General features: G+C 42.4%; 4 protein-coding genes and 2 long non-coding RNA genes across 7 annotated transcripts; 3 read left to right on the plus strand and 3 right to left on the minus strand.

Moving 5' to 3' along the window:
- Positions 1-14,651: 14,651 nt before the first annotated feature.
- Positions 14,652-20,712, plus strand: LOC128490972 (mucin-17-like). The gene is made up of 11 exons (XM_053463131.1): positions 14,652-15,266; positions 15,809-15,913; positions 16,601-16,722; positions 17,272-17,330; positions 17,723-17,877; positions 18,283-18,342; positions 18,425-18,590; positions 18,818-18,979; positions 19,265-19,377; positions 20,095-20,171; positions 20,451-20,712. Exons 1-11 carry the CDS (start codon positions 14,759-14,761, stop codon positions 20,484-20,486), a joined length of 1,563 nt encoding a protein of 520 aa, XP_053319106.1. The 5' UTR covers positions 14,652-14,758; the 3' UTR covers positions 20,487-20,712.
- Positions 20,713-24,991: 4,279 nt separating this feature from the next.
- LOC128491559 (uncharacterized) lies at positions 24,992-28,063 on the minus strand. The gene is made up of 6 exons (XM_053463878.1): positions 27,921-28,063; positions 27,346-27,412; positions 27,156-27,254; positions 26,951-27,052; positions 26,163-26,210; positions 24,992-26,031 (listed from the first exon to the last, which is right to left on the minus strand). The coding sequence occupies exons 1-6, from the start codon at positions 27,957-27,959 to the stop codon at positions 24,992-24,994; spliced, it is 1,395 nt and encodes a 464-aa protein (XP_053319853.1). The 5' UTR covers positions 27,960-28,063.
- A 14,476-nt stretch (positions 28,064-42,539) lies between these two features.
- LOC128490840 (uncharacterized) lies at positions 42,540-51,272 on the minus strand. 2 transcript variants are annotated; one of them, XR_008353981.1, is made up of 3 exons: positions 51,181-51,272; positions 49,062-49,133; positions 42,540-43,234 (listed from the first exon to the last, which is right to left on the minus strand). It is a non-coding gene; the product is annotated as an uncharacterized LOC128490840 (long non-coding RNA). The 2 variants fall into 2 exon arrangements; XR_008353980.1 differs by having other exon boundaries at positions 49,037-49,133.
- Positions 51,273-52,650: 1,378 nt separating this feature from the next.
- LOC128491560 (mucin-17-like) lies at positions 52,651-77,041 on the plus strand. The gene is made up of 4 exons (XM_053463879.1): positions 52,651-52,661; positions 52,877-65,306; positions 67,452-76,868; positions 77,012-77,041. Exons 1-4 carry the CDS (start codon positions 52,651-52,653, stop codon positions 77,039-77,041), a joined length of 21,888 nt encoding a protein of 7,295 aa, XP_053319854.1.
- On the plus strand, positions 76,693-87,009 carry LOC128490838 (mucin-3B-like). Its single transcript, XM_053462930.1, has 11 exons — positions 76,693-77,355; positions 78,686-78,784; positions 79,302-79,423; positions 79,779-79,837; positions 80,672-80,826; positions 81,290-81,346; positions 82,754-82,919; positions 83,931-84,092; positions 84,368-84,471; positions 85,109-85,188; positions 86,037-87,009. Exons 1-11 carry the CDS (start codon positions 77,061-77,063, stop codon positions 86,070-86,072), a joined length of 1,335 nt encoding a protein of 444 aa, XP_053318905.1. The 5' UTR covers positions 76,693-77,060; the 3' UTR covers positions 86,073-87,009.
- Positions 80,761-95,417, minus strand: LOC128490839 (uncharacterized). Its single transcript, XR_008353979.1, has 3 exons — positions 95,284-95,417; positions 82,395-82,697; positions 80,761-80,871 (listed from the first exon to the last, which is right to left on the minus strand). It is a non-coding gene; the product is annotated as an uncharacterized LOC128490839 (long non-coding RNA).
- Between the last annotated feature and the right edge of the window lie 28,226 nt (positions 95,418-123,643).

The following is a 123,643-nucleotide window of genomic DNA, read 5'->3' on the forward strand; positions in this document are numbered from 1 at the left end:
AACATCTACAGAACCCTACACCACACCAGAAGGATCTGGAGAACCTGATACATCACCAGAAACATCTACAGAACCATACACCACACCAGAAGGATCTGGTGAACCTGACACATCACCAGAAACATCTACAGAACCCTACACCACACCAGAAGGATCTGGAGAACCTGACACATCACCAGAAACATCTACCGAGCCTTACACTACACCCGAAGGATCTGGAGAGCCTGACATATCACCAGAAACATCAACAGAACCCTACACCACACCAGAAGGATCTGGAGAACCTGATATATCACCTGAAACATCTACAGAACCATACACCACACCAGAAGGATCTGGTGAACCTGACACATCACCAGAAACAACTACAGAACCCTACACCACACCAGAAGGATCTGGAGAACCTGATATATCACCTGAAACATCTACAGAACCATACACCACACCAGAAGGATCTGGTGAACCTGACACATCACCAGAAACATCTACAGAACCCTACACCACACCAGAAGGATCTGGAGAACCTAACACATCACCAGAAACATCTACAGAACCCTACACCACACCAGAAGGATCTGGAGAACCTGACACATCACCAGAAACATCTACCGAGCCTTACACTACACCCGAAGGATCTGGAGAGCCTGACATATCACCAGAAACATCAACAGAACCATACACCACACCAGAAGGATCTGGTGAACCTGACACATCACCAGAAACATCTACAGAACCCTACACCACACCAGAAGGATCTGGAGAGCCTAACATATCACCAGAAACATCAACAGAACCGTACACCACACCAGAAGGATCTGGAGAACCTGATACATCGCCAAAAACATCTACAGAACCCTACACCACACCAGAAGGATCTGGAGAACCTGACACATCACCAGAAACATCTTATGAGCCTTACACTACACCTGACGGATCTGGAGAACCTGATACATCACCCGAAACATCTACGGAGTCCTACACCACACCAGAAGGATCTGGAGAACCTGACACATCACCAGAAACATCTACCGAGCCTTACACTACACCCGAAGGATCTGGAGAGCCTGACATATCACCAGAAACATCAACAGAACCATACACCACACCAGAAGGATCTGGTGAACCTGACACATCACCAGAAACATCTACAGAACCCTACACCACACCAGAAGGATCTGGAGAACCTGACACATCACCAGAAACATCTACCGATCCTTACACTACACCCGAAGGATCTGGAGAGCCTGACATATCACCAGAAACATCAACAGAACCCTACACCACACCAGAAGGATCTGGAGAACCTTATACATCGCCTGAAAGTTCTACAGACGCCTACACCACACCAGAAGCATCTGGAGAACCTGCTACATCACCTGAAACATCTACAGAACCATACACCACACCAGAAGGATCTGGAGAACCTGACACATCACCAGAAACATCTACTGAGCCTTACACTACACCAGAATGGTCTGGAGAGCCTAACATATCACCAGAAACATCAACAGAACCATACACCACACCAGAAGGATCTGGAGAACCTGATACATCACCTGAAACATCTACAGAACCCTACACCACGCCAGAAGGATCTGGAGAACCTGATACATCACCTGAAACAACTACAGAAACATACACCACACCAGAAGGATCTGGTGAACCTGACACATCACCAGAAACATCTACAGAACCCTACACCACACCAGAAGGATCTGGAGAACCTGACACATCACCAGAAACATCTACCGATCCTTACACTACATCCGAAGGATCTGGAGAGCCTGACATATCACCAGAAACATCAACAGAACCCTACACCACACCAGAAGGATCTGGAGAACCTGATACATCGCCTGAAACTTCTACAGATGCCTACACCACACCAGAAGCATCTGGAGAACCTGCTACATCACCTGAAACATCTACAGAACCATACACCACACCAGAAGGATCTGGAGAACCTGACACATCACCAGAAACATCTACCGATCCTTACACTACACCCGAAGGATCTGGAGAGCCTGACATATCACCAGAAACATCAACAGAACCCTACACCACACCAGAAGGATCTGGAGAACCTGATACATCGCCTGAAAGTTCTACAGACGCCTACACCACACCAGAAGCATCTGGAGAACCTGCTACTTCACTTGAAACATCTACAGAACCATACACCACACCAGAAGGATCTGGAGAACCTGACAGATCACCAGAAACATCTACTGAGCCTTACACTACACCAGAATGGTCTGGAGAGCCAAACATATCACCAGAAACATCAACAGAACCATACACCACACCAGAAGGATCTGGAGAACCTGATACATCACCTGAAACATCTACAGAACCCTACACCACGCCAGAAGGATCTGGAGAACCTGATACATCACCTGAAACAACTACAGAAACATACACCACACCAGAAGGATCTGGTGAACCTGACACATTACCAGAAACATCTACAGAACCCTACACCACACCAGAAGGATCTGGAGAACCTGACACATCACCAGAAACATCTACCGATCCTTACACTACACCCGAAGGATCTGGAGAGCCTGACATATCACCAGAAACATCAACAGAACCCTACACCACACCAGAAGGATCTGGAGAACCTGATACATCGCCTGAAACTTCTACAGATGCCTACACCACACCAGAAGCATCTGGAGAACCTGCTACATCACCTGAAACATCTACAGAACCATACACCACACCAGAAGGATCTGGAGAACCTGACACATCACCAGAAACATCTACTGAGCCTTACACTACACCAGAATGGTCTGGAGAGCCTAACATATCACCAGAAACATCAACAGAACCATACACCACACCAGAAGGATCTGGAGAATCTGATACATCGCCAGAAACATCTACAGAACCCTACACCACACCAGAAGGATCTGGAGAGCCCGACATATCACCAGAAACATCTACCGAGCCTTACACTACACCCGAAGGATCTGGAGAGCCTGACATATCACCAGAAACATCAACAGAACCCTACACCACACCAGAAGGATCTGGAGAGCCTGACATATCACCAGAAACTTCAACAGAACCGTACACCACACCAGAAGGATCTGGAGAACCTGATACATCGCCAGAAACATCTACAGAACCCTACACCACACCAGAAGGATCTGGAGAACCTGACACATCACCAGAAACATCTTCTGAGCCTTACACTACACCTGTCGGATCTGGAGAACCTGATACATCACCCGAATCATCTACGGAGTCCTACACCACACCAGAAGGATCTGGAGAACCTGACACATCACCAGAAACATCTACCGAGCCTTACACTACACCCGAAGGATCTGGAGAGCCTGACATATCACCAGAAACATCAACAGAACCCTACACCACACCAGAAGGATCTGGAGAACCTGATATATCACCTGAAACATCTACAGAACCATACACCACACCAGAAGGATCTGGTGAACCTGACACATCACCAGAAACATCTACAGAACCCTACACCACACCAGAAGGATCTGGAGAACCTGACACATCACCAGAAACATCTACCGATCCTTACACTACACCCGAAGGATCTGGAGAGCCTGACATATCACCAGAAACATCAACAGAACCCTACACCACACCAGAAGGATCTGGAGAACCTGATACATCGCCTGAAAGTTCTACAGACGCCTACACCACACCAGAAGCATCTGGAGAACCTGCTACATCACCTGAAACATCTACAGAACCATACACCACACCAGAAGGATCTGGAGAACCTGACACATCACCAGAAACATCTACTGAGCCTTACACTACACCAGAATGGTCTGGTGAGCCTAACATATCACCAGAAACATCAACAGAACCATACACCACACCAGAAGGATCTGGAGAACCTGATACATCGCCAGAAACATCTACAGAACCCTATACCACACCAGAAGGATCTGGAGAACCTGATACATCACCTGAAACATCTACAGAACCCTACACCACGCCAGAAGGATCTGGAGAACCTGATACATCACCTGAAACAACTACAGAAACATACACCACACCAGAAGGATCTGGTGAACCTGACACATCACCAGAAACATCTATAGAACCCTACACCACACCAGGAGGATCTGGAGAACCTGACACATCACCAGAAACATATACCGATCCTTACACTACACCCGAAGGATCTGGAGAGCCTGACATATCACCAGAAACATCAACAGAACCCTACACCACACCAGAAGGATCTGGAGAACCTGATACATCGCCTGAAACTTCTACAGATGCCTACACCACACCAGAAGCATCTGGAGAACCTGCTACATCACCTGAAACATCTACAGAACCATACACCACACCAGAAGGATCTGGAGAACCTGACACATCACCAGAAACATCTACTGAGCCTTACACTACACCAGAATGGTCTGGAGAGCCTAACATATCACCAGAAACATCAACAGAACCATACACCACACCAGAAGGATCTGGAGAACCTGATACATCGCCAGAAACATCTACAGAACCCTACACAACACCTGAAGGATCTGGAGAGCCCGACATATCACCAGAAACATCTACCGATCCTTACACTACACCCGAAGGATCTGGAGAGCCTGACATATCACCAGAAACATCAACAGAACCCTACACCACACCAGAAGGATCTGGAGAACCTGACACATCGCCTGAAACTTCTACAGACGCCTACACCACACCAGAAGCATCCGGAGAACCTGCTACATCACCTGAAACATCTATAGAACCATACACCACACCAGAAGGATCTGGAGAACCTGGCACATCACCAGAAACATCTACTGAGCCTTACACTACACCAGAATGGTCTGGAGAGCCTAACATATCACCAGAAACATCAACAGAACCGTACACCACACCAGAAGGATCTGGAGAACCTGATACATCGCCAGAAACATCTACAGAACCCTACACCACACCAGAAGGATCTGGAGAACCTGATACATCACCAGAAACATCTACAGAACCATACACCACACCAGAAGGATCTGGTGAACCTGACACATCACCAGAAACATCTACAGAACCCTACACCACACCAAAAGGATCTGGAGAACCTGACACATCACCAGAAACATCTACCGAGCCTTACACTACACCCGAAGGATCTGGAGAGCCTGACATATCACCAGAAACATCAACAGAACCCTACACCACACCAGAAGGATCTGGAGAACCTGATATATCACCTGAAACATCTACAGAACCATACACCACACCAGAAGGATCTGGAGAACCTGATACATCGCCAGAAACATCTACAGAACCCTACACCACACCAGAAGGATCTGGAGAACCTGACACATCACCAGAAACATCTACTGAGCCTTACACTACACCAGAATGGTCTGGAGAGCCTAACATATCACCAGAAACATCTACAGAACCCTACACCACACCAGAAGGATCTGGAGAACCTGACACATCACCAGAAACATCTACTGAGCCTTACACTACACCAGAATGGTCTGGAGAGCCTAACATATCACCAGAAACATCAACAGAACCATACACCACACCAGAAGGATCTGGAGAACCTGATACATCACCAGAAACATCTACCGAGCCTTACACTATACCCGAAGGATCTGGAGAGCCTGACATATCACCAGAAACATCAACAGAACCCTACACCACACCAGAAGGATCTGGAGAGCCTAACATATCACCAGAAACATCAACAGAACCGTACACCACACCAGAAGGATCTGGAGAACCTGATACATCGCCAGAAACATCTACAGAACCCTACACCACACCAGAAGGATCTGGAGAACCTGACACATCACCAGAAACATCTTCTGAGCCTTACACTACACCTGAAGGATCTGGAGAACCTGATACATCACCCGAAACATCTACTGAGTCCTACACCACACCAGAAGGATCTGGAGAACCTGACACATCACCAGAAACATCTACCGAGCCTTACACTACAGCCGAAGGATCTGGAGAGCCTGACATATCACCAGAAACATCAACAGAACCCTACACCACACCAGAAGGATCTGGAGAACCTGATACATCGCCTGAAACTTCTACAGATGCCTACACCACACCAGAAGCATCTGGAGAACCTGCTACATCACCTGAAACATCTACAGAACCATACACCACACCAGAAGGATCTGGAGAACCTGACACATCACCAGAAACATCTACCGATCCTTACACTACACCCGAAGGATCTGGAGAGCCTGACATATCACCAGAAACATCAACAGAACCCTACACCACACCAGAAGGATCTGGAGAACCTGATACATCGCCTGAAAGTTCTACAGACGCCTACACCACACCAGAAGCATCTGGAGAACCTGCTACTTCACTTGAAACATCTACAGAACCATACACCACACCAGAAGGATCTGGAGAACCTGACACATCACCAGAAACATCTACTGAGCCTTACACTACACCAGAATGGTCTGGAGAGCCAAACATATCACCAGAAACATCAACAGAACCATACACCACACCAGAAGGATCTGGAGAACCTGATACATCACCTGAAACATCTACAGAACCCTACACCACGCCAGAAGGATCTGGAGAACCTGATACATCACCTGAAACAACTACAGAAACATACACCACACCAGAAGGATCTGGTGAACCTGACACATTACCAGAAACATCTACAGAACCCTACACCACACCAGAAGGATCTGGAGAACCTGACACATCACCAGAAACATCTACCGATCCTTACACTACACCCGAAGGATCTGGAGAGCCTGACATATCACCAGAAACATCAACAGAACCCTACACCACACCAGAAGGATCTGGAGAACCTGATACATCGCCTGAAACTTCTACAGATGCCTACACCACACCAGAAGCATCTGGAGAACCTGCTACATCACCTGAAACATCTACAGAACCATACACCACACCAGAAGGATCTGGAGAACCTGACACATCACCAGAAACATCTACTGAGCCTTACACTACACCAGAATGGTCTGGAGAGCCTAACATATCACCAGAAACATCAACAGAACCATACACCACACCAGAAGGATCTGGAGAATCTGATACATCGCCAGAAACATCTACAGAACCCTACACCACACCAGAAGGATCTGGAGAGCCCGACATATCACCAGAAACATCTACCGAGCCTTACACTACACCCGAAGGATCTGGAGAGCCTGACATATCACCAGAAACATCAACAGAACCCTACACCACACCAGAAGGATCTGGAGAGCCTAACATATCACCAGAAACATCAACAGAACCGTACACCACACCAGAAGGATCTGGAGAACCTGATACATCGCCAGAAACATCTACAGAACCCTACACCACACCAGAAGGATCTGGAGAACCTGACACATCACCAGAAACATCTTCTGAGCCTTACACTACACCTGTCGGATCTGGAGAACCTGATACATCACCCGAATCATCTACGGAGTCCTACACCACACCAGAAGGATCTGGAGAACCTGACACATCACCAGAAACATCTACCGAGCCTTACACTACACCCGAAGGATCTGGAGAGCCTGACATATCACCAGAAACATCAACAGAACCCTACACCACACCAGAAGGATCTGGAGAACCTGATATATCACCTGAAACATCTACAGAACCATACACCACACCAGAAGGATCTGGTGAACCTGACACATCACCAGAAACATCTACAGAACCCTACACCACACCAGAAGGATCTGGAGAACCTGACACATCACCAGAAACATCTACCGATCCTTACACTACACCCGAAGGATCTGGAGAGCCTGACATATCACCAGAAACATCAACAGAACCCTACACCACACCAGAAGGATCTGGAGAACCTGATACATCGCCTGAAAGTTCTACAGACGCCTACACCACACCAGAAGCATCTGGAGAACCTGCTACATCACCTGAAACATCTACAGAACCATACACCACACCAGAAGGATCTGGAGAACCTGACACATCACCAGAAACATCTACTGAGCCTTACACTACACCAGAATGGTCTGGTGAGCCTAACATATCACCAGAAACATCAACAGAACCATACACCACACCAGAAGGATCTGGAGAACCTGATACATCGCCAGAAACATCTACAGAACCCTATACCACACCAGAAGGATCTGGAGAACCTGATACATCACCTGAAACATCTACAGAACCCTACACCACGCCAGAAGGATCTGGAGAACCTGATACATCACCTGAAACAACTACAGAAACATACACCACACCAGAAGGATCTGGTGAACCTGACACATCACCAGAAACATCTATAGAACCCTACACCACACCAGGAGGATCTGGAGAACCTGACACATCACCAGAAACATATACCGATCCTTACACTACACCCGAAGGATCTGGAGAGCCTGACATATCACCAGAAACATCAACAGAACCCTACACCACACCAGAAGGATCTGGAGAACCTGATACATCGCCTGAAACTTCTACAGATGCCTACACCACACCAGAAGCATCTGGAGAACCTGCTACATCACCTGAAACATCTACAGAACCATACACCACACCAGAAGGATCTGGAGAACCTGACACATCACCAGAAACATCTACTGAGCCTTACACTACACCAGAATGGTCTGGAGAGCCTAACATATCACCAGAAACATCAACAGAACCATACACCACACCAGAAGGATCTGGAGAACCTGATACATCGCCAGAAACATCTACAGAACCCTACACAACACCTGAAGGATCTGGAGAGCCCGACATATCACCAGAAACATCTACCGATCCTTACACTACACCCGAAGGATCTGGAGAGCCTGACATATCACCAGAAACATCAACAGAACCCTACACCACACCAGAAGGATCTGGAGAACCTGATACATCGCCTGAAACTTCTACAGACGCCTACACCACACCAGAAGCATCCGGAGAACCTGCTACATCACCTGAAACATCTATAGAACCATACACCACACCAGAAGGATCTGGAGAACCTGGCACATCACCAGAAACATCTACTGAGCCTTACACTACACCAGAATGGTCTGGAGAGCCTAACATATCACCAGAAACATCAACAGAACCGTACACCACACCAGAAGGATCTGGAGAACCTGATACATCGCCAGAAACATCTACAGAACCCTACACCACACCAGAAGGATCTGGAGAACCTGATACATCACCAGAAACATCTACAGAACCATACACCACACCAGAAGGATCTGGTGAACCTGACACATCACCAGAAACATCTACAGAACCCTACACCACACCAAAAGGATCTGGAGAACCTGACACATCACCAGAAACATCTACCGAGCCTTACACTACACCCGAAGGATCTGGAGAGCCTGACATATCACCAGAAACATCAACAGAACCCTACACCACACCAGAAGGATCTGGAGAACCTGATATATCACCTGAAACATCTACAGAACCATACACCACACCAGAAGGATCTGGAGAACCTGATACATCGCCAGAAACATCTACAGAACCCTACACCACACCAGAAGGATCTGGAGAACCTGACACATCACCAGAAACATCTACTGAGCCTTACACTACACCAGAATGGTCTGGAGAGCCTAACATATCACCAGAAACATCTACAGAACCCTACACCACACCAGAAGGATCTGGAGAACCTGACACATCACCAGAAACATCTACTGAGCCTTACACTACACCAGAATGGTCTGGAGAGCCTAACATATCACCAGAAACATCAACAGAACCATACACCACACCAGAAGGATCTGGAGAACCTGATACATCACCAGAAACATCTACCGAGCCTTACACTATACCCGAAGGATCTGGAGAGCCTGACATATCACCAGAAACATCAACAGAACCCTACACCACACCAGAAGGATCTGGAGAGCCTAACATATCACCAGAAACATCAACAGAACCGTACACCACACCAGAAGGATCTGGAGAACCTGATACATCGCCAGAAACATCTACAGAACCCTACACCACACCAGAAGGATCTGGAGAACCTGACACATCACCAGAAACATCTTCTGAGCCTTACACTACACCTGAAGGATCTGGAGAACCTGATACATCACCCGAAACATCTACTGAGTCCTACACCACACCAGAAGGATCTGGAGAACCTGACACATCACCAGAAACATCTACCGAGCCTTACACTACAGCCGAAGGATCTGGAGAGCCTGACATATCACCAGAAACATCAACAGAACCCTACACCACACCAGAAGGATCTGGAGAACCTGATACATCGCCTGAAACTTCTACAGACACCTACACCACACCAGAAGCATCTGGAGAACCTGCTACATCACCTGAAACATCTACAGAACCATACACCACACCAGAAGGATCTGGAGAACCTGACACATCACCAGAAACATCTACTGAGCCTTACACTACACCAGAATGGTCTGGAGAGCCTAATATATCACCAGAAACATCAACAGAACCATACACCACACCAGAAGGATCTGGAGAACCTGATACATCGCCAGAAACATCTACAGAACCCTATACCACACCAGAAGGATCTGGAGAACCTGATACATCACCTGAAACATCTACAGAACCCTACACCACGCCAGAAGGATCTGGAGAACCTAATACATCACCTGAAACTTCTACAGACACCTACACCACACCAGAAGCATCTGGAGAACCTGCTATATCACCTGAAACATCTACAGAACCATATACCACACCAGAAGGATCTGGAGAACCTGACACATCACCAGAAACATCTACTGAGCCTTACACTACACCAGAATGGTCTGGAGAGCCTAACATATCACCAGAAACATCAACAGAACCGTACACCACACCAGAAGGATCTGGAGAACCTGATACATCGCCAGAAACATCTACAGAACCCTACACCACACCAGAAGGATCTGGAGAACCTGACACATCACCAGAAACATCTTCTGAGCCTTACACTACACCCGAAGGATCTGGAGAACCTGATACATCACCCGAAACATCTACAGAGTCCTACACCACACCAGAAGGATCTGGAGAACCTGACACATCACCAGAAACATCTACAGAACCCTACACCACACCAGAAGGATCTGGAGAACCTGACACATCACCAGAAACATCTTCTGAGCCTTACACTACACCAGAAGGATCTGGAGAACCTGACACATCACCAGAAACATCTTCTGAGCCTTACACCACACCAGAAGGATCTGGAGAACCTAATACATCGCCAGAACCTTCTACAGATGCCTACACTACACCAGAAGCATCTGGAGAACCTGCTACATCACCTGAAACATCTACAGAACCCTACACCACACCAGAAGGATCTGGAGAACCTGGCACATCACCAGAAACATCTACTGAGCCTTACACTACACCAGAATGGTCTGGAGAGCCTAACATATCACCAGAAACATCAACAGAACCGTACACCACACCAGAAGGATCTGGAGAACCTGATACATCGCCAGAAACATCTACAGAACCCTACACCACACCAGAAGGATCTGGAGAACCTGATACATCACCAGAAACATCTACAGAACCATACACCACACCAGAAGGATCTGGAGAACCTGATACATCGCCAGAAACATCTACAGAACCCTATACCACACCAGAAGGATCTGGAGAACCTGATACATCACCTGAAACATCTACAGAACCCTACACCACGCCAGAAGGATCTGGAGAACCTAATACATCACCTGAAACTTCTACAGACACCTACACCACACCAGAAGCATCTGGAGAACCTGCTATATCACCTGAAACATCTACAGAACCATATACCACACCAGAAGGATCTGGAGAACCTGACACATCACCAGAAACATCTACTGAGCCTTACACTACACCAGAATGGTCTGGAGAGCCTAACATATCACCAGAAACATCAACAGAACCGTACACCACACCAGAAGGATCTGGAGAACCTGATACATCGCCAGAAACATCTACAGAACCCTACACCACACCAGAAGGATCTGGAGAACCTGACACATCACCAGAAACATCTTCTGAGCCTTACACTACACCCGAAGGATCTGGAGAACCTGATACATCACCCGAAACATCTACAGAGTCCTACACCACACCAGAAGGATCTGGAGAACCTGACACATCACCAGAAACATCTACAGAACCCTACACCACACCAGAAGGATCTGGAGAACCTGACACATCACCAGAAACATCTTCTGAGCCTTACACTACACCAGAAGGATCTGGAGAACCTGACACATCACCAGAAACATCTTCCGAGCCTTACACCACACCAGAAGGATCTGGAGAACCTAATACATCGCCAGAACCTTCTACAGATGCCTACACTACACCAGAAGCATCTGGAGAACCTGCTACATCACCTGAAACATCTACAGAACCCTACACCACACCAGAAGGATCTAGAGAACCTGACACATCACCTGAAACATCTACAGAACCGTACACCACACCAGAAGGATCTGGAGAACCTGATACATCACCAGAAACATCAACAGAACCCTACACCACACCAGAAGGATCTAGAGAACCTGATACATCGCCTGCAACTTCTACAGACTCCTACACCACACCAGAAGCATCTGGAGAACCTGCTACATCACCTGGAACATCTGCAGAACCTTACACCACACCAGAAGGATCTGGAGAACCTGATACATCACCCGAAACATCTACAGACTCCTACACCACACCAGAAGGATCTGGAGAACCTGACACATCACCAGAAACATCTACCAAGCCTTACACTACACCCGAAGGATCTGGAGAGCCTGACATATCACCAGAAACATCAACAGAACCGTACACCACACCAGAAGGATCTGGAGAACCTGATACATCGCCTGAAACCTCTACAGATGCCTACACCACACCAGAAGCATCTGGAGAACCTGCTACATCACCTGAGACATCTACAGAACCATACACCACACCAGAAGGATCTGGAGAACCTGACACAACACCAAAAACATCTACAGAGCCTTACACCACACCAGAAGGATCTAGAGAACCTGATACATTACCTGAAACATCTACAGAGCCCTACACCACATCAGAAGTATCTGGAGAACCTAATCCAACACCAGACACATCAACAGAACCATACACCACACCAGAGGGATCTGGAGAACCTGACACATCACCAAAAACATCTACAGAGCCTTACACTACACCAGAAGGATCTGGAGAACCTGACACATCACCAGAAACATCTACCGAGCCTTACACTACACCCGAAGGATCTGGAGAGCCTGACATATCACCAGAAACATCAACAGAACCCTACACCACACCAGAAGGATCTAGAGAACCTGATACATCACCTGAAACATCTACAGAACCATACACCACACCAGAAGGATCTGGTGAACCTGACACATCACCAAAAACATCTACTGTACCTTACACCACACCAGAAGGATCCGGAGAACCTGCCACATCACCAGAAACATCTACCGATCCTTACACTACACCAGAAGGGTCTGGAGAATCTGATACATTACCAGAAACATCTACAAAGCCCTATACCACACCAGAAGGATCTAGAGAACCTGATACATCACCTGAAGCATCTACAGAACCCTACACCACACCAGACGGGCCCGGAGATCCTGATACGTCACCTGAAACATCTACAAATCCCTATTCCACACCAGAAGGATCTAGAGAACCTGATACATCACCTGAAACATCTACAGAATCCTACACTACACCAGAGGTATCTGGAGAACCTGATACATCACCTGAAACATCTACTGTATCTTACACCACACCAGAAGGATCTAGAGAGCCTGACATATCACCAAAAACATCTACAGAGCCTTACACACCAGAAGGATCTAGAGAACCTGATACATTACCTGAAACATCTACAGAGCCCTACACCACATCAGAAGTATCTGGAGAACCTGACACATCACCAGAAACATCTGCCGAGCCTTATACTACACCAAAAGGGTCTGGGGTGCCTTATACAACACCAGAAACATCCACAGAACCCTACACCACACAGGAAGGATCTGTAGAGCCTGATATGTCCCCAGAAACATCTACAGAACCCTACACCACCCTAGAAGGATCTACAGAACCTCACACATCGCCAGAAACATCTACAGAACCGTACACATCAGAAGGATTAGGAGAACTAGGTACCTCACCTGGAACATCTACAGAATCATTCACCACAACAGAAGGATTTGAAGAACCAGATACATCACCAGAATCAACTACAGAGCTGTATAGCACACCAGGGGGGTTTGAAGAAAGTTCCAGATCACCAGAGGCATCAAAGGAACCTTATACCACACCAGAAGGATCTGGGGAGCCTGACATATCACCAGAAACATCTACAGAGCTCCATACCACACCAAAGGGATCTGGAGAGCCAGATACCTCACAGGAAACAGCTACCGAACTATACACTACTACAAAAACATCTATAGCACCCTATACCACACCAAAAACATCTACAGAATCCTACATCACAGCAGAAGCATCTGCAGAACCTAACACATCAGCAAGAACATCTACAGAACCATACACCACACCAGAAGGTTCCAGAGAGCCTCAAACACCACCAGAAATATCTACAGAATCTTACACACCAGAAGGATCTAAAGTGCCTGACACATCACCTGAGACATCTACCGTGCCTGGAGAATTTGATACTTTATCAATAACACCTTCAGGACAACCAGTCACATCACCTATAACATCTATAGGCCAAAATACCACCTTTGGGGGATCTGTAGAAACTTCATCAGAAATGTCTACTATAAAGTACACCACAGTATTTGGATCTAAGGAAACTAAAACCCCATCAGAAATATCTACAAAACAGTATACTACAGTGGAATCTGATGAAACAACTACAACACCTGGAACATCTACAGAAGCCTTCATTACAACAAATGGATCTAAGGAACCAGACACAACACAGCAAACCACTTCAGGATGGTATACAACACCCGGAGTATCTTTGGAAACTAAGACCTTTGCACAAACAACTACAAATCCTTATACCACACCAAAAGGATCTGAAGTAACACATCCTACACAAGATACAACTACAGATGTATCTGCAGAAACTGCTCCTGCAGCTACTTTCCCTTCGTCCACAATTTCCCAAACAACTCTACAAATCAACGCCACAACATCTATTGTTTCTCAAACTACTATTTCTGTGGTAACTATTCCACCATCCACCTTCAAAACTACTGCTACCAAACCTTCTCCTACCTCCAAGTCTACTGGAAAACCTGTACCACCACCTTGTAAGTACTTTAAAGACTCCTTATATAACATATAATTTACTTCCTAATTATTCTATGTAATTCTTAGCTGCACAACATATCACTATTGGGGATCTTATAAAAGAAACCCAACATTTATAAAGAAAGTATTTATTAGTAGCAAAGGATTTTCTGGGAAATAAAAAACAGATTGTATATCAATGATTGAGCTCTAGAAGATCATCTGATGTTTGGTGGGGGACAGCCTCCCAACCTATATTATAATATTATATTAAAAATATCTTAAAAGTCATCAATTCTCAAGAACTGGTTAAAACAATTTCCAGTGGTTCCCAACTTTATTTGTCCAGATCCACCCCTTTCTGGGTAAGGATTGTATATCCTAACCAGTGCCCAAAGTGCACTTTAATTAACACAGGTGAATTGGGGAGAAAGTATAAGGGGTATTGGGAGATTCTGAAAACTCCCAATGTATATTCCTGCGTCACTTCATGTAAAGTTTGTTCTGCTATTATAACATGTTGACACTTTTTTGACACTAAATTCTTTTTCTTTTTTTTTAGTTCAGTGTTATAATGGAGGTACCTATGATTCCAATAAATGTCTTTGCCTTGATGACTTTTATGGACCTTTGTGTGAGTTCATCATTGACCGAGCTCCAGTTAGTGGTAAGTATTTTGAACATTAAAACCAAATATTCCCTTGTAGATTGGAAACACCTGATTACTCTTGGAAAACCGTGAATCGAGTCTTACCTAGGTTATGAAATTGTAACATGTCTGCTTTATTTAAGTTGTAAGGAGGGGAGGTTCTAACAAACATTGTGCAAGCATTTGCTCAGGATAGTGAATTTGTGAGTTGCCTGCTTTTTCAACTCGTATACACATCTCTTCTGCGTAGGAGTTGTGAGTTTATGTGCATATTCAAATTGACTTTAGTGAATCTGCAAGTTGGACAAGTTTGCAGCTCCAGCGTCTTGTAATATACAGTGAAGTTGGCTGGTTATCGGCTTCTGTAACCACTGCCAGCTGTGTACCGAACTCAGTTCCATGAATGCCTACATTAACATTATTTCATTTCAGGACCTGGTATGGTCCTAGAACAAGTTAGCGTGAGACATGAGATAGCTTGAGGGTCCCAAGAAAATCAGGACATGCGATCACTGGATAAGACTTTGCAGGCCTGAAATATGGCAATATATATGCTTTTAAACTTTAAAGCCCATGACGATCAGTAGGCTCAAGGTCAAGAGTCTGGGTTAACAATAAACATTGAATGTAGATGTGAGGGTCTTTTGACTTGCATTTGCACTATACATGAATAGAATTGCTTATTCTTTATGTCTCTTCCTGCAGGTAGAAAGGTTAATACCACAGTGAAAGTGGAGATAAAAATCACTAATAAGGAGTATAACGAAAGCCTCAAAGATACAACATCTGACTATTATAAGAAGTTTGAAAAGGATTTTAAATCAGAGGTGAGAAAAACAAACACCTGCAAGTTGGGCAAATGACGCCCTCGCCCTCGTTACTTCCAGTGTTTAGCCACAAACAATCCTTTAAACCCCGTTGGTTCCTGGATCCAGGGATGGATACAAACTAAGCAAGACTAGATTTCTTGTGCTTTTTTAGGTTTGACATTAAAAAAAAAGAAAAGGTGATTAAATCTGTACTTTTGCGAAGCCCAACCTATGCTCTCTACCCATTTACTTGTCTTGCATTTTTTATGCATACACCAAATATTAAGACTTTAATAAGACTATTAATATTAATAGCCAATTCTAAAGAACCAAATGATTCTAATGACGGTCCTCCTGAATTCCAGGACTTGTCAAGAGGTAAATATTTTCTGAACGACATCAACCGTATCAACCGTATTTAGCTGTATCTTGTCCCGCAGGTGTTATTTGCCCCATTGTAATTTTGCATAGGGAAGTCTCATAGGTAACGCCTTCAGGATTAATCCTTTTTCTATTTGCCGCAAGTGGGAACGCACATAACGTTCAATCCCTTTTTTTTTGTTACAGATGAAGATGGTTTATGGCGAAATCCCAGGGTATCAGGATGTAGAAATCAAGTCTGTGAGGTAGGGTTTTCCTGCCTATACAGTATACACACTGAGTTGCATATGTTGTCATTTTGTAGATTATGCCTAATCCCATTCTTAATTTTTACACCATAAGTCCATGAAGCTGGTAACAACTTCCTACTCTGGTTCAAATTAGGATTCCAATACAGTTCTCACGGAATCATGGGAAATCGCGTAACATTTACATGAAATACCATAGTTATGCCTTTGGTTGGGATCAGCAGAAGTGGCTGCTAATACAGTGAAGGAATGTAAACAGGCATACGGCTTTCCCTCCGGGTTGACTTGTGCAAGCCATCTTGCTACCCTAAAAATATCGGAATTCACACTAGGGGGTACATTTACACAAGTCTTAGATCTTGATAATAAGTATTGTCTGTTTCTAACAGGAAAGGAAGTATCATTGTGAATCACAGCGTAATTGTCGAGGCTGAATATACAGAAACTGTGACGGTTACCGAGCAGTATAACGACATAGTTAGCAATGTGGAAACGCATCTGGAAGAACTCGTAAAGGCAAATTGCACGAATGGAAATGAAAGTAGTAAGTGTTGTGTAAACATCTCTGTTCCTAAGAGTTCTTGCGTTCCTAGAATTTGGGACTCTATTTAATGGTTAAAAGTGGGGAGGGACAAAATTTAGAGGACGGCCATATATTTATTTACCATTTGATGACACGTTGAAGCAGAACGTTGACATATGATGTCATATCTTAGAGTAGAGCTTCAATGTGCTGCAAGGAGGACGCACGGGAGCTGGGATTGATTTCTGTCAATTTTAGAGCTCCATGGCTCACTCAGGGGAGATCTTCTGATTTCCGTGAATGGGCCATGATCCCCATTGCCTGCAAGAGTGTTAAGGGGAGCTACAGGTCAATACAGCAGAAATACCAAACCTTGCCCATCTCTGCACCACTTCTTTATAACAATTGTACCTTTTTTTTTTATAGCTGCATTGTGTATTGATTCCACCTTCGAAATAACAGATGATCCTCCAAAAACCGAAAAAGGTGAGGATTAGCTGTGTGGTCCACTTTACTATCTCAGAGGTATTTGCCGTTATAATTCCTGACTGTGTCCTGTCTTCTGCAGAACTCTGTTTTGACAGGTTTGAACCTGGTTTTAGAGAATATTACACGCCATTGGTAACTGCTGAAGGAGTGATCTGTTTATCGGATTGCGATCCGCAATCAGGAAGGTATTTGAGCTGCAACGGGGGCGCCTGCATGTTACAAAACGGCACAGGACCACAATGCCTGTAAGTATGCTTTATTCACCCCTGCCTGGTTTCGCTAAAAGTTGTATGACCACCCTTGGGAAAAATTACGCAGAGGCTACTTTTTATTATTTTTGACGATTAAACTATAAACAAGGCAGGATTGGGACAAGATATGTAGCAGGAGAGTAATCTGGGCAAGGAAGGCTGGCAGATTTCTCGCTAGGGTGAAGTCAATAAGTAATATTGTTTCTTCTATCTTGGTAAAGTTGCCCGAATTCGGAAAAATATATATACACTGGTCCCCGGTGTCAAGGGAAGATATTAAAGTCAGAACTATATGGCGGAGTGGGAGCGGCCATCGCAGTCCTGGTGGTGATTATCCTCGTTATTGGATTCCTGATGTTCAGAAGAAAAAAAGACAAGAAGCTGTAAGGATTGTGTTTGTGTGTGTTGATTGCTTGTGTGGACCGTGTCCTGTTTATTTAGGGTATATGTTTCATTGTGATGCTGCATGTTTTCTTGTTGTATAGCATACATACCAGGCTACCTGGAGCTCTCCTTCTCCTGGGGGATAGGCTTTGCGCGGGGCCCGTGACCCACTAAATGCGACTTTTAACCAACATTACCTGCGTTAGAGTTACATTGTTATAACCCTGAATGGCTGACAGTGTGTGGTTGTGTAGTAATTTGACTGGTGTGTTTTGGGATTCCAGTGATGCCTTCACCAAAGACCAGGAAGATGTGTGGTATGACGATGCCAACAGTGAATGGAGTGTTGAACATGGCTTCACCAACTTGAGTGAAACAAAAGAAGATGACGAGGGAGGTATGTGGGCATCATTAAAGTTTGGCGATGCATTGACATTAAAATGGGTACAACTGATATCATATTGACCACCCATAGGGCTCCAGTTGTCTGAATTACTGGGTCTCCCTGCAGGAGGAGGGAAAAGCTTAGTTGTCTTATTGGCCCACTGAGCTTTGAAATTGATTGAGGTGGCTTCCTCAAAGTGTAGCTGTGTGCTGCTTTATGACATCATGTCGCAGCATTCACCTTCAGTACTTAAGATGCATATAGGCCACCTTCCTACCTACCTATAGCCCCAACCAGTCGTGCCTATAGCCACGTATTCCCTCATGACAAAGCTGTCCCAATTGGGATACATCAACTGTTGGAGGTTATTGTGAGTGTGTGGTACTGGTTTAAGAGCTACCTCCTAGGGGTGCCACATGAGCCATGCTTCCCAGGACACCTTTTCCTGTGATAGCCAGCTGTCTAATACAGTAATCCACATCCATGAGTTGGATCATCCTGCACACTGCGGGGCAGCACTTTACATGTGTTTTTCAGAAACATTTCAAGTGTAGTCGCCCTACTGCCTTGTGACATTATTTTGGATGTGAGGACCTGCTTGCTGAGGGCAAAATAAACTGCCGATCTTTGGCTCTGCTTGTTCTGCGCTATGAGTGATTCACCAACCTTTGCTGTGCATCATCATTGTGTGCCATGCCTGTGTCTCACTCTCAATCTTTCTTTGCATAGATTCCTCCAAAAGTGGCTCATTTTCCAGCAAACAAAGATTCAAGCCAGCCCTGGAAAATGTGGACACATCTATCAAGGTGTGTAGAGGATGGTTTCCCACATGTACTTGTGGAGTCTTTACTTGAGTGCGCTCATCTCTGTTCTCTCCTCTCTCTATCTTTTTGTTTTTCCTCTATTCATTATCTCATTCTTTAACCTTTTTGTCCTTATTGTCTCATATGAAATCAGGATTTTACACTGGCTTTGTTTACTGTCACTTTATTACTATCATGCTCTGGTAAAAAGGCATTTCCATACAATACGTCCAAATTTGGAGAAATCCCCACCTTACTCTTCATTTCTCCATTTAACCCCAGGTAAAGATTCAGAGACCGGAGATCTCCATCACATGATCAAGACATCACATTCTCTCTTCCTCTCCCATTACCTCTTCCGCAAGGCTACTACTCAGACGTGGGACCACTTATTATATGATGCTTCTAGTGGACTGGCCCAATAGTCATGATGATGAGAAGAACTGTCTATCAGGTTAAAAGACTAGTTTGTGGAATAACAGACCAAGACACTCGTTTTATTTGAATGCAAAGAACACATGCTAATAAAAAAAATTGAACTAAACCGTATACAGAAAACAAAGGAAAATTTTGGAAATTAACCTAAAAATATAAAGCATACACTATACCAGCCCAGTCTGAAACCCCCAACCTGAGTTGCCCTGCCTTGGATCCGGCCTCCACCCCCCCCTTGCAGTTGCCACTTTATTCCCACTTATTTATAACCTTTTGTAATTTAATAAGTATATCATTTAGTTTGATTTAAACAAGATTTTTTGTATTAAAATATATTTTATTAAAATGGTGTTCGTTTTGTGAGATACTGTACACTGGGGGTGTATAGATATTTTACCGTAAAATAAAAAAAGCCTGTTTTGTAAGACGCCGCAAATCTACATCCTTGCCAAACATTTTTGATACCTTATATATTAGAAAAATATCTCCCTCTAGCCCTGGTCTGTTTATGTATTTGGCATGGCTTGGACCCAAGAACTTCTCGTTGTGACTTAATGTCCTAGTCCTGGCAACTAGACTGGACCTAAGGACCAGGTTTTTTAGAGCGTTCTCAAATCCGCACAAGAGGATCAATGAAAGTCAATATTACGGAATTTGACGGCGCTATATCAAACAATAAATAATAATAATATTGATCACATAGAGTCATGTAAGCCTCTGAAATCTTTGTGGCTTAATTTACCACAATATAATTGTATTGTATTTTCCGTTGCCATGATATTTGGGGGTGCCCAAGCATATGCATATTGGCTTTATCAGGACAAAAGAATCTTATTTATCTTATTACAATTTATAAAGTGTTCTAGCTTGAGATATTCGTCTTCCAATACACCAAGCTATTATTCTCCCATCAGAACTACATATCTTGCCTATATATATATATATATATACACAAATTAAAAGAATGATAAGCCAAAATGAGTTAGTAATTGTAATAAAATAATATGTGAGTTGAGTGGGTTAATATGAGTGAATAAAGGGAATAAAGACATACATTTGACACATATGACTGTGTGTTTTGATATTGGAAGTCAAACCGATATGGCTGGAGATGATCCATTATTTCTCTGTTTTATGAAACATCTCCCAAAAACATCCCTATTATTTTTAATTCCGAAAATTGTCAGCAGAACAGAAATTCTAAGCCATTTTGGAAGTGGTTTCAGTCTCAGGAAATACAGATGCCTGATTGTTGGTATTATTGTCAAAGGTGAAAGCAGTTGTTCTGAAACTGCGGTCCCCAAAGGCTTTTAAAGGTGGTTGCCAAGATGAAACAGCTGGAAAAGATGTCGGTAAGCTCAAAACCCAAAGTTCCACCATACATTTTGGCTACGACTATACAAATCGGAAATATGGCAGACCTCATGGACCAGTATCCTATCATCTATCTATCTATGGCATATGACAGGGCTGTCCAAGTTTTTTCTGCTGTGGGCCACTTTATCAGAAACGTCCACAAACCATTTAAAACAAGTTTAGCCAAAAAAAACTGCACAAGGCTGGAGCACACTGTGGGTACAAGCTGGATTTAAACTGGCTGACAGTAGTAAGGAGCTATATATGTTGTCAAACTTAATTTGACAGGTGCCCCACCCCCTTTGTGGGCGGAGTTACCACACCTCCTTTTTGTCCACCCCCCGGGGAAATATCTCGTCAGACTTGCTTTGACAGGTGCCACACCCCTTTTTCGACACGCCCTATGCGCAGATTGGATGCGTAGTAGATAATGCTAACCGGACCCCTTTGATCCTGAATAACCGCTGCCCTTTATTATACGCGCTTGATTTCATTAAATGTCCGATTATAAACCTAATTCATTATAATGAATTAAACACACACCTTTTTGTTATACGTATCTGGTCTCATAACATGTACCAATGTATGCTTATAAACCCGTTTAATAAATTTAATAGCCCTTTTTGACACTCCCAGAAGTAATATAGAAATAAAATATTTATTCAATCGTCAATTTATTATTTTTTTTTTTTCAAAAAGCACACATCAATACAACATTTACAAAAATAATTTTAACAACAATACATTTATACACGCGAGTAAATACACCAAAAGATATTTTACATATAGATAACTACAGATTCAACCAGTCAACAGATTGTTTCATTACACTCGAACGTCTTTTAGGTAGCAAATAGGCATGGCTAGTAGTTACACCTGACGGTGTGTTTTGGGGTCGGATAACCCACGATGGGTGATGTAGCCGTCTCATGGTTCTGGGTTTTCAAACAATCCAAGTAGTCTGTGTTTGGAGTATTTCCTACAACCGATGATGCTATGTTCAGTTCAGCCGTGGCCTGTAGACATGAATCTCAACCCTGAGGCATTTTACGCCCGGTTATATTGTGACTCTGGGTAACACAACGTACCAAGTCTATTAAGTTAGACCCGGGCACCGCCATGTTTTTGTACACAAATTCGCCTTTATCATTACAATATGTAACATGTTTTGAATTGACCATTCTAGTAAGCAATAATTCAGCATTTTTCTTATAGCGTTCATTTACATTGTTAATTGTTACGATTGGATGAGGAGGACCCCGGATGGCAGAGTGAGCCAGGCAAACAGGAACCAGGAGTAGCCAGGAGAGCTGGAACCGAGAATCAGGTCTGCAGGACCGAATCAAATCCAGAAGAGTAGTCAAACAAGCCGAGTCAATACCAACGATCAGAGAACAGGAGCCAAATCAGAAAACAGGAGCGAAGTCAGCAAGCCGGGTCAAACGAAGAAATAGTCACAGCAACTCGCACAGGAAAACAGCAGGATACACCAACCAAGGGTGACCCAGAAGAGGAAGTCCAGGTTTAAATAGGGAAAGGAGGAGGTGTGTCCTGCATTAAGGAGGTCACCCGAGGTTATAAGAACACGTTACAGATGTAACGTGTAATATTATGTTTTGACCACACGGTGGCGCTGACCAAGTAGCGGTGGTACTCGCTGCCCGGGAAGCCGCCTGAGGAGGAAGCGCCGCGGGACCAGCCACCATCGCTAAATGTTTGTGGTAAACCTTCAATAAGTCGAATATAGGGTATTGTAAGTGTTCATTCATTGTACAGGGGTTGCCAACAGGCATAAAACCAGACAATGTTATCAGGAATATGCGACAATAAAGATGAAACATTTCGTAAAAGCTGTTTAACAAAAAAACCTTTTTCCTGAACTAGAAGGACCTGCTTAAATGCATGAAAAGGGGTGTTGTAAACCTAAGTATCAGTAGCCGTGTGGTAGGGTGGTAAAATTGTCTGTTAAAAGCCTCTTGGTATAGACACACTTTTGCGTTTTATGAAGCGGCCGCGTTTCTATCTGCCAACACAATTTGTTTCTGACAATACCCGATTGTCGGACCAAAATTGGTTTCTGTTTGTCAGGGTCAGAGTTGTGGGATTTGTCCAGCACCAAGTCTTTTAAACTGTCAAAATGCATCAGTCGTGCGTTGCTGGCGTTCAGGGTTATACCTTTTACCTTCGGTTGTCTTACCCGTCGTCAATTTGTAACCGTAAGTCTTGGGCCCTGCAGATACATAACTCGGTATGTGATAACGGGCAGATAGCGCTGTTGCAGGACTACATCTCCCATCATGCTCTTTCAGCTAAGGAGCTGCCTGAGGAGGATGGGAGATGTAGTCCTGCAGCAGCTGGAGGGCCCCAGGTTGGACGCCCCTGACCTAGATAGTCACCCAGTGACGGGGTCCACTCACCCTCTTTGCTGACAAAAATAACAGAGTCAGTGTCATGATAAAGACATCTCTCGTTCAATTTATCCAAAACATTATACAACTCTAACCGTGCGTAGGCAGTTGTGAAACAAGCGATAAAGATGTTTGTATTACGAGCCGTACTGTGACACCCCTCAGCATACTTCCAACTGAGCATAGCGGTTTCATCATTGACAAAATTTAAAGAGGACACATCGTATCGGGGTAAAAATGTATAGGCAAAAACCTCTATCTTTTCAGGTCTTAACCGTACGTCCTCTTTTGCATAATATTAAGTCCATCAGCATCCAGACGTAACTGGATAAAATCATTTGGACCTACATCAGGCATAATTCTATTTCAAAGATCCTGAATGGCATCACGTACAGCCTGAATGGCATCAGCAAATTATGGTATCTGTTCCAAATTTACAAAGCCAAAAGCTTCATAATATTCAACAGCATTGAAATGGTTAAGTTCCCTGTGACGCTGTTCAACATGCTCTAAAAATACAGGGGGGTCTACAACATCTTGAGCATTCTGCGCTTCAGCATTAACGTCAAAAGCAGGAGACCTTAGGGGTACCGCCGGTGTCTCATTTGCGTGGGGTGTCAAGGGTCAAACAGGAAGTGTCGCCACACTAGGTGCCAAACTTCTAGCCCGTGCTAAACGTACTGCCCGTGCCAATGTCTTTATGCATCGTTTAACTGCGTTGGCTCGACGTCTGGTAATATGTCTATACCGCATTTGTTTGTGAGATAAAACCCCACCAGCCATGCCTGTCTTCAACAAATGAACCCCTTCGCGAAAGTGCGCCGTAGCCTTAGCAATGCACGCCATACGATTCAAAATGCCAGGCTGTCTGATGTCATCGGGGCCAACCGTACCAAAAAATTCACGCAGCTCCGTTCTCACAGAGTCGATAACGACCAGTAAATCAGTCCAGAAGCTAATTTCCGATTCAAGCCAGGCGCTTAAAGCCGGTGTATCCCCAGTGTGTGTTAAACAGGCTGTTGTACGGGCAGTCACGTCGTGTTGTGCGTCTGTCGCTACGAGGTTGTACCCGCTTCTAAATGGCTCCCTAACCTTGTGAAGTAAGAGGTTGAAACGTCTACCTTGTTTCAACACAACATCAGTAGCCAAAGCCTTACGTAGCCTGGCGAGTGTACGCTCAGCACAGGTTTCGAGCTCATACGAGAAGACGATTGTATTCGTACACCACCAACAGCATTCTAATACACTTTGAGAATACTGGGGTTTTTTCTTATTTTTTTGCTTTTGTTTCTTATTTGTATTTGGTAAGCGGTGTGAAGGACTTAATTGTCTTGATGCACGGAAATTTGTGGATTTTGTTATGTCTTGTAAAACATGCCCTTTTTTAAACGACGGTTGTGTCCCAGCTACCTCTGTAAGAGACCTCTTCGCTTTTACGTCTACTGTCGCATCGTCATGCAAAATTCCGGAGACATTGCCTGGGATTACGTCTGGCGACTCACCCGACGGGCTATGCGTTCCTTTCAGTATCCGTTGTTTGTGGGTCAAATCCTTAGGTGGGGCCGTCCTTTTCGCAAAAACCTCTGACGATGCAGACAGTAGTTCTTCAGATATATGGAGACTATCTCTAGGTGGTCCATTCGGCGATAAGGATAACTTCGAACCTATGTAAAAGATAAAAAAATAAAAACGTACCTTTACTATACATAAATATATAACGCATGGGAGGTACATAGACAATCATTATGTTAAAAAAACAAAAAAAATACTTTTAGGTGTTTTCATGTTTACTCACTAGGTTTTTTGGTGCTTTGAGTGGATTCCCCGTTATTAGAAAAGGCCCCTGGGAATCAGCGTAGCTAAATGGACAGGGAGCATGTATGTGTGTGGGTTAGTGCATGCTCAGGGCATGTCCGTGTTTTGATTGGGGCATGTTAATTGAGGGGTGGGAGACCCTTAGGTGATATAAGGTGCCCCCTGGGTGACCCCGGTCACTGTCCTTTTTTACAGACACGGTCAACAGTCTTACCTGCTTCCCACCCTCCCTCCCTATTTTTTGTGTACTAACTTTCTTTCTTTTGTCACAGCTGGCGGTTTATGTGTCCTTGCCGGTCTGGTTTTGGTAAGTGATGGAGTTTGGATGCTGGTGTAATGGAAGGCTCAATCCTCCCCTAACCTCTGGTGTTTTATTGGACGTGCCCACCGAGCTTGTTGGACGGCTGGTGGTTAGCATTGGTGGTGGGACAGCGGAAGGTAGCTGTCAATTTGGTTTGGACGAGGGGGGAGGTGAGTACCTGTGGTCTGGATTGTGCAGTGTGAGAGGCCGGCAAGGACGAGGTTAATTCGGTTCCTGTGTTGGTTATGTTTTGAATATGTTACGGTAATGTGTTATGTATATTTGTATATTTGTATTTATTGGTTATTGTATATTATTCTTATTGGTTTATGGTGTTTTGGGCCAACACAGTGTTTTATGGTTTTATAATAAAATTGTGCTGTGGCCTGCTTTATCCAATTTCGGTCTCCGTGTCGTTATTTGGTGGGTTATACTGGTATTGGGTTACAATGCACGATACACACTACCTACATACATGAATACTTGCTGATTGCGAGAACTTGGAGACCTATCACAGTTACCGTTGGTCAGCGCTTTGGGATAGAGGTGGGAATTTGTATCAGTTGTTTCTAAAATAACCAACAACTTATTTAGAGAATGCAATTAGACACACGCATATAGCGCAATACACAGTACATAAAATGGTCAGGCATACAACGTATTTAAACGCACCCGATAACGTCGAATCCCGTCGACTCTCACTCTGAGGCTTTGGAGATTCGGTCGTAGATGCATCGGACAGAATGTCGATGTAGAAATTATCCACAAACGCTAGATAACGCAAAAGCTTCGGTTAACGAATGAACTTAAGATGCATTTCAAAGTTTTTTTTTTAGAATACAATATTAGTTTAAAGGCTTACAATCTTGTGTGGACGCGGAGAGGCTGTTCAACAGGCTGGCGTCAAATGACGTCTGGCTTGTTTGTTCCTGAAACACCATAGGGTATTGAGAGGTATATGACGTAAAATCACTTAAACACGCTTACAAGATACTTACATCTGCTGCATACATTTAAAGGGCAACATACACATTTTTTTAATATTATTATAATTAATTCAAATATAAACATATAGATATAAACATACATCATAAAAAAGTATGAAAAAATATAAATTTTACGTTTCAGTTTTATAATAATATAGAGCAGTAGTATTTTCACTATTCTTACAATAAACTGAAACATGAACCTTAACAGGTAGCAAACGAAATCTATGATGGATCGAACCTAGTTTACTTATTTATTTATTCATACATTCTTACACACAGAAGATAAATATAAGAAATACAAGACATATTGAAATGTGTATGAATGTTCTCATTCACACGCCGTAGGGATACAATTTAAAGGTCTAGAGACTTTTCCCGCAGGATACTACAGAAGAATGTTCATCGTACAAGAAAATGCACACAGTTATTAAAACTTTCAAGATCTTACTGCATCCATTGAAGAGCTGGAAATAGTGGTCTTGTCCATGCTTTTCTTGTAGCTCCTAGACTTGTAAAGCGTGGAACCTCTGAAGAGTTTATATACCCTTTAAGCTGTCGTGGGGTTGATTGATTGTTTCTAAATGATGTGGGGGCAGGGTGAATATTGGTTAAAAAAAAAAAAACACTGAATACTTTTCATTATAAAAGTTGAATGTTTTATTATCGATTACTCAAATAAATGTATAAGCCAATCAACCAAATTATTGAATCAATGATGTTTTTGATAACACGCTATACATTTCTGAATGTGCACACTACGATAACCCCCATTTCTTATACCACGCGTATATTTCCACACAAAACGCGACACCAATCGATCATTTTGTTTTAATTCATTAGTAAAATGGTTTAAAACTTCTTTAACTTCTAAAAGGACAATGGGCGGCCCCTAAACCTATCGAAAACAATGCATTTTGAGCCCGTACATCTAATATTTCTTTAGGAAATAATGGGCTTGCGGGGGGGGGCAGTCCGTATGAATCAAAAAAATATCCTCCTCTCTTTTGATCGATAATGCAGGCTAACCAATGTTCTCCAGGTAATGTATGTGGGTCAGTATTTAAAATGAACGCTGCCAACAGATTTATGGTGCGTTCAAATGCCCTGGAAAAGCTTTTTCGGCCCTCGGGTTACCGGACCGAATGAGCGAGAATGACCAGGAGATAGATCGAAAGCAGATAACGTATAACCGTTCACAAATTCTTCTCTGTCGACGATAACTCCAGAATCGCGGCCGTTCTTCTGCGCCAATTGTAAAAATGCCATCCATTCACGTACAGCATTAAAGCATTCAAAATCGGGTTGAAACGGTTTTGCGGGTATTTGTTGACCATCCAGATAGAGCCGCAAAATTCACATTGTTACGTTTATTATTATTATTATTATCTTTTATTTATATAGCGCCAACAATTTACGCAGCGCTTAATACAATCCATATATTCAAGGGGTATGAAAAGATGAGACTTGACAGACTAAGACAAACCGATACATTAGGTGGAGAGAGCCCTGCCCGCAAGCTTACAATCTTGAGGGAATGGGGTGGCAAACATAAGGCACAGAGAAAGGGTGAGAGGTGGTGCGGGGGGTATCAGTGACAGGTGAGAGGTAGTGTGGGGGGTATAAGGCACAGAGAAAGGTTGAGAGGTAGTGTGGTGGTTGTCTCAATGACAAGGAAGTTCTAGCAGCTAAGGTGGAATGCTTCTCTGAAGAAGTGGGTTTTGGGATTTTAGTTGAATGTTGGGGGGGGTGAAAGCTAATAGTTCGGTAGAAGTAGATTGCAGAGATATCGGGCAGCCCGAGTGAAATCTTGTAGACGGGAAAAGGAAGAGGTGGTAAGTGAGGAGGAGAGCCTTTGTTTGGGCACAGTTAAGGACTGGAGGGATGGTATTTGGAATGGTTTAATGGGGAGAAGTGGGTACTAAAGGGATCCAAAGAGTTGGTGCCCTCTACTGGCGTGTTTAAATAGAAATGGTAATTAACTGTCTATATATTAGGACAACACTGGGGCGGGTGAGAGGGCGGTCAAAAAGTCAGTTGTTGTGGGGAAGATGGAGGAGTGTATTGCAGGCTTTGAGGGCCGTAATAGAGAGTGTTAAATAGTGTTAAAGTGGACGGGGGCAGTAAGAGGGCAGATATAGGAGATAAGGGGTTAGTGGAGCAGAAAGATAGAAAGTAAAATATAACACACTTAAGTAGTGACAGGCATCATATAAATTTTACCAACTACAAACAATCAGTGAAAAAATGCTGCAATTCCCATTATGGACATTCTTAGGCTATCAAGCACAGATAGACAGAAAAGGGTATAGAAACAGGAAAATTATAATAACAATACAGAAAACAATAACAGATAATTATGGAGATCTCTTGGTCCGGTCTGTATACCTTTTAGCAAAGTATGGAGGTTTGCTTAGGCTTCAGTTGTTGTGGGGAAGATGGAGGAGTGTGTTGCAGGCTTTGAGGGCTTTTAGCACAGTATGGAGGTTTGCTTAGGCTTCAGTTGTGGGGAAGATGGAGGAGTGTATTGCAGGCTTTGAGGGCTTTTAGCACAGTATGGAGGTTTGCTTAGGCTTCAGTTGTTGTGGGGAAGATGGAGGAGTGTGTTGCAGGCTTTGAGGGCTTTTAGCACAGTATGGAGGTTTGCTTAGGCTTCAGTTGTTGTGGGGAAGATGGAGGAGTGTATTGCAGGCTTTGAGGGCTTTTAGCAAAGTATGGAGGTTTGCTTAGGCTTCAGTTGTTGTGGGGAAGATGGAGGAGTGTGTTGCAGGCTTTGAGGGCTTTTAGCACAGTATGGAGGTTTGCTTAGGCTTCAGTTGTTGTGGGGAAGATGGAGGAGTGTGTTGCAGGCTTTGAGGGCTTTTAGCACAGTATGGAGGTTTGCTTAGGCTTCAGTTGTGGGGAAGATGGAGGAGTGCATTGCAGGCTTTGAGGGCTTTTAGCAAAGTATGGAGGTTTGCTTAGGCTTCAGTTGTTGTGGGGAAGATGGAGGAGTGTGTTGCAGGAGTTTAAAGCATAAAGGGTTTCTGCCATAAGCGCCAGAAAATGCCTCATTATCAACAAATGCTAAAATTACAAACTCTGGTATCTGATCCCAGGAACGGATTCTCTCGATTACAAAGCTTGGCTTCCTGTTGGTGCGATGAATACTTTCATACTAACACATTCAATGGGGTACTTGGCATTACCGGTTAAAAGTGCTTGACCTATTTGCACGGCCGGTGACATTTGCACGCGTTTGGGATCTTAACCTATATAGCCGGGACAGGGTGGATATGATAGAAACATTTAAATACTTAAAGGGAATCAACAAGGTTTATTAAAAAGTTGAAATACTACCACAACAAGAGGACACAAGCATAAACTAGAGGGGCAAAGGTTTAATGGTAACATCAGAAAATATTACTTTACGGAAAGGGTAGTGGACGCATGGAATAGTCTTCCAGCAGAAGTGGTAGATGTTAATACAGTAAAGGCATTTAAGCAAGCATGGGATAGGCATACGGCCAAGCTAGATATAGGATAAGGGCAGGTACTAAAGGAAAGTACTCAGAGGTTGGGCAGACTGGATGGGCCTACTGGTTCTTATCTGCCGTCACTTTCTATGTTTCTATGTTTTATGAATAGCGTTGCATTTAGATTTTGCACTTTCAATGGGTCCCGTTCTGCCGACATTAAACAAAATGTATCTTTATTTCTGGTGAGTTTTTCTTGGAAAAAAAAATATCGCTGTGTAGATGTCCTAGTAGTTCTACAGTTTTTCCACGTTCTGTCATTTGAGCCCGTTTTGTAAAACCATTATTGTCTGATGATGCCCCGGCTGTATCTTTGTAGAATAAACCGTCTGTAAGCTGTGTAGACAAAGCATTGGCGCTATAAGTCAGAAGCGTCTCCGTGTATGCTCTGTAAGAGTACAAATTCTTAGATTGTGATATTAACCCCTTAAGGACAATGGGCGGTCCCTAAACCCATTGAAAACAATGCATTTTGAGCCTGTACATGTATGTATGGATAAACACCATGATAGCAGCTAAAAAGATGTTTTCTGTTCCCCGTCGGAGGAAATGCTGCAACGTGCTTCTGCTTCTTCTTTGGAATTTGTTTACCTATGTAAACAAGACCTGACCCCTCCTGAGGCTGATCGGCCATTCTACTTATAACGGCTGTTGAAACATGCCCCACAATATCTTTTGCAATGTTCTGAGCGGCGCTTTTCACACGAGGTTTTACTTCAAACTTTTAACATCGTTATAATATCCAGATTTTATCTTGAGTTGTTTGAGGGGGTCCTCCTGGACAACCCACAAATATCCCACCCTCGTGAGGTATTCCATGTGTGCGGATACGGGATTTCTGATAAAGCAACCTCCCATTCTCCTTTTAAGAACACCGGCTTGGAAAGTTTTGTTGTATAATTTTGTATAATTTTGTTTGTATAATCTCATTTTGTGGATACATTAAATAAGAGGCGTTACTGGGTAGAGTGATATAAAATGCATTTTCTTCCATCGCTATATATTTTTGATACTAGCCAGTGCACGGAATTGAGGGGGAATGGCTGCTACGGATCGCTGGGGACACCCTCGCGATCCCAGCAGCGTTCATAGCGACACTGGATCGCACCTCATCAATGACGTACCCCGTACGTCCCGGTCTGGGGGTGACCTTTGACCAGGAAGTACCAGGTACATCCCCGTCTTGAAGGGGTTAATAACGCATTTACAGCTCTGTTTAGGAATTCTTTTCCTCTGTCTGTTTGTAACTTTTGAGGTACACAGCCTTCCTGAAATATAGTCTTCAAGGCATCTGCTACGCTTTTTCCTGTTTTAGTCCTCAAAACTACGGCCCAAGCATATTTGCATAATACGTCTATAACGGTCAGACTATATTCTATTCCGCTGTTGTATTTTGCAGATTCGATCATAGAGACAAGATCCGCTTGCCGCTGACCATCGGTGTCGGAGACACAAATCATATTACGTTTAAAAAAAAAATCTTGCGGGTTTGTGTAATGTATACGTGTCTTGTTCTGTCAGCCATTCTTTAACCGCTGATCGCTTTAATCCGGGTGTTTGGGCTGCCTGAAACAGTTTCTCAATACTGCCAAAGCTAGCGGTTTCTTTTGGTGTTAAGTATATTTTTTGCATTAACTTATTATGATTATTTCACAATGTATTTTGTGCCATGCTTTAAACTGTCTTTATATAAAATGTATGTAGTTTTCAAACAACCTTTTGTTTCATCCGAATATCCACAGATGTTCCTATTAACTGTTAACCATTCCTTTAGGCTCTTGACGGCTCATTGATAATAGGACAACCTAGTCATTGTTTAGGTTATTGATAGGTCATTAGTAGTGTCGCATCATTTTAGGCTCTTGACGGCTCATTGATAATAGGACAAGCTAGTCATTGTTTAGGTTATTGATGGGTCATTAGTGGTAAGACAGAGCTATCTGTTGCTCAAGTAACATGTCCTTTGTGTTGTTGAGTTTCGCCACCTGTAGTGATCAGGTTTAGTTCATTCTCTAACTACGCATTGTGGAGGTAAGAAGTCGTGTATTTCCGGTAAGGAATTTATTTTCTGGGTTTTTTTTTTATTCAAACCCTAATCGTTGTAACTGTTTGTTTCTGTAGAAATTTTCTTTCAGGTTTTTTTTATTCAAACCCTAATCTTTGTAACTGTTTGTTTCTGCAGACATTTTCTTTTCTGTTTTTTTTTTATTCAAACCCTAATCATTGTAACTGTTTGTTTCTGTAGAAATTTTTCTTTTCTGTTTTTTTTTTTATTCAAACCCTAATCATTGTAACTGTTTGTTTCTGTAGACATTTTCTTTTCTGTTTTTTATTCAAACCCTAATCATTATAACGGTTTGTTTCTGTTGAAATGTTTCTTTTCTGTTTTTTATTCAAACCCTAATCATTGTAACTGTTTGTTTCTGTAGAAATTTTCTTTTCTATTTTTTATTCAAACCCTAATCATTGTAACTGTTTGTTTCTGTAGACATTTTTCTTTTCTGTTTTTTTTTATTCAAACACTCTTTCAGTTATAAACATGCCCACTATTTCTAAAAACATGTCCAGACTTGTCCTGAACTGCCCCCCACCCTATTCCTAATGTGTACACCTATCGCACATAAGCAACTAACATATAAAATACCTAATATAAACGTATGTTGGTACGGTGAATGAGACCAGATACGTGTAAAAAGGGCTATTAAATTTATTAAACGGGTTTATAAGCGTACATTGGTACATGTTATGGGACCAGATACGTATAACAAAAAGGTGTGTGTTTAATTCATTATAATTAATTAGGTTTATAATCAGAAATTTAATGAAATCAAGCGCGTATAATAAAGGGCGCGGTTATTCAGGATCAAAGGGGTCTGGTTAGCAGGACAATGTCCCCAGGGGGCTTAAATGAAAAATTGACATTCTCCTCGTTTGTATAGTATAGACCCTCATACAAGGGTTGATGTTGTGAAGACTGTGTTGTGAAGACTGTGGCATTCATATGTTTGTTTTGGATATTGATAGGCTGCTCAATAATTGCAAATTAGAGCAATACATAAGCATGATTTTTTTCGCTTTCATCATATTTATCATGTAAACTAATACTGTGATATGTACAAATAAACATCTTCGTACAGACTTTAAAAATCCTGGCGCCAAAGCTGCTGCGTAGTCTCTGCCGAGTTAACCCCGTATTAACCCCATCTACAAAGAACGGAAATAACGAAGAAAAAAAAAATGAGCACGAAGAATGTACACGAATATTCGCCCGAACTGAACACAGGAATATTCGCGGAATAGGAAGACTTTTCCCCCACGAAGACGAACACGAAGAGTTGGCCGGTGCCCAAGTCTGATACTAAAACCTGTTATAAACTAATGAGGCATTGAGTTCATTCTCAGATTAAGTAGTCATATATGGTGAAGTGACTAACAAGTAGCTATTTAAAAACACACAGATAGTGTGGAATTAATGTAGGTTCAGAAAGAAAATGTACCTCCTAAGATTTCGTGAGATTTCGAGAGATCGCCCTCGTTATTGTTGATTCGTACGAAGGCATGAAGAAGGCAATTTCCGTTAAAAATAAAGTTTGTAAGAAAGCAAATACACAAGTCTAAATTCTAAGCAAAATTGCCAAAATGTATTTTATGTTTTTTTGTTACCAGAATCCCAACTATTTTACATGTTCCTATGCCTTCAATCAAAAGCCCTATTTTATTCTGAAAAAAAAAGGTTGACAATAAAAAAAATGAGCATATGTAGGCAACGGGCTTACCTGCTTTAATGAGACGTCTGTAGATGGACCTACTTTGACAGAAATTCATCAATGTCCACTAAGATGCTTGTTGTGGAAAGGCAGAGCATTCAGAAGACCGTCTGAAATACTGAGCTTGGACTTCATAAAGTTCATAGCCTTCTCACATATTTATATTGACTTCATTTGGGTCAAAAATACAACAGTATACCGGATGAAAGAATGGAATTGCTTCTTCTATTCTTAGAAGATGACATTCATGTGCTTGTAGCTCACACAGACCCATGTGATATTTTGCATCTTTTCCTGTAAAATCTGTTTTGAGTGGATTTTTAACAAACCGACTCCTCATAGAAATGTTAATCTTTAGTAAAATGCAAACTTTGAAGATGGGAGCTTAGGCCCAGATCTTGACAACACACCTAGGCCAAAACCCCTTCCCTTGCCTTAATCAAAAAAACATATGACACAAATTGTGAGTGAGGACATTGGACACAGCTTTATTAGTTCCCCCTCAGCTTAACAATAGCGTAACACATAAAGACCAGCCAGCTGCCAGGCAAAGCCTAGCAGGTGATTCCAAATGCCGAAAACCAAGAGCCCCAGCCCGGTGGGTGCCACAGACCGCCCAGTAGGCCTGTCTCTCCAAGCCTGTCTGGGCACATTGTCCACCACCAAGCTCACCGCTGCACGCTGGCTATGGGGGAATCTCAGGTGATATGAATAAAATAAAACATAACACAGACAAAACAGCAAAAAGCACAAAACAGCAAAAAGCACAAAACAGATAACCTTTTAAGAAAGAAGGAGGAGGACAGGTGGGAACATTCCTCACCAGAAATACAGTGTGAAAAGGAGTGAGTCCCTCCTCAGCCCCCAATTTAAACAATGTTGCACCCGCCAATGGGTTAACTGCCGGCAGGCCCTTAACTGCCAGCCTAGACCCGGTAGTAATTTTTCCCACTTCTTTAGAGTTCAGTGGGGTTCTTGTTCTTTCAAAAGCTCACTATAAACCCCAAAATGATTAAGGTAATTCTTCATCAAAATGAGTTGAACAGGGCAAGTTTATTTCCAAATGTATGACTGTACAGTTGGATGATATTTGATCCTTTAATTGCAGATTTGAAACTGAATTTAGTAATCATGTTATATCTGAAAGAAAGGCCGGCAAGACTTGTTTCAAGATTGTCCAATATTGAAGAAATGCTTCACGTACTTTCTAGCACTCAACCGGATTGTGCAATGCGAAAGAACGTGATCGTCTGTTAATGGTGTCATTATATTTCTAAAGTGTAGTATTATGACTTGGATGCCACATGAATGGGCAACTGCCAATTAATTGTACAAGCATGATAACATGGGAGTGTGTGTGATCAACATACGCAGGAACTCTGGGTATCGGAGATTCCGGGTGAAGCGCCTCTTCTCCGGTTCTCCAGGTAATCATGGAGAAACTCTGGTTTGCAGGAGGGGCGTTGGGGCACTTCCCCTCCAACCAGTGCCAACTTTCCTTCTAGCCCAGCACAAAACATCAGTGGGACCACCTGCTGGTGTTAGCAGACCCCCTACCAACATCAGCGGGACCACCCACCGATTTTCAGAGGACCACCCACCAAAGTCAATGGGACCACCAACTGCATCCTGAAAAGAAGGGGTCCGGGTAGCTGGAGGTATGGTGATCTTGCCATGAGGTGCACAATTAATTTTAGTTGGCTGATATGCAGCTGCCTGAAAACATAACTAAAACTGTTTACAAAAGAAAACAGCGCAATGTTTTATTATGCATTATATTGCTTCTTTTATTTCAAATGTTTCCCGGAGATAATAAATTTAGCAGGTAATAAAAATCAATGTTGCGTGTAATAAAAGTTACTCCATTCTATTTCAACATTCTAACATGATGAACAGGTGGGAATGTCTGCTATCAGAGGAGCAGCGAGTTCATATACTCAATCCAAGGACTTATTTTCTCAATACTAGCATTAAGGGTGATTAAGACCGAGTCATTCTAGTGCTTAACCAGTGCAGCAGCTTCTTTTCTTCCTTCTTCACCCTACATTCTGGCTCTTGAACAGCACCTCTTCTCCTTCTCAGTTTATGCCCTTTCATCATAGTATCCAATCAAAAGCCGCAGGGTCTGACGCCAGTATGTGCCATCTCAGCAATCTGGACCATGAAAACAGATTTTTGCAACAAACCCAGGAACGCTCTGTGTTTGACAGCATAGACGTCATAGACCGCTGAACCTTAAGGAATTAGCTCAGTTTTTATTTGTAAAGGGGTGTTGTTCTTGGTATTTTAGGATTTAAAAACAGCCTCCTTCAGGTCATTACTTAAAGGGGGGTGTCTGTCTCTCATGGTCCTTCCTCCTCTCTTCAAACCATCTTTGGTTCCACAGGGTCTCTCATTCTCTCCCTGCATGTCCTTCCTCCTGGGCCCCCAGCAACACCCTGCCTCTCACAGCACACACAGACAGAGGGTGAACCTGTATATATCACTCACAGTGAGTTCTCTCAGCCTATAACAGCAACTTGCCCCTCATAACACACACACACGCACACAGCTAGTGAAGCTGTATGTAAGCATTGATCTGATTGGCTCAGAGTCACCAGACACATAGGCACAGAGTAAACGTTTCTTTAATTGGCTTAGTGTGCCCCATGGGCCAATCACAGTAAGTTTTACACAGCATCGCTATTGATCTTGCTTTGCAGTGGCAGAAAGTGGCTCTACACATATTTTGATTTCTTTTTGTTGTTTTTATATAGTGAAGTAATAGTCAAGTGAAAACTGTAAATCCTAATAAAAAAAGATTAATGTATTTTTATTTTGCTCCTGCAGCCACAGGTGCACTCTTGGTATCCCGGAAAGGCTTTCAGTTGGACATTACTATAAGGTTCTGTTAGAGGGACACTCCAGCCACCACATGGACATTAATGTATATGATAGCTGCAAGGCCCCTTTATTTTTTTTTGTGGAGCCCCCCACCTGCAAATGCATTTGCCCCTCTGCCCATCCCCCAGCCAAACACATCTCGTGACACATGAGATACTAACCACCAGTCAGCTCCAGCGTTGGCTCTGCGAACGTCCCAAGGTGTGGCTTCAAACAGTCACCGTGGCAAACAAAATGGCAGGACACGACTGTGGATGCAGCTGTGGAAAAAGAAACATCGAGATAAACAAAGCGAAAAGATGAGATTGACATAGTTGTTGGTGGCTTGCTGGATAATAGCGTAAATCGAACAAAAGTAAGCATTTTCATAAAGGTATACCTCAGCCATCATATGCACTTTAATGTATATTATAACTGTGTGGTCCCTTTACATTTTCTACTTTCTGGGAGAATGGCTATATGAAGGGGCGGGCTAACCAAGTGTGGAGGCCGGGCCAGACCAAACAGCCTTTAGTGGGCAGGGACTGTGAGGGAAGTGCACAGAAGTAGACAGGAAGTGGATAGGGGACCAGAGTAAGCAGTGGTTCACCCGGAGACTCCAATGAAAACTGTCTGCGCCTTTTTTATTGATTTCCCTCACATATATATTTCAGCTGAATTCTTACATTTTTACTTTTGAGACTTTCAAGCTGCGTCACATTTCTTCCGACACAAGCCATTATACAGCTCCTGAAAACTTTCCCTCTCCAATGGTTAATTGAGTTTTAACCCTTTCCATCCCACTGAGCACTCTCATGTTTAGGGGGGCCAGATTCTTTATATATATATTTTTTTTAAATATGGTTTGTGGGGGGAGGATTTTTTTTGGTCATACACTCTTTTGCAGGGGAGGACAAGTCATTTATTGAATTACTGAATATTTGAGTTGTTATGCGTGTGTTAGCTTATTGTATAAAAAAATATATAAGTGGCATTATGTATAATCAACCCTTGGTACATTGTGATTATCTCATTTTGTAGAAAATACAAAGATAAAAACCATCTAGAGACTCAGTTATTACTCAACGTGACTTGGCAAAGTGCACATGATATGATGTTAGGAGACAACAGTGACGTAAGCAAAGAAACAATAGATAGGCGCTGTAAATCATGTGAATCATGTAAATCATGTAAATCTAGAGATCAGTGTATAGGACAAAATGTGGAGTCTGTCCTAGCTACTAGAATTATCTTGCAGATAGGAAAATCCAATTACCCCAGAGTGGGTACCCGCCTAGCAACGGAAGGGAGACATGCTTTTTAATATTGTATATATAATTTAAACATTAACACTATTGCATTTGGGAAGGAGGGGAGTTTATGCAGGAGCAGAGCACCTGAGAGGGTGATAGACATATAACAGCCTGAGCCTCCCAGCAGAAGTGGTAGAGGTTCATAAAGTGAGGGAATTTAAACATGCGCACGATAGGCACATGGCTCCTAAAATCTAAGACGAGAGCAATTACAGGAGTAGCCTCGAATCTCGGGCTATGTCATCCCAAATAAAACACAGACACCAAATGTGGAATGAAAAGGCCACAGTCGTGCAACCTGTGAACATAAAAAGCTGCATTAACACGACAATGACCCTAATTCAACAGAACACCCCTATGCTTGCAAGGACCAACCGGGGCTGAACAATAAGCATCACCTTATGGGAGGGCATCCCATGATGCCCCGCCCCCACTCGAGGTTCCAGCAACACGCCCAGTCAGCAACCTCCCACCGACACTTTAACACCAGTGGCAATGACCACATAACACCTCACGGCTACCTGGCAAGCCACTGCCGCCTGTGACAAAATCCTAGAAAAGAAAAAAGAAAAATTAGTAAACAAGATCGCCATAATAACAGGAAACATCACAAAATAAAGGGAGTGAGGGATGGAGGGTGGGACAAAAACCACAGAGGAAGCTGGCACAACTCTGCATCCCTGTCAAGGCCCCCTCCATTCTATTTAGACTCCATGGGCATCAGGACTGATTCAGGTTTGTGTCTCTACATCAGGAAAAATGGACGACTAGACGGGCCGAATGGGGGCGACTTCCGGGGGGGGGGGACAGCGGCACCCGCGTTTTACCAGTGCTCCTCTGTGTCTTGGTAGATCTTCTTCCACCCAGGATCTCAGGGCATCCATTCTTGACGCGGAGCCAACATGGAATTGATGGGGATAGGTTTCCTGGTGTACAGGACCCCTGAGTCCCGCTCGGGTAAGTTAGGCTGATCGCGGTGTGACAAAATGCTGGGTGCCTCTCGCTCTACCCACTAAGCTGTTCGTTCATCCCCAGTCCTGGGCTCTGGACAGTCAGTGGCAGTGAGGCTGCTTGTGGTGTGGAGACATGGAGTCATGATGTGGAGCCATCTTGGATGCGCCAATACGAGTCTATGTGAGTCTATGGTGGTTCAGCATTTCCCACCAACACAAAGCTTTTTTAAGGTTAAGATGACATACTTCGATCAATTGATTGGAGACAAGCCTTGATAAAGGGCTTGATAAAAAAAAAAGCAAACCCTAAAATTCTTTCGATTGTGGATCCAGTTTATAGTCCTTCTCCCTGTTGCAACCCGGATCCGAATCCGAGATGCCTTTTACCACACAGGCGGGTACGGCCAAAGAGTCATAGCCAATCATCCCCCAATCAGACTCCCCACATAACACATATGCACACTCTCACTTGATCATAAAATGACCTTTTGATGGAGGGCGGCGAGTCAGGTGCCAAAACGTTGACGTGGTTGTAACATTTTATTTGTTCAATTTAATTATATTTTTGTTTATTACTTGTTGTTTTTTTGTATATAGAAAAATGAGACAATGTTTTTGTAGTTATCTCCACATGACATGACATGTTTACTTTTATGGGCAAATGTAAAAGTAAAAGTGCCATTTGCCATTTAAATAATTTAAAAAATGCCACTATGTAGTGAATAAACAATGCTAGCAAAGGTATAGGTGAAATCAGTAACCCTTACTGTACTGTAAGTAATATCTTTCTGCTTCATCTGGCACCAATAGAGTAAAAAATCAACATATGGCTATAATGTTCTCTGCAAGACCCCAGAATGTAATAGCTTTTGTGAAAAAAAAACATACAAAAGTTTGAGATCACTTACATAATTAACATAATATGAAATGAATCAGAAATCCAGCACAGATGGTATTAATGCTGTAAAAGATTACTGTACCTGGAAACGGCTTATTTTTAATTCGATCTCTTCATAGGCCCTTTATCACTCTCATCACTCCTGTGTTCCAATGGCCCTTTATCACTCCCATCACTCCTGTGTTCAAATGGCCCTTTATCACTCCCATCACTCCTGTGTTCCAATGGCCCTTTATCACTCCCATCACTCCTGTGTTCCAATGGCCCTTTATCACTCCCATCACTCCTGTGTTCCAATGGCCCTTTATCACTCCCATCACTCCTGTGTTCAAATGGCCCTTTATCACTCCCATCACTCCTGTGTTCCAATGGCCCTTTATCACTCCCATCACTCCTGTGTTCCAATGGCCCTTTATCACTCCCAACACTCCTGTGTTCCAATGGCACATTGTGTTCGCTGATCCAAGCTTAAAAGGCTAATTAATTGGTTAGAAAACCCTTTTGCAATTATTTTAGAGCTAAAAATTATCTAGTTTTCCATGAAAGTGATCCCAAACTTTTGAACCATAATGTATATGTCATCGTGTTATCTTGTCTGTTCAAAGGCTGGGATGAAACCACTGTTAAGACTTGACAATGAATAGCAGGAGCAAAGATCATACATATATACGTTATATGTTAAACATACCTCACCATTCTGTCGCAAGGCATATCTTTGAACCATTAGATTCGATACTCTTTGGATACTATTACTGGTTCTCTAAAAATGAATGCCGCATTTACTGCGGCTATGCTATGGCTTGTGTTTTTTGGAACAGGTAAGAATTTTTTTAATTCAATTATATTGCTTGAATTTCTGGCTTATTATAATTTCTTGTTTAACCATTTTATTCCCAAGATTTTTGGAGGTAAGGTGCTGATGTGGACACACTTGGACCCATATCCTGACATTATTGTGTCATTATTAAATCGTCAAGGTCTTGGTGGAACTTGAACTAATATCAGAAACTAATACTGGAAATTCTACCTTTAATACCACCTTGTCTGGTGACAGAGTCTATGGTGAGGTGAAAGAGAACAAACCATCTCTGGAGTTAAGATCCTTGCATTGTTTGTTTTGTTGAGATTCTATAATGACTAGTGTCAATTTGGTGTGGCACCTCATGTATGATGATGTGTGGCAGTGTCTTGGGTGACATACTGTAAAGAACACTTTTTGATTTAATCAGCTAGGTGACTTTTGGTGGGGTCACTTCTAAGAGAAGATTCTAATACTGAAATACCCAGCTTTGTTGCATTCTAATTTTTCAATGTCTAAGCCCTGACTCACTTAATAATAAATAATAGACATGCTCCTCTGTTAGTTGAGGAGATAGACGTGCTCCTCTGTTAGTTGAGGAGATAGACGTGCTCCTCTGTTAGTTGAGGAGATAGACGTGCTCCTCTGTTAGACATGGTCCTTTGTTAGTTGATGAGATAGAAATGTTCCTCTGTTAGGTGAGATGAAATACATGCTCCTCAGTTAGCTGAGGAGATGGACATGCTCCTCTGTTAGCTGAGGAGATAGACATGCTCCTCTGTTGGCTGAGGAGATAGACGTGCTGCTCTGTTGGCTGTGGAAATGGACATGCTCTTCTGTTACCTGAGGAGATAGGCATGCTCCTCTGTTAGCTGAGGAGATAGAAATGCTGCTCTGTTGGCTGAGGAGATAGACATGCTGCTCTGTTAGCTGAGGAGATAGAGGTGCTGCTCTGTTGGAGATAGACGTGCTCCTCTGTTACCTGAGGAGATAGGCATGCTCCTCTGTTAGCTGAGGAGATAGACGTGCTGCTCTGTTGGCTGAGGAGATAGAAGTGCTGCTCTGTTGGCTGAGGAGATAGACGTGCTCCTCTGTTGGCTGAGGAGATAGACATGCTCCTCTGTTACCTGAGGAGATAGGCATGCTCCTCTGTTAGCTGAGGAGATAGACATGCTGCTCTGTTGGCTGAGGAGATAGACATGCTGCTCTGTTGGCTGAGGAGATAGACATGCTGCTCTGTTGGCTGAGGAGATAGACATGCTGCTCTGTTAGCTGAGGAGATAGACGTGCTGCTCTGTTGGCTGAGGAGATAGAAGTGCTGCTCTGTTGGCTGAGGAGATAGACGTGCTCCTCTGTTGGCTGAGGAGATAGACATGCTGCTCTGTTGACTGAGGAGATAGAGGTGCTGCTCTGTTAGCTGAGGAGATAGACATGCTGCTCTGTTGGCTGAGGAGATAGACATGCTGCTCTGTTGGCTGAGGAGATAGACATGCTGCTCTGTTAGCTGAGGAGATAGAGGTGCTGCTCTGTTAGCTGAGGAGATAGACGTGCTGCTCTGTTGGCTGAGGAGATAGAAGTGCTGCTCTGTTGGCTGAGGAGATAGAGGTGCTCCTCTGTTGGCTGAGGAGATAGACATGCTCCTCTGTCCTTGCTGACAACTGCATTAGAAAAAGGGACTTAAGAGTTATTTTAAAACATTTAAAGGTGTTGAGAAGCAGTAGTAGATAGATACTATTACTAGTATCAGAATAAAAATCTGTTTTCAGAAATATTGTGCAGTTTTTTTTTTAACTAAAATTAAGTCTAAGAAATAAGCATTTATTTAATAAAAAGATGAGTGAAAGTGCTAGACAGCATGATGTAGAAACTGATGGGTAACATGTAGTAGATACATGGAACAGACTTCCAGTAGAAGTTTAAATGTAGCTCATCCATATCTACTGTGATAGAGTGGAATCATTTCTGGTGTGAGATCCTAATGTATGTTGTCCGATGTCAGCATAGCTACAACGAGCTATGGTCAAGAAATTGGCAATCGTGGCCAGCTCCTGGTTCTCTTGCCATGAGTACATTAGATCCTGATATATATATATAATAGTCTTTATGTGTCAGAACGTATCCCAAGTATAAGATTCTACTAGTGCTCAAAAAACACCTTGGGTGGGAGAGCCTTCCTTTAGCTCCATATGCGGTGATAATCCGAAGTTAATGCAGATACCTCTTAGACTTTGAGACTGATTCACTAGAAGAGTTGACTTGTATATATACCCAATGTATGGGTAAAACATGTACCCAATAAGTATTTAAATAAACAAATATTTAAATGCCGTTCTCTAGGACAACAATTGGGGGGGGTAATAATAGGCCTCAGCGAAGGCAGACATAGCACATGTGCCTCACACCCATCCCATTACCATTGTGGTCAATAAAAGTAGTGATTAACCTTTTGAGGGGCATGTACCCCCCCCAACTTCTTTAATATGAGGCACGGGGGTCGAAACATTAAATAATTAAATGAATTAAAGAAATATATTAAATAAATACGTTTTTTTAAAATCTACTCACCACTAACACCATGCCCCTTATGCTATTTATATAAAAATATGAAATAACTTTTTATTTTTTTGAAAATCCCTACATATTTGAGTATATCAGATAGTGTTGGGTGAGGTCCACCTAATGCACCCTTTGGGCACCAGGAAAGTGGGCAGTGAAAGTCATCCTCTTGGATGGAAACTATATATATAAAAAAAGATAATTTTCACTTAACTTTTAGGGACATCCATCTGTGTCATGTGATCACCTTGGGTCCTTATCTTCGGCCCATGGAAACGCGCCATGCAAACAAATAACTAAAATACAAAAACGAGCCCTTAAAATGTGCGATCTGCTATTGATTTACGCATAAACCAGTATATCTGAACATGCGTTAATGTCCAATTAGTCAATTTTAATGTTGTTGTTAGTTTTCACTTCCGTTCTGTAACCGTGCCATAGAATGTGCTGGCGTTCTTTAAATAAAATGTAATATTAAACATTAAAAAAAACAGAATTTCCATGTAAATTTTAAAACACTGAATCTGCCAGTTTTTTTCCTGCTGTAAAGACTCAGATCTTAACCCCTTAATGACAAAGCCCGTACATGTACGGGCTCAAAATGCATTGTTTTCAATGGGCTTAGGGACCGCCCATTGTCCTTAAGGGGTTAATCAGTCCTGGGTCTCCTCTTAGATTTAGATTAAGGTGTTTAGATTAAAGTTTTTCCTAATTACAGGAACGTTTATTTAAAAGGAGAAGAAGTGTTTGAACAGGAGACCATAATCTAAAATTAGAGGGTAAAAGGATTAGATGGAATGGAAGGACGTTTTACTTCACTGAGAGGGTGATAGATAAGTGGAACAGCCTCCCAGCAGAAGTGGTAAAGGGTAATACAGTGCGGGAATGTTACTATGCATGGGATAGGCATAGGTCTACTGAATCTAAGACCAACGACTGATTAAGCTCCGAGTCTTTACAGCAGACTAGATGGGTCGAATGGGTCTGATCGGCCATCACATTCTAAGTTTCTGACCCACCGAGACAGGGCGCTGGTAACTTGGGGCAATAGTTGCTATGAGCAAAACAAACAGAAGGGCCAGAGATTATAGATATCAGGCAGAAGCTGGATAGCCCTGAACCTTTACCCTGCGTTAGATAAAAGGTAGGGCGTTGTCTCATTTAGAAAGTTCCTGGGTATATTCTGCACGACAAGCCTATTATAAGAAAAAAAACGCTTGCACTTAGATTTCCCCGATAACAGTACGATGTCACAACTGTCCTGTTCCTGATGGGACAGTCACAATTTTTTTTCAGGCTCTCTCCCACACAAACAATGGATCTCAGGAAAATGGTTCCCTTTATCCAACTCCTCCGCCATGCTCTGCTCCTAATGCGGATCCCCAAACCCGACCGCGGGACCCCAATACGCCCCCAAAGGAGGTATATAACTAAATGCAATCACAGCTAGAGTACCTCATTGGTTGAGGAGATCCTCTTAATCAACTGTGGTCTGTACCATTATCATCTATCCATCCATCTAAAACCATGAATAATGTCATTTTAGGGTATGAGGTCTAGTTACACACACACACACACATATATATATATATATATATATATATATATATACCCTTAACCATATTCAGAAAAGAAGCTGTCTTTGGAGAGTATTATTATCTTTTATTTATGTAGCGCCAATAATTTCCCCAAACCGATACATTAGGTAAAGAGGGCCGGGCTCGCAGGCTTGCGATCTAGAAAGTGAGAGTTTGCTCAGTTGCGATTTGAACTCACGCATCCTTATGTGCTATTAATGACTAAGCGCAGTTGCTTTAGTAATCATATTTCACAAACCAGTTATCAATGAAAAACCCGGTCATAAAGAAAACAACCTTAATTATTACTCATTCAGTGAATTGCAGCCTGTAGATAAAAGCCTGCTTAGACCCACACGCAACTTGACTGATAAAGAGCAGGATGGCTGTGCGGCATCCATGGAACGCTCACAAGCGCGGCTGGCCGTGGATCATGGGACAAAAGCCCTCTCCTGAAAAAAAATGGCCGCCAGCTGAAACAGAGCTTAGGAAGTGATCAGCAATCGCTTCCTAAGCATAATTGGTATCGATATCGAGGCATGTCAGCAACACAACTCCCTCACCTGATCGCCTTGTGATTGCTCCGAAGAGCGGTGGCGCCGGCTGTGATATGTCAGAGTTCGCAGACGGTCTATCCAGACCCTCCTGAGAACTCTTGCAGGTCAATGGATCCCAGCTCACTAATCACAATATGATTAGTAAAATAAAATAAAAATAAATAAAATAATAATAAAAAAAAATTGGTAACATGTTAAAATAACCCCCCACTGTCACAAAAAAGTCCAAAGTGTTTTTTATGAGCAAGCCCTACAATTAGCGCTATATCGTCACAAAACTGGGCAATTTAAATGCCCATGGGGTGCCTAGTTTAAAAAAATGTATGATTTGATGGGGTAAATCAAAGATGTCCCAAATATGGGACATGGGCACAGACAAGATTGGGCTTCAGATCTTCTGTTGCGGTTTGCAGTCTCCAAGACCATGTTTGCCATCTATTAAGGAGCGGCTTTCAGTCTCTCTAGGTCACAGAGTTATCCAGGGGCTATTGCTCCCCTCCCCCAAGCCATGCCAAAATTCTTAAAAAAAGGGCTGGTCTGACTTGGAATGGCCCACTTGTGGAAGTGGAAACTCAGTTGGGTCAAGTAACACAATGTTACCTAACTCTGCAGTAAAAGTGTGTGGAAGCAGCTAAGAAGGAGGATCTGGGAAAGTAAAGGGGTGAAGGGAGTGATGTGGGGGTGGGAGAGAGGGTAACAGAGTGAGGTTAAAAAGTTAATTAGTGAGTGAGTGAGTATGTATGTATGTATGTATGTTAGCGTGAGTGAATATGTGTAAGTGAGTGTTACCATGAGCATGTATGTGTGTGTTAGCATGAATGTGTATATGTGTCTGTGTGTTGACATAAGTGTGTGTGTGTTAGCATGATTGTGTATGTTAGCACAAGTGCATACCGGTAAGTGTGTGTTAATGCATATGTGTAAGTGGCTAACCCAAGAAAACTCCATCTCAGACATTTCCAAATAGTTTGTGGTCCCTGGTAACAATGGGGAAAAAAAGTCTCCTGCCCCCTTGCCACTAGAATTTTCTGATTTATTATTATAATAGGTTTTGCTGGTAGTATAAGTATATCACTAAATTACGACTTAATAGGAAATAGGAAAAATACGTAAATATTTGGCCCCTTAAATTCATTTTTAAATTAAAAGAAAAAACAGCCCTAAAATAAAAAAACAATCATTATTTTAAATAAAATGGAAAAATGCAATTCCAGCAAATCAATACAATTAACTATGTACAGCTTCTACAATACAAAGCACTCCAGTAAATTGTGTGCACTACACTCATCCGAGGGAAGATAGATGAACTGCAATCGCTGACTCACACTCCTAACTCCCATCAGTTGGACTCACTAATCACAGCCATAATCATGAATGAGACCATCCCCCGATTTTTTTTGGCTACATCAATCATTTCTGTGTACCCTCCTGCAAACAGTCCCTTCACATGACCCTTGCACTGCCCATACCCAGGAGGTTCCCCATTCTCAAACCCGAAATAAGAGACAGACACCAGCAGGATTGGATTTAGAAAAGGCCGAGACATTTATTTAACAAATGTCTCGACATAACTTTATTTAACATCTTATAAATTATTGTAAAAACACTTTAATAATAACTTCTGTATAAATACTATACAGTCTTCTGTACACCTGTGTACAACCAGCTGAGGGTTCCCAACCTAAACACAAAACAATGGCTTCACACTACCCCTTCCGCCGGATACCACAATCGCCCAAGCGACCGCAGGTCGGATAGGGGAGCTCCACCTTAACGCTTTGGTTAATCCTGTACAGGGAGGGCATTAACTCTAACCTCTAACCAAAACCATCAACTTGCCACTCCCATTATCATTCAAACTTCTCCAGGGAACTCCTCCGCCACAGCAAAGAAAACGGATCCTGCAAAAAGAAAGAGGGAAAGGGGGAAAGAAAAAACACACAAAGCCAACACAGAAACACAAAGCAAAAGACAAAAAGAGGGAGGGCGGGCGAGAAACTGCTCCTGTGGTGTTCAGTAATTGCCCCTTGCACGTGTGCTTAGAGGGGCTTTATAGCCCTGTCCCCTTCCCCCTACAGTCACGTTCCTTGTGACTTCCCCCTCGTTCCCTGTGCATTCTAACCTCGTGCTAACCCTTGCTGAGTTAACCCTTTCCTGCCCTAATACCATGTGCACCGTCCTGTAGTGCTGGCAGGGTCATGTTCCCCTTACGCCTATGACTCCAGGGTTTCTCTCTCACTTATGAAAAAGCACCAAAAGGGTTTTTTTTTCTCTCTTTAAGGTTAACCCTTAAGGACAATGGGAACTCCCTTAACCCATTGAAAACAATGCATGTTGTCATTAAGGGGTTAAAAAAAAGGTGTAGTGCATTTTTACTTATGTTTTAACAAGTTTGTTTTCATGGCATTATACGTTTTAGATATTTGATAGGTGATATTACTAACCTACTGAAGTTTTTAATTGAATCTAAATTTAAGATTAAAAGTAAATTTCTATTATAATTTTTTTTTGCTTTTTGTGTTATTTGTGTTTAGATAGACGGGGTATTCCCAATGTTTTCAAGACTCTGAGATCAATCTTTCTTGAAAATAAAGGGTCTTCAGTATTTTTTCCAATTTTGGCATTGTGGTCCAATAACTCTTGCTGGGCCCATTTCACATTTGGGACAGTTTTGCACACCCACCCCCCCCCGCCGCAAATTACCCCTATAAATGTATACGTTTACGAACAGTAGACAACCCCCGGTATTTAACACTAATATCTGCCAAACTTTTGTTTGCATTTTTTACACGTACATTACAATGTTGTTTCGGATTTCTTGCGTAGCACATGTGTAACTGCAGTTGGGAAGGCTCTGGGTGTTGTCCCTAAAGTGTAAAAAGCGAAGGAAAAGATTAGACCTACACATAGACATAGTATTTGGAAAAACTGGGGTTAAAAATGGGATTTGTGCTCAGGACCTCGAGGAGTTTTTTTTAAAAAAAAGTCTATGGCATACGATAACATTAGCGGCAACATGTTGGGCAGCCTACAGAGTAGTTTGAGATGATATTTCCTCCCAAAAGTCATCACCCTTGGAGAGTTCCATAAACTGGCATAGGTTCAAATTGGAGACATCAAGATGAATGCCGGAGTTGTGAGAGAAAACAGCCAGCGGCAGGGACCTACTCCGTTGAAGAATAATGATCAGGATTACTAGTTTAGCAATATGGCTCTTCTTAACTGGGGGTCCAACATCATCATAGCTGCTAAAATGATCCACGTCGAAATCTGACCCTATGTCAGTGGCATCAGTATCTGATGTCCAAGAAATTGTATTCTCCTTCGGCAATATACAACCTCTCCATAACAGCTAAGATCTTTTTTTTTAGTTAAACCTAACCAATAAATTCCCCACTGAATAACCACCACCCACACTAATATAAATAATATTTTTATTACATTACTGCTCTTCAGAACGCTGATCAACAGTAAACAAGAAATTTTTAAAATTATTTTTGCTGTTTAACTGTAGAAACACAAAGAAAACACTGAACACCATAGGGAGTGTAGAGACAAAAGACAGACACAGTGTTTATACAGACACAATGTCATCTTGTCATCAAGCAATTGGTAATGCAGATTTTTTGTGAATAGTAAACGCCACCATTCACTAAACTGAGAGTGCTTGCGAGTTCCCAAAAGATGCTAGCTCTCATCACAAATGCACTAAAGCTAACTCGCATGAGCGGTGGGACAGAGGGTAAGCAAATAAGCTTGGATGGTACACTGCCTTATTTCACAGTATTCCAAATTCTGAGGGTTAAAAATAATCCCTCCTGACATTGTCTACCTTTCTTGTAGGATAGAGGGTTCAAAATAAAAGAAGAGTCCTGTGGGGGTGGGGGACCCTTACAATCCTTAAATTTGCTGGTTCCCTCTGAAAAAAATAAATGTTGGTTCTGAAAGTTCCAAGATGATGTTGGGAATGTTGGGAGTCAGAGCATGAAAAAGCAGCAATAATAAAGATGTGGACTAACATTATATATATATTTTCAGAAGGATCCACAATATCTACATCATTTGCAGAACCTACTACATCATCAGGACTTCAAGATACAACAGCCGTAGGAGTCACCTATGAGGCAACTGTAAGAGAAACAACAACACAAATAGTAAGAACAACAACAAGTGAAGCAACCACTACTGAACCTGAGGCCACTACAATAGAGCAATTTACAACTACATCTGATAGCACTACAGCACCGCAATCCAGCACACTGGTGGATGAAACAACTACAATTATTGATTCCCAAACCACCCAAAAACCCTCAACTGCAAATGTAGAAACTACAACAGTCATAAGCCTTACAGAAGGAACCACAGTAGGTGAAACAACAAGTTCAAGTGAGACAACAACAGCTGCAGATAGTACAACAGTAACGCAGGAAATCACTACAACAAAGGATATTACAACCGAACCTCAAGGAATTACCACCATTTCAGAAGGATCCACGACACCTGCAGAAACATCAGCTGCAGAACCTTTGACTTCATCAGGACTGCAAGATACAACAACCGCAAGAGTCACCTATGAGACAACTGTAGGAGAAACAACAACACAAATAGTAGGAACAACAACAAGTGAAGCAACCACTACTAAATCTGAGGCCACTACAATAGAGCAATTTACAACTACATCTGATAGCACTACAGCACCGCAATCCAGCACACTGGTGGATGAAACAACTACAATTATTGATTCCCAAACCACCCAAAATCCCTCAACTGCAACTGTAGAAACTACAACAGTCATAAGCCTTACAGAAGGAACCACAGTAGGTGAAACAACAAGTGCAAGCGAGACAACAACAGCTGCAGATAGCACAACAGTAACGCAGGAAATCACTACGACAAAGCATATTACAACCGAACCTCAAGAAAGTACCACCATTTCAGAAGGATCCACGACACCTGCAGAAACATCATCTGCAGAACCTTTGACATCATCAGGACTGCAAGATACAACAACCGTAGGAGTCACCTATGAGACAACTGTAGGAGAAACAACAACACAAACAGTAGGAACCACAACAAGTGAAGCAACCACTATTAAACCTGAGGCCACTACAATAGAGCAATTTACAACTACATCTGATAGCACTACAGCACCGCAATCCAGCACACTGGTGTATGAAACAACTACAATTATTGATTCCCAAACCACCCAAAATCCCTCAACTGCAAATGTAGAAACTACAACTGTCATAAGCCTTACAGAAGGAACCACAGTAGGTGAAACAACAAGTGCAAGTGAGACAACAACAGCTGCAGATAGCACAACAGTAACGCAGGAAATCATTACGACAAAGGATATCACAACCGAACCTCCAGAAAGTACAACTGTTTTAGAAGGATCCACAACATCTGCAAAAACATCATCTGCAGAACCTTTGACATCATCAGGACTGCAAGATACAACAACCGTAGGAGTCACCTATGAGACAACTGTAGGAGAAACAACAACACAAACAGTAGGAACCACAACAAGTGAAGCAACCACTATTAAACCTGAGGCCACTACAATAGAGCAATTTACAACAACATCTGATAGCACTACAGCACCGCAATCCAGCACACTGGTGTATGAAACAACTACAATTATTGATTCCCAAACCACCCAAAATCCCTCAACTGCAAAAGTAGAAACTACAACTGTCATAAGCCTTACAGAAGGAACCACAGTAGGTGAAACAACAAGTTCAAGTGAGACAACAACAGCTGCAGATAGTACAACAGTAACGCAGGAAATCACTACGACAAAGGATATTACAACCGAACCTCAAGAAATTACCACCATTTCAGAAGGATCCACGACACCTGCAGAAACATCATCTGCAGAACCTTTGACTTCATCAGGACTGCAAGAAACAACAACCTCAGGAGTCACCTATGAGACAACTGTAGGAGAAACAACAACACAAATAGTAGGAACAACAACAAGTGAAGCAACCACTACTAAATCTGAGGCCACTACAATAGAGCAATTTACAACTACATCTGATAGCACTACAGCACCGCAATCCAGCACACTGGTGGATGAAACAACTACAATTATTGATTCCCAAACCACCCAAAATCCCTCAACTGCAACTGTAGAAACTACAACAGTCATAAGCCTTACAGAAGGAACCACAGTAGGTGAAACAACAAGTGCAAGCGAGACAACAACAGCTGCAGATAGCACAACAGTAACGCAGGAAATCACTACGACAAAGCATATTACAACCGAACCTCAAGAAAGTACCACCATTTCAGAAGGATCCACGACACCTGCAGAAACATCATCTGCAGAACCTTTGACATCATCAGGACTGCAAGATACAACAACCGTAGGAGTCACCTATGAGACAACTGTAAGAGAAACAACAACACAAATAGTAGGAACAACAACAAGTGAAGCAACCACTATTAAACCTGAGGCCACTACAATAGAGCAATTTACAACTACATCTGATAGCACTACAGCACCGCAATCCAGCACACTGGTGTATGAAACAACTACAATTATTGATTCCCAAACCACCCAAAATCCCTCAACTGCAAATGTAGAAACTACAACTGTCATAAGGCTTACAGAAGGAACCACAGTAGGTGAAACAACAAGTGCAAGTGAGACAACAACAGTTGCAGATAGTACAACAGTAACGCAGGAAATCACTACGACAAAGGATATTACAACCGAACCTCAAGAAATTACCACCATTTCAGAAGGATCCACGACACCTGCAGAAACATCATCTCTAGAACCTTTGACTTCATCAGGACTGCAAGATACAACAACCGCAAGAGTCACCTATGAGACAACTGTAGGAGAAACAACAACACAAATAGTAGGAACAACAACAAGTGAAGCAACCACTACTAAATCTGAGGCCACTACAATAGAGCAATTTACAACTACATCTGATAGCACTACAGCACCGCAATCCAGCACACTGGTGGATGAAACAACTACAATTATTGATTCCCAAACCACCCAAAAACCCTCAACTGCAAATGTAGAAACTACAACAGTCATAAGCCTTACAGAAGGAACCACAGTAGGTGAAACAACAAGTGCAAGCGAGACAACAACAGCTGCAGATAGCACAACAGTAACGCAGGAAATCACTACGACAAAGCATATTACAACCGAACCTCAAGAAAGTACCACCATTTCAGAAGGATCCACGACACCTGCAGAAACATCATCTGCAGAACCTTTGACATCATCAGGACTGCAAGATACAACAACCGCAGGAGTCACCTATGAGACAACTGTAGGAGAAACAACAACACAAATAGTAGGAACAACAACAAGTGAAGCAACCACTATTAAACCTGAGGCCACTACAATAGAGCAATTTACAACTACATCTGATAGCACTACAGCACCGCAATCCAGCACACTGGTGTATGAAACAACTACAATTATTGATTCCCAAACCACCCAAAATCCCTCAACTGCAAATGTAGAAACTACAACTGTCATAAGCCTTACAGAAGGAACCACAGTAGGTGAAACAACAAGTGCAAGCGAGACAACAACAGCTGCAGATAGCACAACAGTAACGCAGGAAATCATTACGACAAAGGATATCACAACCGAACCTCCAGAAAGTACAACTGTTTTAGAAGGATCCACGACACCTGCAGAAACATCATCTGCAGAACCTTTGACTTCATCAGGACTGCAAGAAACAACAACCTCAGGAGTCACCTATGAGACAACTGTAGGAGAAACAACAACACAAATAGTAGGAACAACAACAAGTGAAGCAACCACTACTAAATCTGAGGCCACTACAATAGAGCAATTTACAACTACATCTGATAGCACTACAGCACCGCAATCCAGCACACTGGTGGATGAAACAACAATTATAGATTCCCAAACCACCCAAAAACCCTCAACTGCAAATGTAGAAACTACAACAGTCATAAGCCTTACAGAAGGAACCATAGTAGGGGAAACAACAAGTGTAGGTGAGACAACAACTGCTGCAGATAGCACAACAGTAACGCAGGAAATCACTACGACAAATGATATCACAACCGAACCTCCAGAAATTACAACTGTTTTAGAAGGATCCACAACATCTGCAGAAACATCATCTGCAGAACCTTTGACATCATCAGGACTGCAAGATACAACAACTGTAGGAGTCACCTATGAGACAACTGTAGGAGAAACAACAACACAAATAGTAGGAACAACAACAAGTGAAGCAACCACTAGTAAACCCGAGGCCACTACAATAGAGGAATTTACAACTACATCTGATAGCACTACAGCACCGCAATCCAGCACACTGGTGGATGAAACAACTACAATTATTGATTCCCAAACCACCCAAAAACCCTCAACTGCAAATGTAGAAACTACAACAGCCATAAGCCTTACAGAAGGAACCACAGTAGGTGAAACAACAAGTTCAAGTGAGACAACAACAGCTGCAGATAGTACAACAGTAATGCAGGAAATCACTACGACAAAGGATATTACAACCGAACCTCAAGAAATTACCACCATTTCAGAAGGATCCACGACACCTGCAGAAACATCATCTCTAGAACCTTTGACTTCATCAGGACTGCAAGATACAACAACCGCAAGAGTCACCTATGAGACAACTGTAGGAGAAACAACAACACAAATAGTAGGAACAACACCAAGTGAAGCAACCACTACTAAATCTGAGACCACTACAATAGAGCAATTTACAACTACATCTGATAGCACTACAGCACCGCAATCCAGCACACTGGTGGATGAAACAACTACAATTATTGATTCCCAAACCACCCAAAAACCCTCAACTGCAAATGTAGAAACTACAACAGTCATAAGCCTTACAGAAGGAACCACAGTAGGTGAAACAACAAGTGCAAGCGAGACAACAACAGCTGCAGATAGCACAACAGTAACGCAGGAAATCACTACGACAAAGCATATTACAACCGAACCTCAAGAAAGTACCACCATTTCAGAAGGATCCACGACACCTGCAGAAACATCATCTGCAGAACCTTTGACATCATCAGGACTGCAAGATACAACAACCGTAGGAGTCACCTATGAGACAACTGTAGGAGAAACAACAACACAAATAGTAGGAACAACAACAAGTGAAGCAACCACTATTAAACCTGAGGCCACTACAATAGAGCAATTCACAACTACATCTGATAGCACTACAGCACCGCAATCCAGCACACTGGTGTATGAAACAACTACAATTATTGATTCCCAAACCACCCAAAATCCCTCAACTGCAAATGTAGAAACTACAACTGTCATAAGCCTTACAGAAGGAACCACAGTAGGTGAAACAACAAGTGCAAGCGAGACAACAACAGCTGCAGATAGCACAACAGTAACGCAGGAAATCATTACGACAAAGGATATCACAACCGAACCTCCAGAAAGTACAACTGTTTTAGAAGGATCCACAACATCTGCAAAAACATCATCTGCAGAACCTTTGACATCATCAGGACTGCAAGATACAACAACCGTAGGAGTCACCTATGAGACAACTGTAGGAGAAACAACAACACAAATAGTAGGAACAACAACAAGTGAAGCAACCACTATTAAACCTGAGGCCACTACAATAGAGCAATTTACAACTACATCTGATAGCACTACAGCACCGCAATCCAGCACACTGGTGTATGAAACAACTACAATTATTGATTCCCAAACCACCCAAAATCCCTCAACTGCAAATGTAGAAACTACAACTGTCATAAGCCTTACAGAAGGAACCACAGTAGGTGAAACAACAAGTTCAAGTGAGACAACAACAGCTGCAGATAGTACAACAGTAACGCAGGAAATCACTACGACAAAGGATATTACAACCGAACCTCAAGAAATTACCACCATTTCAGAAGGATCCACGACACCTGCAGAAACATCATCTGCAGAACCTTTGACTTCATCAGGACTGCAAGAAACAACAACCTCAGGAGTCACCTATGAGACAACTGTAGGAGAAACAACAACACAAATAGTAGGAACAACAACAAGTGAAGCAACCACTACTAAATCTGAGGCCACTACAATAGAGCAATTTACAACTACATCTGATAGCACTACAGCACCGCAATCCAGCACACTGGTGGATGAAACAACAATTATAGATTCCCAAACCACCCAAAAACCCTCAACTGCAAATGTAGAAACTACAACAGTCATAAGCCTTACAGAAGGAACCATAGTAGGGGAAACAACAAGTGTAGGTGAGACAACAACTGCTGCAGATAGCACAACAGTAACGCAGGAAATCACTACGACAAAGGATATTACAACCGAACCTCAAGAAAGTACCACCATTTCAGAAGAATCCACGACACCTGCAGAAACATCAGCTGCAGAACCTTTGACATCATCAGGACTGCAAGATACAACATCGGTAGGAGTCACCTATGAGACAACTGTAGGAGAAACAACAACACAAATAGTAGGAACAACAACAAGTGAAGCAACCACTACTAAACCTGAGGTCACTACAATAGAGCAATTTACAACTACATCTGATAGCACTACAGCACCGCAATCCAGCACACTGGTGGATGAAACAACTACAATTATTGATTTCCAAACCACCCAAAAACCCTCAACTGCAAATGTAGAAACTACAACAGTCATAAGCCTTACAGAAGGAACCACAGTAGGGGAAACAACAAGTGTAAGTGAGACAACAACTGCTGCAGATGGCACAACAGTAACGCAGGAAATCATTACGACAAAGGATATCACAACCGAACCTCCAGAAAGTACAACTGTTTTAGAAGGATCCACAACATCTGCAGAAAGATCATCTGCAGAACCTTTGACATCATCAGGACTGCAAGATACAACAACCGTAGGAGTCACCTATGAGACAACTGTAGGAGAAACAACAACACAAATAGTAGGAACCACAACAAGTAAAGCAACCACTATTAAACCTGAGGCCACTACAATAGAGCAATTTACAACTACATCTTATAGCACTAAAGCACCGCAATCCAGCACACTGGTGGATGAAACAACTACAATTATTGATTCCCAAACCACCCAAAAACCCTCAACTGCAAATGTAGAAACTACAACAGTCATAAGCCTTACAGAAGGAACCACAGTAGGTGAAACAACAAGTTCAAGTGAGACAACAACAGCTGCAGATAGTACAACAGTAACGCAGGAAATCACTACGACAAAGGATATTACAACCGAACCTCAAGAAAGTACCACCATTTCAGAAGAATCCACGACACCTGCAGAAACATCATCTGCAGAACCTTTGACTTCATCAGGACTGCAAGATACAACAACCGCAGGAGTCACCTATGAGACAACTGTAGGAGAAACAACAACACAAATAGTAGGAACAACAACAAGTGAAGCAACCACTACTATACCTGAGGCCACTACAATAGAGCTATTTACAACTACATCTGATAGCACTACAGCACCGCAATCCAGCACACTGGTGGATGAAACAACTACAATTATTGATTCCCAAACCACCCAAAAACCCTCAACTGCAAATGTAGAAACTACAACAGTCATAAGCCTTACAGAAGGAACCACAGTAGGGGAAACAACAAGTGCAAGTGAGACAACAACAGCTGCAGATAGTACAACAGTAACGCAGGAAATCACTACGACAAAGGATATTACAACCGAACCTCAAGAAAGTACAACTGTTTTAGAAGGATCCACAACATCTGCAGAAACATCATCTGCAGAACCTTTGACTTCATCAGGACTGCAAGATACAACAACCGCAGGAGTCACCTATGAGACAACTGTAGGAGAAACAACAACACAAATAGTAGGAACAACAACAAGTGAAGCAACCACTACTAAACCTGAGGCCACTACAATAGAGCAATTTACAACTACATCTGATAGCACTACAACACCGCAATCCAGTACACTGGTGGAGGAAACAACTACAGTTACTGATTTCCAAACCACCCAAAAACCCTCAACTACAAATGGAGAAACTACAACAGTCATAAACCTTACAGAGGGAACCACAGAAGGTGAAACAACAAGTGTAAGTGAGACAACAACAGCTGTATACACAACAGTAACGCAGGAAATCATTACGACAAAGGATATCACAACCGAACCTCAAGAAAGTACAACTGTTTCAGAAGGATCCACAACATCTGCAGAACCTTTGACTTCATCAGGACTGCAAGATACAACAACCGCAGGAGTCACCTATGAGACAACTGTAGGAGAAACAACAACACAAATAGTAGGAACAGCAACAAGTGAAGCAACCACTACTAAATCTGAGGCCACTACAATAGAGCAATTTACAACTACATCTGATAGCACTACAGCACTGCAATCCAGCACACTGGTGGATGAAACAACTACAGTTACTGATTTCCAAACCACCCAAAAACCCTCAACTACAAATGTAGAAACTACAACAGCCATAAGCCTTACAGAAGGAACCACAGTAGGTGAAACAACAAGTGCAAGTGAGACAACAACTGCTGCAGATAGCACAACAGTAACGCAGGAAATCACTACGACAAAGGATATTACAACCGAACCTCAAGAAATTACCACCATTTCAGAAGGATCCACGACACCTGCAGAGACATCATCTGCAGAACCTTTGACTTCATCAGGACTGCAAGATACAACAACCGCAGGAGTCACCTATGAGACAACTGTAGGAGAAACAACAACAGAAATAGTAGCAACAACAAGTGAAGCAACCACTACTATACCTGAGGCCACTACAATAGAGCAATTTACAACTACATCTGATAGCACTACAGCACCGCAATCCAGCACACTGGTGGATGAAACAACTACAATTATTGATTCCCAAACCACCCAAAAACCCTCAACTGCAATTGTAGAAACTACAACTGTCATCAGCCTTACAGAAGGAACCACAGTAGGTGAAACAACAAGTGCAAGTGAGACAACAACTGCTGCAGATAGCACAACAGTAACGCAGGAAATCACTACGACAAAGGATATTACAACCGAACCTCAAGAAAGTACAACTGTTTCAGAAGGATCCACAACATCTGCAGAAACATCATCTGCAGAACCTTTGACATCATCAGGACTGCAAGATACAACAACCGTAGGAGTCACCTATGAGACAACTGTAGGAGAAACAACATCACAAATAGTAGAAACAACAACAAGTGAAGCAACCACTACTAAATCTGAGGCCACTACAATAGAGCAATTTACAACTATATCTGATAGCACTACAGCACCGCAATCCAGCACACTGGTAGATGAAACAACTACAGTTATTGATTCCCAAACCACCCAAAAACCCTCAACTGCAAATGTAGAAACTACAACAGTCATAAGCCTTACAGAAGAAACCACAGTAGGTGAAACAACAAGTGGAAGTGAGACAACAACAGCTGCGGACAGTACAATAGTAACGCAGGAAATCACTACGACAAAGGATATCACAACCGAATCTCAAGAAAGTACAACTGTTTTAGAAGGATCCACAATATCTGCAGAAACATCATCTGCAGAACCTTTAACATCATCAGGACTGCAAGATACAACATCCGTAGGAGTCACCTATGAGACAACTGTAGGAGAAACAACAACACAAATAGCAGGGACAACAACAAGTGAAGCAACCACTATTAAACCTGAGGCCACTACAATAGAGCAATTTACCACTACATCTGATAGCACTACAGCACCGCAATCCAGCACACTGGTGGATGAAACAACTACAGTTACTGATTCCCAAACCACCCAAAAACCCTCAACTGCAAATGTAGAAACTACAACAGTCATAAGCCTTACAGAAGGAACCACAGTAGGTGAAACAACAAGTGCAAGTGAGACAACAACAGCTGCAGATAGTACAACAGTAACGCAGGAAATCACTATGACAAAGGATATCACAACTGAACCTCAAGAAAGTACAACTGTTTCAGAAGGATCCACAACATCTGCAGAAACATCTGCAGAACCTTTGACATCATCAGGACTGCAAGATACAACAACCGCAGAAGTCACCTATGAGACAACTGTAGGAGAAACAACAACACAAATAGTAGAAACAACAACAAGTGAAGCAACCACTACTAAATCTGAGGCCACTACAATAGAGCAATTTACAACTACATCTGATAGCACTACAGCAACACAATCCAGCACACTGGTGGATGAAACAACTACAGTTACTGATTCCCAAACCACCCAAAAACCCTCAACTGCAAATGTAGAAACTACAACAATCAGCCTTACAGAAGAAACCACAGTAGGTGAAACAACAAGTGCAAGTGAGACAACAATAGCTGCAGATAGCACAACAGTAACGCAGGAAATCACTACAACAAAGGATATCACAACCGAACATCAAGAAAGTACCACCATATCAGAAGGATCCACGACACCTGCGGAAACATCATCTGCAGAACCTTTGACATCATCAGGACTGCAAGATACAACAACCGTAGGAGTCACCTATGAGACAACTGTAGGAGAAACAACAACACAAATAGCAGGGACAACAACAAGTGAAGCAACCACTACTAAACCTGAGGCCACTACAATTGAGCTATTTACAACGACATCTGATAGCACTGCAGCACCGCAATCCAGCACACTGGTAGATGAAACAACTACAGTTATTGATTCCCAAACCACCCAAAAACCCTCAACTGCAAATGTAGAAACTACAACAGTCATCAGCCTTACAGAAGGAACCACAGTAAGTGAAACAACAAGTGCAAGTGAGACAACAACAGCTGCAGATAGCACAACAGTAACGCAGGAAATCACTACGACAAAGGATATTACAACCGAACCTCAAGAAATTACCACCATTTCAGAAGGATCCACGACACCTGCAGAACCATCATCTGCAGAACCTTTGACTTCATCAGGACTGCAAGATACAACAACCGCAGGAGTCACCTATGAGACAACTGTAGGAGAAACAACAACAGAAATAGTAGCAACAACAAGTGAAGCAACCACTACTATACCTGAGGCCACTACAATAGAGCAATTTACAACTATATCTGATAGCACCACAGCACCGCAATCCAGCACACTGGTAGATGAAACAACTACAGTTATTGATTCCCAAACCACCCAAAAACCCTCAACTGCAAATGTAGAAACTACAACAGTCATCAGCCTTACAGAAGGAACCACAGTAAGTGAAACAACAAGTGCAAGTGAGACAACAACAGCTGCAGATAGCACAACAGTAACGCAGGAAATCACTACGACAAAGGATATCACAACCGAACCTCAAGAAAGTTCCACCATATCAGAAGGATCCACGACACCTGCGGAAACATCATCTGCAGAACCTTTGACATCATCAGGACTGCAAGATACAACAACCGTAGGAGTCACCTATGAGACAACTGTCGGAGAAACAACAACACAAATAGTAGGAACAACAACAAGTGAACCAACCACTACTAAACCTGAGGTCACTACAATAGAGCAATTTACAACGACATCTGATAGCACTACAACACCGCAATCCAGCACACTGGTGGATGAAACAACTACAATTATTGATTCCCAAACCACCCAAAAACCCTCAACTGCAAATGTAGAAACTACAACAGTCATAAGCCTTACAGAAGGAACCACAGTAGGTGAAACAACAAGTGCAAGTGAGACAACAACAGCTGCAGATGGCACAACAGTAACGCAGGAAATCACTACGACAAAGGATATCACAACCGAACCTCAAGAAAGTTCCACCATATCAGAAGGATCCACGACACCTGCGGAAACATCATCTGCAGAACCTTTGACATCATCAGGACTGCAAGATACAACAACCGTAGGAGTCACCTATGAGACAACTGTCGGAGAAACAACAACACAAATAGTAGGAACAACAACAAGTGAACCAACCACTACTAAACCTGAGGTCACTACAATAGAGCAATTTACAACGACATCTGATAGCACTACAACACCGCAATCCAGCACACTGGTGGATGAAACAACTACAATTATTGATTCCCAAACCACCCAAAAACCCTCAACTGCAAATGTAGAAACTACAACAGTCATAAGCCTTACAGAAGGAACCACAGTAGGTGAAACAACAAGTGCAAGTGAGACAACAACAGCTGCAGATGGCACAACAGTAACGCAGGAAATCACTACGACAAAGGATATTACAACCGAACCTCAAGAAATTACCACCATTTCAGAAGGATCCACGACACCTGCAGAAACATCATCTGCAGAACCTTTGACTTCATCAGGACTGCAAGATACAACAACCGTAGGAGTCACCTATGAGACAACTGTAGGAGAAACAACAACACAAATAGTAGAAACAACAACAAGTGAAGCAACCACTACTAAACCTGAGGCCACTACAATAGAGCAATTTACAACTATATCTGATAGCACTACAGCAACACAATCCAGCACACTGGTGGATGAAACAACTACAGTTACTGATTCCCAAACCACCCAAAAACCCTCAACTGCAAATGTAGAAACTACAACAGTCATCAGCCTTACAGAAGAAACCACAGTAGGTGAAACAACAAGTGCAAGTGAGACAACAACAGCTGCAGATAGTACAACAGTAACGCAGGAAATCACTACGACAAAGGATATCACAACCGAACCTCAAGAAATTACCACCATTTCAGAAGGATCCACGACACCTGCAGAAACATCATCTGCAGAACCTTTGACATCATCAGGACTGCAAGATACAACAACCGTAGGAGTCACCTATGAGACAACTGTAGGAGAAACAACAACACAAATAGCAGGGACAACAACAAGTGAAGCAACCACTACTAAACCTGAGGCCACTACAATTGAGCTATTTACAACGACATCTGATAGCACTGCAGCACCGCAATCCAGCACACTGGTAGATGAAACAACTACAGTTATTGATTCCCAAACCACCCAAAAACCCTCAACTGCAAATGTAGAAACTACAACAGTCATCAGCCTTACAGAAGGAACCACAGTAAGTGAAACAACAAGTGCAAGTGAGACAACAACAGCTGCAGATAGCACAACAGTAACGCAGGAAATCACTACGACAAAGGATATTACAACCGAACCTCAAGAAATTACCACCATTTCAGAAGGATCCACGACACCTGCAGAAACATCATCTGCAGAACCTTTGACTTCATCAGGACTGCAAGATACAACAACCGCAGGAGTCACCTATGAGACAACTGTAGGAGAAACAACAACAGAAATAGTAGCAACAACAAGTGAAGCAACCACTACTATACCTGAGGCCACTACAATAGAGCAATTTACAACTATATCTGATAGCACCACAGCACCGCAATCCAGCACACTGGTAGATGAAACAACTACAGTTATTGATTCCCAAACCACCCAAAAACCCTCAACTGCAAATGTAGAAACTACAACAGTCATCAGCCTTACAGAAGGAACCACAGTAAGTGAAACAACAAGTGCAAGTGAGACAACAACAGCTGCAGATAGCACAACAGTAACGCAGGAAATCACTACGACAAAGGATATCACAACTGAACCTCAAGAAAGTTCCACCATATCAGAAGGATCCACGACACCTGCGGAAACATCATCTGCAGAACCTTTGACATCATCAGGACTGCAAGATACAACAACCGTAGGAGTCACCTATGAGACAACTGTCGGAGAAACAACAACACAAATAGTAGGAACAACAACAAGTGAACCAACCACTACTAAACCTGAGGTCACTACAATAGAGCAATTTACAACGACATCTGATAGCACTACAACACCGCAATCCAGCACACTGGTGGATGAAACAACTACAATTATTGATTCCCAAACCACCCAAAAACCCTCAACTGCAAATGTAGAAACTACAACAGTCATAAGCCTTACAGAAGGAACCACAGTAGGTGAAACAACAAGTGCAAGTGAGACAACAACAGCTGCAGATGGCACAACAGTAACGCAGGAAATCACTACGACAAAGGATATTACAACCGAACCTCAAGAAATTACCACCATTTCAGAAGGATCCACGACACCTGCAGAAACATCATCTGCAGAACCTTTGACTTCATCAGGACTGCAAGATACAACAACCGCAGGAGTCACCTATGAGACAACTGTAGGAGAAACAACAACACAAATAGTAGAAACAACAACAAGTGAAGCAACCACTACTAAATCTGAGGCCACTACAATAGAGCAATTTACAACTATATCTGATAGCACTACAGCAACACAATCCAGCACACTGGTGGATGAAACAACTACAGTTACTGATTCCCAAACCACCCAAAAACCCTCAACTGCAAATGTAGAAACTACAACAGTCATCAGCCTTACAGAAGAAACCACAGTAGGTGAAACAACAAGTGCAAGTGAGACAACAACAGCTGCAGATAGTACAACAGTAACGCAGGAAATCACTACGACAAAGGATATCACAACCGAACCTCAAGAAAGTACCACCATTTCAGAAGGATCCACGACACCTGCAGAAACATCATCTGCAGAACCTTTGACATCATCAGGACTGCAAGATACAACAACCGTAGGAGTCACCTATGAGACAACTGTAGGAGAAACAACAACACAAATAGCAGGGACAACAACAAGTGAAGCAACCACTACTAAACCTGAGGCCACTACAATTGAGCTATTTACAACGACATCTGATAGCACTGCAGCACCGCAATCCAGCGCACTGGTAGATGAAACAACTACAGTTATTGATTCCCAAACCACCCAAAAACCCTCAACTGCAAATGTAGAAACTACAACAGTCATCAGCCTTACAGAAGGAACCACAGTAAGTGAAACAACAAGTGCAAGTGAGACAACAACAGCTGCAGATAGCACAACAGTAACGCAGGAAATCACTACGACAAAGGATATTACAACCGAACCTCAAGAAATTACCACCATTTCAGAAGGATCCACGACACCTGCAGAAACATCATCTGCAGAACCTTTGACTTCATCAGGACTGCAAGATACAACAACCGCAGGAGTCACCTATGAGACAACTGTAGGAGAAACAACAACAGAAATAGTAGCAACAACAAGTGAAGCAACCACTACTATACCTGAGGCCACTACAATAGAGCAATTTACCACTACATCTGATAGCACTACAGCACCGCAATCCAGCACACTGGTGGATGAAACAACTACAATTATTGATTCCCAAACCACCCAAAACCCCTCAACTGCAATTGTAGAAACTAAAACTGTCATCAGCCTTACAGAAGGAACCACAGTAGGGCAAACAACAAGTGTAAGTGAGACAACAACTGCTGCAGATAGCACAACAGTAACGCAGGAAATCACTACAACAAAGGATATCACAACCGAACATCAAGAAAGTACAACTGTTTCAGAAGGATCCACAACATCTGCAGAACCATCATCTGCAGAACCTTTGACATCATCAGGACTGCAAGATACAACAACCGCAGGGGTCACCTATGAGACAACTGTAGGAGAAACAACAACACAAATAGTAGAAACAACAACAAGAGAAGCAACCACTACTAAATCTGAGGCCACTACAATAGAGCAATTTACAACTATATCTGATAGCACTACAGCAACACAATCCAGCACACTGGTGGATGAAACAACTACAGTTACTGATTCCCAAACCACCCAAAAACCCTCAACTGCAAATGTAGAAACTACAACAGTCATCAGCCTTACAGAAGAAACCACAGTAGGTGAAACAACAAGTGCAAGTGAGACAACAACAGCTGCAGATAGTACAACAGTAACGCAGGAAATCACTACGACAAAGGATATGACAACCGAACCTCAAGAAATTACCACCATTTCAGAAGGATCCACGACACCTGCAGAATCATCATCTGCAGAACCTTTGACATCATCAGGACTGCAAGATACAACAACCGTAGGAGTCACCTATGAGACAACTGTAGGAGAAACAACAACACAAATAGCAGGGACAACAACAAGTGAAGCAACCACTACTAAACCTGAGGCCACTACAATTGAGCTATTTACAACGACATCTGATAGCACTGCAGCACCGCAATCCAGCACACTGGTAGATGAAACAACTACAGTTATTGATTCCCAAACCACCCAAAAACCCTCAACTGCAAATGTGGAAACTACAACAGTCATAAGGCTTACAGAAGGAACCACAGCAGTTGAAACAACAAGTGCAAGTGAGACAACAACAGCTGCAGATAGCACAACAGTAACGCAGGAAATCACTACGACAAAGGATATTACAACCGAACCTCAAGAAATTACCACCATTTCAGAAGGATCCACGACACCTGCAGAAACATCATCTGCAGAACCTTTGACATCATCAGGACTGCAAGATACAACAACCGCAGGAGTCACCTATGAGACAACTGTAGGAGAAACAACAACACAAATAGTAGAAACAACAACAAGTGAAGCAACCACTACTAAATCTGAGGCCACTACAATAGAGCAATTTACAACTATATCTGATAGCACTACAGCAACACAATCCAGCACACTGGTGGATGAAACAACTACAGTTACTGATTCCCAAACCACCCAAAAACCCTCAACTGCAAATGTAGAAACTACAACAGTCATCAGCCTTACAGAAGAAACCACAGTAGGTGAAACAACAAGTGCAAGTGAGACAACAACAGCTGCAGATAGCACAACAGTAACGCAGGAAATCACTACGACAAAGGATATCACAACCGAACCTCAAGAAAGTACCACCATTTCAGAAGGATCCACGACACCTGCAGAAACATCATCTGCAGAACCTTTGACATCATCAGGACTGCAAGATACAACAACCGTAGGAGTCACCTATGAGACAACTGTAGGAGAAACAACAACACAAATAGTAGGAACAACAACAAGTGAACCAACCACTACTAAACCTGAGGTCACTACAATAGAGCAATTTACAACGACATCTGATAGGACTACAACACCGCAATCCAGCACACTGGTGGATGAAACAACTACAATTATTGATTCCCAAACCACCCAAAAACCCTCAACTGCAAATGTAGAAACTACAACAGTCATAAGCCTTACAGAATGAACCACAGTAGGTGAAACAACAAGTGCAAGTGAGACAACAACAGCTGCAGAGAGTACAACAGTAACGCAGGAAATCACTACGACAAAGGATATCACAACCGAACCTCAGGAAAGTACCACCATATCAGAAGGATCCACGACACCTGCGGAAACATCATCTGCAGAACCTTTGACATCATCAGGACTGCAAGATACAACAACCGTAGGAGTCACCTATAAGACAACTGTAGGAGAAACAACAACACAAATAGTAGGAACAACAACAAGTGAAGCAACCACTACTAAACCTGAGGTCACTACAATTGAGCTATTTACAACTACACCTGATGGCACTACAGCACCGCAATCCAGCACACTGGTAGATGAAACAACTACAGTTATTGATTCCCAAACCACCCAAAAACCCTCAACTGCAAATGTAGAAACAACAACAGCCATAAGCCTTACAGAAGGAACCACAGTAGGTGAAACAACAAGTGCAAGTGAGACAACAACAGCTGCAGATAGTACAACAGTAACGCAGGAAATCACTACGACAAAGGATATTACAACCGAACCTCAAGAAATTACCACCATTTCAGAAGGATCCACGACACCTGCAGAAACATCATCTGCAGAACCTTTGACTTCATCAGGACTGCAAGATACAACAACCGCAGGAGTCACTTATGAGACAACTGTAGGAGAAACAACAACACAAATAGCAGGGACAACAACAAGTGAACCAACCACTACTAAACCTGAGGTCACTACAATTGAGCTATTTACAACTACACCTGATGGCACCACAGCACCGCAATCCAGCACACTGGTAGATGAAACAACTACAGTTATTGATTCCCAAACCACCCAAAAACCCTCAACTGCAAATGTAGAAACTACAACAGTCATCAGCCTTACAGAAGGAACCACAGTAGGGGAAACAACAAGTGCAAGTGAGACAACAACAGCTGCAGATAGCACAACAGTAACGCAGGAATTCACTACAACAAAGGATATCACAACCGAACCTCAAGAAATTACCACCATATCAGAAGGATCCACGACACCTGCGGAAACATCATCTGCAGAACCTTTGACATCATCAGGACTGCAAGATACAACGACCGTAGGAGTCACCTATGAGACAACTGTAGGAGAAACAACAACACAAATAGCAGGGACAACAACAAGTGAAGCAACCACTACTAAACCTGAGGCCACTACAATTGAGCTATTTACAACTACACCTGATGGCACTGCAGCACCGCAATCCAGCACACTGGTAGATGAAACAACTACAGTTATTGATTCCCAAACCACCCAAAAACCCTCAACTGCAAATGTAGAAACTACAACAGTCATCAGCCTTACAGAAGGAACCACAGTAAGTGAAACAACAAGTGCAAGTGAGACAACAACAGCTGCAGATAGCACAACAGTAACGCAGGAAATCACTACAACAAAGGATATCACAACCGAACCTCAAGAAAGTTCCACCATATCAGAAGGATCCACGACACCTGAGGAAACATCATCTGCAGAACCTTTGACATCATCAGGACTGCAAGATACAACAACCGTAGGAGTCACCTATGAGACAACTGTCGGAGAAACAACAACACAAATAGTAGGAACAACAACAAGTGAACCAACCACTACTAAACCTGAGGTCACTACAATAGAGCAATTTACAACGACATCTGATAGCACTACAACACCGCAATCCAGCACACTGGTGGATGAAACAACTACAATTATTGATTCCCAAACCACCCAAAAACCCTCAACTGCAAATGTAGAAACTACAACAGTCATAAGCCTTACAGAAGGAACCACAGTAGGTGAAACAACAAGTGCAAGTGAGACAACAACAGCTGCAGATAGTACAACAGTAACGCAGGAAATCACTACGACAAAGGATATCACAACCGAACCTCAAGAAATTACCACCATTTCAGAAGGATCCACGACACCTGCAGAAACATCATCTGCAGAACCTTTGACATCATCAGGACTGCAAGATACAACAACCGTAGGAGTCACCTATGAGACAACTGTAGGAGAAACAACAACACAAATAGCAGGGACAACAACAAGTGAAGCAACCACTACTAAACCTGAGGCCACTACAATTGAGCTATTTACAACGACATCTGATAGCACTGCAGCACCGCAATCCAGCACACTGGTAGATGAAACAACTACAGTTATTGAATCCCAAACCACCCAAAAACCCTCAACTGCAAATGTAGAAACTACAACAGTCATCAGCCTTACAGAAGAAACCACAGTAGGTGAAACAACAAGTGCAAGTGAGACAACAACAGCTGCAGATAGTACAACAGTAACGCAGGAAATCACTACGACAAAGGATATCACAACCGAACATCAAGAAAGTACCACCATTTCAGAAGGATCCACGACACCTGCAGAAACATCATCTGCAGAACCTTTGACATCATCAGGACTGCAAGATACAACAACCGTAGGAGTCACCTATGAGACAACTGTAGGAGAAACAACAACACAAATAGTAGGAACAACAACAAGTGAACCAACCACTACTAAACCTGAGGTCACTACAATAGAGCAATTTACAACGACATCTGATAGCACTACAACACCGCAATCCAGCACACTGGTGGATGAAACAACTACAATTATTGATTCCCAAACCACCCAAAAACCCTCAACTGCAAATGTAGAAACTACAACAGTCATTAGCCTTACAGAAGGAACCCAAAAACCCTCAACTGCAAATGTAGAAACTACAACAGTCATAAGCCTTACAGAAGGAACCACAGTAGGTGAAACAACAAGTGTAAGTGAGACAACAACAGCTGCAGATAGCACAACAGTAACGCAGGAAATCACTACAACAAAGGATATCACAACCGAACCTCAAGAAATTACCACCATTTCAGAAGGATCCACGACACCTGCAGAAACATCATCTGCAGAACCTTTGACTTCATCAGGACTGCAAGATACAACAACCGCAGGAGTCACCTATGAGACAACTGTAGGAGAAACAACAACACAAATAGTAGAAACAACAACAAGTGAAGCAACCACTACTAAATCTGAGGCCACTACAATAGAGCAATTTACAACTATATCTGATAGCACTACAGCACCGCAATCCAGCACACTGGTGGATGAAACAACTACAGTTACTGATTCCCAAACCACCCAAAAACCCTCAACTTCAAATGTAGAAACTACAACAGTCATAAGCCTTACAGAAGGAACCACAGTAGGTGAAACAACAAGTGCAAGTGAGACAACAACAGCTGCAGATGGCACAACAGTAACGCAGGAAATCACTCCGACAAAGGATATTACAACCGAACCTCAAGAAATTACCACCATTTCAGAAGGATCCACGACACCTGCAGAAACATCATCTGCAGAACCTTTGACTTCATCAGGACTGCAAGATACAACAACCGCAGGAGTCACCTATGAGACAACTGTAGGAGAAACAACAACAGAAATAGTAGCAACAACAAGTGAAGCAACCACTACTATACCTGAGGCCACTACAATAGAGCAATTTACAACTACATCTGATACCACTACAGCACCGCAATCCAGCACACTGGTGGATGAAACAACTACAATTATTGATTCCCAAACCACCCAAAACCCCTCAACTGCAATTGTAGAAACTACAACTGTCATCAGCCTTACAGAAGGAACCACAGTAGGGCAAACAACAAGTGTAAGTGAGACAACAACTGCTGCAGATAGCACAACAGTAACGCAGGAAATCACTACGACAAAGGATATCACAACCGAACCTCAAGAAAGTACAACTGTTTCAAAAGGATCCACAACATCTGCAGAAACATCATCTGCAGAACCTTTGACATCATCAGGACTGCAAGATACAACAACCGTAGGAGTCACCTATGAGACAACTGTAGGAGAAACAACAACACAAATAGCAGGGACAACAACAAGTGAAGCAACCACTACTAAACCTGAGGCCACTACAATTGAGCTATTTACAACTACACCTGATGGCACTACAGCACCGCAATCCAGCACACTGGTAGATGAAACAACTACAGTTATTGATTCCCAAACCACCCAAAAACCCTCAACTGCAAATGTAGAAACTACAACAGTCATCAGCCTTACAGAAGGAACCACAGTAAGTGAAACAACAAGTGCAAGTGAGACAACAACAGCTGCAGATAGCACAACAGTAACGCAGGAAATCACTACAACAAAGGATATCACAACCGAACCTCAAGAAAGTACCACCATATCAGAAGGATCCACGACACCTGCGGAAACATCATCTGCAGAACCTTTGACATCATCAGGACTGCAAGATACAACAACCGTAGGAGTCACCTATGAGACAACTGTAGGAGAAACAACACAAATAGTAGGAACAACAACAAGTGAACCAATGACTACTAAACCTGAGGTCACTACAATAGAGCAATTTACAACGACATCTGATAGCACTACAACACCGCAATCCAGCACACTGGTGGATGAAACAACTACAATTATTGATTCCCAAACCACCCAAAAACCCTCAACTGCAAATGTAGAAACTACAACAGTCATAAGCCTTACAGAAGGAACCACAGTAGGTGAAACAACAAGTGCAAGTGAGACAACAACAGCTGCAGAGAGTACAACAGTAACGCAGGAAATCACTACGACAAAGGATATCACAACCGAACCTCAAGAAAGTACCACCATATCAGAAGGATCCACGACACCTGCGGAAACATCATCTGCAGAACCTTTGACATCATCAGGACTGCAAGATACAACAACCGTAGGAGTCACCTATAAGACAACTGTAGGAGAAACAACAACACAAATAGTAGGAACAACAACAAGTGAAGCAACCACTACTAAACCTGAGGTCACTACAATTGAGCTATTTACAACTACACCTGATGGCACTACAGCACCGCAATCCAGCACACTGGTAGATGAAACAACTACAGTTATTGATTCCCAAACCGAACCTCAAGAAATTACCACCATTTCAGAAGGATCCACGACACCTGCAGAAACATCATCTGCAGAACCTTTGACTTCATCAGGACTGCAAGATACAACAACCGCAGGAGTCACCTATGAGACAACTGTAGGAGAAACAACAGCAGAAATAGTAGCAACAACAAGTGAAGCAACCACTACTATACCTGAGGCCACTACAATAGAGCAATTTACAACTACATCTGATAGCACTACAGCACCGCAATCCAGCACACTGGTGGATGAAACAACTACAATTATTGATTCCCAAACCACCCAAAACCCCTCAACTGCAATTGTAGAAACTACAACTGTCATCAGCCTTACAGAAGGAACTACAGTAGGGCAAACAACAAGTGTAAGTGAGACAACAACTGCTGCAGATAGCACAACAGTAACGCAAGAAATCATTACGACAAAGGATATCACAACCGAACCTCAAGAAAGTACAACTGTTTCAGAAGGATCCACAACATCTGCAGAAACATCATCTGCAGAACCTTTGACATCATCAGGACTGCAAGATACAACAACCGTAGGAGTCACCTATGAGACAACTGTAGGAGAAACAACAACACAAATAGTAGGGACAACAACAAGTGAAGCAACCACTACTAAACCTGAGGCCACTACAATTGAGCTATTTACAACTACACCTGATGGCACTACAGCACCGCAATCCAGCACACTGGTAGATGAAACAACTACAGTTATTGATTCCCAAACCACCCAAAAACCCTCAACTGCAAATGTAGAAACTACAACAGTCATCAGCCTTACAGAAGGCACCACAGTAAGTGAAACAACAAGTGCAAGTGAGACAACAACAGCTGCAGATAGCACAACAGTAACGCAGGAAATCACTACAACAAAGGATATCACAACCGAACCTCAAGAAAGTACCACCATATCAGAAGGATCCACGACACCTGCGGAAACATCATCTGCAGAACCTTTGACATCATCAGGACTGCAAGATACAACAACCGTAGGAGTCACCTATGAGACAACTGTAGGAGAAACAACAACACAAATAGTAGGAACAACAACAAGTGAAGCAACCACTACTAAACCTGAGGTCACTACAATTGAGCTATTTACAACTACACCTGATGGCACTACAGCACCGCAATCCAGCACACTGGTAGATGAAACAACTACAGTTATTGATTCCCAAACCACCCAAAAACCCTCAACTGCAAATGTAGAAACTACAACAGCCATAAGCCTTACAGAAGGAACCACAGTAGGTGAAACAACAAGTGCAAGTGAGACAACAACAGCTGCAGATAGTACAACAGTAACGCAGGAAATCACTACGACAAAGGATATTACAACCGAACCTCAAGAAATTACCACCATTTCAGAAGGATCCACGACACCTGCAGAAACATCATCTGCAGAACCTTTGACTTCATCAGGACTGCAAGATACAACAACCGCAGGAGTCACTTATGAGACAACTGTAGGAGAAACAACAACACAAATAGCAGGGACAACAACAAGTGAACCAACCACTACTAAACCTGAGGTCACTACAATTGAGCTATTTACAACTACACCTGATGGCACCACAGCACAGCAATCCAGCACACTGGTAGATGAAACAACTACAGTTATTGATTCCCAAACCACCCAAAAACCCTCAACTGCAAATGTAGAAACTACAACAGTCATAAGCCTTACAGAAGGAACCACAGCAGGTGAAACAACAAGTTCAAGTGAGACAACAACAGCTGCAGATAGCACAACAGTAACGCAGGAATTCACTACAACAAAGGATATCACAACCGAACCTCAAGAAATTACCACCATATCAGAAGGATCCACGACACCTGCGGAAACATCATCTGCAGAACCTTTGACATCATCAGGACTGCAAGATACAACAACCGTAGGAGTCACCTATGAGACAACTGTAGGAGAAACAACAACACAAATAGCAGGGACAACAACAAGTGAAGCAACAACTACTAAACCTGAGGCCACTACAATTGAGCTATTTACAACTACACCTGATGGCACTGCAGCACCGCAATCCAGCACACTGGTAGATGAAACAACTACAGTTATTGATTCCCAAACCACCCAAAAACCCTCAACTGCAAATGTAGAAACTACAACAGTCATCAGCCTTACAGAAGGAACCACAGTAAGTGAAACAACAAGTGCAAGTGAGACAACAACAGCTGCAGATAGCACAACAGTAACGCAGGAAATCACTACGACAAAGGATATCACAACCGAACCTCAAGAAATTACCACCATTTCAGAAGGATCCACGACACCTGAGGAAACATCATCTGCAGAACCTTTGACTTCATCAGGACTGCAAGATACAACAACCGCAGGAGTCACCTATGAGACAACTGTAGGAGAAACAACAACACAAATAGTAGAAACAACAACAAGTGAAGCAACCACTACTAAATCTGAGGCCACTACAATAGAGCAATTTACAACGACATCTGATAGCACTACAACACCGCAATCCAGCACACTGGTGGATGAAACAACTACAGTTATTGATTCCCAAACCACCCAAAAACCCTCAACTGCAAATGTAGAAACTACAACAGTCATCAGCCTTACAGAAGGAACCACAGTAAGTGAAACAACAAGTGCAAGTGAGACAACAACAGCTGCAGATAGTACAACAGTAACGCAGGAAATCACTACGACAAAGGATATCACAACTGAACCTCAAGAAAGTACCACCATTTCAGAAGGATCCACGACACCTGCAGAAACATCATCTGCAGAACCTTTGACATCATCAGGACTGCAAGATACAACAACCGTAGGAGTCACCTATGAGACAACTGTAGGAGAAACAACAACACAAATAGTAGAAACAACAACAAGTCAAGCAACCACTACTAAATCTGAGGCCACTACAATACAGCAATTTACAACTATATCTGATAGCACTACAGCAACACAATCCAGCACACTGGTGGATGAAACAACTACAGTTATTGATTCCCAAACCACCCAAAAACCCTCATCTGCAAATGTAGAAACTACAACAGTCATCAGCCTTACAGAAGGAACCACAGTAAGTGAAACAACAAGTGCAAGTGAGACAACAACTGCTGCAGATGGCACAACAGTAACGCAGGAAATCACTACGACAAAGGATATTAGAACCGAACCTCAAGAAATTACAACTGTTTCAGAAGGATCCACAACATCTGCAGAAACATCATCTGCAGAACCTTTGACATCATCAGGACTGCAAGATACAACAACCGTAGGAGTCACCTATGAGACAACTGTAGGAGAAACAACAACACAAATAGTAGGGACAACAACAAGTGAAGCAACCACTACTAAACCTGAGGCCACTACAATTGAGCAATTTACAACTACATCTGATAGCACTACAGCACCGCAATCCAGCACACTGGTAGATGAAACAATTACAGTTACTGATTTCCAAACCACCCAAAAACCCTCAACTGCAAATGTAGAAACTACAACAGCCATAAGCCTTACAGAAGGAACCACAGTAGGTGAAACAACAAGTGCAAGTGAGACAACAACTGCTGCAGATGGCACAACAGTAACGCAGGAAATCACTACAACAAAGGATATTAGAACCGAACCTCAAGAAATTACCACCATTTCAGAAGGATCCACGACACCTGCAGAAACATCATCTGCAGAACCTTTGACTTCATCAGGACTGCAAGATACAACAACCGCAGGAGTCACCTATGAGACAACTGTAGGAGAAACAACAACACAAATAGTAGCAACAACAAGTGAAGCAACCACTACTATACCTGAGGCCACTACAATACAGCAATTAACAACTACATCTGATAGCACTACAGCACCGCAATCCAGTACACTGGTGGATGAAACAACTACAATTATTGATTCCCAAACCACCCAAAAACCCTCAACTGCAATTGTAGAAACTACAACAGTCATCAGCCTTACAGAAGGAACCACAGTAGGTAAAACAACAAATTCAAGTGAGACAACAACAGCTGCAGATAGTACAACAGTAACGCAGGAAATCACTACGACAAAGGATATCACAACCGAACCTCAAGAAATTACCACCATTTCAGAAGGATCCACGACACCTGCAGAAACATCATCTGCAGAACCTTTGACATCATCAGGACTGCAAGATACAACATCCGTAGGAGTCACCTCTGAGACATCTGTAGGAGAAACAACAACACAAATAGCAGGGACAACAACAAGTGAAGCAACCACTACTAAACCTGAGGTCACTACAATAGAGCAATTTACAACTATATCTGATAGCACTACAGCACCGCAATCCAGCACACTGGTGGATGAAACAACTACAATTATTGATTCCCAAACCACCCAAAACCCCTCAACTGCAAATGTAGAAACTACAACAGTCATCAGCCTTACAGAAGGCACCACAGTAGATGAAAGAACAAGTGCAAGTGAGACAACAACAGCTGCAGATAGCACAACAATAACACAGGAAATCACTACGACAAAGGATATTACAACCGAACCTCAAGAAACCCTTTCAGAAGTATCTACAAATGTGGACACCACAATTTCCATAGGTGTTACTGAGCCACTATCTACATCAGATGAAACAACAAATGTGGCTAAGACTACAACATATGGAAAAACAACATTTTTAACTCATGAAATCAGTACATCTGAAAAAAGCACATTGTCTATTACTACTTCACCTCTTAACTCATCCAGTACTACTCCTATGAGCAGTCAAGTAACTACTACACCACAGACTATCACGGTGTCTACATTAAAGACCACTGAATCAAGTCATGTGTCATCCACAATTATTTCTACAGCCAGAACCTCTCTTCTAACCACAACCACTTCTGTCCTAAGCACTACTCCAAAAACAACCACATCCACTATACCAACCACAGCTATGCAAACCACAACTTCACAAACTACAACCTCAACACCTTCAACTACTATTTTACCAAGCACAGCCTCAACCATTCCTACATCAACAATGAGTACACAATCTACAACAGCAAATGGTAAGTTCCTGCAGACTATTTGTAATCTGTTGTATGGAAGTAGTACATGCATAAATCTAAAATTCTGGGTTAATAGTAATGGACAACTGAGTCAATTCGAGCGTTAGATACAGGATGATGGGCTTTACTGTGCCTTACACTCCCATTAAAGAGGAATGCATATGAGTTCTTCAGTATGCATTCTTTAAAATGAAATAAATAAAATAGAGCACTTACCATGTATGTCCGCAGGGCATATTCCAAGCGGGGGGAAAAATATCCCACCCCAATAACGCCTCCCAATTTTCTACCTTTCTTGGCTCAGTAGAGGGGTTTCCTGGTTGGAGGCAAATGTTAGGTTAGAGGGTAGTTGAAGAATGAACATAAAGGATTGGAACCAAAATAAGACATTAACTAACCCTAGCTGTGATACATGTGTGAAATAAACTACCTTGTGTCTGCAGCCTGCAAACTGTATCTGTGCCTAGGCAGGGACTGTGTGACTGTGAAGGAGCAACTGCCAGAGTGAAGGGTAGGGGACCAGCTTGAGGGAGAGGAAGAGAGCAGCGGGACTTAACCACTCCGACAGCAGGGGGTGTACAAAATTAAATAAAATGTTTTTTGCTGCCCTCCCCTGACTACCATGTGTTATTTCTGCTAGTTAACCTATACTAAGCAGCCTATTCCCCCCCCCCTTTACTCCTCTTTGGCCTCTTCCGACATTTCCTGCCTTTGAAGCAGCAGTGGTAGCGAAAGCGCTACCACGGAAACCAATGGGAGAGCTTGGTAATCATTTGCATGGGGTTCTGAATAGACCTCTGCCTGCAGTGTTTGCCAAACCATCTCTGGAGCTGGCTGGTGGTAAGTATATTATCAGGTGCTGCAGTGTACAGCCGTCGGGTTAATGCTTGGCAGCACACTGTGGCCGCACATATACAGCCACGTCCATAAATTGTCAGAGACACCTAGTCATCCACAGCCCAGCACTGACAATGCCATTAGAATGAATAGTTAACATATATATTACGATATACAGGTACAGAAGAAGAATAGGGCTCTACCCTTGCATGCTCACCGTCTTTTACCAAATTGGACCAAAATTGACTTTTTCCCATGCTCCTTAATGTAAATCTGACATCAAGCCCAACAGCACCTCAACAAGTCTTGTGGACAAATTCAATTTTGAGTCAAATCTAAGTTCTAACGTATCGTTCTATCGTATCGCTGATCATATATTTACAGTGTGTTCATGTCTTTAATAATACAATGCTATAATAAAAATAATAATAGTAATAATAATAATAATAATAATAATACCTTATGCAAAGTGTGATATGTCTTTGGTTCGCAGTTTGCAAAAACGGAGGTACCTATGATGGAAATAAATGTCTTTGCCTTGATGAATTTTATGGGCCAAGCTGTGAATTCATCCTAGACAGAGTTGAAATCGGTACGTATGACCATCTTCTCTGATGCCTTTCCAGTTATGGCTTCTATAATATTTTAGAACACAGAATTCGACGGCACTTAACAACAACTTTTATTTTTCTTTATTCATGTTTGTCATTATAAATCCCATTACAGTCTGGAAACTCATACACATAGCTGGGGACTTTATGGGTCAAGCTTTACTTGCTCGGGTCTTCTTTCTCTATGGCCATCGAGCAGCATTTAGCCACACCCACTCCCTGCCCAATTCTCCTCCCAATTCAAGCCCATGAAATTGGGCTAGCCCCGCCTCTCACGCGTCTAACCAATGCCCCTTTTGTGGTGAGCCCCAGCCAATCATGAAGCTGCTCCCCCAGAAGAGGGAGAGCTCAGGGGAGCCTGCTCCTGGATAATAGTTGATGAGCCTCTGAGTCCGCTCATTTAGGAAGTTTTGGGGCACGACAATGTATCAGTGAGCCTAGAGTTTATCTCTTTAATGCCGCTTCCATCCTTACTTCTTTTTGTATTTCTTGATTCAGGAAAGACTGTTGACACCACAGTGCAAGTTGAACTCAAAATCACTAATAAAGAATTTATTGACGAATACAAGGATCCCGCATCTAAAGAATACCAGATATTTGAGATCGATTTCAAGAAGGAGGTAAGATGTTGATCATGACACGTGTATTTTCAAAGTTCCACCTAGCATGCATGATGTCATTCTATCATATTTCCCAACAGTCCTGCTTTACTCGCGTGCAGTGGGGACCATGGGCCGGTGATGTCATTCTATCATACTTCCCAATATATAGATATATATAACTATTTTGGAGGGGTCCTTGTATCAGTATTACACTAGGGCAGCCGCTGATCTTCATCTTTAATGCTTATTAAAGTATTCACAGAACTGGGGCGCTGCCAAAGTGTCAGATAAGTTATATTGTCCTTCTGCTGCTGTTAAATCCAACATGAAAGTCCATTTGATCCACAATCCATCCATTCTGTTTTGTGTGCAGATGGAGTCAGTTTATGGAAATATCCCCGGATACAAAGATGTTACGATCAAATCTGTGAGGTAGGGTCTTTTAATGAATTGTCTCTCTTGATCCATACACTTACACATTACTCAGCGGAGTAAAACTTCTTCATAATGCATCTAAGCCTCTTTATATTATGACCTCTTGTTTTAACATTTCTCCTTCTTTGAAATAAACGTTCCTCCTGATAATTTGTATCCTGGAAACCGTTCACCATTTTAGTTGCTCTCCTCTGAACTCCAATGCTCCAATGCTGGTAAAGCCCCATAACCCTAAAATAAAAGTGTCCCTCTATGGACATTTGAAATATCGGGTGGTATGCTTCGGCTTAAGAAGACCCCACTTAAGCCTAAAGGTGAAATATAATTCAAACTTATATAGGGACCTATATACAGGTGTAAGACTGGCTCGACAAAGTTGCCCCCACCATTATTGGCACGCGCCAAAATCAAGGGAGCGGAAAAATGGCCATGATTAAGGTTACTATGCCAGACCGGGACACGTGAAGACCCAATGATTCTCTTGGAACTGTTCAATATACCCTTGTGACCAGTTTATCCATACTCACCAACATTTCCTTCCTCGATCCCAATACAAAGAGGGCGGAGACTAAAGGGGGCGGGGTCCTCTGTGTGACCCTGCACCATTGAGCTCTAGGCCACCCAGTATAGATAATGGGTAGCCTAGAGCTCATTTACAAGCCTTTAGGATGTGTGCGTCTGAGACATACACAGATTAAAACCCAATGCGGCCTGTGCACAGTGTAACGCGCTGTGCATAGGCCGTATCTTTATGCCGAGACAGACCCAAATTCGATGAGACAGGACCCCAAAGAAGATATGGTTTATCGTGTTTTTGTATGTTTCTCACAGACCGGGAAGTATCATAGTGGACCATGATGTGATTGTAGAGGCTGAATTTAAGGAAAACGTGTCTCTGACTGTACAGTATGATGAGATACTCAACAATGTTGAGTTACAGCTGGAACAACTCGCTCAAGTGGATAACTGCACAACCGGGGGCAATTGTACGTATTAATATTTTATACGCCACGTGGTGTCCTTATAGAGCTCTGCGTGGAGGAGAAATATCAGGAAGAGCTTTACTATTTCATTAAAGAAAATTTGTTTTCTTGTCTTTTATCTCCTCTACACGAATGGACATGATTTTTGGTCGGCTGGACCTTACCGACATCTGCTTGTGTGTGTAAAAATGTAAAAACAAATTCTGGATAACTCCTTGAAAGGAATCAGGATCTCAATGCACCCCAGTATGGGAAAATATATATATATATATAGAGTTGCCCATGGCTCCTTTGACCAGAGGCTTTACCTTATAATGTTGGGTTGGATTCCCATTTAATGTAACATCGTGATAGGCAGGCACCCTAGGGGCACTGTTACAATTACTTGATGTATAGATGAAGCCATTTGGTCAAAGTTTATCGTTCTGTTGCTGAAGTAACCTCCTTTCTCCTTCTATCCTTACAGCTAGTTTGTGTATCAGTAACCCATCTGTAGAGCCAAAGCCTCCAAAGTCTGAAGCGGGTAAGTCCCACACTGTCCTGATTATGTGCCAAACATTTTCCCTGGATTTTAACTAATGGGTGAGACCAGTGACCTGCGTCTGGCGAGCAAGTATTTCATTGTACTGTATCAGAAGGAAGTCCTCTACATCCATTCTAAAAGACGCTTCGTTGAGCTCTTTTCCATATGGCGACGGAGCCTCATGGTTCTATTCATTAAGAGTTCGCTTAACTGACTATACAAGACAAGTTCTTCCCTAACCCCTGGTGGTAGGTTGGGTGGTGGGGATGTAGCTGCCAATTAAAGCCCTGTTACCCCATTTTGTGTCTGGTGGGATTGGGGGGATAAAATGCCCTTGACGGACATCTAAGCACCTGACAGCCCACAACCTGCCCATTGGGGTGAATGGGATTAAATGGTTTAAAAATATATTCAGAGAGGTCCGTGCATATCACTCTCCTGTGGGGTGGACAGCTTTGCAAAAAAATGATACATTTGAAAAGAAACCCTACCTACATGAAGTTTAATATGAATCGAGTGAGTGTGGGATTTTAGCTATGGGGATCAGTTGGCTAAAGTGTTTTTATTTGCTGTAGAGGCACCTAGGGAGTGACCTCATCACGATGTACAAATACATTCAAGGTCCTTAAAGGGTTATTGTGGGTGAAAGCGTCACACTACATACAGAGCAGACAACGAGAGGACACTTATTAAGATTAGAGCAGCCATGGTTCCATCTAAAACAAAGGTGGACTTAGTAACATAGTCATTTATGTTAAAAGGCCTATAGTAAGTGCATCAAGGTCAACCCTTCTAACTCTTCCTTTCTGCTTTTGATCCAGAAGTAGGCAAAAAAAGCAACAATTCAGCTATTCTTTCAGATTTTGCCACTTAGATGGGAAAATCCTTCTTGACTCCAAAAGGCAATTAGATTTCTCCTTGGATCAAGAAGCTCTAAAATATTAATGTTTATTCTATTGTTTATGGCCCGTTCTGTTCTGTTTTTACTCTTTTTGAAGACATCCATTGTATCTGATAGAACCTTCCCTCTCGGCAGTGGATTCTGTACCTTTATTGCCCTCACTGTGAAGAATCTCTTCCTTTGTTGTGTGTGAAACCTTCGCTCCTCCGGTGTCAGAGGACCTCTTGTTCTTCGTGCTTTTCTGCTTCTTCACAGTAAGGGCTGTAAAGCTCTAGAATGCGCTGCCTATAGAGACAATAACCCCAAGCACTGTGGAGGCTTTGGGCAAGAAAGGGTGTTGAAGGGTACGCATAGTTCTCTAAAAGTAGTTGCTCAAGGGCAACAGACACTAATCTCAACTATCTGGTACCCCCGCTGCTCTGGTTCTTCTTTCTTCGCTCACAGCTGGTTCTAGTAAAACCAAAGCGAATGAAAAATTGAAACCATTTTTGTCTTGTGTTTTTCAGAACAATGCCGTGAAAGATTTGAGCTTGGCTTCAAAGAATTTTACACCCCTGTGATCACGGCAGATGGTCTAATATGCGTGTCTGACTGCGATCCAAGCTCCAGAAATTATGTAAACTGTAGTACTGGTACCTGTCAAATTCTGAAAGATGAAGGCGCGCAGTGCTAGTGAGTATCCGGATGTTTTGGTCTAAAATGAGCCACTTTTAAGAAAAAGTAAATGACAGATAATATGGGGATTTAACCAAGTACCAAAGGGAAGTCTGTTTCAAAGGAGGAGAAATGTCATGCCAGGAAGTTACTTTACTGAGAGAGTAGTAGATAGGTGGAAGAGCCTCCCTGCAGACGCCGTAGAGGTTGTCATGCATGTTATAGGCATAGAGCTATCTTGAACCTAAGACGAGACCAATGAATGATTATTACGGTTTGAGCTTATAGAGAAGGAAAAAAGGACAGACTAGATGGGCCGATTGAGTCTTATCCAACGGAAAGACTCTAAAGGTTGGATGCCCCACAGCAGATGAGATTTAACACAAACACATATATATTTATAGCGCACCGACATTTTTTCTTTTCCCTGTTTGCACATATATATTTATATATATATATATTTATTTATTAAAGCTCTTTTATATCAATACTAATTAAAAGTCACGTTTTACGGATATCTTGACCGTAGCTCTACCATCGTTTTTCTTCTCGGTGTCTAGAGGGTTACCCCCTTATCTATAGCCGCGGTAATTGGTCACTTTATTACTATTTTTACATTTGCAAAGGATTTTAATATTCGTGGGTTCACTAATAGTCACGGGACCTTTTCCTGGAACTTCTATTGGGATCCCGCGTATGAATAAATTCCGGGACAGACAATCACTGTATGGAACAGATATAAAAAATTTTTTTAAAAAAAAAGCGTCCTCCGCACATATTTTGGTGAAGGAAGGCGGCGCAAAGTTGTTTTTCTCTGGAATTTAGAATTCCAATTTGAAATATTTTCTTTATGAGAAAGAAAAAATACGGCCTTTGCTGGGCATCTGAATTGGAAAATAGTAACCTGAATAACTTTTTTAAAAAAAAACAATTTAAATTAAATAATATTAATATTGATAATGTAATTTATGATTTTTTTGGGTTCCAGCATTCATTTGTAGTTGGATTTATTGCTGTTTTTCTCCATAGTTGCCCGGACACGGACATCTATATGTATATGAAGCCGCAGTGCAGAGGACGAGTGTTAAAGGCCGGATTATTGGGGGGCATTGGAGCTGCCACCGCCGTCTTCTTCATTGTCATCATCATTGTGGCCGTGTTCTTATACAGAGCAAAGCAACACGAGAAATCGTAAGACCCCGTCTCGTGGTTAATCCTTTACTGGGCCTACTTTATAATCTACAACTCTAAGATTTCCTCAACTGGTCTATTTAATCTATGGAGGCTATCAACACTAATATTAAAATGAGTTATTATTACTGGTTTTATCTAAATGTCAATCATTTTTGGTTTTCTCATGAAGCTGTGCGATATCTTAACCTTCTCACCAAGAGTCATTGTATTATATATATATGTAATAATGTATATATTTTTTATTTACTCGCTGTCGTTCGTTATGCACGCAGGGATGATTTTTTCAGTAATCAGGGAGATGTCTGGTACGAAGATAATGAAGAGTGGAATTCATCTGAGGGATTTACCTTCCAGAATGAAGGAGCTGGAGAAGACGGTACGTTCTAAAGTCCAAACTGCTACTTTACTACAAGAGGGGGGGCTATGTGGAATACGTGGAATGTTATAAATTATATAGCTGGTAGTATATTATAAAATCAAAAATCCCACGATAATCAAGGGACACCCCCGCCATCATATGCACTTTAATACATAAAATAAGATGATAGGGGCATGGCTTCTTTATATTTTTGTGTTGTTGCCCATTTTGTAAATGCATGGGGAGGATTCTGCAGAACCCCCTTCAAAGGCATTTGCCCCCCCCCACACTAACTGCCCTGCAGGAGATGCATACGGCCCGAATAAATCTCCCCGCGGGTGACGTAGTCAACTTAATTCAGATCCAGGGCTCATGTGTAAAGTCATCATCCCCTTAATTTCAATGGGAGCATTTTCCTGCCACTGATTGGCGGCTTAAGGCGTCAATCAATGGAAAGAAATTTCGCATCATGGAGGAAAAATGAAGATTTTGTAGAATGTCCGAATTTTACGTTATTTTTTTTGTTTTGAAAGAAAGCATATTAAAGTACTTACAGAGGGTTAGGGTGCCAAAACTAAATAATGGAAAAAATTGGGAAAATTGTCATAATTTGTCACTTTTTTCTTAATTATCTTGTTTTTGTGTCTCTGCACAGGCTCGAGCAGAATAAATAGTTACTCATCAAGTAAGGAAGCTTTCCAACCCAGACTAGAAAAAGTAGACACAACTACCAAGGTATGTGCAGAACCAATGTTACCCTTTCCTTCTTCTTCTTCCTCATCTACCTTTTTCTTCCCTACACTTTTCCTTTGGGCATCTTAAAAACCGGCAATAACAAATGTCTCCTTAAAGAAATGTATCGTTAGATGACCGTACGCATACTTGTATTCCAAAACAGGTGACCTGTATGACCCCCAGAATCTAGTCGTCGACCCTGATAATGGTGACTTGGTGAAATTATCAATAATAGCAACCTAAATGGAGTATACAAATTAAAATAAGCAATATGTGTATATATACTGTGTGTGTACACATACATGCATCAAAACACCCATTACGGGTATACCATGGCAGCTACCACCCTCTTTCCACATTATCTCTCCGCTAGTAAGTTGCTGATTGTTGTTGATTGGTTCAGGCAGCTTTTGTAAGGTTAGGGCGAGGAGAAGGGACAGTAAATCGATTAGGTAATGCTGGCCCCGATCTCAGCTTTCTAAACTAAGTAAATCCAAAACAACTACATTCATTGAGAAACAAAAAGTACAAGATATCAATGAACCTAGTTTTACCAAAAGCCGCAATGTTGTCAGTTCCCCTTATACATGTGATGAGATCGGTATAGAATATTAAGGTGTCATATCCGGCCTCTATGACCCCCAGAATCTAATCGTCGACCCTGATAATGGTATAAAAAGTTTTAAGTCAAACCAAAACGTCACGTTTCTATTCCTAGTCTTTTTTTTGTGCAAATATCCATCTGATTCGATTGACTCGCTTTCTCCAATCCCCCTGGCTCCTTATGTTAATATTATGTTAATATGTTATTATATTATGCTAATGTTTTTTTGTCATATCTTTCCCAGATGACGATACAGCGTCCTGAAGTTTCCCAAATATAATCCTTCTTGACACCCTCCATGTTTCTTGACACTTTCCGGCAGAAAACAGAAGAGACCTACAGAAAAATCAGAAGCATTGGGCCCCAAAAGGCATACTTAATTGGGAACAGGGGTGCTCTCATAGGTTTCGGCCAATGGGATACCGGCAAAAGATACTCATCTACCCCTTTGAAACCCCAGTGTCATGATCAGGACAATTCTGTAGAGGATTTCAGGCAGGGTCCAGTTAGCTTGTGGGTTATTGTAGCCCCCTAGTGGCCAAAATGTGAAATTGCACGCAAGCAAATGGTCCTTAAATTTACATTTTCATTCCCAGTGACAATTATATGATTGAGGAGGTATTAAAAATGGAAAGGTGATTATAAGCACTTTATTAATAGAGTACAATGTATTTTCACAAATCCTGTAACTATGACATTTATTTTGTACATTTTACCAGCTTTACTTATGTCAACCATGATTTAAATTTATCAGGATTGATTTTAAATATAAATATATATTTTGTTTGTTTGTTTTGTTTTTCTATAGCTGCGACGGGTGAATGGGCGATTCCAACGCAGTGTATACTGTATTTTATTGTGCATTTTCTTTTAAAGTGATTTCTACAGAAGATATTTTATATTTTATCGCATGCAAAAAACTTTAATTAATTACATGAATGTCTTTATTTATTACAGTTTCTAATTATTCAATGTTATGACACCAAAATACAAGGAATATGTTTAAATAATAAAGCAAAAAAGGTGCAATAAATTTCCAATAAATTCCAACCTGTGCCCAACAGGTTAAATTACAGGTTCTGCATTTTTTGGACTGCAACTCCCTTTCATTAGATTTAATTTTTAAAATATATGAATGTATTTGCACTAAAATAACATGATGAAAAACTAATTTTGAAACTTTGGAAAACTATAATAAATGTTTATATTACGCAGAATATTGCATAATAATTATTAGTATTCCAAAAGTAGAAAGTCATGGCGTGTACATCGTTAGGGGGGAAAAAGACATAATAAAAAGTTATGGCCAGTTATGTGCCCAGACCATGACTGGCATTGTTGAAATTGGGAAAAGAAAAAATGTCGGTGCGCTAAGCTAGTCTCAGGCTCAAATAATACAAATGTATAATACGAGGCCTACCAAACAGTGTGAGCGTGCTGCAAATACAGTGTGTTGGCTGTACAATGTATACAAAAAACACAAACTGCCTGCGCTTCTGTCAGGATTCCACCCTGCTAGCCCGGACCATGCGTAATTATTTTGCTGTCATGTCCATCTGCTACCACTAGTGGCCACCCTCCTCCCTCTGGAGTGCTAAGAATCAGATAACCAAGTACAGCTGAGCCTTTTTACCTGAGTGAAGCCCTGCCTTTAAGAGACCTGCCCTGCCCTTCAGTCAGGGCCTTTGCATTAGTGTTTGGACCGCTCTGCTTTTGCCTTGTAACTCGTGCCTGTACCTGATCCCGTGCCCGATCCTGCCGCCTGCCCTGCCAGTGGGCTACCTGCCGTCTGCCCCGCCAGTGGGCTACCTGCCGTCTGCCCATCCAGTGGGCCTCCGTACCCGTCTGCCCATCCAGTGGGCCTACATACCCGTCTGCCCATCCAGTGGGCCTACGTACCCGTCTGCCCTGCCAGTGGGCCTCCGTACCCGTCTGCCTTGACAGTGTGCTTCCGTACCCGTCTGCCTTGCCAGTGGGCCTCCGTACCCGTCTGCCCTGCCAGTGGGCCACCGTACCCGTCTGCCCATCCAGTGGGCATCCGTACCCGTCTGCCCTGCCAGTGGGCCTCCTGCCTAGAGACTTACTGCCTGTACTTGCTGTTCCTGTTACCCTCATTAATACAGTACCTTTTCAAGTATTCTGCCTGTGCTGCTGTGCTGCCTTGTATCCCCTGCTACTGGGCTCCTACCCGACCTGCTTACCAGGGTCATGACAGCTTCTCACCCTAATAAAGTTGGCAACAAATATGTAAACATAATATAAATGAGAGGTTTTGGTTATATGAATTGGCCAAAGCATAATTAAGCTCACCCGCCACATCAAGGCACACTCTCAATAGGGTGAGAACCTACTCTCCCCTCCTACATAGTGGGCACACAAAGCAGTTTATACACCTCCCCCGAGTTTGCACCCCCATATTAAGAATTTTTACAAAAGATCATTGCATTTATTCGATCAGGTTTGATCAACTGTTTTTTTTCGTTAGATCTACTCTAAAATAGGCAATATTAACAATCTTTTTCAGGGGGGCTAACCCGTACTGTTACTGATTATCATAGCTCTGCGTTAGATCAGGTTTGATCAGACACAATTTTTGTTAGACCTAGTCTAATTACTGAGATATTGCATATTTAATGAGGGGGGGCTGCCCCCCCCTCAACTGAAATTTGGAAAAAAAATTATGGATTTTGGTAGATATTCGTTAGATCCGGTTAGATCAACTGGTTTTTTTCATTAGATCTATCACGCAGCAGGCGGTATTCACAATACTATTTTGTGGGGGGGGGGTGGCAATACACATGGGTTGCCCCCCCCCCAACTGAAATTTGGAACTTTTTTAATGGATTTTGGTAGATATTCGTTAGATCCAGTAAGATCAACTGTTTTTTTTCGTTAGATTTATCACACAGGAGATGGTATTCACAATCCTATTTTGTGTGCGGGGGATGGGTATACATACGGGTTGCCCCCCTCAACTGAAATTTTGAGATTTTTCAATGGATTTTGGTAGATATTCGTTAGATCCGGTTAGATCAGTTGTTTTTTTGTTAGATCTATCACAAAGGGCATATTTAATTGAGAACAGGGGTGCTCTCATAGGTTTCGGCCAATGGGATACCGGCAAAAGATACTCATCTACCCCTTTGAAACCCCAGTGTCATGATCAGGACAATTCTGTAGAGGATTTCAGGCAGGGTCCAGTTAGCTTGTGGGTTATTGTAGCCCCCTAGTGGCCAAAATGTGAAATTGCATGCAAGCAAATGGTCCTTAAATTTACATTTTCATTCCCAGTGAGAATTATATGATTGAGGAGGTATTAAAAATGGAAAGATAATTATTAGCACTTTATTCATAGACGGAGTACAATTTATTTTCACAAATTCTGTAACTACGACATATATTTTGTACATTTACCAGCTTTACTTATGTCAACCATGATTTAAATTTATCAGGATTGATTTTAAATATAAATATATATTTTGTTTGTTTGTTTGTTTTGTTTTTCTATAGCTGCGACGGGTGAATGGGCGATTCCAACGCAGTGTATGCTGTATTTTATTGTGCATTTTCTTTTAAAGTGATTTCTACAGAAGATAATTTTCTATTTTATCACATGCAAAAACTTTTTTTTTTTTTTTAAAGTTAAGAAGGGGGATTCTAATGCTGCATTTAGTTATACAAGTATTAAATTCCATACATTTGTTTCCCTGGAAAAATACTTACTATACATACCTTTATTTAAGTTAATAATAAAGGAAAAAAGATGCAATAAATTCCCACCTGTGCCCAACAGGTTAAATTACAGGTTACGCATTTTTTTTGGAGCGCATTAGATTTAATTTTTAAAATATATTAATGTATTTGCACTTAAATAACACAATGATTTTGATACTTTAGAAAACTATAATAAATGTTTATATTACGCAGAATATTGCATAATAATTATAATTATATCATTGCCAGTACATTGTCAGACTGGACCATGGAAGTCAGGGGGTTAACCACTGGTACAATATATTGGTTGGACTTTACGTCTAAGCCTCTGACCCTATAGTTTTAGCTGGTGGCATTGACAATCTTCAGAAAATATATAATCAGTGAACAAGATATCTTTGCATACATTGGCATTCCAAAAGTAGAATTTAATGGCGGGTACATCTGTGGGACAACAAAGGGGCTTCACAAAGGGTCAGCAGGAGGATCGGACCTTCAAGGTCTCTTGGGGAACCACTAAAGTCTTCAAGGGAAGGTAGACGTGAAAAGGCCAGCATGTCATCCCCATCAATAATCACAAAGTGCAAGAATCATTTTCAAATACAATGAAAATTATGGAAAAAAACCACTGTCTATCAATGATACATATTGCATTGCTATGCTTTGGATAAGGCTAATAAAAGTATTTTTTTTAAATAATAGACACGTTAGGGGGGAAAAAAGACGAAATAAAAAGTGTTGCCCAGTTATGGGCAGTTATGTGCCCAGACCATGACTGACATTGTTGAAATTGGTCCAGGAAACCACCACATGGTATGCAAGGTGGGGAACAGGTTCGAGGGCGAAGAACACTTTTGGGATTGACGGGGCTCTCTTTTAGGACACAGTGTCCTACTCCGCACTAAATTCAATTAGGAGATGGAGTCTTTCATCAAAGGTGATTACTTTTATAGGACCAACACGGAAAAAGTGTTTAATCTCCCTGGCACTCCAACTAAAGAAAACTACATAAGTACTCTGTGAGCTAGTGTGACAAGACGTCCCCAGTTTCCGAAGAAAGTCCCCAGATTGAGGACACTGTCCGCGGACAAATTATGTCCCGGGACATGCCCCCGGATGGAGGGCCGGACTGGCCCACCGTGAAATTTCCGTTCTGTGGGCCAGCAGACCAACATTCAAAGCGGCCATCGTGCGGCTGGCATGTTCAAACCAGCCGCCCAGTGGCAGTGCCTCAGTGAGGCTCTTTGTCTCACCCCTTGGTGACAGGGAGAGGATCGTCATGTTGGAGGAGAGCAGTGAAAAATGTAGGTATTTCCTAAAAAATAGTTAGGGGTTAGAGGAAAGGGGACCCATATTCAAAGTAGGGGGGAGGAATTGCCTTGGGACATCATTAAAAATTAAATAACACAAAAAGGGAGTATGTCTGGGTTTTGACAAAATCAATATAAAAAGGGGGTGGGTGGCTGGGGGTAATACACATGGCAGTGGGGGGGCATCAATACACAAGGGTGTGGGGGTATAAGTGCACAAAGGGGGAGATACACATTAATCAATACAAAAAAGGGGGGGCTGGCTGGGGCATTAATACACAAGGGGCAAAAATATAAAAGGGGGGTTCTGGTGTGTGTGTGTGTTTGTGTATCGGTGTGGCAGAGCCTGTCCTGGTGTGTGTGTGTTTGTGTATCGGTGTGGCAGAGCCTGTCCTGGTGTGTGTGTGTTTGTGTATCGGTGTGGCAGAGCCTGTCCTGGTGTGGTTTCTAGGCTCAGAAATCAGTTAGAGGAAAAGTAAAGGTTTTGTGTTATTTAATATATTTTATTCTGCATATTTTATTAAAAAGGATTTGTGGCACTAAATTGCGACTTCAGGCGTCCCGTGTATGATGACTTTTTTAGTGGACTGATGTACTCCCAATCCCATTACATAAGATTCTATCCTATATTATCTGCATACCTGGTTACCCGGAGCTTTCCCTTGCGGGACGCGGCCAGGACTGCGCGCTGATGGCAGCAGAAACACCCCCATTTAAAGGGGAAAAATGGGCTGAGAGCGGGGCGTGTAAAGACCAGGGGCGTAACTAGACGCCTCAGGGCCCGGGTGCGAGAATCTGTTAAGGACCCCCCACCCCCTCACCCCCCCAAAAAAAACATGATTTTTACCCAACAATTTTTTTTCAACAAATTCAATTTACATATTGAATCATATCTGTAAAAAAATCAAAGAAAAAGGGGCGCATGTACAAAGGGCATAATCCAGGGGTGTCCAAGTTTTTTCTGCAGTGGGCCACTTCATCAGAATTGTATACGTGCGCGGGCCGCACTCATTTTTCACTGTGACAAAAAATATGGCCTTTAATAAAATATGCAGATTAAAATAAAGTAAAATGACACAAAACCTTTACTATTCCTCTCACTGATTTCTGGGCCTAGAAAGTTTTGCGACTACAAATTCAGGATTCCCTAGATTTATTCTAGGGATGAACTAAAATGAAAATTCTGGACCAAAACATTCAGGGTTCACTTAGCCAAAACCGAAAATGACCCCCACCTTTAAAAATAATAATAAAAACTCACATTTTTAATAAAAGTAGGTAACACACAATTGGACAAAATTAGCAATATGACTTGGCATGATAGGAGTGTGATTGCTAACAGCAATCACACTCCTATCATACCCAGGCAACCAGTAAATGCTGGTACCTAGGCATGATGGGACTGTGCTCGCTGTGATTGCTGTTAGCAATCACACTCCTATCATGCCAAGTCAGCCAGTACATGCTGGTACAGGGTGGCTGTAAGTGATGTGCAGACCCCATACTGCTGGCAGCATCACTACACAAGGGGGGCAGCTAGCTAGGTTTCAGCATGTACTGGCTGACTTGGCATGATAGGAGTGTGATTGCTAACAGTAGTCAAAGTCCCATCATGCCTAGGTTCCAGCACTTACACATCCATCCAGTAAATGCTGGAACCTAGGCATGATGGGACTGTGATTGCTGTTAGCAATCACACTCCTATCATGCCAAGTCAGCCAATACACGCTGGTACAGGGTGGCTGTAAGTGATGTACAGACCCCATACTGCTGGCAGCCTCAATACACAAGGGGGGCAGCTAGTCAGGTTTCAGCATGTACTGGCTGACTTGGCATGATAGGAGTGTGATTGCTAACAGCAATCACAGTCCCATCATGCCTAGGTTCCAGCACTTACACATCCATCCAGTAAATGCTGGAACCTAGGCATTATGGGACTGTGATTGCTGTTAGCAATCACACTCCTATCATGCCAAGTCAGCCAGTACATGCTGGTACAGGGTGGCTGTAAGTGCAGACCCCATACTGCTGGCAGCATCACTACACAAGGGGGGCAGCTGGCCAGGTTTCAGCATGTACTGGCTGACTTGGCATGATAGGAGTGTGATTGCTAACAGCAATCACAGTCCCATCATGCCTAGGTTCCAGCACTTACACATCCATGCTATCACACACACACACACACTCATTTATTCATATAATCATTCATTCACAGATTCATTCCCTCAATCACACACACTCATTCAAACACCCTCCCCACCCCCTTACCTGCACTGCAACTCCTCGATGCCGCTCACAGACTTCAGCAGGGGGCGCGGCCTCCCTCTGCCTTCTCTGCTAAAGCACAGAGGAAGTAGGATGTCACGTGAACTCTGCTTCCTCTGTGCAAACCAGAAGACCCTCCCACAAGTAAGTAGCAGGGCTTGAGGTGCGGCTCGCGTAAGATCTGTTGCCCTGGCTGCCGATCTTACGTGGGCCGCACCTCGAGGTCTCGCGGGCCGCATTTGGCCCGCGGGCCACATGTTGGACGCCCCTGCCCGATTTCGGGCGTTCCCTTGGCTTGGGCCCCCCTGCCGCCGGGGCCCGGTCGCAGTCGCGACCCCTGCGACCCCGGTAGTTCCGCCACTGGTAAAGACCCCACTCCCGTGGCCCGGAGGATTCGGGTCTTGACCTGGAGAACCGGAGGAGCAGCGCTCACCCGCCAATCTCCGGGTCAAACCCGGAGAGTTCCCAGGTATGATTATCTGCACATCGGTACACATCGATGCACAGGAGTTAAGACTCTGTCTATTTTAATCCTCGACACCAGGCCCATGATGCTCTCAATCTGCCCAAAAGATTCTAAAAGTATTTTTTTTTTATCTCATGGACAAAATGTGAGAAATAACGTATATATCAAACAATCATTTCATAAACGCATACCAAATACACTGCATATATAGTTTGAAGAACATATGCTTATAAAATAGTTTTTTACCATTTGCCAATTAAAAATATATATATATCAAAACTATTGAATTTACATATCATATGGCACCGATAACTCCATATATGGGGTAAACTCTGTAAACGAAACTAAAAAGTGTAATGGATCAAACTTCACTGATCTACCAAAAAAGAAACATAAAAGCCCCTTTAAAAACTAGGTGCTTTAAAAATATATACATACGTAAGAGAATGTTAACCTTTGTCTGAGATATAACTATAACTTAAATGCTGTTGTCATCGAAACTAAAAAAAAAAAGCTTCTTAGCCTTCAGAATAAATAATAAAATGGCAGATCTGCCAAGGTTTCTGTTATCGTAATGCTGGAAAGAACAGAAATCTAGCATCCGTCAATGTGACTCGCGTTTTACCAAAATACAAGATAATAATGAAAGACAATAGTGATCCATATGCTTAGTGATATCCCACCCAAAATATTAAAAAAAAAAAATATATATATATATATATATATATATATATAGTAACCTTTGATTATTATGCAAAATGCAGTCAAACTTGGATTTGGAGTATGCATGAAAGGAAAAAAATAAATATATATATATATATATATAGTGTAATATTCAAACAATATAATAATTTGTGGTGTTTAGTAGCGGACTCACAAATACCAGACGATAGGAAGGCTCCTCAAAGGTGGCCAGGTAGAAGTTCTAATTTTGAGCTGCACTATATTTTCGTGGACTTTGCATTAGTTTATTGGAATTTTTTTTACATTTAGTTATTTATTTTTGGAACTGTTTTCTCATCCTACCCCGATCTTTACCTGGAAATATTGGATGCTGCATATTTTAAATGTAAGCTACTATTTTTATGGAAAAAGGACAAAAAAAAGGACTGATTTTGAGGTGCCTCTTACCTTATCTACACAAATCATTATATTGCAATATTAGAATTTTTTTTTTCTTTAATTTATATTCCAAATCTGGAAGTTTAACTGCATCCTATATAATATCTAATGATTATCACGTTTGAGGGGCCTTCCTGTCTTCTTGTATACATGAGTGCGCTACTAAACAGCACAAATTATTTAATTGTTGCAGTATTACACTATATATTTTTATTTTTTTCCTTTCATACGTACTCCAAATCTGGAAGTTTGACGGTATTTCACTCAATATGCAAAAATAAATACATTTTGTGGATATCACTTTGTATTAATCGATATCAATATTATTTTTGAGTTTTTCTCGATAAGTTTTGTCCTGTAAACCATTCACCATTTTAGATGGGGGTCTCCAGAACTGACCCCAATACTCTACGTGAGGTCTGCCCAGAGATCTGTAAAGTGACGGAACCTTCTCTCTCTTCTTGCTATTAATGCCACTGACCATACACACCAGCACCCTGCACTCTTTCTTCCAAGCTCAATTAAAGTGGAACAGCGACTTTAAACTGCTTAGTCTTTGCGGACATTCTACTAACTCTCAGTTCTCAGTTGACCTTGCGCCATTAAATACATACCACAGCATGGACGATCTTTAAAGAATATCCGGATTTAGGCGATTCTCGGAGGATGTATGATCTCCTGCGTACATCACCGATGATCAGTCATACTGTATGTAGTGTCTTCCATCCAGTACGCCTGTCCTGATACACACACAATTCTCTACATCCAGGTCTGGAGGAAGTCCAAACTCTAACCGACGATGAAGCACCTCCACGAAATACCATCCACTTGTTTTATGAGCAGGAATGTTATCTCTGACCTAGATGCATCATAACACCAGATAATGAACTGGGTGAGTAACCTGCCATTATGTTATTTTTCAATAATGTATATCTGATCAGAGGGTAACATCTTAAATATGATTGTAAAAAAAACCTATTGAAAGTAAAAATGCTTTAGGAAATAGACACGTAAAGGTACACATTTAGGGAATTTAGCAATAAATTTATTTGCAGCGCGAGCTATCCTTCATTTAAAATCGCTGATGATGAAAGTAAACCGCTGGAAATAATGGAGATCAAAGAAATTGATCAATTGGGTTCAATTGATATTAAATAGCCATAAAAATGTGTCCAGATCCCCTTGATACAAACTGAAACTGATTCTTTTGCAGGATCTGGAGGTGGGCAAAAACCTTTTATTGCTCCTCAGAGATTCATCATCATGTGCGTTTAAATTGCAATGCAAGCAATGTTTAGGGGAGAGTCATTGGCCGGCACCTTCAGACCTGGGGGGAAGGTAAAGCTAAATGGCCTCATCAGCCCCTTGTTCCCCCAATAACTCACATATGCACTGGCACACATTTACATGTGCATATGCACTCTCACTAACACACACATACACACTCATACTAACACACACACTCCCTCTCACACATACACATTCATGCTAACACGTACTTACACATACACGCTCGCTCTAGCATACATACTCACTTATTCCCCTCTCTCATTCCCCTCATTCCTTTACCTCATCCACAGCTCTCTTTCTGGCTGCTCACACACACATTACATGACCCCGCTGGGTTCTTTCCTCCACTATTGGCCTGGTTCTAATTTGGACTGTCCCTTTTATGAAGAATTGGGGGGGGGGATTTGCCCCTGGGCTAGCCTGCACCTGGGCATCAGGTATTTTAAAAGTTTCCGCACCACTTCCGTAGGAATATGAAAGAACAAGTAGTAAAAAAAAAATAAAAAAAGTTTAAGATTTCCACCATAAAACAATCGGATCTTCGATGCCGGATACTTTTATAAAGATCCCTTGGCATTAATGTCTTTATTGTTGCTTTTGCGTGACGGATAATTGAATATTGTTATATGACCTTAAGTTCCAAAAGTAACAGAGATTAGCTGAACAAGGAAATAGATCGGGAAAGTAGAAAATAGATTTGCTGGTTGGTCTGTTTCTGCAATAATAAACACATTATGTATAACAGGGAAGTTGATTGGAAAAATAAATGCTTTTGACTCTTGTACTTGCAATTCCAATTACAGCCACCAGGGGTATAGAGTACTAAGAATTTCAGGCAGCATTTACCCCCTGGCTGGATTATTCCTCCGTTGTTTTTATGGGTTCTGTTGACAGTTCTTTTCATGTAAATTTATGCCGGGCAGAACTGAACAGTTTTTGCCTCCTTCAGTTTTGGGCTTCTATTTTATCTTCCTGAACTTACCCTGGGTCCTTCTTGTCCTTGGTCTCGTCTTAGATGCAGGATGACCTTTTGCTGATCCCATATATGAACTGAAAATTGAGGACTGGGGGTCTCACTGATCATCGTTGCACGGGTCTTGAATAAGCAAGCGATTAAATGTTTCCGCTATATGTTAAGAATATACGAAAGCTTTACTTGAGAAAGGCTCTAAGATGAGACGAAGGACCAGGTCAGTAGGAGGAATATGGCGACCATTGTTTTAGGTAGACAATGAGAAAAGCTCTAAGATGAGACGAAGGACCAGGTCAGTAGGAGGACTTTGGGGACCATTGTGTTAGCCAGGGTATAGACTGTGTCTGTGCCCAAATAGCGCGGTGGAATGGTGTTATTGGGAACGATTCTTGTTACAGGTGGATGACAAGCGCCAATAATCGGATTCATTTCCATTATGAGTTGCCAACAAGAGAGTGGAGGGGCCAAAGGGAGAGAGAAAAAAAGAATAAAAACCTAAAATATTTTAGGCATCTTAGTTTAATGACAGGCATTTACTCCTAGTAAATGCCAAAATAATACTAAATAGATATAAATATTAAATAACTGATAACATACATATTTATTCAACAAGAGCTCCGGTAACCATTCTTTTACTTAAAAAAAATAACATAACAAAATTGGGGGTGAATGCACAGCTATCAGTCTCGGTGGCATGTGCTCAACAATACCCCCTCCATTCCCTGTGGGATGATGAGGTTAAATAAATAATAATAATCTAAAAATTATAAAACTTCTCTGCCTAAAAAAAAAAAATAGCCGCTGGAGGGTGGGATGATGGATTGAATCCTCCATTGACGGAAAAAACGTAGCATTTGATAGGAGATAATAAATATTGAGCTCATCTAGTCCTCCAATGGAGGTCTATTTCTACCATCAAAGTCAACGGAGTATGCAATGCATCCTTTAGCCACTTGGTGGCACTGGTTTCATTTGTAAAGACCATAGAAATCTAGAAGATCCATTCAGACCCATTTAGTCCGTTTAGTCTGCGGGTTTTTTTTTTTTTTTGTAAAGACTCAAAAAAAATCTAACTTTGTTTTTAATCTCGTCTTAAATGCAGGAACCATATGTCTATCCCATGCTAAGTAAAACTTCCTTACATTACATCTAAACTGTCACGAGTGCCTTGTCGCGGCCATCGCACACGGCATGAGATCTTCACACGATAATACCAGGCAAGGGGTTGAGCCCTGAGAGAGGAGGACAGGGGATTTGATGGTCCCAACAGTGAAAAGGCTATATATATATATATATATATATATATATATATATATATATATATATATATATATATATATATATATATATATATATATATATATACAGATATAAATAGGCACTGAGTATAGGTAGAAAAGCACTGCAGGAGTTGCTGGATAGCCGTATAGGTAGGTAGGTGCCAGGACAGGTAGCACAGGATGCCAACTCAGGTGTGCAGAGCAGGTAATAGCCAAAGCGGGGCTCGGTACACTAAACGGGTAGTCAGACAAGGCCAAGGTCGCTACACAGAGCGAGTAGTCAGGATAGCCGGTTATGGCACCCAGATTAGGCCATCAAGGTACAAAATCGCAAGGCAGAGGGGAGTCAGACAGGCCAGTAATCCAAATCGTAGTCCTCGAACCCTCTAGTTGTAGACTTTGACCTCTGGTTAGTCTTCTTTCATGAAGAAGAGTTTAATACACAGATATATCGGCGCTAAAACACTTACCATTGCCCCAAGGTTGAGCTTTTGAACACGGTAGTCAGGAAGGCTGAGACCATTACAGAACTTAGCGTACAGCGACCGATCCACTCAAAGAACCCTTCAGAAAAGAGAGGAAAGAAAAGGAGAGGAAAAGGCATAAATAGGCTCGGTTATTACCAGAAGCTCAACCTTGACTCCATGACTGATATATCTGTGTCTTAAACTCGTATAGCACTGTGACGTCATGTCGAGAAACATCCCAAGGACCAGGCCTGTCCTATACGTAAATATCGGCCCCTTTGCTATCTTGATCCAGAGCAACGCGTTTACTTCTCGACCTCCTCTTTCTAGTTAATGATTGCCGATTTATTTTAATGGCGCTAAGCTCTGTAATATTTTTGCGTCGATAACCTGATTTTATTGGGACAATACCATGGGCCATTTCAATTCCATTCTTACATAAACCCCTTCAGTCTAGTCTGCCTATTCTTCCTGCGGTAAAGACTCAATCAGTCGTTGGTCTCACCTTAGATTCAGGAGCCGTATGCCTATCCTGCGCATGTTTAAATCCCCTCACTGTATTACCCTCTACCACGTCTGCTGGGAAGCTGTTGTGTGTATATACAGAGCTTTAAAAGTAACATGATAACTCATTCTGTTGTGAAAAGGTTGGCAAACAAAGTGATTGTTAAATGTCTACTTTGACGTGTTTCCATCCTAATCACCGAGGTGTCTTATCTGTTCTGGGTAGGAAAAAAGTTGCCGTTTGAGTCAAAAACACTATTCTAGCCATTCGGTTTATATTTACGAATGGCTTTTCTTCGCCCTTAGTATTTATTTTTTTATATTTTCATGGATAATATGGTATTCTGCCACTAGCAGTATATCGTGTAATGTGAGAAGGGGTAACAGAAGCTGCAGATACCGCGACGGCAAGAAACGTTTGCCTCCAATGGCCGTTATTAGTGGGACCCAATGCAAGCTTCTGCTTCTATATCTCCAGAACGCCTATAGGTTCTATAAGCTCCACCACGTCCATATAACCCTTCCCTTCTATTCCCACTTGTTGGATCTGGGGCAAAATGGGCAACCAGATAAATGTGCCAACCCTGAGGAGAAATAAATGCTGTAAAAATGTTGCCACCTAGGGTGCTTCCATTAGAAGACTTTGGGCCAATGCCTCAAGAATCTCTGTGGGTTTTGCTTGTTATCAGACATGTAGCCACTGGGGTTTCTAGCATAAGGACTTTGAGCAGAAATTATCCTCGCATTGGATCTTTACTGACTCCTTTATGGATCCCCTGTGATGTTTTTCTTGCTGTACAGGTCCATGTAGACCACCTAGATGGGACCCATCTTGCTTAATGTTGCCAGCTCTCCTCTGAGTGGCACTCTTGAACGTTTTGGGTCCTTTCAAAAGACCACCTGTGACCCCTCATCATAGAGCCCTGTCCCTTCGCTCCAGGTGGGGTAGGATCTCAGAAGGAACGTATCGCAGCTCAACTGAACTGCCCATCACCTTCCAGGCTCTTGCCCCAAATTAGTCTATAATGTAATTTAATTTTTATTTTTCAGTACCTTTTTTAACAGCTGAAGAAATCGGGGGCAAGTATATCAGTCAGAGACCGGCGTAAGTATATGCAAGAAAAAATACATGACTCTGGCCAAGGGGTAACCAAGATGGTTGGCAACGAAGAACTTAAAAGGAGATATGATGCCTCTCACTTTAGGGCATAAGTGCATGGTGCAAATATAACACAGCTCTTCCTCCAAGGACTTTCTAGTCACATATATCATAAAATAAAGGAGTAGGTGTGATTTGGAAAGAATATAGCCATGCCTGGGAACACTTAGGATTTGCCCCTGCATGTCAAGGTTTTTACCCGCGTCTCAGGGTAGATGGTCAGATTCTCAAGGTCACAGAGCCGACCCAGACCGCAGCTAGGAAGAATGTTGAGGATGCCCATGCATTACTTTAATAAAACCAATACCACAATAAACAGTCCATTGTGTTCTCGGCTCCTCAGCTACCTGCCAGAACGGAGGAACCTATGATGGGATCCATTGTATTTGTCCTGCCAATTTCTACCGGTTTCTTTGTGAATATGCCAAGCACCAAGTAGTCATTGGTAAGTAGTCTATATGGCTTCTATGCTGTTCATGATACCTATGGTACTCAAGGCATGATAGCCAAGTTTATATCTTCCTTATAAATAAATGTCCAAAAACAATATTCGACTCGCATACGAGTTGAAGAAAACAAGCCATGGAGACAACTCATGCCTCTTACCCCGTCTCATGGACAGGGAGATGGGGTAAGAAGAAGGCTCTCTAGATAAGGGTAACAAGCGGTGGCCAGGTAGCCGAAGGCATTTGGCGTGCCCAGCTCGGAACTATTTGGGCGCCGTAACAATTCTGCTTGTTGAAGAACGTCTGGCACAGTTCCCTAATGTCAGAAACAAATGGAATCCAAATCTAAAGTTTTAATATTTACTGCAAGCTCTTCTTGTTCCACAGGACAGGCCATTGATACAACAGTTACAGTAAAGCTGAAAATCACTAACAGAGAGTTCTCAGAAAGTATGACGGATCCCACGACGGAGGAATATATTCAATTTATCATAAAATTCACAGAACTGGTGAGAAAATGACCCTTTCTCCCAACGCCCATCTAATGGAACATTTCCAATTATTCTTCCTAATGCATTATGACATAACAGCATGCGCCACTCACTTTACATCTCCTTCCATTTGCCCAAAATCCGAACGACGCAGAGACTTCCGGTAAACTGGACATTTCCCAAGACGGTTGCCAGTGAGGACGTCTTGCTGGCTTAAAGGACTGTCTTAGCAAATTTAGGGCTGTTGGCAGCTATGTCACTTTAATAGAATATATGAAGATATAATTCGAATATTTATGCAATTTAAGGCAAATATATAATAGTTGTTTTTGTTCTTGTTATTATTGTACGTGATGAGAGAAGGAGAGAGGAACGCGGGGGATTTGGCTTCTACCATGGGCCCCTTTGGGAAAAAAAGACATTGCTATGAAGTCACAAGATGACATAAAAAGTCTCAGTAAAGTCCCTCCCCAGCCACACCTCTAACCACACCCCTTTGAAACAAAGTGTCCTTCCAGGGTCATTTCAAATTTGGGATGGTAGAATAAGCTATGATGTCATATATTAGAATGGATGAGCACATACACAATGCTCGATACATCAACACAGAAGATTTCTCTGCATTCGCTAACCTCTTTCATTTAAATATTATCAAGGGCATGTCTCTTACAATCAGCACACGTAACACCCAGCACACGCGACACACATGTTTCTAAACTTCCTTATTGCAGTCACAGGGAAAAAAAACAACCTTTCCTGTTAATCTTTCCCGTGTAAATGATAAAACATGTTACGGTAACATAGTAATATAATAATTAAGGCTGAAAAAAAAAGACCGAAGTCCATCAAGTTCGATCCTTCTACCGATCCTTCCTGCTATTCATCCAAAAGAAGGCAAACAAACAAAAAAAAAACTAAAATTAAGCTATTTTTTTTTAATTTGGCCATTAAGGGGGGGAATAAAAATTCTTCTCGACTCCAAAAGACAATCAGAATTCTCCTTGGATCAAGAAGCTCTTAAATAATAATTTATGTTTACTCTATCGTGTATAGCTCTGTATGTTCTGCTTTTACCCTTTTTCAAGGCATCCATTGCATCTGATAGAACCCCTCTCTCTCTCTCGGCAGTGGATTCCGTACCTTTACTGCCCTCACTGTAAAGCTCTTTATATCGGCCCCGCACATATTTATAGAACGTTATAATATCCCCTCTAAGCCATCTTTCTAGCATATATAGACACAACTTTTTAATCTCTCTACATAACTAAGATCTTCCAATCCCCCCTACTGATTTTGTGGCCCTCCTTTGCACCTTTTCTAGTTCCATAATCTCCTTATTAAGGACCGGCGGACAGAACTGCGTCTTATATTCAAGGTGAGGTCTCACCATTGACTTATAAAGAGGCGAGATGATGTCCTCCTCACATGAATCCATGCTCCATTTTATATGTGCCAACATCTTGTTTGCCTTTGTAGCTGCTGACTGACATTGTGCACTTTTCGCTTAGTCTGTTGTCTTCCATTATTCCTAAATCATTCTCCTTAGTAGTTTTTCCCGAGTATACGGTGCATTGTTATTATTTTCCCATTAGGCATAACTTCATAGATTGTCCAGTTTGAGAATTTTCCATTAACACCAATTCTTTGCGTTCTGTATTTCAGATCATTTCCAATCCAAGCACATACTTCTGACAATTTGTTCAGTGACCTTTTGTGTGGAACCGTACCAAATTCTACTAATTATATTGTGATTCAAGATGTATTCTTGAAGGTATGCCTTAACCAACCCTTTAAATAATTTCCCCACTACAGATGTCAAGCTCGCTGGCCTGTAGTTGCCCCGCTGAGATTTTGATCCCATATCATATATTTCATCAGACAGCAAATGAAAAAAAAAAAATTTATATTAACTCTAGAACAGCGTGACCCTATTGGCCATTTTTTCCCAGGATGCATCTAAATGTCATGTGTTGCTGATCAATTAACGCAAAATGCTGCCCCCTGCAGGAGGTGAGACGGAGGCAAAAACCTTGTTCGCATTTTTGAGTTTCCGCAAATGTACATTTAACCCCTTAATGACAAAGCCCGTACATGTACGGGCTCAAAATGCGTTGTTTTCAATGGGTTTAGGGACCGCCCATTGCCCTTAAGGGGTTAATGAGCGTCACGACATGTACTCCACGTGACTACGTGATGTCGAGATGTATGTGACATTTCAGGAGCTGTGACATGGAGCATGATGTCAGATATACATATATATATATATATATATATATATATCTATATCTACATCAGAATCTCTTTAATATGGACCATATACAAATTCAACCAAATTCCTGTAAATTTATATAAATGTTTTCATTTAAAATATTGTTATACTGTAGCTGATTTTTTCATTTTGCACACAGTTATTCTGTCTTTATTGGTGATTTCAGTGCAGGCTACATTGAGGCATTCCTCCCAACATTTCAAAATGTGAAAGAGGGACACTTTTTCTTTTTTCTTTAAATCTCACGGAACTCACCGATACAAGCAATTGCGCTTTACAATGTGGCGCTCGCATCGCCACAGTCATGCATATTAAAAATAACCAACACATTGAATTCAACCAAACCAACACACTGAATTCAACCAAACCAACACACATTATCACATATCAGAGCCCCAGCCAGGTAATATCACACAGTAACACGCATTATATATATCAGAGCCCCAGCCAGGTAATATCACACAGTAACATGCATTATCATATATCAGAGCCCCAGCCAGGTAATATCACACAGTAACATGCATTATCTATATCACAGCCCCAGCCAGGTAATATCACACAGTAACATGCATTATATATATCAGAGCCCCAGCCAGGTAATATCACACAGTAACATGCATTATCATATATCAGAGCCCCAGCCAGGTAATATCACACAGTAACATGCATTATGTATATCAGAGCCCTAGCCAGGTAATATCACACAGTAACATGCATTATCATATATCAGAGCCCCAGCCAGGTAATATCGCACAGTAACATGCATTATCTATATCAGAGCCCCAGCCAGGTAATATCGCACAGTAACATGCATTATCTATATCAGAGCCCCAGCCAGGTAATATCGCACAGTAACATGCATTATCTATATCAGAGCCCCAGCCAGGTAATATCACACAGTAACATGCATTATCATATATCAGAGCCCCAGCCAGGTAATATCACACAGTAACATGCATTATCTATATCAGAGCCCCAGCCAGGTAATACCACACAGTAACATGCATTATCATATATCAGAGCCCCAGCCAGGTAATATCACACAGTAACATGCATTATCTATATCAGAGCCCCAGCCAGGTAATATCACACAGTAACATGCATTATCTATATCAGAGCCCCAGCCGGGTAATATCACACAGTAACATGCATTATCTATATCAGAGCCCCAGCCAGGTAATATCACACAGTAACATGCATTATCTATATCAGAGCCCTAACCAGGTAATATGGCACAGTAACATGCATTATCTATATCAGAGCCCCAGCCAGGTAATATCGCACAGTAACATGCATTATCTATATCAGAGCCCCAGCCAGGTAATATCACACAGTAACATGCATTATCTATATCAGAGCCCCAGCCAGGTAATATCACACAGTAACATGCATTATCTATATCAGAGCCCCAGCCAGGTAATATCGCACAGTAACATGCATTATCTATATCAGAGCCCCAGCCAGGTAATATCACACAGTAACATGCATTATAATATATCAGAGCCCCAGCCAGGTAATATCACACAGTAACATGCATTATCATATATCAGAGCCCCAGCCAGGTAATATCACACAGTAACATGCATTATCATATATCAGAGCCCCAGCCAGGTAATATCACACAGTAACATGCATTATCATATATCAGAGCCCCAGCCAGGTAATATCGCACAGTAACATGCATTATCATATATCAGAGCCCCAGCCAGGTAATATCACACAGTAACATGCATTATCTATATCAGAGCCCCAGCCAGGTAATATCACACAGTAACATGCATTATCTATATCAGAGCCCCAGCCAGGTAATATCACACAGTAACATGCATTATCATATATCAGAGCCCCAGCCAGGTAATATCGCACAGTAACATGCATTATCATATATCAGAGCCCCAGCCAGGTAATATCACACAGTAACATGCATTATCTATATCACAGCCCCAGCCAGGTAATATCACACAGTAACATGCATTATAATATATCAGAGCCCCAGCCAGGTAATATCGCACAGTAACATGCATTATCTATATCACAGCCCCAGCCAGGTAATATCACACAGTAACATGCATTATCATATATCAGAGCCCCAGCCAGGTAATATCAGACAGTAACATGCATTATCATATATCAGAGCCCCAGCCAGGTAATATCACACAGTAACATGCATTATCATATATCAGAGCCCCAGCCAGGTAATATCGCACAGTAACATGCATTATCATATATCAGAGCCCCAGCCAGGTAATATCACACAGTAACATGCATTATCTATATCAGAGCCCCAGCCAGGTAATATCACACAGTAACATGCATTATCTATATCAGAGCCCCAGCCAGGTAATATCACACAGTAACATGCATTATCATATATCAGAGCCCCAGCCAGGTAATATCACACAGTAACATGCATTATCTATATCACAGCCCCAGCCAGGTAATATCGCACAGTAACATGCATTATCATATATCAGAGCCCCAGCCAGGTAATATCACACAGTAACATGCATTATCATATATCAGAGCCCCAGCCAGGTAATATCACACAGTAACCTGCATTATCTATATCAGAGCCCCAGCCAGGTAATATCACACAGTAACATGCATTATCTATATCAGAGCCCCAGCCAGGTAATATCACACAGTAACATGCATTATCATATAACAGAGCCCCAGCCAGGTAATATCACACAGTAACATGCATTATCTATATCAGAGCCCCAGCCAGGTAATATCACACAGCAACATGCATTATCATATATCAGAGCCCCAGCCAGGTAATATCACACAGTAACATGCATTATCATATATCAGAGCCCCAGTCAGGTAATATCACACAGTAACATGCATTATCTATATCAGAGCCCCAGCCAGGTAATATCACACAGTAACATGCATTATCATATATCAGAGCCCCAGCCAGGTAATATCGCACAGTAACATGCATTATCATATATCAGAGCCCCAGCCAGGTAATATCACACAGTAACATGCATTATCATATATCAGAGCCCCAGCCAGGTAATATCACACAGTAACATGCATTATCTATATCAGAGCCCCAGACAGGTAATATCACACAGTAACATGCATTATCATATATCACAGCCCCAGCCAGGTAATATCACACAGTAACATGCATTATCATATAACAGAGCCCCAGCCAGGTAATATCACACAGTAACATGCATTATCATATATCAGAGCCCCAGCCAGGTAATATCACACAGTAACATGCATTATCTATATCAGAGCCCCAGCCAGGTAATATCGCACAGTAACATGCATTATCATATATCAGAGCCCCAGCCAGGTAATATCGCACAGTAACATGCATTATCATATATCAGAGCCCCAGCCAGGTAATATCACACAGTAACATGCATTATCTATATCAGAGCCCCAGCCAGGTAATATCGCACAGTAACATGCATTATCATATATCAGAGCCCCAGCCAGGAAATATCACACAGTAACATGCATTATCATATATCAGAGCCCCAGCCAGGTAATATCACACAGTAACATGCATTATCTATATCACAGCCCCAGCCAGGTAATATCACACAGTAACATGCATTATCATATATCAGAGCCCCAGCCAGGTAATATCACACAGTAACATGCATTATCTATATCAGAGCCCTTCACTTGAATTCTCCTGCCATCCTTACATTATTGCCCCCACATCCCTTACACCCACAGTACCTGACTGCAACAACAAAACTTTCCAAAGCACCGCCTTGCACCAAGGTTGCTCACACAAGCCTTCCAAAGATCCAGATTGCCCATCCAGGCAATGTCCCTGCCAGCACCCAGATAGCCCACCCGAGCTGGCTGAGCATCATGGGAAATGCAGTTAACAGTTGATAAAGCTGCAGATGTTAGCTGTGAATAACAATTCCCATGATGCTCAGCCAGCCAGGTGTCCACCATGATGCTGGTTAAGCATCACTGGAAGAGTAGTCTACAGCAGAAGAGATTTTATTTTTTTTTAGTTACAAAAAATTCTAATGTTAGCCTCCCTCCCATTCGTTTTATAATTATATTAATCCCTTTAGTATTGATTTATCATGTAATGGCCCCAGCTGCCCTCTTGTGTATCGGTGACCCCACAACCTTGTGTATTGCCCCCAGTCAGGCCTCTATTATGTTTTCATGCCCCCTGCCAGCCCCCCTTTTATGTGATGCCCCCCTTGTGTATTAATGCCCCCACACCCTTGCTTACCTTCCCCCGCTGTAGGTTGTGGGGGCATTAATACACAAGGGTGGCTGGATAGGGGCATCACTTACATCTTAAAAGGGGACTGGCTGGTGGTATATATACACAATGGGGGCAACCATACATAATGAGGCTGGGGCCTTCTCCTCATTATGTATTGTTGCCCCCTATTGTGTATCTATACCACCACCCAGCCCCCTTTTAAGATTTAAGTGATGCCCCCTGCCAGCCCCTATTTTTTTTCCCTTTTGCCACCTGCTCCGTGCTCTCTTCCACTGCCTGCACTGACCGACACACGAGCCGTTGCCCTACCGATGTCCCGCTTGCCGTCCCGTCTTTAAACAGCCGGCGTCTGTGTGCCGTGCCGCTTCGTAAGGATGCTTAAAGACGGGACGGCAAAGCGGGACAGTATGAAAATATGCAAAGATAGGGGATAAACATGCATGGGATGGGCATACGGCTCCTGAATCTAAGACGAGACCAACGACTGATTAAAGCAGGAGGAAAAGGCGGAGTAGACGGGGGCCGAATGGGGCCGATCTGCCGGCAGATTCTGCTTTTTTACGAGATTTACAAAATGAGTGGTCTCGCAAACTCCCATTTGTAATGTTCACCTTTGTCCAGTAGATGGCACTCTTGTATACCTTTTTTTTTTGGACAGATCAGTAATTTTTTATTGTTTCACGTGGTTAAAAGGTGACCCAAAATAAAAGTGCCACACAAATGAGCCAATTAAGAGATGATGGCGATGATTATTTTAAACAACTATTTTCATTTTATTGTAAAAATAATGGAATCCATTTTTTTTTTTTTTTTTAAAAAAGCCACAACGAAAGTAAATCCAAAAACAACTGAAAGTACTTAAAACGGCCAATTTTTTTGTGGCCATTTCTTTATTGTCATCCTTTAGCTGAGCCAGCTCATGCACTCCATGCAACCTGTTAATATTCTACACAATGTCAGATTTTATTTTATTACATTTATTAGATTATTTTAATATATTTAATGTAATTAATCTGAAAGTCCTCCAAAACTGATTAAGAAAGAGAGGATGGTCTCATCTTGTCCTGCTCCATTTGCTTGGTTTGGCTCCAGAGGGCTCTTTGTTATCCCTCCCTGGCCATTTCTTTATGACATCACTTAAGACATCAAAGAGAGTGACCTCATTTGTAAACACGGCTTTGATTGGCTCACTGTCAGCTCGGTTATCTGGGCTGGTCAGCAATAAGTGAAAATGATGTGTCATGGAAAACATGGCTGATGTGGTCACCCTACTGCGGGGGTTCCAGGGGCCAGACGCCATACTAGGAAGGGTATGCCCTTCTGAGACACCCCCGACTTGCTAACATAAATAGTTATCAATAGGTCATAAACCCACATAAAAAGTATCTGTAAAACTCCTCCCCTGGACACACCTCTAACCACGCCCCCTTTGAACTAAACAAGTCCATTATTGCCCCATCACTGTTTCATCGACCACCTGAAGAAGAGATCTCTGAGGCCCAGAAAGCTTATGTGACTCTTCATCTTAGTCTCCGTCGTTGTTCGAGGGAGTTGGAAATACTGGAACCCGACACAAATATCTACTGTTCCTTTAAAGCGGTGCTGCTCTTTAAACATTCCACAGTGAGTCATACATGTCAGGCACGTGTAGTCTGCGTGTTCTGCAGTAGCACACACAGTACAGCCGCCCCCCCTCCCCGGCGTGAACAGGATCCAAATCGGCTTCGGATGTCAAAAAACTGGCACTGAATATTTAGCAAACGTTACTCATCCACAATAAATACATACCGCATCTCTAATAATTACCATATTACGTTTTCAACATATGCTAGAAATTAGTCTTGTCAAATTAAGAAAAATGAATAGATACATATATAGTTAATTAATATATATTGTAACTTTGTTCATACACACACACTACCGCCATTGAAAAGTTTGGGGTTACTTAAAAATGTCCTTTGCTTTTTGTGGTTTTGTGGTTTTTTTTTTAAAGAAATGCACATTTTGTCCATTAAAGTAACATGAAATGGATCAGAAACCCATCACTCCTGCGTTCCGAAGGCCCCTTATCACTCCTATCACTCCTGTGTTGCGAAGGCCCCTTATTACTCCCATCACTCCTGTGTTCCAATGGCCCTTTATCACTCCCATCACTCCTGTGTTCCAATGGCCCTTTATCACTCCCATCACTCCTGTGTTCCAATGGCCCTTTATCACTCCCATCACTCCTGTGTTGCGAAGGCCCTTTATCACTCCCATCACTCCTGTGTTGCGAAGGCCCTTTATCACTCCCATCACTCCTGCGTTCCAATGGCCCTTTACCACTCCCATCACTCCTGTGTTCCAATGGCCCTTTATCACTCCCATCACTCCTGTGTTCCAATGGCCCTTTATCACTCCCATCACTCCTGTGTTCCGAAGGCCCTTTATCACTCCCATCACACCTGTGTTCCAATGGCCCTTTATCACTCCCATCACTCCTGTGTTCCAATGGCCCTCTATCACTCCCATCACTCCTGTGTTCCAATGGCCCTTTATCACTCCCATCACTCCTGTGTTCCAATGGCCCTCTATCACTCCCATCACTCCTGTGTTCCAATGGCCCTTTATCACTCCCATCACTCCTGTGTTCCAATGGCCCCTTATCACTCCCATCACTCCTGTGTTCCAATGGCACATTGTGTTCGCTGATTTAAGTTTAAAAGGCTAATTGAAAACAGCTAAGTGACCCCAAACTTTTGAACAGTGGTGTATATGCACTCACATGGCAGCCTCCAGCAACATATCCTGGGTTAAGCCGGATCACAGGGGAGATCTTCAAACCTGGGAATTCTCTGTGTTTTACCCAGAGACCCCCGCCCCACATCCCACAATGGGGGTCTTCGGGGGTGCTGGAGCCAGAGAGTTCCCAGGTATGGAGATCTGTATTCTGTCCAGCAGGCTCATTCACAGCGTGGGTACGGCACCGTGGAAGGGGCAGCTGGAGGGGACTGCCTTGGGTCAAGCACAAGGTAAATAAGTCACTGGTGGCCTCTTGTAAAATAAACAAACATTTGAACTTGTAATCAATACATTCAAATATTCAATATGACTGATAAATCAATCACAATTAATAGAATTTCACAAATGGAAAAAAGAGATATGGAATTAGGGGCTCTCCAGCCACCAGATCCATCATGAAAAGCATTAACCTTATCACTACATTTTTTTAATCTCTTTCTCCTTCTTGACCATTTTTCAAACTTCTTGTGAAATGTGGAAACAAACCAAGTGGAATTTCTAAGTTTTACTATGATTCAAACGAAGATATTTTAATAAAAAAAATGATTTCCTAATCCTATCTGCTGAATAATCACATATTCAGCAATCAGCCATATTGTATATGTGAACAATATATAGATTTTTCATGAAATCATACATAGGTAGGCAGCTAGAGAGATATTAGTATTGGACCAAAAAAATCCTGAATAAGCTATAGAGGACCACAGCCTATAGAGGTGATGCCGGCCGACAGCCTGATCTCTGGTGAATCGGTGGCAAGATCTACCCACCAATCCAAAAAAAAAATCAGGACGTATTATTACATCTTCCGGGTCACCTTGACACTGTTTTTTTTGAAAAAAATCATAAACTTATGTAACTTACAATAAACAATGAATCTGTGTTAGAAACCTAAATTCCCCAACATTTAAAGGGCCAAAGAGGGACAATATCTTAGGGGGGGGTTCACTGCTGATGTCAGCCTGATTTACAGGGACATGTCCACGTAGACGGGAAACAAGCAGGAAGCTGAGGGTGGCCCTGACACTTTTTTTAGTTCGGTGTAACGGTACATCTATAGGGTTCTGATGGGGTTAATTAAAGGTCCCTTTAAATAGTTTGAATTGTTAATTGTTGCAAGTAAGGGATTCTACAGAATTCTCTCGCATACATCCCCTGTCCCCGAGCTATTTGCTGTGTAGGAGATTTATTTACCAAACACGTCTCCTGGCACGTTATATACTAACCCTCAGTCAGCGCTAGCTCGAGGAGCGTCGCTGGGTATGAGGGCTTCTGACCCGCTGTGTGAATATGCAAAAAGTGCTCAAACTGAAACCAATCAGAATCGTTGGACCATAAAGTAGCTGTGGAGCTGCAGCTTCTCCTTAAGCTAAGTAATGGACTGCGAGTGTGTGTACAAGCAATCACTCAATACGTTGCCCCCTAGTGGTAAAATGAAGCATTGAACCCGGATTCTACCTTAAACAGACCAACGTAGATTTCGCTAATTGAGGGCATTTGTTGGGCTAATTGTTTCAGCAGAGCGACGGGAGGCTGTAAGAAATGTTATTTTTATCCAACGGAAATAGTTGGATCAAAAAATACAATTTCATTTAAAAAAAATGATGACGGGATAGTGAAGCCTGGAAGAATTCCCAGTTTAAACAGATTGTCAACACAAATAACATACACATGAAAAGGAGGAACACGGAGGGAACATTTCGAAGTTAGTGGTTTGGGGTTACCCCGGCTTAGTTGGTGAGCGCTAGTGGTATTTAAGGTGCCGTTCCATTTAGACAATAATAGCACTCTCTATGTTCAGCCAATAAACCACACAAGATCTGTCATTGCTGTCTTTTCCTCTGCAGGTTTCATCGTGTTTGGAACTTTTTTTGGGGGGGGGCTTCTATGGCCTGCTTGTGTGTCACATGACAATTAAGTGTTCCTGGCAAAAATTATCAGCAAGGCCAAATTTTAAAGAATTTGGGCATTTAGTTGTACCAGGAACGGCGTTTCTAATGTTGCACTCATAACAAATTTGTTAAGAAACATCGTCCTGAATAGACACGACACTCACTGAAGAATGCCAACTCAAATAGTGCCCATTGCACCCTGGCACCCAAAGGGTTAAGCCAAATATCTTTTTAATAAATTCCTTCTTAAATGCTGAAAGCTAGGAAGGCCGTGGCTCCCTTAGGTGAAATTCTCTCAGGGGGTTAACATTGCCAAAGGAGGCGATCATCACAAAAGAGCCGACATCTGGGACCCTCGTGTCTGAAACATGTGAAGGAAATAATGAGGTCACCTCCTCTGTTACCTCATAAACGTTCCATTCATTCCAGGAGAGCTCCATGTGAGACTCGCGGCTCCTCCCGGGGGTTTGGGCTCAAAGCACTGCTAATGTTTGCTGCGCATGGAGCGTTATAGGATGTGCGCATGGAGCGTTAAAAGGGCGATGAGTGATTTATTATGTTATAAAATATACTATTTCAGCAGATTATCCAATAAGAGCGATGTTTTTTTTTTATTGCCAAGGACCTAAATTTAAATGTAACTCTTTATAGAAACCGATTCTGGTCCAAAGAGATATATTTGTGGAAATAAAGGTAAGATGGAGAGCTTTACATTATTATCTAACTAAAAAAGTTAGCGAAAATGGGTATTGCTCTATTGTCCCAATAAACAAAGGGTCGTTCAAAAAGTGGCCTTGAAAGGTTTTGTGGCTCTATCAAGGGTGTCAAACATCAGGCCTTGAGGACCACAAACATGCCCCCTGGACCTGCCACCCTAGCCGTAGTTGGCCTAGACCAGAATACACCGTTGCCGGTGGCCTCGGAGATTTAGCAGAGGAACATTTCACTGAGCTGTAGAACTGATGGATGCAGATTCTACGAGGTCACCTTATGATGTATTACAATACTGCAATATGATGTCATACTACAGCATTCTGCTCCGATGCACCATGAGGTGGCTCGATGGGTAAGGTAGGTGAATACTCCTGCCATTGCCCTATCTCTAGGCATATCCCTCACCTTGTCTTTGTGCATGCCCTTCCTCCTACCGAAGCCCCCATCTCAACTGTCATGCTTTGTGTGGGACAGTCCCTATTTTACCACTCTATCCCTCTGTCCCCCCCGAGCTCTACCTCTCTCCTGCTTTTTGGGATAGAGGTAGATCTTGGCGGGACAGCGGGGTTTGAGGGATCCCAATCCTATGGTCCTGATTTCATTCTCTGGTGTCTTGGACACTGGTGACTGCATACTGCATAGAATCTTGCGCATGCACAGTGGCTGAGAGCGGTCATTGTATTCGTGTTCTCCTAATTTGCGACTATTCCTTCAAGATTACATTTTCCAGCTAGTCAAATATTTTTTGGTTTCGTTTTTTAGAAACCATCAGGGTTGGGTTTTTGTTTTTTTTTGACTCTGACTCAAAACCACAAAATGTTCTTCACAAATTGATGACGGCCGCCAGGAACATTTCTTTTTATTTCTCGCTGGAACTTTCACCAACGGCGAATTCATATTAAACGGATAAAAACATTTTGTATCGTTTTTTTAATTGGATCTTTTTGACAATCTACTCTAATAGGGGAGTAAGACGCCCCTTCGCTGATTCCGCCCTCAAATATGGGGCATTATCACGCTGTCCCACGCTTCTGTAGGGAGAGAGGATAGTGGGCCGGGGGGGAGAAAGGAATGGACTATGATAAAGTTTTCTGGGAATCTTTTAATAAGCGAGACACCATGACCCTCGGCACGTATTCTTCCGAGAAGCTTTAACGTATGCCAATGGCCGATAGCAATAGCTACCATGTCACCCGTATTTACATCCCATGGAAACAGGTGTCCATTGCTGATTGCTGAAGGTTCCCGCGTGCTTCCTGCGAGCGGCCAGACAGAAGCATTGTTCACGAAAGATAGGCTTCTACTGAATTTGTGTTTTTAGAAATACTTGGGGATGTGAATCATTTTATGGATAGGTTATTTTCTGAAAGTGTTTTTTACGTTACTAATAATAAGTAAATAAATGTATCACAGATATTTTTATCTATGTTTTTGTAAGCATAGAACACGGGGTTGATCAAATGTCTCTTACTTGATGATGATGATGATGATGGGGTCTTCAATCCTCACTGATCTGGTCCACTTAGATAGAAATGGCTTCAGTATGGTGTGTTGACATGGCTCTTGGGTTCTTCGGCTTTAGAAGAGCACTGGGTCAATCCAATGCCAAGCCTGACCCCTGAATGGCTTGATGGGATGGCTCATGAGCCAAGCCATGGAGCCGAGAGACATGGAGTAATTGCCCCCGTCTAAAAAAGCCTGAATTACAGTAGAGGAACTCACCATCTGCAACATGAAGGGCTCCCAGATTAATGCCTACGAAGAAATCATGGAGCCTGATGTCTCCAAGATTATTTTCTGATATGGGAACATATAGCCGCTCTAGCCTGGCATTAATCTCAAGCCTACTCCAAGTTATATTGGTGCCACTTCTAAAACGTGATTTGTTTACCTTTTACCTAGAAAAGTGCCCCAAGCCTGCCCCTTTGGCATCCAGGCTGTGTTGGCTCGCCAAAGTCTTCATGGTGTAAATGGGACGGTGGATGAGATCAGAGATCTCCATTGAGGAGGTACACCAGGTAGCCTCATCACCAAAGAGGGTGATCTGCCCCCTGGATTTTCTGCCCTACACCTTGTTAGCATTGGCTGCAATATGTCTCATGAGACTCTTATATATCATATATATATATTTGTATATCAAACTCAGATCTATGAAATATAGACTACGGAGACCACTTTCTTACAAAGAAATCCGGGGACCTTTTTAACACTTTATTTATATGACTCAAACAAGCTAAAGGCGAAGGGACAGGAGAATACCTTGTATTCGGTGGAATGAAAAATAAATGTATCTATAATAAAGGAGATATTTACTACGGTAACACAAATATTTTTTATCCCTGTCTTGCTGTGGTCCATTCCTGGATTTCCGTATGTTCTGTCCTGTACCTCTGATTCCTTGATTCCAGTCTTGCTCTTTGCTTCAGCTCTGTTTCCTTTATAAGGTTTGCTCCCCCCCCCCCGTGTGATCTGTTTGTCTCAGTCTGCAGTCTACATGTATGTCTCTCTGATATGTGTATAGATTCAATGTTCAGTTTATTAATACTTCCGTAGGCAGGCTCTAGCGTTAGAACCCACCGTCATTGGAGTACTTTGGCGTAGTGGTGGGCTAAGCATTCTATGGCCATAAGATGTGACGGAATCTCCAATAGTTATCATATAGTCCTAGGCTAGTTCCTGTGTTTATGTGCGTCAGTCTGTGATGTAACCTGTGGGGTGTCCTGTCCTGTATCCCCAGTAGAGGGGTGTCCTGTCCTGTATCCCCGGTAGAGGGGTGTCCTGTCTTGTAACCCCGGTAGAGGGGTGTCCTGTCCTGTATCCCCGGTAGAGGGGTGTCCTGTCCTGTATCCCCGGTAGAGGGGTGTCCTGTCCTGTATCCCCGGTAGAGGGGTGTCCTGTCCTGTATCCCCAGTAGAGGGGTGTCCTGTCCTGTATCCCCGGTAGAGGGGTGTCCTGTCCTGTATCCCCGGTAGAGGGGTGTCCTGTCCTGTATCCCCGGTAGAGGGGTGTCCTGTCCTGTATCCCCGGTAGAGGGGTGTCCTGTCCTGTATCCCCGGTAGAGGGGTGTCCTGTCCTGTATCCCCGGTAGAGGGGTGTCCTGTCCTGTATCCCCGGTAGAGGGGTGTCCTGTCTTGTCACCCCGGTAGAGGGGTGTCCTGTAACCCCGGTAGAGGGGTGTCCTGTCTTGTAACCCTGGTTACGGGTGTCCTGTCCTGTTCATGTCTGATCTTGAGTATTCCTTGTCTTGTTCCCTGTTGTGCCCTGTATTATGTATATCTTGTCTGGTTATGTTTCTTGCCTGGTCTCCCTATCCCTTGCTCGCTATGTTTCCGCTATATCCTCTGCTTAGCTTCCCTACTTCCAGCCTGCAGCATCCTGCACATGATTTCAGTGCTATTTCTCATGCCTGCTCCAGGGTGCCTGCAGGATATCTCCAAGTTCTGTTATGTCATCATCCGCTGCTATGTCAGGGTGCTGGTATGTGGCTGCACAACCCTGGATGCCCACCGGGAGAGTGCTGTCGCCCTACACCAGTCCCTGTCCAACTCCGCTCCTGCACCGTAACTACTGAACACAATCTTTGGGCGCTCTGGGTCTTTACAGTTGTCTGTATGGACCCGGTCCCTGACACTTTTAGACTTTCAGAGGACAAATTCTGAAGACAAAAATATAGGTATAGGTATGATTACATCAGAGATTGACGTCACTGTTCTGTAGAGCTTACAGTCTAAGTAGGAGTAGAGAGTGGATGAACACATGGATACAATGCAATTTACAGGCGTTCTTTCAAGGTTTGCATGATACCATCGTGCTAGAAAGACAAATGGGCAGACAAGATGGACCAAATGGTTCTTATCTGCTGTCACATTCTATGTTTCTATGAATGTCCAGTGGTGGGGAGGTCTAGAGATATGGAGCAGGTGAGGAGACCACCTTTCATCGAGATGGAGCAGTAGTTGTTGAAGGAACAGAGAGATGCCCACCATGGATGGAGTGTAAAGGGTCTGTAGGTATATGGCGGGATATCAAAGATGAAATATAAGATGGGGAAGAAACCTGAAGAGCCTTGAGGGCAAGAAAGATGATTTCTGAAGGTAATGCAATGTTTTATAGGAAAAGAAAGAGTATTCTAATGGTGGAATTGAGAATCTGAGAAGAAGCGCTTTGTGAATGTTTGGTTCTCTCATTGCTCCTTGTATTACGAATCCCATTATTGATACAGTCTTTAAAACGGTGAGCGAGAGGGGGTGGAATTTCCTCTGGATTTATTCAATAGCTATTTAAGGAATGGAAGAATGTGGATTCCCATCGGCTAGATGAAGCAGATTCTCTAACTCTGAGTCAGCGAAAACCACGAGCCCTACGGGAGCCCTGACACCCACCGCTCTCTCAAGCCGGCCGATGTGTCACTTGCAAGGGTTTGTGAGGGGAAACGTGTAGGTGAGGAACATCTGAGAATTCCCTTTGGATCCCACAAACTCAGTGGATCCTCAAGCCATTAGAACCATCATACTGGAATACCATGACCTCTTAATGGACTCCATTTCTCCCTGGCTTTTCTTTTTCCCCGTGTCTCTCGCAGACACACAGAACGCATGTTTCCAGATTTCTGCTCACACTTCATCTTTTCCTCTGGTAAAGATTATAGAACAACATGTCCTGGGTGCTGTGACTCAGGCCTGTACACAGAGCATTACGCCATAGCTCTGTGAGTCACGGAGACTGTAGGCACACGCAGGGAAGGTCCACATGAAGAATATATATCTGCACACAGATCAGTCTAACTGTACATATCGCACACGTGCAGGCCAAGTTGCCCCCCTTCTGTAGGCACAGTCCTTATTTAGGACCCCAATCCTTGTGTCCCTCCTTCCTCCCCCCAGATGCCCCTCTTTTCTATGAGCTCAGAACGTTTGCTGGGTATGCATTCTTCTTCTAATGGACCCATGGATTGGAGTCCCAAAGAGGGACTGGCCGAACCAAATAAGGACAGCTGGGAGGTATGGAATTAGTAAGTCAACAACCATCCATAGCTGTAGGATATAACCCAATTCATAATATCGCTGACAGCCTCACCAAAAAGAAATACATAATAACTTAGGGAGAAGCTGCAGTTACAGGGTCCCCCTTCTCCTCCATGGTCTGCCATAGTTCTCATTCAAATCCATGGGAGCATTTTGTGTACATGCGCATGGGGGTTCTCACTAGAGGACCCCTTTCCCTTTGCATTTGCTAGGGGGGACGCCACTAAAATTTAAAGGGACCTCTTATATTCTCTAGTGTGTTAAGCAAAAAAAAAACACCTCAGCAGATCTGCCATTTTTTTTTCTTTCATCTGAAGGTTTAATTATATAAAATAGCACCGAAACGCGTAAGGATTGAGTTCCGTTTCTATGGCAACAAACTAAGTTGTCTGATTTTGTGTCAGATTCCCTGAGAAATGAAATTTAATAAAATCAAGGAATTATCTCAGTGGATGGTTTTGACATTTAATGGTACAAGTCATGCTTCTTTTTTTAAATTATACTAAAATTCAGGCCTGGGCTGGCCATCTGGGAAAACGGGCTAACGGCCAACATCCCCACCAGGGCCGGCAGAGCCCCCGAAGTAGTAGCTGCAAGGAGCCAGCGTTCTGACTGGTTCATACATCTAACGGCGCCCGCCACGTGTGGCAATTGTCCTTCCTCGCTGACATGCGCGCCCAGAAATTAGCTTGCAGATAATATATATATTTATACACGCTACCATTCAAAAGTTTGGGGTCACTTCGCAATTTTTATGGAAAACAAGGATATTTCTGGCTGTAACATAATTGCAAAAAGGTTTTCTAACCAATCAATTATCCTTTTAAACTTAAACTTGGATCAGCGAACACAACGTGCCATTGGAACACAGGAGTGATGGGAGTGATAAAGGGCCATTGGAACACAGGAGTGATGGGAGTGATAAAGGGCCTCTGTACGCCTATGAAGAGATATATACATGTATTTATAAAACTAGCATGAGATTTTGTCGGTTGTAAGTGTGTAATACTTTTTAGAGGTGCACACTTTGCTTCGTTTATTAATTTTAAATAAATAATTTTAAATAAAGTAGGATTTGAACATATATATATATATATATATATATATATACATATATATATACTACTCCTTTTAATCCGCAAACACGGTGACATGGGTTTATTTAGCGAATAGAACGTAGGGACTGGGGGGGGGTGCATAGCAGACACTTGACGGGTTTTGGAAAGTTGATGTAAATAGTGCCTCCCTTTCTATGTAAACACCGGATTCCCGTCCCATAGCCGGCGTCTGGTCACGGCCCCGCCAGACACGCCACACAGACGGCTCTTACATCATGCCGTTCGGTATTGTTATACGAGGCAATGAGGAGATAGAGTGGTAGCGAGTACACGAGCTGCCGAGATCATTGTCGGTGTCGGAGGAGATAAGGAGACAGACACGATAAGACTCATCCAGCGATGTGAGCAATGGGAGAGTCACTAGGTGGCAGACACGGCGCAAGGAGGAGAGCAGGGAGAACGTATAGGAGAGTTCTATAGGCGACTTACTTAATATAGTAATCAATTACATTATATTTTTTATATAGCGCCAGCAGATTCCGTAGCGCTGTAATCAATGTAATAGTTGCTATGGCGATAAGTCCACTTTTAAAATTGTTCATTAGAATTTTCTTTTTTATATACATTACCTCACTGATCGATCCACTCATCATCTGGATTTTATGTTGTTTTTTTTCCAGCTGTTGATGTGTATTTTTTTTTTTGTTTTTGGAAACAAAATCTGGAACGTTGGGGACCCTGGACCTGGGATGGTCCCATTCCAGAAGATGTTATTGTATGAACTCCAGTAACGCTGCGCATAGCCTTGTTCGTTCTTTCTACAGATTGACTGAATTAAGCATTTTATTCCCGAGGACATGTTTTTATTATTAATAATTGTTACGCAAGACTCTTCTGCCCCAGGCGGCACTTCGTGAATCCTCATGAATCCTTCAAACATTGTTAGATCATCACACGAGCCGTCTACCCCTTGTCACACCCCGTCCTCGGGGGCTACATCTGCCGCTGCACTCAGATGACCTGCCCCTACAGTACTTGGCGCCGGGTTTGGTTACTGCCTCCTGATGGCACCAGGATCTGGAGTCTGGGTAGAGAACGGATCTTTTTTCTAGATCATATGGTTTCTAGAGCCTGTTATGTAAAATAATGAAATTAATAATATAAATATATAATATATAAATATTAATAATTAAATAATTATGTAATGCGTTACCTGCTATGTACAGTTTATTCATTGAGCAACGTCTTGGAATATGATGGCGCTATAAAAATTAATTAATATTAAAATAATAATAATTTCAAAGCGAGGAGTAATTCATTGGAATAATAATCCGGTTTCCAGTTTATTTAGTATGTTGAATAATTGCACCTTTTTATTTTTGATACTGTTGGCAAACACACATTTCGGTAACCAAGAATAAAAATGATAAAAATAAACAAAGATGTGATCAATGAGTCAAGGATTCAAAATAAACAATCTGCATGAAAAAAGTTTCAAAAGTGGTGTTGTCACCGTAGCAACTAATGGAATGTTCCTGCAGACTGGGATACGATGTCGGTTGCTATGGAGATATGATCTCTCATAAACTGTCAATATTTTTGTATTTTTATTAATGTGCTTTTTTTTCTCCAGTTTTTAGTCCAGGGCAAACAAAGCGCTGAATCCCATGTGATATTGTGGTCTGGCTCAGCAGATAAGACAAGAGGCATTCTATACAATAGGATAATGCACCGGCATCGCGTACGTCATTCAACGCGTTATGTCATAATACCACCGCTGTTACAACATTCTTCGATGTTAGTTGTGACGCTTAAAAAAAAAAAAAAAGGATGTGGGACTTTCCATCGAGAAACGACTATTTGGAGAACTAAGAGGTCACTTGGCTAAAAACAATTATTGGTTAATTGACCACAAACCTAAATGAGTTTGTAAATGTACTCTTCCAAAGGACGGAACGGTTAGCGTGAAGTTCCTTTTCTCAGAGATTTCGAGAGAGGCAAATATAATAACTCTGTGTTTCCTCGAAGCGTCAAAGACTCTCCTCCCGCAGAGACCGCAGGACGTCCAGTTGGGTTGAGATAAGGAGAAGGAGAAAAAAAGATATATTATTGGGGCAGGGAAAAGGGTCGAGGGAGCAGATGAAAATAAAGTCAAGTATTAATACCGTGTATTAATAGCTAAGGGATAAAAGGGAGACGTGAATCAGACGTTACAGAAATAGACAAGAGTTGGAAGTGGTGAAGAAAAGATGAGGATAATGAGAAAAGAACTAAATGAGAAAAGAGAATGAGACGGGCAGGCCAAAGCTTTGAGTAGTATCAAAAATGGTGAAAAAGAGAGAGGGGGGGGGGGGAAAGGGTGGAAGAGGCTTAAGCCAAGAAAAGATGGTGGAACGTCATGTTGAACATGGATAGGAAGCAATGTTATGACCGTGGAAGGTAGTAGAAGATAAACAAAAGGACAACAAATATGGAGAGCTTCAATGAGATGATAGACTTCACAAGAAGAAGATGTGGAAAGGCTATAATATTGATTTCGACCACGGACACAAAGAAAATGCGAAGGTTAGGAACTAGTCTTTGACAAGAGAGGTTATGGAGAAGGTGGAATGGATGGTTAGTGAATGAGAAGAGGAGGCGAAGGGTCAGGAAGAGTGGAAGAACGACGAAAAACTGGAACGTTAGATGAAGAGAGAGAGATGCACAAACAAAGCGTATAGTGCAAATTGAAAAAGAAAGTTGTTGAGGTGGGGAGGATACAAAATTTACTGGATGTGATGAACACAAAGGAACAGAGAAGTAAAAATGCAAATGAAGAGAGCACATGGAATGTATAGCTATATACAGTGTATGTGACTTATTCATTCATTCGCTATTATTGCCTATTCTGCTTAATAAACCTACCAAGTCCAAACCTTGCTGCATTGCAAGATAGAAAACAACTTAATGATAGATTTGTTCGAACGACGCTATTGTTCTGAAGACCATGCTTTGCTTCCACGACACACAGCTAACTTCTACGTGTTCTCCAGGACCATATAGTGCCCCCCTAGAACGTTAATCGTATATAGATTCCATGGGTGCGTGTCAGGAACACCCCAAAAATCTGCTCATACATTCTAAGCATTAGCCCTGACCACTACTGACCACTGATTGGGTGATTTCCCGCATTCAGTTTCCAATAATTAGCAATGGTTGCTGTTTGTCGAGTGACTACGCAATGCAACCCTCTTCTCGCTAGGCAGGAAATCCTGACCCTGCACTCACCCCAACAAGATAAAAAGCTTATCACACTCTCCCAAGGGTCACAGACCGGTCACGTGGAGAGAGTCACTGGAGATGCCTAGGAGAAGGTTATGATCGGGGCGGCTGAGGGAGACACATCATGACAGTGAACTTCTGACACTGCAGCTCCTGTGGACTTCATTCTCAACACGTTCAGCCATGAGATCACCGGCCAGCAAGTCATGAGTCAAACACGTACACGGCTTGGCCCACTGTGACAACTGAGGTCCCCCGTCCATGATCAGAAGACTGTTTGGACTCCATCTACCGTAGAAATAACTTATCGACATTCCCATGAGACGCATCCAGGACACCTGCGGCTGAGAGTTCTAAAAACAATATAACGTCACTCCTTCACACTCCCAAGATCCCCGTAGTCCCAAGGTTGGTCCAAGACGAGCTCTTCTAGGCGGTGTCTGACTCCTGCCGGGACAGGATTGCTAGCGTGGGACACAAAGATGTGATGGTCTTCCACCACCAGTGCATGGAGGTCCCCTTGAGGAGACTCCTAGGGGACCCCTTGGGGAGACCAGGGATGTCTCTTTTAGTCAGAGGTCTATATTGTGAAAAAAGATTGTGATCGTCCCTTCAAACCCCCAGAAACCTAAAGAGAAATGATATAAATACGATAAAAGATATTCGCCATAAAATATAAATCCTCACCGGGCAACTTATTTTATGAAATATTGTATTAAACTAAAGAGAAAATTTAAGGAAAATGTTATAAAAACGGATCATAAAAAGTCCTGGATTTTGCTTAAAAATCTAGTTCGGAGGAATCGCAGGGGTCCATCAGAAGAAGCGACCCATCGCCGCCGTACGGGTTTCCTCTAGTTTGTTGAGGTTACAGATGAGGCGACCCTGAGGCTCTGGAAATATTAACCCTTTAAAATTCCATCACGCAGATTCTATGTAGTGACTCGCCAAATGGCTCTAATACGCGTCCTCATGGAAGCCTTTACCTGTTATTATTAAAAGATACACTTAATCGAGTCACCTGCGTTCAAGCAGGGATATCAACCATAACATACTGGTAGCAAAAGGAACGATTTGGACTCTTTATATGATCCCAGCAGTGTAGAATAGGAAAGCGACCGCTTCAGATCCTTAGAACCT

Source organism: Spea bombifrons, chromosome 4, assembly GCF_027358695.1.
Source record: "Spea bombifrons isolate aSpeBom1 chromosome 4, aSpeBom1.2.pri, whole genome shotgun sequence".
Lineage (NCBI taxonomy): Eukaryota > Metazoa > Chordata > Amphibia > Anura > Pelobatidae > Spea > Spea bombifrons.

Coding starts and splice junctions, on each gene's coding strand:
- LOC128490972 (XM_053463131.1), top strand. CDS start 14,759: ATGTCTACTATAAAGTACACCACAGTATTTGGATCTAAGGAAACTAAA. Junction 17,878..18,282: donor CACGAATGGAAATGAAAGTA/GTAAGTGTTGTG, acceptor TTTTTTTTATAG/CTGCATTGTGTATTGATTCC. Junction 19,378..20,094: donor AAAAGAAGATGACGAGGGAG/GTATGTGGGCAT, acceptor TTCTTTGCATAG/ATTCCTCCAAAAGTGGCTCA.
- LOC128491559 (XM_053463878.1), bottom strand. CDS start 27,959: ATGGACAAGACCACTATTTCCAGCTCTTCAATGGATGCA. Junction 26,211..26,950: donor GCAAGTATTCATGTATGTAG/GTAGTGTGTATC, acceptor GCTGATTCCCAG/GGGCCTTTTCTAATAACGGG. Junction 26,032..26,162: donor TCAAAGCACCAAAAAACCTA/GTGAGTAAACAT, acceptor TCTTTTACATAG/GTTCGAAGTTATCCTTATCG.
- LOC128490838 (XM_053462930.1), top strand. CDS start 77,061: ATGAGCAGTCAAGTAACTACTACACCACAGACTATCACGGTGTCTACA. Junction 79,838..80,671: donor GTTACGATCAAATCTGTGAG/GTAGGGTCTTTT, acceptor TGTTTCTCACAG/ACCGGGAAGTATCATAGTGG. Junction 82,920..83,930: donor GATGAAGGCGCGCAGTGCTA/GTGAGTATCCGG, acceptor TTTTCTCCATAG/TTGCCCGGACACGGACATCT.
- LOC128491560 (XM_053463879.1), top strand. Junction 65,307..67,451: donor GAGTCACCTATGAGACAACT/GTAGGAGAAACA, acceptor ACCGAACCTCAG/GAAAGTACCACCATATCAGA. Junction 76,869..77,011: donor CTCAAGAAACCCTTTCAGAA/GTATCTACAAAT, acceptor ATCTGAAAAAAG/CACATTGTCTATTACTACTT.